Source organism: Ictidomys tridecemlineatus, chromosome 10 (genome assembly GCF_052094955.1).
Source record: "Ictidomys tridecemlineatus isolate mIctTri1 chromosome 10, mIctTri1.hap1, whole genome shotgun sequence".
Classification (NCBI taxonomy): domain Eukaryota; kingdom Metazoa; phylum Chordata; class Mammalia; order Rodentia; family Sciuridae; genus Ictidomys; species Ictidomys tridecemlineatus.
In genome coordinates this window covers 125,470,441-125,614,619 of record NC_135486.1, presented here as the reverse complement: position 1 = coordinate 125,614,619, position 144,179 = coordinate 125,470,441, and the positions used below count along the sequence as shown (strand labels likewise).

Sequence of the window (144,179 nt, the reverse complement as noted above, 5' to 3'; positions counted from 1 at the left end):
CAGTAGCCACCGTCCTTCCCTCACAGGGACCCCAGGAGCTCGCCTCCCGGGGACACGACTGGTGACCGTGGCTGGCTGCCATCTCCTCCATCCAAGCTGGTGGCCGGCAAGCGCCCCGGGGTGGGGGGGGTCTGATGGCCCACGTCCCATGCACATGATATTGGGAGTCACTTTGCTCCTGACGACACTGCACGGTGGCAGCCCGGTCACCAGCGGGGGTGGTGGCCGCGGCAGCTGGGTCCTTGAGTCCGAGGGGGCGAGGTCAGCTCCCGCCTGGGACAGTGTGGCGTCCCCACCCCGGGAACGCGCTGGCTGAGGTCTCCCAGCCCAGAAAGGACCGAGTCTCCTGGCCTCCTGGGCCACCCCAGGCCACCGGGCCACCGGGCCACCCTGCCCTGGAAACGTGGTTCACCATGTGGGACTCGCCCAGGTCAGCGAAGCAGGCTCCTCTGCTGAGCCGAGCACCCGAGGGCCGCCCTGTGTGGAATCAGCCCCGAGAGGCCCGTGGGCGGCTCAGGGAAGGAGCAGCAGCTTGAAAAGGTCCCCTCCCCCACGGCCACCCACCGCTCCAACCGCCGTGGAGGTCTGGGTGACGTCATCTCGCCAGTGGGCAGCAAAAGGCAGTAGGAGCCCCTGAGGCCACCTCCAGACCCAGCCTGTGCCCTACGGCGGGATCATCCGGGCAGACGCGGCTGTGTGACCCTGTGTCAGGAAACTGTCACCTCCCAAAGTCACCCATGTGCACCTGGCACTTCCCAGTCCCCAGAATGCCCCGGGTTTCTGGCTGAACTGCTGTGACCCCGTGGGAGTTTCCTGGTTCCTGATGGCGGGAAGCCCCTCCTCCCTGCCGCGTCGGGCGGCGATGACCCGGAGGCCTGCTCCTGGCAGTGTCCAGGTCCCTCACTGGGTGTCCCTGCCCTGGGGATCTTCTCAGGAATGTCCCCTGCACGGGCCGCTTCCCCTGGCCCTCTCTCTGTCCCCTCCTTCACGGGGACTTCCTGGAATCCCTTTCCCAAATAAAGTGCCCAGACATGAGTGGGCACACCCTCGTTTCAATGACTAATGGGGGAGCCACCGCGCAGTGGCCAAGTGGCCAGCTCTGGCTGGACGTCCTTCCGTGGGTCGCCCATCACCATCTCCCCTGATGGCGGCCCTGGGCTCATGGACCAGCAGGACCCTCGTCCCCTCAGAAGCCCTGGGCACCTCTCAAGACAGCCCCCAGGTGCCCCAGAGCCTCCCACTCTCCTTCCAGACGCTTCTTTCTGCGGCTCCCCCCACACTACGCCCCCCATACCCCCCCCATGCCTGGGGACGAGGGGCCGCACTTCAGGGGCAGAACTTGTCCCCGTAGCTCTCCGTTCCCAGAACCAGGAGCCCCCAGTGGACGAGCCAGACACAGCCTCAGTCTCCCCACGACGCTCCCCAGCCCCTCCCCAGGACATCCGCCCAGAACGGAACCCAAACGCTCTGAGGTGCCCTTCCTGTGGCCACCTCCCTCTGCTCCCCTCAGTGTTTCTATTGATGTAACCCAAGGTCACATTCTGGTTCGGGGAATCACTTTTCATTGTTGATTTAAGGTAACAGTTGGGACTGGGGCTGTGGCTCAGGTGGCAGCGCACTGGACTGGCATGTGTGGGGCCCTGGGTTCGACCCTCAGCACCATATAAATGTAAAATAAAGATTCTGTGTCCACCTAGGGCTAAAGAATAAATAGATAAATAGAGAAGTAAAAAGATCACAGTGACGGCAGCAGCAGTGATCACAACGATACATGTGACATATGGTTACATAATAAGGCGCCAGGCACTGCTCTCCCGGCCACTCACCGCTGGCCAAGCCCCGCTGCTTCTCGCAGACTGGACTCACCCGTCAGGTCCTGTTTGCTTGCTCTTCACACCCGAGTGCCACCTATTCCCCCGTCAGGTGAGGCCACCCCCAGCCCCTCCTCATCTCTGTGCACCCGAACCTCCCGGGACTGCCTTAAACCCACACGTGCGGTCCCAGGGTCCCCGTCGCAGGTCATGGACAGATGTCATCATGCCAGGGGGCGGTCAGGTAGCTTGCAGGGAGCCACCATAAAGCTGAGGTGACACAGCCCTTAGCAATGTCCCAGGCTGCCGCCTGCCATAGGAGGGTGCACTGGGGGTCGGTCCAGTTCCCTGGGACCTTATTAAATACACAAAACAAAGGAGCCAGGTGCGGTGGCCCCCATCTGTAATCCCAGGGACTCAGGAGGCTGAGGCGGGAGGACCCCAAATTGAGGCCAGCCTCAGAAACTTAGCAAGACCTTGTCTCAAAAAAAAAAAAAAAAGGCTGGGGGTGTGGCTCAGTGGTTAAGCGCCCAGGGTTCATTCCCTGCACTTAAGAGGCAAAGGCAAGACTGGACCCCAGATCCCACCAGGCTGGCCCTGTCCAGGGTCCCCCCGACTCTTGCCTCCACCTGCATCAGACAGAGCCGGGAGGAGGGGCGGGGGTGCGGTGTACACATGGGCACAAGAGTTGGAATCGGCTCCACGGGAAGGAGGGGAGAGTCTGTCTCCATGGTGACGCTGAACCTGAACAAAACATCCTTCCAGATCACCGTAGCCTTGAGCATCGCCACCGCGTCCTCCCACCGCAGCCCGAGAGCCGCCCGCCAGGCCGCCCCGGGAACCCTCCTTTTCCATCATTCCCGAGATCAAACGTGGCACTTTACAGCCGCCAAATAGCTCCTAATTGTTTACGGGTTCACCTTCACAGCGCCCCGAGACGGTTCCGCTGCACATTTCTCTCACGCTCTGCGGCCCCCAGAAACTCCAGCTGAGTCGCCCGGGTGACCCCGCTGACCTCCCACTTCAGGGCTCTGCGTGTCCCCACAGAGCAGCTCAGGTGGCCTCCACTGACACAGGGGACCGAGGCCCAGGCGGTGACAGACGCCCTCCAGGGTCTGACTGCAAACGCCACAGACATCGTCCGGGGTTCGTCTCTCCTTCTGTCCCCAGGGAAGGGAGAGTGCATGCCGATGGCCAGGCCCGTCATCACAGGTGACGGTCAGCTGTGTTGGGAACGAGGTCAGGTAGGAGCACTGACCCTGTGCTGAGAAGGGGAGGTGCCCGCCCCTGTGCCGTCCCTTCCTGCGATGGCAGCGAATGTCCCTGTGAGAGTTTCATGCTTGTTCTCAACCAGGAGCGACTCTGCCCTCCAGGAGACGCTTGGTGACGCCTGGAGACACTTTTGATGGTCACAGCAGGGGTGGGTGCCGCTGCCATCGGGCTGGGTACCGGAGCCTCTGAAATCCCGACAGCGCACAGGACAGCGCCCCCCAGCCAGGATGGATGCCATCCAGAACGCTAGCCCTGCCTGAGCTGGGACACCTGTCCTCGGTCCCCAGGGGCATTCCGATGTCTGAGAACAAAATTCCTGACTCTTCTCCCCAAGCCCTTCCCTCCCTGTTCTCCACCTCCATAAATGGCATCTCCCGCAGGTTTTGCAGAGCAAATGCCCAGGGGTCATCCCTGCCTGCTCTCCGTCTCCCATGGCCTCACTGAGCCCCTTGTTTTTCCTGCAAAACGATCCCCACGACCATCTCCGCAGCTCACACTGCTGTCCCTCCACCTGGACCACAGCAGAAGCCTCATGACTTGGCTCCCCGCCAGACACACCTCCCCCAGGCTCCCACTCCCACCTCAGGGCCTTTGCACTTGCCATTCCCTCTGGTGATTCCCTCTCCTGACATCTTCTGTCTCGACATCTGTGTCCCACAACAAGGTCACCCCCGGAGAGTCCTTCCTCCCTGGCCACCCAAACCAGAGCAGCTCCCCGGTCACCCTGCACCCTGCATTGGGACCCTCACTACTAAGACCCTCCGTGTTGGCTGGTTCACTTGCGGCCTCCAAAACTCCACGAACTAGAGACCCTGCCTCCTGCGCCCTGCGACCTTAGGAAGAAGCAAAAGCAAGAATCAGACCCAAAAAAGTCTTGAACAGGAGAAATGCAGGGCCCTTAGTTTGGGTCATGAGCCAAGGTCACCGGGAGCAAGGGAGGCGGCCTCCCCCAGGACCAAGGCCGCTGGTAATTGTCATTGATCTCCGTCAGGATAAAGCGCCTGGTTAATGTCACTGTGGACTCGAGGCTAATGAATGGTCACCACCAAGAAGCGAACGAGGCCGCGCAGGAATCTCTGAGCCGATGCCACGCTCCGGTCCTCAGAATCTACCCGCGACAGAGGACAGATGGGCGTCCAGCAGGGACGCGTGCCTGGCCGGTTCACCCAGCCTTCAAGCAAAGTGCCCAAGAGACACCAGGCAGGGAGGTGACCCAGGCGACCGGGCATCGGGCCTCCTGTCAATCATCAGTCCAAGAGGGAATCTCCGCTGATCGGCTGATCACTGGACACAGCCGAGGAGGACAGAAGGGCTCCACCTCTGGACACGCCCTGCCGTGACGTCACGGGTTGGTGGGGGCTGCTCCTCCCTCCGCTCCACCCACTCTTCACCTGCGAAGCCCACGCCTGGGAGCTAGGGGGTGGCGGCAGGTGCAGCAGCAGCCCCCGAACTGCCAAGTGAGAGGTGGCGGAGGGGACAGTGGCTGCTGGCGACTGCAGTCTTAATTCACCGTTTCTGTTAAGAAAGGAACCACAGGCGACTTCATGGAACCGGGAGGTGACTCCTGGTTTCCAGACGCAGACCCTAGGAGGTGAGCGAGGGGGCTTCACCGTGAGCCAGCGGGTCGCAAAACCTAAGTCAACCCTGAACCAGGAACGATGTCCCCACAGGGAAGTGCAGACTCACCCCCAAGGCGAGGGGCATCGGGCGCAGGCGACACGCAGGTCCCCGCGCTTCCTTCCCTGTGACAGCGGAGGTGTTTTGCATGAGTCAGGAGCTCAGCTGGAGGGGGGGGCAGAGGGTGGCCTCCTTCTTTCTGTGTCCCCTCTGAGCTAGATCTGGGAGGAGAGCCCCTGCCCTCTCTTGCTTTGGTGGAGGGACCCACTTGCCCATCCTGAGAAAACCAAGCCACGCTGGGCCACACGGTGCCCACGGCCACCCCAGCAGCTCGGGAGGCTGAGGCCGGAGGATCGCGAGTTCAAAGCCAGCCTCAGCGACTCAGCGAGGCCCTGTCTCTAGATAAAATGTTTTGAAAGGGCTGGGGACGGGGCTCCGTGGTAAAGCACTGGGTTCAACCCCTGGTACCAAAAACACAAGCCAGAGCGCCCCTGGAGAGGCACCGCGGAGGCCACCGGCCCCAGACAGAGGCTCCCAAGCTGAGAGGAGCCTTGGGGATCCCTGTCCCGCCAACGCTGCAGAAGGGACCTTCTAAACCCCCTTGGAACACAACAGGACGAGGCACAGGAACCCGGAAATCTTGCCCACACGATGACAGGCGCAGAAACCCACCCAGTGAGGGGTGTCCCCGGAGCACCCGGGGACGGTGCTGCTGTGACGGGAAGAGGAGCCGCGGAAAGAAACGAGAAGGTAAACCCAGGACCCCAACAGCACCCGGTGCTGGCAACGGTGCCAAACGAGAAGGCTGAGTCACTGCGGGTGGGAACCAACAGCGAAGAGCCACCGTGAAAGACAGTTTGGCAGTTTCCTAACAAAACCAAACACACTCTTATCACAAGGCCCAGAAATCACACTTCTTGGTGTTTACCCAAAGGAGCTGAAAATTTGTGTCCACACAAAAACCTGCGCGCAGATGTTGATAGTGGGTTTCGTTAGCAATTGCCGAAACTTGGAAGCAGCCAAGGTTGTCTTGGAGTGGGTGGGTGGGTAAATAAACCACAGCAGGCACAGGCAGTGGAATACTATGCAGCACAGAAAAATAAATGAGCTACGAAAACATGGAGGAAGCTTAAGTGCCCACGGCTCAGGGAAGAAAATCCAAATATGCTACACACATATTTGATTCCAAATCTCTGACGTTCTGGGAAAGAGAAACTATGGGTACAGTGAAAAGATCTCTGGTTGCTGGGGACGGAGGAGGGGCTGGGTGGGCAGGCAGAGTGCAGAGGACATTCAGGACAGTGGGACTGTTCTAGGGGATTCTAAAGGGTAGATCTGGGTCATTAACAAAAGCACCCCTCGGGTGGGGTTATAGAGGACAAGGGACAGATGGGACATCTCTGTACCTCCCACTTGATCTGTTATGAATCTAACAAATCGAGTAGACGCCAGGCTGATTTTAAAGTACTGTTTAGGCCTGGTGCGCGGCTCGGTGGTCGGGCACCTGCCTGGCGCGTGGGAGGCCCTGGGCTCCACCCGAGCTGGAATACATAAGTGACTAGGAGACACTTCTGCCCTCCGTGGTGGAGTCTCTGTTTTGAGGATGCACAGGGAGAATCTGCAAGACTTCGAACAGGAGAAACCACCAAGTTTCCTCCCGAGGAACAAGAGGCCGACTGGCCTCCAACAGTCCTTCTGACCCTGGAGGCCAGAAAGCAGGGGCCATGGCCACAGGGTTAAGCCTGTGTTCTCCACCGGCCACGCGGCCACCAGAGCCAAAGCCACGGGGTGCATCACCTGTGTTGGGCACAGAGCCCCTCCCCGGCCCACGCTGTCCCTCTCCCACGTCCCCTGGCTGCCCTCCCTCCCGCTGCTCCCCGGCCACACCAGCCCTTTAAGATCCGCCACCAGGTCGTCTCCCTGTGCAAAGACGTGCCTGCGCTGAACCCTCCGCCTGGCCACCGTTTCCTCTGGTGGCTCGCAGCTGCTTCAGGTCTCCACCCCACGTCACCTCCACAGGGAGGAGGGCTGCTTTCCCAGGTCCCCTCCACACGCACACAGGTGCCCGCACGCACACCCGACTGGAAGTCCGCGAGGGCTGGAGCCTGGCAGCCCCTTTGCCATCCGGCAGGGGAGCTGGCACACAGCCGGTGACCCACACCCGCAGCATCCGAGCCGCAGTCCAAGCCGCCAGCGGTCAGTCCCCAGGACCAAAAATAAAAGAAAGAAGTGAGACCAAATGTATTTGTTACAGAAATAGACGTTATTTGGCTGAGACCCTCAGGTTTTACTAAAAGAAAGGAAGCTGACTCGACTGTTCTCGGCAGATCTGCACCTGGCAAGAAGACCTAGAAAAGTTAAAATAAAGAGGCTCCTAGGATATCTATCAAGGGACACCGGCAGAAGAAGGCAGGAAGAGCAATATTAAAATATAAAAAAAAAATAGAATTCAAAATAAAAAGCATTCGCTGGGGGACACCGTCATTTCATCTTGACAGAAGCTAAAACCCACAGCTCCACAAGGAAAATATCACTCAAGAATCTTTTTGTGATATATACATATATATTATAGAACTGAAGTTTATCAGAACCAAAACTATGAGAAATGCAAGTTAAAATGGAAAGAAGGCCCCACTAACGAGCAAGTTTGTCACCCGCCTCATCTAGCCTGACGAAGATCAAGACAGCAAAGATAGATAAATAGCAAAGTCATTAAATAATCCTGTGTTATGAAGCTGCTTTAAGCTACACCCAGGGAACATATCTGATTTTTATATAAAATATTTACAAAAAAAATAACAAAGCAGAAATTTTTCTCATCACCTTTTTTATCATTCAACAAATTCAGTTTAAAATTAATGGCAAAAATCTAAGCAATAACACAAAGCTCTGGGGAAAAAAGTTTTTTTTTCTTTATAATTCTTATTACACATATCTACCACAATTTTTCATATCTCTGTATATAAAGTATGTTGACAACCAATTCGAGTCTTCGTACATGTACTTTGTTTAACGATGTCCCTCACGTTCCACCGTCCTTGTTAATCCCCTGCCCCCTCCCTTCCCTCCCACCCCTGGGAAATTTTTAAATGCTCTACTAAATCATCCTTGGACCCACGAAACGACGAAACCAAAATTCCACAACTTGCTGTTGCAGAATCTTTAGAAAGTCATGTCGGAGAAACCCAGAGGATGTGGCCAAAGCCGTACCCAGAGGCAAATTCATAGCACTGAACGGATTCCCTCGTTTTGTACTACAGGAACTGAGTCCTCGACCTCAAAACTTGAGGATGTTACCGATGACAAACCTCAGGAAAGTGGGCCCAAAGAAAACCAGGGTAAATCAGAAAATTTAAACAGCTAGTAAATACACAATTACCAATGCCTTAAAAAGGAGAGTGGAGGGGCAAGGGAGGCCCTAGAGGAGCCACGCTGTCCCCTGTGTGGACTAAAAAAAGGAGAGAACTGGGACGTCACCCATCAGAGCCTAGGATGGGAGGTCCCAGGACAGACCCTGGAGAGTCCAAGCCAGGCCGCCCTCTCTGCGGGGCTCCCGGGGCAGCCTGTCCAGCGGACTCACCAGTGGTCAGAAAGCCCTCTCCCTGCAGAGACCTGCTGAGATGGGACAGGGTGGGCAGAGGGGTCCCGTGTGCCCACCACCCTTCCCCGCTCTCTGCTGTCTGAGCGGGCGGTAGGGCCGCCATCCTCCAGCCCCAGGAGACGGCGGGACGTGGCCGGTGGTTTGCTCTGACCAGTGACATGTCCCCAGAAAGGCGCGTGCCACATGTGGACAAGAACCCAGCCCCTCTCCTGCCCCGACCACCCGGAAACCCCGGGATGGACCCTCTGTGCTGGGTCCCCAGGGAGGTCAGCAGGACGCAGAGCCCAGCTGACCTGCCAGGGGCCTGTGAGCAGGAAACCAGTGCTGGGAGGGACCGCAGGCTGACCCAGCTGTCACAGCTGTCACAGCCTGGACTGGCTGCAGACGCCAGGTGTGCGGAGCGTGGGCCCCACTGAGTGGACACCCAGTGGCCTGCGTCCAGGTCCCCTGCCCCGGCCAGCACGCTCTAGGGGGGGTCTGACCACCCAGAAGACCTCTGTGCTGGGGCCCAGGGGGACTGCCCCGTCCAGGCAGGAGGGACAGGAGCTGGGCTGATGGCGGCTCAGAGGACAGAGGAGGGACAGAGCCACCCGCCTCCTCCTCCCTCCCCCACAGAGCCGGGCGCAGAGACCTGGGGACGGGGAGTCGGGACGGGGGTCCCGGGCTTGTGGGCAGCCGTCCCTGGGGGATGATAACCAGTGCCCAGGGCCCTCTGTCCCCGGGTGTTTCAATGACTCTGTTCAAAGTCCATGTGACTCGAAGGCCCCTGGGCGGAGCGGGGTGGGCAGGGGCTGCACCAGGTGTCCACCACCCACAGGAGGAAGGGGAGGCCCGAGGCCCGGCCCGGCCTCCCCACCGGCTGCCTTGGGCCTCAACCAGCCGGACCTGGACACGGGGTCTCCCTGCAGGGGCCTCGGCCAGGCCTGGACCAGCCCCTCAGGACAGGGACAGGTGCCCCCACCGCCCCGGCCACTCCGGGCCCCTCCCTCCTCCCTCCCAGGGCACAGCACACCTGGGTGGCCCCTGGCTCTGTGGCTCTGTGTCACCCTCCCCCTGGTCTCTGTCACCCCTCACCATGTGGCACCTCCTCCTCCCTGTGGACGGGACGCACCCCAAGGCCCCTGCCCCACCTCCAGAGGCCGAGCTGCCGTCCTCGTCCCCACCACCAGGAAGACCACAGCCCCCGGGAGGGGACCTGGCTCCTGGGGCCACCCGCCACCCGCCAGAGCGTTTTTGGAGTCCAGGGGCTACTTTTGGACACAGATCGTGGCCCCCCAAGGGCAGCTGGAGCAACCAGGGAACCGCCAGGAACCGCCAAGGCCGCGTCCCCTCCTTCCGCCCTGGAGCCCCCAGCGCAGCTCCCCTCAGCCCCGGGGCGTGTGCCCTGCCCTCTCCGGCCCCACAGTCCCTCTCTGTCCCCAGCCAGGCCTCTCTTCCTCCAGGGAAGGGCAGAGACGCCCTGGGGCCAGAGTCTCAGCCACCTACTGAGGGCCACCGGGTCTGGGACTCTGCTCTGTCGTGAGGTAAACACCTGCACAAGTTCCCAACCAGGCCATGCTGTGGGAGGACACAGCGGACACAGCAGCCGAGATGGAAGACACGGGTTTTGCATGAATCAAGGAAGGGAATTCCAGGTGAGGGATGGGCAGGTGCAAAGGCCCTGAGGTAGAAGCATCTCGGCCTGTTCAAGGGCCAGTGCGGAGGCTGGTGTGGCTGGGGCAGGGGGACTGGTGGGGAGAGAAGACAGAGGGAAGGTCAGAGAGGCGGTGGGACAGGTCAGAGGGGCCTCGAAGGCCTTGAGGTATTCGGCTTTGACCCTGGGTATGCATCAGAGGTCCTGAGTAGGACCGGAGGTGGCCTGGCCGGGGTTTAACAGGACTCCTCGTGGCTGTGGGGTGGAGAACAGACCGAGGGCAGAAGCAGGGGCCCAGAGAGGCCCGGGAGAGGCAGGGATCAGACGTGGGCGGAGCTGGCAGGACACAGTCAGGGGGCTGGACTGGGGGAGGCGCAGGCGGGATCCCCAGCAGCCAGAAGTCAGATGACAGCGGGTCCTGCAGGACCCACTCCTGTCGGACCCGGCAAACAGCACTGTCCTCATGCCCCAACCAAGGAAACTGAGGCCCAGAGAGGGTGATCTCCTACCCAGGGCCACACAGCAGTTGACTGTGCACAGACGGGCCTGACTCCAAGCCTGTGGTCACAAGGACAGCGCTCTGCCGTCTTCAACTTCCATGAAAAAAGTTCAAAAATAAACAAATAAAGACTTGTTTTTACACCTGAGGAAAGAAAAGTCCAGGAAAAAGAGAGAGAGAAGTGGGACTTCTGAGAAGCCACTCGGCAAATGGGCAGCAGAATCTAGACTCGCACCCAGACCCGGGAGTCCCTGCACAGCGCCCTTCCAGCCGGACTGGCTGGAGGGGCCCAGGGAGGCTGAGGCGTCAGGCCAGGGTCAGTGCACCATCCGCACGGCAGCCTCTGGGCGCACACCCCAGGTTTGCCGTTTGCCTGCTGTGTGACCTGGGGTAAGTCGCTTTGCCTCTCTGGGCCTTGGTTTCCTCTGCAGGAAATGGGGGTAACCCTGGCACCTGCCACTATCTGAACGACAGGAGACAGCCCTTGTCCAGGGCTCACGGCTTCCAAAGTCCAAGTCCTTGCCCACGAGATGCTCCCGACACGAAGGCTGCCCAATGTCCCACCAACACCCAAGGACAACGGTGACGACAGCTGATACTCATCCCTAAAGATGATTGAGCACCTACTATGTGCAGTGTTCTAAGCAAACCATGCCCAGAAAGATCAATCCCCACCTTCATGGAGCCGGTGAACAACACAGAGGAGTGACACGGGTACAGGGTCAGGGACAGGAAGTGCCAGGAGAAAAATGAAGCAGGACATGTAGGGGGCGGGTTCATTTTGAATCAGGCAGAGAAAACTGAGCCCAGATCTTTTAAAGTTCCAGGAAATGGTCTCGGTGGATCTGGGGGAAGAGCAGTGGGTGCAAAGGCCCTGAGGCCAGAGGGGGCCTCGTGGGGGAGGGGGGGAGGCCAGAGACGCAGGAGCGCAGAGACCCTGGGGGCAGCGGGAGAGGAGTTCAGAGAGGCTCAGAGGGGGCCTTGGCTGGGGCTCTGGGTGGGAGGGAGGACCTGGGAGGGCGCTGGGCACAGGAAGGCTCTGGGGAGCCTCTGATGCCAGGCGACAACCCACCCGGAGCAGGGCCGGGGCCCAGGAGGAGGCGGGGAGGCCTCTGCGGGGTCCAGGGGAGAGCTGTGGGTGACTGGGACTAGGGCACGGGTGGCCGGAGAGCTGCCTGCACTAACCACGGGGAAGTCCCTCGGGGACAGCCACCCACCCATCCCCCCGGGGGAGGGGCTCCAGAGTCAGACCCCCAACCTGCCCTTTCCCTGGTCTCCGGGACCCTGGGCGGGGCCTCTCTGGGTGGGGCACGTGGGGTCCCAGACGAGGGTCCCTCCTAGGACTTCGTCTCTCCCACCCACGGCCCCCCTGTGACCTGTCCCCCTGGCCTCTCTCCAGGCCTCCCTCAGGCCCATTCACACCCAGCGCCCCCACGCGCCCCGTCTCCGCCCCTGGACTTCGTCTTTGGCCCCGGGGAGGCCGGGGTGGGGGGGCGACGCTGCAGAGGCCTGGCCACCCCCCGCCTGGGCGGGGACACGGAGGAGAAAGGGCTCCTTTGTGCCCGGCTGCGACAGTGGGTCTGTTCAGGACGCTGCCAAGGCTGCGGCTCGGGGTGTGGGAAGGGGGCATAGCAGGGGGGCTGCCCTGGGAGTGGGGGGGGAGTGACCTCGGTGGGGACAAATGAGACACAGAGAAGTGGCCGAGCTGGCCCTGGAGCGCTGCTTCCCACCCACCGAGAGGCTGGATCTGTGGCCGGGGCGGCTCTGCCTTGGGTGGAACCCAGACAGGGACCCAGCTCTGCCCGGGGCTTCCAGGAGGGAGGGAGGACGCGGTCCTCGCTGATGTGGGGGACCTGGGGGGACCTGGGGGGAGGGCAGGGGCCTTAGCAGGGGATGTTGGGTGGCTTTTCCTCTTGGAGGAAAAAATAAAATAAAATAAAATAAAACGGTCACAGAACCCAGAAGACAGGTTGTCATGGCAACAAAAGTTTGAGGCCAGGTACCTGCGACACCCTTGCAGGCCCAGAGGTGGAGGATTCGGGGAGCATCTGGGAGCTGTGGGGGTCAGCAGCGGAAACCACCCGCCGGGCCTCAGGCCGCCCCCCGATTTCTCACCAGCAAAGACAAGCCCCTGACTGTGTCCCAGGCCCCCGGGGAGGAAAATTGGGAATCTTCTGGGAGGGATGAGGACAACGTGGGAAATGAATTCACCAGCCACCGTGGGGCTCACAGAGGACTGACGGGCAGGGGTCCTGTCTCAGCTACCCCCCCATGCCACCTCGACCCACACTATCCACTCTCTTCCCACGTCACCTCCCTCCGGTTTCTTTCTGCCCCTGGAAAGAAGATACGATCCCTTGCCAGAAGCCCCCGAGTCCCAAGTCTGTCACCTGAGACCTGCCTGCCCCTGAGGTGGTGGTGGCCGGGATTTTAGTAAGAGCGCAGGGGAGATGTCCCCGCAGGGCCAGGGGTGCCCAGAGGGTTCCATGAGTCTCCCCAACATTGTTCTTCAATGTTTTCAACTGACACTTTTGTTTTTAAAAAGGCCGTACACGGGTTTGAACATCCCGAGTGGAGCCCGCGTGAGCTACAGAGAAATGACAGCAAGCGTCAGGACTGCGACCTTCAGGGAGTGGTCAGGAGAGACTGGCAATAATTCCCAGGCTCCAGATGGCCAGTGTGGGGCTGGGACATGCCACAGAGGCAGGGTCAGGACCCTGGGGACTGCCACAGACAAGACACAGTGTGTGTTTCCAAGTGTGTGCGCAGGGAGAAGGCTGGTCTCCACGCAGAGCAGACACCTGGCCAGAGGCACAGGACACCTGTCCCCAGGGAAGGTCTCCTGAAGCTCAGAAACATATTCTTGAACTTGGAGAAAGAATTACGGGGACCTGGGCTCCAAAGGGTGCAGAGGGACCTTGTATGAGGCCTCCGTGGGGCAGGTGAGGGCCGGGCTGGTAGAAGCAGGGACGTGAGCCAAGATGGCTTTGGGGCTGATTTCTCCTGTGAGTGTTGTGACACGCCACAGTGACGACTCATGTCCTGAATGCACCCCAGAAATGAATCGATGGGGTGAACTGGTCAAGGCAGGACCCTCCTCAAACACATCAGGTCTTTGACAAGGGGCCAGCACATACCAGGCGAAGTCCCAGGAAAGTTCAGTTGGCAGCCCCAGAAGCAAGACAGGGGACAGACAGCACAGCACCCCAAGAAACCGCTGGCCTGTCCTCCCAAGGCCCCGTCCCACGTCCCCATATTGCAAATTAACATGTTTATGGTGCAACTATTTACTGAAGGCCTACTGTGTGACAGACACTCCCCAGAAGTCGGGGAGGCAGCCAGACCTCCCAGGGAGACGTTCACAGAAGGACGTCCTGGGGAGGGGGACAATATGCTCGGGACCAAAGGCAGGTAGGCCCCAGGGAATTCCAGGCTGTGGCTGGAGTGGTGACATAGAAGCAAGGATGAGAATACCCTGAGACCTGGCCTCCAAAGTGGGTGGGACGTGGGTCTTCTCTCCAGAGGACCCTGCCTCTGCCAAGTAAGCGAACGGCTTGCTCTGCCTGTGGATGTCCACTGCCATCACCCTGGAGCCACACGTGCCAAGTGCCTTTGAAGAGATCCACCTGCCTGGAGGAGGTCTAACCTTGGGGAAGAGGTCCACTCACACCGGAGGGTCCCACACACCACCTGGAGCCACACCATGTCAGCGGCGCTGGGTCCTGTGGGGCCAGCACCACCACTATCTACCCAGCAAACCCCATCAGGCGGCTGTCCCTGAGCCCGACCATATGCCTGCCTCGGGGACACTCCCTCCAGCCCTGGCTGCCTCAGGAGGACAGAGGAAGGGGCACAGACCTGCCTCCTGAGAACCAAGCCCCCTTCCCATCCCCATGAGCCTCGAGCTGAGCCAAGTCCTCCTGGACTCCCAAAGCCGAGGGTGGCAGCTGTCCCATCTTCCCGCCTGCCTTGGTGTCCCTCTGGCCACATCCTATTCCAGGAGAGGGACAGGATACCAAGGGCTTTCCGGCTTCTGGGTGCGTGCAGCTTCCCTGGAACCCACGGGACTCCCCCCAGTCCCCACTCCCGTGCTTCCCAAGCCCGTCTGGGAGGCTGAGTGGCGCGGGAGGTGGGGGTAGGAGAATGACCCCCGAGTTCCTGGCCCCGCGGCTCTGCGATGGGAGGGCAGCCCTCTGCAAAGCCCCGGGCACTGCCACCACCCCCAGGGGCGCGACGGGGCGGTGGGGGGCGTCCGGAGCGGGTGGAGAGGGCGGGGGGGGGGAGCGCGGAGACGAGTTCAAGCGGGGAAAGGAACGCGCGCCCCTCCGACCCGAGCTGGGGTGGGTGTCGGGGAGACGCGCCTCCCGGGGCGGCAACGTCCCCAAAGCCGCCCGGCGTCGCAGGAGCCTGCCCCAGCCTTGACCGGCGGGGCGTCCCGTACCCGGCCCCCGGCCCCCCGCCGCGCAAAGGCGCGTCCCCGCCGAGCGCTCGGCCAGCCCTGCGGGGCGCAGGGTCCGTGCGGCCGGCCGCGGGGCGCCTCGCCAGCCTGGAGCGCGGAGCGCGGAGCGCCGCTGTGGCTCGGCCGCCGGGGCCGCACCGCCCGGAGCCGGAGCCGGGCGCCGCGCACTCACCGGGCCCACCGAGCTGCTCCTCGCACGAGTACCAGATGCCGGTGTGGAAATTCCTCAGGAGGAAGCGGTCGTCGCCCGTCTCCCAGCTGTAGAGCGCGCCGCCAGGGGGGCCGCTCCCGGCGGCGGCGGCGGGGGCGGCGGTGCCGTTGGCCGTGGCGTTGGCGCCCGAGTTGGGGCAGTTGGCGCTCCCGCCCTGGCCGCAGCCGGGCTTGGGCACCCGCTGCGTGCCCTGGCACCAGTGCGTGGTGAGGAAGGCGGTGGTGGCGAAGAGCAGCGCCAGCAGGTTCAGGGCCACGGCCAGGAGCGCTCGGCCGCGGCGGCTCGTCTTCATGCCGCCCGCGCCGCCGGGACCGCGCCGCCGGGGAGCTCCGCGCGCGAAGTTGGCAGCCGGCGCCCCGCGTCAGTGGCCGCTGCCCGCCGCGCCCCGGGGCTCGGGCGCCTGCGATCGGCGGCAGTGGACGCGGCGCGGGCCCATGGCCCCCCCGGGCTGGGGGCGCGGCTCGGGGGACGCGGAGCGCGCCGGGGGCGCGGGCGGCGGGTGGCAGCGGCGGAGCGGACCCGGCGCGCCCGGAGCCCGGAGCGCGAGTGCACCTCGGCGAGGAGCTGCTGGCGCCTGGCAGCGGCCACGGCGCAGGGACGCGCGCCCCTCCGTGGGGAGACACCTGCAGGCGGCCGGCGACACTGTTCTGGCGCCCGCCCGCACGGGAGAGGGGGCGCCCCGCGGCGGGCGCGGGCGGGGAAGTGGGAGAGAAGGGCCGCCCCCGAGGGAGACCCGCACCCGAGTGGAGAGTCTGAGCCACAAAAATTGTAGGCAAGACGCTCCCGAAGACAGGATCGACATGGGGACATGGGGCGACACAACAGGGCACCCGAGTAGGAGGGGGGGCATCTCACTCAGACCCAGAGAGGCCCTGCGCGTGATAAATAAGGGCAGAGCCTGTCGGTGCCCACCAGGGACAGCAGTCCCCCCGACCCCAGGAAAAGAACCTCACACCAGACGGAAAGGGCCTGAACACGGGCCTTCCCACAGCCAGGGACCTGTAGGACCCGGAGTCACAAAGCAGGACAGGAGCTGTGCCCTACCAGGAATGCTGGGTCCCAGAGTGTGGAAGGTTTGTGTAGCCCTAGGTCACCTTCAGGGTCTGGGAACAGCCTCCTCTAAGGAGGAAGCGGTCACCTGGGCTTCCTTCAAGGCAAAGAGGTGCGCACACAGGTGCCAAGTGTAGGGTAAGAAAATCAGGCCCCCATGGCTTGTCCCTGCTTGAGATCCTGCACAACATGACCTAAGGAGGTCCCCTGCCACACCTAGAAGGGGTGCCCCGCAGAGGCAAAGCGACTTGACTGCCAACTTGGAATCTCCAAGGTCAGGGTGGGTCCCAGCGGTCAAGTGTACTGACTGGGGTCAGGCAAATCTAGGGCCTGACCAGCTGTGTGACTTGGAACAAGTGGTTTGCTGTCTCTGAGCATCAATTTCCGTGTCTATGAAAAGGGGAGGAATATACCCCAGAGGCACATCATTGGGGTCTGCTGCTGAAATCATGTCCCCCCAAAGCACTTGGCCTATCACGCACTGAATTCTAGCCACTGTTATCAACACCTGGACCCAAGACAGTTGACAAACTTAGATAAGCCTCTTCAGATGGCTCATGCAAAGTGACAGTGCCCAACTGTGACACCTCCGTCCCCACCTTGGCCCTGAGTTGGGCATTTTTCCCTGAGCTCCCCAGGGCACCTCGCACAGTGACCAATGCCCAGGGTATGTGACAATGAACCACACGTTGACTGCAAAGGCTGATTTGGATTCTGCCCAAGCTGGACATTCCAAGTACCCCCGGCTGGCCAAGTGGCGGGACTTGCGGAACTCAAGGTGACCGGGATTATGAATTGCCTCACTCCTGTGGGGGGTCCCTGCTCACCGTCAGCTGCTGCCACTGTGCCTGGGGGTAGGTGAGAGTAAAGCATTGTGGGCAATGTCCCTGGCAGGAACAGGGATGACCAGAGATCTCTAGCCTTGTTTATCAGAGCCCTCTTCTGGCCCCAGGCAAGGGGTTCCCAACTATTTGGGCTGGAAGGACCTCTGTGTAACAATGACGGTGCAGGGGGTGCTGGTTGACAGAGAAGATGTATCATGGCCAAATAGCTGCGAGGAACACAGCAGCCCTCCTAAATGGGCATGCAATATTTATCAGCCCAGCGCCTGTCCACACTTGAAAGACAGTCCCCAGGATGTGTGCCCCAATCTGGCGCTTCTGTGGGTTTGAGCCTGTGGTTGGTGTTCTATGTGGCAGGACTCAATGCCCTTCCGATCAGGAACCCTATCCTGGGCGCACAAAGCCAAGAAAGCCCAGGGAATTTGACTCTAGGGATCACGCAGTCTCTGAAGAAATACCCGGGGGTCAGAGCATGGGGTGCGCACCCATAATCTCAGCGACTCTAGAGGCTGAGGCAGGAGGACTGTAAGTTCGAGGGCCAGCCTCAGCAACTTAGTGAGGCCCTGAGCTACTCCGTGAGATCCTGTCTCAAAATAAAAAATAAAGAGGGCTGGGGCTGGGGCTCCGTGATTAAGCACCCCTGGGTTTAAACCCAGTACCGCTCCCCGCAAAGAAAGAATCTTGACTGCCTTGAGGGCGGGCCACAGAGGAAAATACCCCACAGAATGATAGAGGGGGGTGACAGCTCTATCATTCTATCGGGAAGGCCTTGTGGAGAAGGTGACAATGGAGCAAAGACTTGAAGGAGGCATGGGAGGGAGCCCTGAGGATGTCTGCCAGGGAAAGAAAGTTGCAGGCAGGCGGACAGCACGTGCAAAGGCCCTGAGGGTAGAGCCCCACGGCCCCATGGGGTGAGTAGATCCTGGTGAGCAAGAGGCCGAGCAGAAGAAAGAGTCCGAGAGATGACAGGGCTGGGGACAGACCACAGAGGTCTGGGCGGCCATTGTAAGGACCGTGGCCTTTACTGAGGGAGGTAGAAGCCCACAGAGGGTCCTGGCAGAGAGGGGCCAACTCTAACGTGGGGCCCTGTATGGGAGCTGAGAGGCCAGCAGGGGGCTGGTGAGTGGTGCCGAGGGCTCAGCCCAGGGTGGTGGCCGTGACCTTGGGCGTTCTGGATTGTGTGTGCGTGCGTGGGGGGAGGTGGGTCTTGGGATTGAACGGACCCCCAACGTGCTAGGTGAGCCCTCTCCCGCGGAGCTTCACCCCAATATCCGAGTCGGACTGAAAGGTGGGTCCAGCAGGATTTTCTCAAAGATGGCCCCCGGTGTGACAGCCTCATTCCGCTCCACGTTTCCGGGGACGGATGAATCCAGGCCTGGTGGCAGGGGGCAGGGACAGGGAAAATTCACATTCTTTCCCTTTGCGTTGCCGGCCATGGCCTCGGGGCCTCGTGACAGTAGGGGAGCCTCTGCCATCCAGCCACAGCCCCTGCCAGAAAACCCCACTTCTGTCTGGTTCCACGCTGGGCCTTCCACCTGGAGCTGAGCGGAGCCTGCCCCTCGGGGCCACCTCTAGGCTCCCTTCCTGAAGGGTCCAGCCTCCTCAGCAAGCCCCTTGGACACAGGAGAATGTTCATCTCACATAAGGACACGGCGGTCATGACCTTGGGCCTGGACAGGGGATTGTGGGAGGTGGGATTTGTGCACTAGGCCAGAAATCGGGGCCCACGGCCCTCCTGGTCCACTGGCAGAGGTCAAGGCCCTTCAACAGCCTCCGGTGACCCGCCTGCCCCACGTGGCCTCCCCTGCCCCCGCACCTGCTGCCAGAGCGGCCAGCCCAGCGCGCCCAGCTCTCATGGCCTCCGATTGTCCTTCTGGACTCCTGGCTCTTCTCTCCCTGGGTGACGTCGGGTGTCCCTGAAGAGCCCTCTCCTGGGCACAGCCTTCCCTCACGTCCACCCAACTGTCCCTGCGGTGGGTCGCCCCTCCTCCAAGGGGGACCCCAGTGAACCCCGAGTTGTGCTCTTTCCCATCCCTGTGTCTCCCACGGCCTGGGGACCTCCAGTCGCCCTCTGGCTGTCTGAAGGTCAAGCCTGGCCCCAGAGGTGTGTTTTGTTTGGCCAGGATGCGGCCGGCCTCCACGCAGCCAACATTCTAGAACCGTGAGATCTCAGTTTTTAAAACGTCCTCTTGGGCACTGGAGCCACACACACTATTGGGGTTCGTTTGGCCGTCACCGTTCACGCGTGGGATATAACGGGCTTGCATAGAAAGCTGCACTTGAGCTTCTCCTGCAAGATGGAATCACCGACCTACCCGCCCAGAGCCTCTGTCTGACGGACAGTGGCACGTGTCCCCGCACGGGGGCACAAGGACCCACGGCACCCCCAGGCCCTTCTAGCATTAAAGATACTCGTGGGGTCACCAGGGCCACGTGAACTTGAGAGCTCAGAATCAAGGCCCAAAGCACGTTTGATAAAACCAACCTACGACGATGCTGCAAGTCAGGGCGATGGTCCCCCTCGGGGAGTGGCGTAGGGGCTGGGAGGGACCCCAGGGGACTTTGGGGGGGGGCGCTGGTCATAGGGTGTGTTCAGTTCACGTAAACTCAGAGCCATACAGTTGGGAATTGTCCGCTTTGTTATGTTCAACAAAAATTACCTGAAAGACCGTGGCCATTAATAATGAATCGGCGCTTTTCAGGAACTACGGATGCGCTTTGAAGGGACACGTCCCCAGTGCATTCCCAGCTTGCGACTTTCCCTCGGAGTCGGCGGCTACAAAGACACCAGCCGGCTTCTGGGCTTCCGAAACAGTCACTTCCTGTTTCTCAAACCTTCAACACACACACACACACACACACACACACACACACACACACACACACACACACACGAGCCTGGGAAAGCGGGGAGCAGGCTGGCCTGGGCCTCCTAATTAGAGCAAGGGATTAGCCATTTCCAAAGATCAGAGAGGTTGTCGCAGACCCCGACTCCCAAGGTCCCCTGGCCGGATGCCCCCTCCACTCCTCAACTCAGACGCAGGCCCAGAGGTGCATTTGCAGGGTGGCCTGCTGCTGGGGTGGTCCCCAGGGGACAGAGGGGTCAGCAATCAAAGGCATCTGGGGGGGAGGTAGAGTCTCAGAGGAGGAAGGCCAGCGCCCTGGGAGAGTGATTGGCTGGACGTCCCTGCCTGGTCCCCGGGTGGGGTGGAGTGCTGCGGCTGGAACCCAGGACTTTGCACCCGCGGGGCTGGCGGTAACCCCTGAGCCCCCCTCGGCCCCTCAGCCTGGTCTGCGCAGCCCTCACGGGCTTCAGGAAGTTTCTCTGAACCAGGATTTTCCTGAACGAGACCCACCAGGGCTGAGGTGCTCAGGAACCAGTGATTGGGCAGCCATCCAGCTCAACTTGACCTTGTCTTCAGGGGCAGGAGAGGAAGGTCGGGCGATGAACATGGATTTGGCACCAACTGCATGTCAAGCATGTTGGCCGAAGGGATGGGATTGATTGAGGCTTCGGGGGATCCTTGCGCTCCCAGATCTCCGCTGCGGAAACTGAGGCTCCTCAAGAGGGAGCAAGGCAAAGTCCAGAGTCCAGGGCCACCCGGGTCCCCTGGATCTTTCGTGGCCTGGCACATCTCTCCGTCACCCTCATGAGCCTTCAGTTACAGCCCCCAATCCTCCCTCCCCGCACTCGGCGGGATCTTTCTCAGTCCTCGGGTCTTGGGTTGGTTTATTCCACTCCATTCCTGGGGGGGGGGACGGGAAGGAAGGTCAGGACGTGGGAACAAGAGGATTTGGGGTGTCTGGGGCCGTCCCTTCTTGGGCTGAATTTCGGGTCGTGCTGGGAGCTGTCGTTTCCATCCCTCTGCTGCCCCCTAGGGGCCAAGAGCAGAGCGGCCACCCTGGGACCGAGCGGAGCCCAGTTCCACGCCCATCTGCACCTCAAGACCTGAACTGCCCAGAGGGGACCCAGCACTCAGGGAGGTGATATGGCGCCGAGGTCTCCACGGGGTAGAAATATCTGCAAACGATGCACAGATGCAAACGAGCCAGATATCAAGTGCATACGAAGCCGAGAGATTGATACAGGAGAACATAAAAATTAAACATTACTTTTAAATATTTTCATTTTCCTTTACAACAACCCTTTGACCTTCATTTAAACATTCTTCTTAATCATTATTTTTACTGATCTCAATGCAACCGGATATGCTTTTTTTGTTTTAATATTTTGTTTTCATCTTAGAATCCCATTCACCAAGTAGGGGATGTTGCTGGGTGGGATTTGGTTAATATGCATCCATTTTTTTTTCGGGTGCCCTGTCATTCAGTCCGCCAAACAGATCAGAGTGTTGGCATGTGTGTGTGTGTGTGTGTGTGTGTGTGTGTGTGTGTGTTTTGTAAACAAATAGATTCACTCCTTTGATATCTTCCTTGAATCTGAAATTGGTATCTTCCTGAAATTGATATCTTCCTTAAATCTGGAATTTTTCTTTTCCAGTTCTTAAACTGTGCAGATCGAAGAGGTTTTACAAGGAATCACGCTTTCGCAGCTTTGGGGCAGATAAAGGCTCATTGGAAACATTTCCAAACTTCTGCTTTCAAACCGTTCTTCCCACCAGGTGCCTTGGCATAGGCCCGTGATTCCAGCAACTCAGAAACTAAAGTAGAAGGATTGCAAGTTCAAGTCCAGCCTGGGCCACTTAGTGAGACCCAGTTTAAAAAAAATCAATCTGGGGATGCAGCTCCGTGGTAGACTCACCCCTGAATTGAATCCCCACCCCCTCAAAAAGAAATAAAAATAAAAGCTATTCCTAAAACATTGAGTTTCTCGCAAAATGCAGTTTCGTTCTTGCTATAGTTAAAATCTTAAATGTCTTCCCAAAGTCCCATGTGGTGGAAGCCTGGGCCCCTGTCCATGGTACCAGCAGAGTGGAGGCTGGACCCTTTAAGAAGTGAGCCCTAGTGGGAGGTCTTCATGTCACTGGGCGCATGCCTTTGAAGGATTGTGGAATCCCAGTCCTTTCCTCTATTTCTGTTTCTGAGAGGAGCAGTTTGGTTCCACCACATACCCCCACCATGATGGGCTACCCTGTCACAGGCTCAAAAGAAATAGGACCAATAGGATCATGAGCTGAAACTTCCAAAACTGAGCCAGAAAAAAAACCTTTTTTCTTTATAAGGTGATTATCTCTGGTAATTGTTATAGTCTCAGAAAGCTGACTAACACAACTCTTATCCCTTGTTTAGAAATCACTTTCCTTAGTGAGATCCTGTCTCAAAATAAAAAATAAAAAAGAGTGGGGCTGTGGCTCGGTGGTTAAGCACTCCTGGGTTCAATCCCCAATATAGGAGAAAAAAAAACACTCTTCTCTTGAAGAGGCAGATTAGGTGCTTTGTTTTGGGAGAAACAAATTGCTACAGCCACGGGTCACCCCAGAAGAGGTTAGCAAATGTGAGCACGGTGTCTTTTTCACAAAAGAAAAACTTGAAAACTCATCTTTGGACTTAGCAGCCATTTGGTGTCACCTGCATGGTCTCTCCTCCCCTTCTGGTAACAGAGTATCATCCGAGTCCTCTGGGGAAGATCTTATTTTTAGTAGTAATGGTGGAAATAACAGATACAGAGCTGGTTGAGTGTCCTCACAACATGGCCGCCCACTCCCGCAAGAATGACTGATCATAAAGAAAGCTACAATGTCTTTGTGACCCAGCCCTGATGGTTTTTTTTCTTTATAAGGTGATTATCTCTGGTAATTGTTATAGTCTCAGAAAGCTGACTAACACAACTAGAATCAAGCCCTGATGTCACACGCTGTCATTTCTGTGGTTCGTGCAGGTCAGTGCTATGCACCATGGGAGAGGACCACACAGAGAGGTGACTGACAGGAAGCGGGGTTCCTTCCTTTCCTTCCCTCCCTCCCCTTCTTCTTTTTTAAAGTTTTTCCTTCTGAAGTTAAAGGTCTGTGTTGCAGAAATCTTAGAGAATACAAAAAAAAAAAAGTACACGATTTTATTTAAACTGCCTGCAATTTCATGAGTATTTGATATGCATTCCAGTGGATAAGTCAAGGTTTTATCGCAAAATTGCATGTACATTTCATAAAATCTTAATCACACTGCATATCCACTTTTTAATCTGACTTTTTATTCTTGAAATTGTATCGAGATCATGGCCCAATGTCATTAGATGTTAATAATAATAGGTCATTAATTAAACATTTAGGAATGCTCTAGGCGCTGGGTCGATCTCTCTGCATATTTCATTTAAGTTTCATAAAAATCTCAGGGGTAGGCTCTGCTCATGTACCAATTTTTCAGACAAAAACGGAGTCCCAGAGAAGTTACCCAGCTAGCTTAGGGTCACACAGGAAATAAGTGACTCCGTGAGACATCAGATCTGACGCCTTCTATTGGCTCCTAATGACTGCTGTGTGTTTTACTGCATACAGAGATGTCCTGGTCTACTTTTAAAATATCTTGCTGATGGATAATTAGGTTATTTCTAGTTTTTCAACAGAAGCAAGGCTCTCATGGACATCCTTTAACATACTTCTTTGTTCCCACAGGCTTCAATTTCTTTTCTTTAAAAAACAAAAACTATAACTACATCTCTGCTCACAGTTGTGCCACAACTTGAAGCTATATCACTTAGGGATATCATTGGTTTGTACAACTGAAAAGCTCACAGGGTTATCTTGCTTTAGGTGTGACTTGACCTGGTGACTCAAAGATATCAAGGATTTGGGTTCTTCCAAACTCCTAGTTTTCGTTCTCAGATATTAACTTTCATTCTTTTACCCTCTGGCTTCACATGGAAATTCATGTGGAATAAAATGGCTGCCTCGATTCCAGACATCACATTCTCATCCCATACCATCTCTTTTTAAGGTACTAGGGAAGCTCTAGCAAATGGTTTCTGAAGTCTCACTGTGGATAGGGAGAAGGGGGTGTTCTGATTGGCTTACACCAGTCAAGACCTATCCCTGGAGCTGCAATGACTCCAAAAATATCATGGCTGAGGCTCAGAGGTGACTGCAACTGTTGTCTATTGCTACATCACACACTTTCAAAACTCGGTGGCTTAAAGCAACAATTATTCCCCACAATGGTGTGGGTTGGAACCTGGGTGGCCGGGACCTTTCCCTCCTGGGATCCTTCACGGACTGCAGGCTCAGCTGTAGGGTCAATGACAATCTGGCACTGGCGCTGGGTGGAGTGCCCCACTTCTCATTTCCATGTGCCCTCCCCCTCCAGAGAGCTAGACTGGGCCTCTCTTGCGCATTGGAGTCCTGGGTCCAAGGAGGCCCAGGCGGAAGCTGCGCAGCCTCTTGAGGCTCAGGACTCCCTGAGTTACTACTCGTGGACTCTCGGCCGCTGCTTTCCACTGGACAAAGGAAGAGCCCAGGCAAGGGATGGGAAATAGGCTCCGCCTCTTGGGGGAGGAGCCGGGAATTGGCTCCGCCTCTGGGGGAGGAGCCTATTGCTCCCGGTTGGCAGGGTGGAGGGACGTGGCTGGCTGACAGCCATCTCTCTCCCAGCGCCAGGGCAGATCTGGACCGCCCAAGTCACCCGTGGCCACCCTGAGAGGACAGGAGGAGGCCCGGGCAGAGAGGCCTTCCCAGAGGAGGCTCCTTGGGTGCAGGGACGCCGTCACCAATCTGGGTGGGTGACCTCCCAGAGACCAGCCTGGGTGGGACCCGTGCTCAGAGGCTGTCCCTGAGATCAGCCGGGGGCTGGGGTGACATCGCTCCCACACTAAATGAAGTCATGAAACTTTTATTAAGGGATAGAGTTTGTCAACGTCAAACAACAAGGCAATTCCGGGCAGACTCATTAAGAGGACATCCTCCTGCACTCGTGCCGTGGCGGGTTTTGATGGAACGTGGAGCTGGGGGCAGACAGAGGGGATTCGCAGAAGAGGCTGTCTCACAGCTGAGCTCATGCCCAGGCCTGCCCGGTCCCTGAGCAGCAGCCACATCCCGGCTGTGTGTGCCCAAGGAGGTCCCGCATGGCTTTGTCCCTCCAGGAGCCAGAGGATTCCTGCCCCTGTGAATGGAGGCCACAGGAGCCACCAGGAGTCCACCCTGCTGCAGAAGGTCTACCAGATGGCCCGGGTGGCCCAGCCACGGGGAGGGCAGAGTTTTGGGGTGCAGGTGGCACACCTTGGCAGTTAAAACTGAGATTTATTCTTGGGGTTTAGGAGGGAGCCTTCAGGTTTATAGTATTAGTGATCAAATCACAGCCATTTCATAATGATCCTAATACTGCCACTGTTCACAAAGAGGAGAGCACGGAGCCATGTGAATGTCTTCTTTCATGCCTGTGTCTTTAAATATGATCATTTAGATCTGGATTGTCCTCCAAAGGCCCATGTGCTAAAGGCCTGTGGTGCTATTTGGAGATAGTGGAACCTTTAAGAGGTGGGGCCTAGTGGAAGGAAGTTAGGTCATTGGAAGCATGACCTCAAAGGGAATGGTGGGATATTCATCTCTTTCTCTCTCTTACTTCCCAACTGCAGTGAGGTGTGCCCCTCCACACAAGCCCACCATGGTGTGCTGCCAGATCACAGACCTGAAAGCAACATGGACTAACCCTCCAGAACTATTAGCCAAAATAAACCTTTCCTCTTTTTAAGGCGATGACCTCTGGTATTTTGTTATAGTAGCAGAGAGCTGACTAACACAGATATGGTCACTGTATCCATTTTTCTGAAAATTGTTTTCCAACAGACCAGAGGATAGTAGTTCTAGAATCTTCTTAGATATGTGTGTGAGCTTAAACACTTCACAAGGAGCATTTGCCACTCCAGCCACTAACTGAATTCTTTGAAATAACGCTCTTTGGAAATGGATGAGCTAGGATTCGTTTCCAAATTCAGACTGGGGCTGAAATCTGACTGGAAAGAGACCCTCTGAGCCGCTCCCTCTACCCCCAGTTACAGGGCCACACAGAGGTGCAACTTGGAAGATAGATGTGAGATCACCGTGGCCATCTCTTGGTGGTGTGCTGTTGATCAAATGTCACAGCCCTTCAGAACTCTCCGTAGGACAGGTACAACAACCACCTGGCACGATCCATTGGTTTTTCTTCTTTCTTTCTTTCTCCCAGGGCCGTGAGCAAGTGCTGTACCCCTGAGCTAGGTTCCCAGCTCACTTTTGTTTTTGGTATTTGAGTCAATATTTTATTTATTTATTTGTCATTCACTGTGTGTGTGAGAGAGAGAGAGAGTGGGCAGAACCAAGGCCTAACAGGCTAAGCACGCCCTCTGTCCCCGAGCGACACCCCAGTCCCCCACAATTTCGGAATCAGATTTCACATGAACCCCTGAACTCTCTAGCTTCTCAGGAGCAGTCCAAGTCCTGCAGTGCTAGGCCTGCGTCCCCACCCCGCAGAACTGGCTGGAGCTGACAACGGCTTCCGATAGGAGGTGGGTCCCCACTTGGCCACAGTCCCCACCATGCCCTGCTGTCTTGCTTCAGACCTACTCTGCTCACTGCCTTCCTGGCCTGATCCCGGGATCCGCTGAGTCTGGCACCTCTGTCCAGCGTGGCGGCTCACCATCCTCCAGAGCTCCACCAGCTCCTGGTGCCAGGGTCCACCCTCCCACCTACAGAGTGACACCCCCAGCCCCATGCAGGAAGGGTCCAGGACCACTGAGCAGCACTACACCCCAGCCAGGCACCTGATTTCAGAGGTTCAGCCCAAGGTCGGCCGGCCCCACGGCTCTGGGCCCAAGGTGAGGCAGACCATGGCCGGGGAGGGCACGGCAGAGGGACGCAGCTCAGGATGTGGCTGCCAAGAAGCGGAGCCCACGTCTATTTTTATTCTTGGGGAGTGGAGTTTGCAAATGGCTCATCTCTGTCTCGGGGCTACCGGACTGGAACATCCAGCTGCCACCTCTGACACTTCCTCCACCTCAACAGATACTCACGCAGCGTCTGCCACCGAGGCCGCAGCCTGGGCCCTGGCCGGAGCCCCTCCACCACCTGGTTTTGTTGGACCCACAGCTCAGGACGGGCTTGACATTGTTAAGCGGTTGAAAAAGTCAAAATAAGAGTCATGTCTTGTGACACGTGGAAATGATATGAAATTCAAATTTTGGTGTCTGTAAATAAAGTCTTATCCGAACAAGGCCGCTGGTCACGTGCTACCTGGAGCGTCTGTGACAGGCACTCGCGGCCCACAGAGCCCTTCCGGGGAACACTGCCATTCTCAGCCCCACCACCCCAGGCCCTGTGTCGTGCTGCAGTGGCCACGGGGCTCCAGGCTCTGTCCCCATGTCCTCCACGTGTCTACCTGCTGTTTCTCTTACAAGGACACTTGTCTGCAGGGGATCCAGGATGGTCTCATCTCAAGTTTCCTTTCTGCAAATAGAGTGACCTTCGCAGGTTCTGGGAAGTGGATACAGGTCTGGGGAAGAGAGCCACCCTTCAACCCACTATAATCGGTTCCGTGCCTTCTAGAAGATTCCATTCTTTTGAAGGAAGACGCGATCATTCAGCAGGCCGCCTCTGCCATGTGCTCCCACCATGCTATACGGAGCTGCCACAGGGCCAAAGCAACAGGGCCAAGCAAACCTTTCTTCCTTTTAAGTTGATTACCTCAGGCATTTTGTCACAGTGACGGAAAGCTGACTGATGCACCCTCCAGGCCAAATGAATAACGGGCCAGGTGTGGATAAGAACCGTGAGCAAGAGGAAGGCAGAGCGAGGAGGACGGAGAAGGGGGAGGAGGCTCCCACTTGCATATCACTGAGCAGAGGCTGAGCCCTGGACACCTGGGGGAGGCTGCACCGGAAGGAGCGGGACAGAACAGTGGTTATGGCCCCAGGTGCCACTGGTCACCATGCAACAGGGACGGCTTCCTCCCTGGGTCCTTGCTGGGTCCATGCTTCACCTGGATGAGCTGTGCCTCGACCAGCCTCGTCTGGAGCTCTTGCGGTCAACCTCCTGGGGAAGACGGGGCCTGCTCTTTCAGGAGACATAGGCCCCGTATTTGGCCTCTGTCCCCAGTTCTTGGCTAAAACTCTTGAAGAAGGGGACATTTGAGGGTCTGGTGGTAGTGTGGGATCTTGGACTCGGGCTCCAACACCGTTCCTAGGTCCCTCGGAACTTCCCGGGTGAAAGGCGCATCTTCTGTTCTAAGGAGCAGGTTGCTAACGGCCCCCGACGGCCTGGGGAGGGGGCCGGGAAACCACTGTGTGACGAGAGTTGGAACTTCCAGTCCCCCCTGCCCTGAATCCCTGGCTGAGGGTTGGCTGGTCACCAACGTCCAGTGCCGTCTCACGAGGTCTCTGTCAGACCCGAAAGGACAGGGTCCACCGGCTGCTGGGCTGAACAGGCTGGGAGGTGCCCGAGGGTGGCCTGTCCCCTGCTTCTCTTCTCCGGGCTGCTTGTCCCTCTCCTCTATCAGAGCCTTTAGAATAAGGGGGAAACGTCAGTGGGCTGTCCCCCGAGTCCTGCAAGTTGCCCCAAAGGTGCCACTTGTGGGGCAGAAGCACAGGCCACACCCCGGGCTGGTGACAGGGACAGTCTTCCATGGCGGGGCCCTTCATTTGTGAGATCCGGGGCCAGCTCTGGGTGGACAGGGTCAGGATGGACTGGCTCAGGAGGCCGGCTGGGGTCCCTGGGGAGCTGGTCGGTGGCCAAGTCCCCAGTCCCGGTGTCACGCGTGGGAGGACAGAGGGACAGGCGGTCTCCTCCTCTCCTTTCCCTCCCGTTTTCTGTTCGTCTTTTCATAATCAAATGCTCGTCATCCTTTGGATAAGGAAACTGAGGTCGCTCCCGTGGGGTCACTTCCAGAAGAGGCCACGGAGCCGGGACCCCAGCCCAGGGTCCCCTGTCCCCACCGCTTCCTCACGGGGCTTCCGCGAGGGCTTCCAGGAAACAGGGAGAAGGCAGAGGAGGTCAGGGGAGGCCCAGGGACAAATGGGTTCTTCCCGCAGTGGAGGCCTTGGTGGCGCTGGGCAGGGCGGGGGACGGTCCTGTGTGACTTTGAAGGAGACGGAACATCCCTGCACTCAGCCTGCACCCTCCGGCCTGCTGCCTGGGGGCCATGGACAGGCCAGCACGCCCGCTCTGAGCCACCGCCCTGACCACTTCCCTCTGTGGGGCCAGAGGGGCTGGGGGCCGCTCGGATGCCTGGTTTTGGGGGCAGGAAGGGAAGGCCGACCCCCACCCACACACGGTGGCCAGACGGCAGCCCTGACCCGGACACTGCAGGGGGTGGGGCCCTGTGTTGCTCTCTGCTGGGGTTTCTCAATGATTGTTTGAAAATCCCGTCCAGATAACCCACGCCCACGTCTCCATAAAGGGATGGTATCCGCGTCCCCCGTGCCGTCCACCATACTGGCTGCTTCTGTTCTCAGACACGCCCAGCAGTCCCTGCCCCAGGACCTTTGCACGGTGTTCCTGTTGCCTGAAGAGCCCTCTATGGTCTCAATCCCGGGTCACCTCTGCAGAGGCCTCCCCGATGGCTCATCCACAGGCGTCCACTCCTCACGATGGTCCGTCTCCCATCCCAGCGTGGCCTCCTCTGTGTGGCCCAGTGCTGTGACTGGATATGGTTGGAGTGTGGCCTCCAAGGATTCGTGGGTCGGAAGCTTGGTCCCCAGAGTGGAGACACGAGAGGTGGTAGGACCTCAAGGGGGTGGGAACTAGTGGCAATGGGGTGATTGGGAAAAGAGGGAATGCTCGTTCTCACAAGAGGGTCACACGAGCAAGGCTGGCCCCTCCCCAGACTCTCAGGCTTTCTGTCCTGCTGAAGCGTCTCCGTCTCATGCTTCCACCGAGATCCCATCTACCATGATGGGAGTCAGATAAGAGGGGCCCTTGGTTTTTAGATTTGCAGCTTCAAAACTGTGAGCTAAATAAACCTTTTTTTTACGCATTACCCAGCCTCAGGCATTTTATCATAGTAATGGAAATGGAAAAATTGGGCTGTTTGCTCTGCCTCCACTGGCCTGCCAGCTGCACAGGGACAGGACCGGGCTGTCCGCCCCACTGCTGAGTCCTGTGCGCCTGGAGGAGAGCCTGGGAGGAGGTCAAGTCTTGTCGAATGTCCATCAGAGGAAGAAATGAAGGAGGAGGGAGGGGCAGGCAAAGAGCCTCCGCCAGGGTCCATCTCTCTTGTCACTGTTTCTGGCAAACATCAGGCGGTCCCCACGCGGCCTGGCTGGGCACTGCTCTTCTGGGAAGGTGGGGAAGGAGTCGGGGAGGAGCCCTGGATAGTTCCTTCCAGGACCCCCAGTTCATGTCAGCTCAGATGCCGTGACCCCCTGGCCTGGACGCAGTTCCTCAGGAGGTGGGGGCCACTGGGGGGCGGGGGTCACACACATGGCACTGCCCACCATATTTCCACCTCGGGCAGTGCCACATGGCCTTCTGGCCCGTGGTGGGGAGGGACGCTCTGAGCTGACTTGAAGACTGAGTTTTGCAGGCCCAAGCTTCACTACTGTAAAAATAAAAGGGGACCTGCCGGGCACAGTGGGCCACGCCTGTCATCCCAGCAGCTTGGGAGGCTGAGGCAGGAGGATCGTGAGTTCAAAGCCAGCCTCAGCAACAGCGAGGCCCTGAGCAACTCATTTTGCAACAAAATGCAAAACAGGGCTGGGGATGGGGCTCAGTGGTCGAGTGCCCCTGAGTTCCATCCCTGGTATCTACTCTCTAAAAAAAAAGCCACCTAAGAAAGAGGACGCAGCAACCCCGCACACATGGCCTCCGAGAGCCACCAGCTCTCAGCGCTTTCTGTGTAGCGAGCTTTGAGGCCACCCCACAAGAACAGCACATGCGTTTCTCTGTGACACGGCGGCTGGCTCCGGGACCCCCTCAGATACCCAAGTACACGGTGCAGAGTATTTGCATATATAACCTGCACACACCCTCCCGTCTATTTTTTTATATTTATTTTTTTTAGAGTTAGCTGGACACAATATCTTTATTTTATTTTTACGTGGTGCTGAGAATTGAACCCAGTGCCTCACGAGTGCTAGGTGAGCATGCTACCACTTGAGCCACGTCCCCAGCCCCCATCTACTTTAAATCCTCTCTAAATGACTGTGATACCCACTCTAATATAAACGCTGTAAAAAGTGTGGATGACAGACGCAGTGCTTTCCAGGCTGTCTCTGACCTGTGGCTGGTTGGACGCAGGACGTGCTCTCCGGGATACGGAGGGCTGCACTGTGTTGGCATTTGGTGTGCACGATGACCTTCATGTCAAAGACAAGGACACCCAGGCTGAGGGGTCCTGAGGTGCCCAAGTTCACACAGCAGGGGGTGAGGGACCAGGATCTGGCTCCGGGTCACTGGGATCTAGAGTCTGTCGGGGGCTGTCTCTTTACTTTGATTTTTTTTTTCTTTTTGGAGGGCTGGGGCTAGAACCGGGGCCTCCGGCCTGCTCAGCACCTGCTCTTCCACTGAGTGTCGCCCCAGCCCTGAGCCGTCCTGCTGAAGGAAGGACACCTTTTTCCTGTTTATACCCCAGGAGTGAGCCGAGCGTCTGCTCAGGAGTGTCAGCCGCTGGGCCTTGCCTCCCACTGATCGGGGACACCGCAGCCGCCCAGCTCCCAGCCCTGGGACTCCCTTGGCACTGCCCAAGTCTCAGGCCATCTCTGAGCGTCTCTGAGTCTCTGAAAGGGAAGTTAATCCACTCTCCCTGGTGCCAAGGCCTGGGGAATGCCCAAGGGACATGGTGGGGATGTGAGATGAGTCCTGGGGGCCACCTGTACCCTGTCCACCCTGGGGTCACACTCTTCATTCAGGCTGTCTCCATCCTTTCCGGGTCAGGGATCAGCCAAAGCCCCATCACCCAACTACTGCTGACCCGAGGCCACAGGACCACCGTTGCCATGGTTACAGACGGCAGTGCCCATAACCTGCTGCTGTTTATGGAGCAACTACTGCGACCCGGGCCCACAGCTGAATCCTGCTCTCCGCCAGCGTCTCCCGGGGTCCTTCACCAACTCCACTCTACAGATGAGGACTGAACCTAAGTGATGGGCCTGGGTCTACGAGGCTGGACACTCAACGTGAGCCTAGAGCCCGAGAGAGAGAGGCTGCCACACGAGGTGAGCCTTGCCCTGAAATCGTAACCCTCATTCTGTGGCTCAGTGCTGTTTACATTTTGAGTCACCTTGAGGTGGAGAGGGGACTGGCACTGCATAGTGGCCCTGTGGTTGTCCAGGGTCAGGGCTGAGGGTCGACCTGGACTTAGTAGGCGGTCTGTGTGGCTCTCGGGACCAGGCCTCCTCCGTGGGAACAGATGAATTCTGGAGTTTGGGGGGAGTTCCGTGGGTCCAGGGGAGAGAAGTCAACTCTCTGGGGCCGGCCATACCCTGGGGGCAGCGGGGGCTCTACCAGGTGCACCCACCTTCAGTGATCCCAATCCTGGAGGACGGGAGTGGCCTCTGGGAGTGGGAGGCAGAGCCCGGTGGGGACCATGGAGGCCTGAGATGAGGCCGGCAGTGCCTGACCCTCCCCGGGAACCTGCAGCCGCCTTCTCTCTTGGGTCCAGCCCTGAGCCAGGGAGTGGGCGACAGGACACTTCTGCTTATTTAAATGCTATTTCACGTGTGGATGGATTTGGGGCTGGAACTCTTGGCCACCAATGAATATGGTTCTTTTTGGTCTGAAAATAGTAATAAAAAGGCGATTTGTCAAAATACGACCAGGAACCAACTATAATTTGTTCAAGTGCCACTGCCATTGTCCCTCTAGGTGGCAAAGGACCTGGGAGTGCTCCCGGGGCCACAGAGCGGACACCCCACGGGCAGGGAATCGGGCTATTTTTTTAATTTGATTTTAAAATCCCTGGAATTTTTGGACGTGAAGTGAAGTCAGTGCCGTCTGTTGGTCGCGGACACTCGCGGGACGTGGCGTGGCCCTGGACTCCGCGGGTCGCCGCCCTGGGTCTTCAGTTCTCCCTTTTTTTGCTCACACATAAACACCCGGACAGACCGGGCTCCAGCTGGCGAAGGTTAGAAAACATCGTTCCCCGCCCTCAGCTTCCAGAGCAAGATGAAATGTCACCAAAGCGGGGACCTTCGGGGCTCCCCCAGCCGCCGCAGGGTCTGCTCGGACGGCCACACAGCGCGCATGCGCAGAGCCCCGAGGCACCTGTTCCCGGTCGCTGGTCCCTGTCCTTCCTAGTTCCTGACCTGGCACCTGTCACAGAGCAGAGCCTCAGGAGGTGATAAGAGAGAGACTGTGGTGCCTAAGTGTCCCCATCCTGGGGAGGGGGTGCCAGGTCAGATGCCATGCGACAGTCCCGGGCCTTCCGCTCAGCACCGGGGCCTCTCCCTGGGGCAGGGGCTCCTGGGCCACCTGCAGGTGGACTCTGCCAGCCCACTCCGAGCTGCCGGGGAAGCAGAACCAGCCAGGACCCAGCCATCCCTGGCGCAAGGCCCCAGCCATCCCTGGCGCAAGGCCCCACGGGGCCTGAGGGGATGTGGCAGTCAGGGCCAGTCCAGGGCCCAAAGGGACTCTGACCACACACTCCTGGCCTCCTTTCTTCCTGAAGCCAGGCCCAGCCCTGGACCCCTCGGGCAGAGCCACACAGAGCCTGGGAAGAGCCATCTCAGGCCTTCCCCGGGTGGTGACAGGAGGGAACCCTCCGCCACTCCTCTGTGAGAGCAGAGGGAAGGGCAGAATCTAGTGCCCTGCAGAATCTGGCCTGAATTCCTGTCCCCTAGGTCGTTCTAGCTGTGTGACCACAGGCAAGTCATGTAAGCTCGGAGCCTGTCCTTCTGGCTCAGTGGGAACAGTGACAGAGGACCTGTTTCCTGTGTGAGGTCATGGATAGCTGAGGCTTCCCAGGCCCCCAGTGGATGAGAAGGCAGACAAGCCTTTGTGGCCTTGGGCAAATCATTGCCCTCTCTGGGCTTCAGTGGCCTCACGAGGAGGTATTTGCTTCAAGGTTAAGGAATCCTAAAGGGTGGGGTGGGTGTCTGCAGAAGGCAAACCCTTGGGCTGGTCCCCTCTGTGGAAGGCAGGGGGACCATTTTGGGCAATGCCACAGAACAGACCAGTGACCTAGCACCAGCCCCAGACTCCCCTGCTCCCCGCCCTCCCGGGCAGCTGGGTGAGGGGAGATTAAGATGCCGGGCACATCCTTCTCCAGGAGCCGCATCACTTCCACTGAGTGCCCTTCAGAGGCTGGAAGCAAGGTCACTGCGACTCGGGAGCTCGGGAATCATCTACCCTGCGGGGCGCACTGGGACTGGGGTGGGGGAAGCTGCAGCCTTGGCAGATGGGGCTAGGCCATCCTCGGGGTTTCCAAGGTGACCGTGTGTCTCATGTGCCTGGCCTGGGCCCGTGAGGATCCGAACACAAGTGTGGGTCGGAGATGAGGCCCGGATCCAATTCCACACAGGCTGGGTCTGCCCCCCGGGCCAGTCTTTGGCTTAGAAGGAGACAGACTGACAGCCGGGGTCTCCAGGGGCCTCCCGAAGGGGTCTGTGCCAGGCCTGGGAGCAGGGGGACCTTGACCTGCATGTAACATGACCTTACTCCTGATGGATGCCTAGATGCACATAAATGCACAGAAAGGTCGGGAAGCCCACTCACCATTATTGAGTGCCTTCAGAGGCTTATTTATCCTCAAAGACCCGTATTATTTTCACACTAAAAGGGAGGAAGAAACACTTGGTATTTTGTGCACTGCTAGGGATGGGACCCAGGGCTTTGAGCAGGCCAGGCAAGTGTCCTGCCACAGCCGCATCCCGGGCCCTGACTTCTAAAAAGGAAATCTACCTGTTGTCCAAACACCTGCCACGTCAGGCCTGTGGATCTCGCGGGTGGTGTGTCTAGATAGTTAACTTTCCACCCTCCCCTACCCGTGACCCTGTGCAGGTTGCCACTGTCCTTCAGAGCCCCTGGGAGCGGGCAGCAGCTCTGACAAGGAGGCACGGATCTGCCCTGTGCTCTCGAGCTGCCACCTCGCCACTGCCCAAGGCCAGAGCCAATTAATTAACAGGCTTTGAAAAGATGTTTGCAAGTGATAGCGCTGAGAGCTGCACTCCCGCCTCCCGCGGAGCCCGGGAGAAGCCCAGGCCCCAGTCACCAAGGACGGGGCTTCCTTAGGCTGAAAGTTAGTCAAGGGCACCCAGTGTGACTACATCTGAAAAATCCTCACAGCTTGACATCCTGGGGGCATCTGCTGCGAGCCGAGCCCCAATGCCAGGTGCTGGGGAGCAGGGCCATCTCTGCCTTCGAGTTCTCCTATTGGTAGGGGGACACCTGGCACCAGTGACCAGAAGGGACAAAGGGGCCCTGGGGCAGGAGGAGGAGGAGCAGTAGCCACCCAGAGCTGCCTGGGAGGCCCCAGGTGGCCAGATCACGCCCACCAGAATGCTGCCTGCCACCCATCTGTCCCAGGGCTTCTTGTCTTCTCTGTGACAGTCAGGGATTCCTCTCCCATGACCAAGGAGACACAAGTCCTGGCATACACCTGCTGCCCCAGTTATCACCGAGAATGTCTCTGCTCACCATGTCCTGGTCTCAAGGGAAAAGATGACAGCTATGTTCCCCAGTGCCCCACCAAACCTTCCTGGTGACCCGCAATGTGTCAGCTCCAGCCAGATAGAAAATCCTGTCCCCTCTCTGGCTCTACACCCTGTCCTGGAGACCCCACCCGGCCCCACTATCTGCCCACTGCCAAGTTCCTGACAAATTCACATGCTCCACGGAGCTGCCTGATGACTGTCACCTGGGGAGAGCCCCACCTGTTCCCTCCAGCATCTTCTACCTGTCCCCACCCACCACATGCTGAGCACACCACTCTGCAGCAGATTATCTGCGGGTCTGTCTTGCCACCCGCTCCCCGCAGCCAGTACCTGGCTTGCAGAAGAGTTTGAGAAATGACGTATGTTAAATTGATGACTGGCCACCAATCAGGGTCCTGCCAAAGCCCGGGGAGCCAACTAGAAGCACCCACCTGTCCTGTCCCCGTCAGCTGCCCTGAGACATGTGGCAATGGAGAGGGCTCTGGGACAGCAAAGGCGCTCAGAGTGCACAGGGACCTGACTCGGGCCTGAGTCTCCAAGATGCACAGACAGGGTTGATGGAGTCCAGTGGTCTATGTGGAGCTTCTCTGCTCAGATTCCTGGCGACTCCAAAGCCTGCAACTCCCATCCTTTTTCAGAACAGAAATCGAGCTCCAACAGTCCCCACCATGAGGCCAAACCTAGGAGCAATTCCTCGTCGGAAGAAACCAGACAACCACAGGGACTCCTGCACACGGACGCTCAGGGCGGCCACAAGGGCAGACAGTCAGGACAGGGCACCTCCGAGTGTGGAGACGCCACCTGCCACAGGGAGCAGGTTTTGGTAGAATATTAATAAGATGAGGAGGTCGGGGCTGGGGATGTGGCTCAAGAGGTAGCACGCTCGCCTGGCATGCGTGCGGCCCGGGTTCCATCCTCAGCACCACATACAAACAAAGATGTTGTGTCCGCAGAGAACTAAAAAATAAACATTAAAATTCTCTTAAAAAAAAAAAAAAAAGAGGCACGAAAAACTTAAAAAAAAAAATGGGAGGTCACAATATAGTGTACAAAAAGGAGCCTACGACACAGGGAGAGCTCAAGTTTACCAATGGGAACAAAGAAAAGAAAAAGCGCATTTGTACACATACAGGGAAAGGAGAAAGGAGGACGCACCAAAATATCAGCGGCTGTTTCCTGTGGCAGAGGATTAGATGGTCATTTTTAAAGAATGTTCTGTATAGTTTACAGTCTGTCATGAACATTTTATAGCTGGGAGAAAAATACTTGCTGTTTTAAAACAAAAACCTTCACCTTTCATTGCACGAGGTCAGTGGCCAGCCGTGGAGGAGAACGATACAATTGGCGAGGACGGAGATCCCATCAGGCGGGCGCCATGGCACCCCGGAACCTGATTTCTGTTTTAGTCAGCTTTTCGCTGCTGTGACTAAAAGATCTGACCAGAACAATTGTAGAGGAGAAAATGTTTTATTTGGAGGCTTGGTCCCTGGGGCTCAAGGTGAGGCAGGACACCAGGGCAGGAGTGTGGGGAGGAAGCAGGCGGCATGGTGATCAGGAAGTGGAGACTCCCCAGACACAGGTATGTACCCCAAAGCCACGCCCCCAATGACCACCCCACCTGCCTCCAGTTACCAGTTCACCCCCATCAGGGGATCCCCTGTTTGGGTAGAGTCTCTCATAACCCATCATCTTCCCTCTGAACCTTCTTGCATTGTCTTACACATGAGCTTCTGGGGGACACCTCACATCAGACCGTAACACTGAGCGGCTCGGGAGGATGGGACAGGAGGATCCCAAGATCCAGTCCAGCTTGGGCAGTTTATCAAGGCCCTGTCACAAAAAATAAAAGTGGCTGGAGTATAGCCCGATGAGAGTGCCCAGGTTAAAAAAAGAAAACAGAAAAAGTTCATCAGATCTCAAAGCAGGTGGCTTTGTCTTTGGTAGATGTGACATAAACCAAAAGAGGCCAGGACGTGGGCCACAGCAGAACATGGGGCATCCTCCTCACACTCCAAGGTGACAAAAAGCAGTCCGGCTCAGCAGGGTCCATCTCCACCCTTCCCCGTCCAGGAATGCAAGGACGACCTCTGGATTTGTCAGAGTCCAGTAGTTCACCTGACTCACCCGGCTTCTGAAGGCCTGCGTGGTACAGGCCCTGTTTGGGGCACTGCCCCTGAGAACCATATCAGCCGGGTGTGGAGGCACAGCCGGTGAACCCAACACCCGAGCCTGCTCCCTCCCCTCAGCTGCTCCTTTACTGTCCCAGCTCCTGCCGGTGTTCCCTGTCCAAGAGTGGGGCCCACAGGGACAAGCCCCACCTCTCATCCCCCCACCTCAAAGAGTGGAAAGCCGCCCCAGCCTCCTTAGTGCACAGGTGAGGCCTATTTATAGCCTGGGGAGAACTGGAGGCCGATGCCCCTGCAGAAGAGCAGCCAGCTCCCAAGCACTCCCTTCCAGCTCTGCAGAGGGGCTGACCGCAGCTGCCAGGCGCAGGGCTGCAGAGGGGCCTCGAGGCATACCTGAAGTCCCATGCGAGTGTGCGCGTGCACACACACTCACACACCTCAGGCTGGCCCAGTCTAAGGCAAAGGCTTCCTTCCCATAAAGGCCTCAGAAACAGAAGCGTCCCCCAACTCCCTCCTGCATCCTGGCTCACCAAGAGGCCGAGGCGCAGCCACTGCCCGCCTCACTTCCAGGTGAGCAGATCCACCCAGCTCTGTCTGTCCGTCCAGTCACACTGCATCTTGGGGCAAGAGCCCCTGCTGATCTGTTCTGAAGCATGCAAGCACAGATGCCGTTTCCACCTGGCTCTCACTCAGAGGGGGCAGGGCCTCACCCATGCCCAGCTGTCTTCTGGCACCCACGGCGACCTCTACACCTCCCTGGCGTGCTCAGGTGAGACTTGGGTCCATTGTGGGGCCCTTTGTGGGGGGGATCCTCTTCTGGGAGGGGAAGGTCCAGGCTCGCCATGCCGTAGCTGCAGGGCCTGCGTCCTGCTCCATCACAGGCTGCCTGCTGGCCACACCCACTCCCGGCACTGAGTGCGTTTTTCCACATGGCTTAGAAGTTTAGAGTGTTTTCTAGAAGACCGTGGGACGCAGTCAGACCCCACCCCGTCAGCACCCCTCTGCTGTGATTGCCAAGGGCAAAGAGGGGCTCCCCCTTGCTGCCCACTGTGCCCCCAGCACGGCCCACTCACCTGGAGGAGCCTTGAGGAGGAATGGAATGAAGCTCTTGAAGCGGAATTTATAGAACAACATTGTAAGCTTTTATTTTCCCATTAAGCTTCTTAGTTCTTTAGTATCACAATGGAATGATGAGAAAACAAGGACAAAAAAAAAAAAAAAAAAAGACCCAGGAGTCTTTGCAAATCCCTGACAAAGAGCAGGGACTTCAAGGCAATCGGGCGGGCTCCACAGAGGCAGCGCCCACTCGCGGCTCTCTCCATGGCGGGCTGCGCCGGGAGGGTGGGGAGGTGGAATGGTGAGAAGGTGGCACTGTCGTAAGCTGTCCTTGGCGTTTCTGCTCGGCTGATATGCACATGATCTGCACGGCCCACCCCTGGGGGTTGCCAGGGGCTCCCTGGACTGGGACCTCCAGCCAATGCTCAGATGGGCCCTGAATCCAGGCAGCGTGGCTCAGGGCGTGAGATTCCGGGGGGTGGCCAGGCCTGTCCAGGAGACATCTGCGGCAGAAGGTGGAGGTGGTGCAGGGGGCAGCGGCCCGTGTCCCTCGGGCAGTGAGCAGGCCGCAGCGGCACGCGGGGCTCCTAGAGCTTCACGGTGCCGGGGGGCAGGCTGTCGTTGCAGAGTCTGTAGTAGCGCAGGTCATTGACCAGCCTGTGCACATTCTGGGTGAACGAGGGCAGGTCCTGGAAGGCAGGGGACAGCTGCAACTAGATGCAGGGGGCTGCGGCCCGCGCCCCCAACACCCAGGCCCCACGGCAAGAACCTACCAGCTGCTCCCACACCCGGGAGCCTCAGCAGGCTCTGGAGCTAGGCTGAAATGCATAGCCTCAAATCCTGCCTGCAGAGCACTATGGGGGAAGAAAACTCGCAGACACGGCCTGGGCCCACCACACCAGGCGCTCCTGCAGGCAAGGCTCAGCTATCAGACCACTAAACCCTCCAGGTGACACTGCGCCACAGGCTCCGTCAGCAGGACACATGAGGAACCTTGCTTGTTACACAGACAGGAAGGGACAGGGTCCAGGTGGAGTCAGTACACCTGCTGCCAAGTCCAGGTTCTCTGGCTCTGGCACGGCTGCCGCAGGCAGGCAGCAAGCACTCAGCAACATCCAGACCCTTCCCACACAGGGCTCCGGCACTGGCGCCAGTCAAGGGTGACGGGTGGAGAGGTGCACATGGCACCCCCTAGTGACCCAGCAGGGAGCAGCAACCGTGGGAAGGACCGGGGCTGTGAAGTGAGGGCCTCACAGTTGGAACCATGTCCCACTGACACCTGCTGTGCAGGCTGAAAGGAGCAGCACAGTAGGCAACACAAAGCTGACACCACCCTGGCAGGTGACAGGACCAGGCTGAAGGAGCCCTGCGGCTCTCCTCACCCACCCACCCACCAGGACTTCTGTTACCCCGGCTTCTCCTCCAGAGCCTGGCTCAAAGCCGGCCTCCTCCTCTGCCTGGACTCTCCTCTTTCCTGGCCGGTCAGCCTCCTGCTCACAGCCCTCTGAGCACCCCTGGCTCACCCTGGGGCTCTGGAGCCAGAATACCCAAGTCAGGACCCTGCTCCCTGGCTCTGCAACTTCCAAATGCCGCCGCTGCCAGCTGCCCTGAGCCGGGGCCTGAGCCATCCATGAGGGGAGGGAACAGCACCTGCTTCTCAGAGACCAAGGAAGCCCAGCCCACAAGGGCCTGAAGTGAGCTTTGCTCTGGGCCCAGAGGGTGCTGTGGTGACTGTCTTCTACAAAAGACGGGGTGAAGGCAGAGACTGGCGCTGGGCCTGGGAACACACGGGGAGTATACGAGCATAGAGCGTGACTCCACACCTCATCCCCAAGAAAATCAACCAAGGGATGCAGCACACAAACACCTCATCAGAATTTTCAGTGGAACACGGAATTTGTTTCTCCATTTTTAATCGGCACCCTGGGTGCTTCTGATGAATAACTAAATTTAGAAACCACTGTGTTAGTTAAGAAGCTACTGAGTGCTGTACTCAGAAACTGGTCATTGGGATTTGGGCTCTAGGAAAAAGAAGCGGGGAATCCAGCTTAGGTTCCTAAGTGGACCTCAAGCTTAGGATGGAACAGGAAAGATTCAAGGAAAGGAAGATTCCAAGACAAGGGCAAACAGGACCTCAGTCTACGAGACATTTTCCCCGTGCTTATCACAGGCAAGAGTGGCAGCAGGCAGCGTCTGCCCAGCAGGGGTGTCGCGAGCCCTGGAGAGGAACTGCACAGGCTGCTCAGCAGAGCCGAGTCAAAAGCACCAAGAGAAACAGGGGGCCTGGCGTGCTGGCACAGGCCCGTGATCCCCAGCACCAGGGTGATGGCATGAAGAGGCAGAGCCTGGTCAGACACGGTGGTGCACACCTGTAATCTTAGCCACCTGAGAGGCTGAGACAAGAGATCACAGGTTTGAGGTCAGCCTGGGCAACTTAGCGAGACCCTGTCTCAAAATAAAATAAAAAGAGCTTGGGATGCAGCTGAATACTTGCTTGGCATGAGGCCCTGGGCTCCAATCCCCAGTACTACCAGAGAGAGAGAGAGACAAGAGAGACCAGCTCCCACCCAAGGTACTGCTCAGGCAGGGACAGCCCACCGGATGTCCCTGAGGTAGAGAGCACTGGTGCTGTAAGGGGCCCTCCATGGCCATGAAGCAAGTCAGCCCACACTGAGCTGGAGCCAATCTGGAGAGAGTCCAGGCAACCTGAGTCCGTCTCTGACCCTGGGGGGCCACAGCTACAGCCCCAAAGCACCCGTCTTCTGTCATTGAGTTTTAGCAAGAGTGACAAGTGTGTCTTCTACCACACTCCACAGTGTTGGCCCTGCGGGGGCTCATCCCCCCCAGAACCCTCTAGTCAAGGTTGTGCTCGGGTGGGGTGGGTATGCACAGACAAGCTGAGACAAGTCCCTTCTCTGAGACAAAGCAGCAGGCCTCAATGGCTGAGACTAAGAACACTGCGACAGAAGACAAGGCCAGAGAAGTATGTCACCCAAGCACTGCTCAAGCTGCTACCAAGTTGCCAGCGGGCAGAGCCCTGCCCAGAGGACCTAATGTGCCTGAGGCAGTCTGCCCCTCGCTGGGCAGGTGCCACACCTGAGGCCCACACTTGCCCTCCTTTTGGCCTGGACCTTTCTTTCCTCACCCGATCCATCTTGAAATTCCGTCCCAGCACATTTTTCTGGTTGGTATCCACACCGTCACAGCTGGTCAGGAACTCTGGAAGGAAGGCTGCAAAGAAGCCATCGAAATCGACAGAGGCCATGTTGTAAATGGCAATGCCAATCTCCTCTTGCAGAAGGTCATGGGACTTGTGAACCAGGACCTGGAGCAGCACGTTCACGAACTGGAACAGCATGGTGGTCCGGAAGATCTTCTACGGGCAGAGGCAATGGTGATAGGTGGGACCGGTCCCACCTATCCCCCATGATGCTCCCCAGTGAGGAAGCTCAAGGACACCTGGATGAAGGGCTCTTTTGGGAGAGAGGGGCACTCACCTTGTGGTACAGCTTCTGCTTGGTGTTGAGCGTCTCCAAGTAGAAGAGATTCTGTTTGAAAAGGTGGATGTCGGGCTGGAGAAAGGATTGTCCAAAAGCCTGGAAGTGAGACCATCAGGTAAGGCCTCCCAGAGCCACCCTCTGTGACAGCCACCCCATGCCAAAAAACCTGTTCCCAGGTGCGTTTCCCCACACCGATGCCAGGACGAGGCCCAGCTGGACTTCTCAGGCTTGGCTAGGTCTCCACGGTGCTCCCTGGAGTCTCCAGGCTGAAGTCTTCCCCACTGGCCTTGACATCTACTTCAGCCTCATCTTTCACCTTTTATAAGAAATCTCTAGAATCCCTTCATGGGACCTGACTTTAAAGCAGGAAGCCCACAGCTATGGCCAAACCCCTCAGCAACTGTGTGTCTCCAGTAAGTGACCACCTCCCCCTTCCTCGGCATTCCAGGCCTCACAGGCCACGAATCCTGAGAGCTCCTCTTGTTCAGCTGCATCTGCCTCAGGGTTAAGTGACCACCAGTTCTGAACTGCCCTGGAAGCTCTGGATATAAAAAGTACTAGTTCAGGAACAAAATGAAGCATGCCCCCCCCCCCCAAAACACCAAGTGCTCTGATCTAATAGAAAGTGACCCTGGTAGGAAGGGAGGCTGGTGGCCCACAGAAAATCTCTCTGAGTAAGTGTCACCCCTTCATCATTCCACCCTGGGCTGCTGAGAGGGGGCTCCTGTCACCCCTGCTGCAGCCCTGGGACCTCCATAATGACAAGTTTCCACTGGCTTATTATTTAACGTCAGGGTTACTGAGGGTGACACAGAGGCACCTCCTGAGGCTGCCGTTACAGGAGTCAGTCACCGGCACAGTCAAGACACACAGGATTCCCACTGACCCAGAATGCTCCCTCATGCCCCGTGTAGCATCATCTCCCGCTGCCCCTGGGCCACGAGTGACACTCTGTTTCTCTGCTTCACCTTTCCCAGAATGTCCCATAATGGCTGGAACCATATAGTGCACAGCCTTTGGGGTCAGGCCTCTCCCACCTAGCACAATGTACCTGAAATCCACGCTTGCCGTTTGCACCAATAATATGTTCCTTTGTATTTCTGAGCAGTAACATACTTTACACCTGTCCCTGTGGGTTCACCCCCTCACCGGCAGATGGACATTTGGATTGCTTCTGGGTTTTGACAATTACGAAAAAAGTCACTTCAAATAAATATGCACAGGTTTCACTTATCTTTGGCAAAACCCTTAGAAATGGCATTGCTGGGTCACACGCTACCTATGTTTAACATGTAAGAAATTGCCAAAGTGTGAGACTGTTTTCCAGAATGGTTTTTACCAGCTCTGAGTGTGGGACCAGGCCTCAATCTTCCCAAGAAGTCTTATGAGCAAGGACAGAATTTAAGCTTGAGAGAGGCGAGAGGGGAGCAAAGTCCTGAGCACCCCAAACCCCAGCCTCAGCACAGCATGGTAGATGGAAGCCCCAGCAGGCTGAGGTTTTTCTGTGGGTTGGGAGGTGGGCGGGAGGGAGGGAGGGAAGGAGGAAACCCCCTGCCCAGCTTCCTGCGACAAAAAGCCTATACTTAAAAAAACCTCCACTTAGATGAGGGCTTAGAACAAAAATGTTATCAAGCCTGCTGCTATAACAGCTGCACTGACCTGAAGGTGAGGACTGATCCACAGGGGTGCATTTCCCCCAATGTGGTATGTGCCAGAACTATCTTTGAAAAACACAGACTGCTGGGCCCCTCCCAGAAAGACTCCCATTTTCTTCGTCCCTGCTTCTTGCACACTTGGGGCAATACTGCTCTACAGTAAAGCAAGCTGAGGTCACACGTCCAGGCTGGTCATGCATGTTGTCTCACTTACCTCAAAGCCAACCCATCACACAGGCAGTAAGAGCCCCACTCACAGGTGAAGAAACTAAGACCCCAAGATGCTAGTTAACAATACAGACAGGCAGGCGGGACTGAGCTTCAGACCCAACCTACAGGGGTTCAAAGTCAGTATGCCAATGTGGTCAGGCTGGGGAAGTGGGACTACGTGCCTGAAAGGCTACCCAAGGGCAGCAGTTCAGTGGGCCCAGGTGGCCCCCAGGACAATCATCTGCTCCAGGGTACATGCTCACTGGCTCGTCCCCCTTACCTGCATGATGGCACTGAACTGGGGCTCATTCTCCATCTGCTCCTCAGCAATTCCCCTCTGCACGCTGGCCAGGACAGTGGACTTGAAGAAGTACCGCCAGTTGTGATGGAGCGTCCGGAAAAGGAGTTCGAACAGCTCAGCCTTCACATCGGGGGAAGGGCGCTGTGGAGACACACACACACACAAGCTCAGCCCTTTCTTCATGCAGCTCAGGGAGTCACTCTCAGCTGGTGCCAGGCAACACAGAAGCCTAAGAGACACCAGGTGAAGCATGCAGTGTCAACAAGCCCCCTACACCATGTCACTTCCTGGGCAGAAAGCTTCAAGCCCCTGGAGGTGGCAGTTCACACCAGAATGCTTGAGCACTGGAGGGCACTTGATTCAGGATGCACAGGTCAGTGCCCACGGCCCTTTCTCTGGTAGAAGAACTCAGCTTTGTACACCAGGAGAAGAGGCTACAGAGCAGAGGAACAATTAGGAATATGGATTTTCTGTTGAGAAAACAGCCAATTTGATGTGTCTTCTCTTCCCGGTTGTGCTGTTCCCTTTCCCAGGATAAAAACACTATCCCAGCTAACCTGCTGGTCTTCCACAACCTCTGAGGCTAAAGACAGTAAGATCCTTAAAAGCAGGGCTGCTCTCCATAGAAAGAGTTTAAAGAGCACTCAGGAATCACAGAAAGCAGCACTACAGAGGACCCCTTGGTGGAGGCCGCAGACTGAGCTGATTGCTCTCTGGACTCGCCTCTTCTTTTGCTGGCAGCCTGGATTCTGAGAGGAGCAGGGGGCGGGCTCAGCAGGATTTTTTAACTTAACTAAAAAAAATCTCCAAAATTACTAGAGAACATGCAAGTCACATGACTCCAGATGTCTGCAAAACTCATAACTATAAGGCCCAGCCTTAATTAAAATTAAACTGACACCTCGGGTCACAAGCTTCCATGGTAGAAAACCATACAGGGCTCACATGTATCTCGTGGTGCGAGGCACTCACTTTGGTCTTAGTTCAGACAGTTAAAAAGGTTAGTTCTTAGTTATATAACTATTTCCAGAAAGCTTGAGTTACAGCTATACTGACCCTGGACCTTGTCATGCTAAGGGCTTGTTTTCCAAGGACCAAATGCTTTCTTCTAACAGTGACAGTTTTGTTTGGTCCCAAGAGTTGCCTTGCATCCTTGAGACCAAGAATGCTTTTAAATGGAAAGGTAAATCTGTCGTGTTGGTTGTAGAAAACCACACAGCCCCCGACTTTACAAACTGACCCTCCTTACCAACCAATCTTGTGATGACTGGCCTGCTAGGCTTATCCTAGACTTTCTAACTAACTTGACCAATTTAATAAGATCGTGTCAGCTGAAGGCATCCTTTCTTGGGGAAAAACAAAAACAATTTTACAAGAATATTAAAACAGGGCTGGGGTTGTGGCTCACTGGTACAGCACTCGACTAGCATGTGCGAGGCCCTGGGTTCGATACTCAGCACCATGTAAAAATAAACAAACAAATAAATAATAGATATTGTGTCCAGCTAAAAAATAAATATTAAAAAAAAAAAAAGAAGGGATGGGGTTGTGGCTCAGCGGTAGAGCACTGGCCTTACATGTGCGGGGCCCTGGGTTTGATCCTCAGCACCACATAAAAATAAATAAACGAAATAGAGGTAAAACACATAAATAAATAAATAATTTTTTAAAAAGAGTATTAAAACAACTAACAAATGCACTTTAGAATACAAGGTGTTTATTGAAACTTCATTCCCAAGGCCCTTCGTACCTCTGCAATGATGGGGTACACCTGCTCCATGCACAGGGCGATGATGCTGGGGAGGAAGGGCTTGAACACCTGGCCCGGCTCCTGCACCACCACCTGTAGGATCTTCAGGAACTTCTCCACCACCCGGCAGCCAGTGCTGCCTTCGTGGAGGATGCTCTCCGCCAGCTGTTCTCTGCAGACAAGACACAGCCACACGACAACTAAAGAACTCTATCCACAGAGCACATGAAAACCAATGTTTGTGGCCAATGAAGAAAGGGAACAGAGATCCATACTTTGTAGCCCGGTCCCCCTACTTCTCACTTGAACCTGAAAAGCCTGAAAGCCTGGGCGGCGGTGTGCGTGGTTACCTGGTAAACATGTTGAGGAAAGTCTGTATGATCTGTTCAGTGAAAGGCACACCCATCTGTACTCTAAGGCCTCGAAACAGAGTGAGGAAGAAGCTCAGCATCTCATCAGTCACATCTAAATAAAAGGACAGAACATGTGGTCAAAGCTCCACACACGGGGCAAACAGCCCTCACTTGATTTCTTTTGCAAACTGCACTGTCATCTCTCTCTAATGCTTCCTGCTGGAAAAAATTTCCCTAGTACCATCAGAGCCAATGATGGAAAGTGGAAAATGGTTAAGGACCTGCTGAGAAAACAACTCTGCTCCAGGGAACCTCTGCCTGATGGTTCACAACAGGAAATGGAGGTCAACTGAAAGCCTCACTCAGGGCCTAGCATCCAGCCACGGTCAAAATTTTCTTTGCAGATGAATCATTTGGGGCTCACACTGATGAAACTGTTCACAGCCACAGCCACTGGTCTCTCTGACCAAGAATCTCTGCAGCTGGGTCAGGGGTTGAGTGGCTGAAGTGGATAATGAGGGTGTACCAGGCTGCATGGCCCTGTTCCATCAAATGAATTAACTGCAGAAAACACTGGTCACAGTTGGTGTGGTTCCTCCTCCAGACCTCAGCAGCCGTCTGGCTCTTACTGCACATGCTCAGCTTGCAAGAAGCAAGTGAACACATGCTGACTGAGAAGAACCCACACTTCTCTCACAAGACTGGCAAGTCCACTCTAAATGCTCTCAGGAGAGCCAGACAAGTACACCCAGAGAGCTGAAAAGCCTGTCAGTGACAATGTGGCAAGGGAACAATCTCAGTCAAGCTCACCTTGCCACATACGCAGGCTGCATAAATGAAAGCTCTCTTGCTTCCCGTGTAAAGCCCCTTACCCTCTCACCCATCTGTCTTCCCCGCTGAGGGAACACAAGGACTAGGAAGGGGGCTGCAAGTGACTTGCTGCCACGTGACAAGTGCCACGGGCCACACTCTCCAAAGAAACAGCACCGCCCTCTGCCTTCCACATCCCAGTGTTCCTCCAGAGCGTGCCAAGGCCTGCACTGCGCCATCCTGGCACACTCAGGAGATCTAAGCAGACCTGGTTAGATGCGCACGGAAGGCCACTGGGCCCGCTCCTACCTGACTGGTGGATAAAAGCTGGGAAGAGGGCCAGGGAGACCTGAACAGACTCCTGCAGCGACTGGTAGCAGATCTGCCGGGACTTGGTGGACTCCCCGGAGATGTTCTCCACAATATCTTCTAAGACACTCAGTGTCTGGTGGATAATCACTTTGGCTGCAAATCAAGAGTAAGGTGCAGGCTATAAGTTATCTGAGAATAAAGCACAGACGAGGGAACACAGAGGGAGGGAAAGACACCTGCCACGGGGTCAGGAAGACGGCCACACTCAAGTTTTGCTGAACAGTTTCCCTCGATTCCTTTACATCTTCTCCTCTCTCACCGTACCCCACCTCTTTACTGCCAAGACTCCAGGCATCTGCTTGTACAGGCTGTGCCTCTACCTACCAGCAACAAGTTCACAGAGAAGAAAAAATGACTTGTACTTCCAAGTTAGGTGACATGGACTTAATCAAAACTATAAGGCGCTGAGAAGACTGGTGAGAAAATAAGTGTCAGAAGGTAATTACCCACACACCACAAAGGACACATGCAGATCAAACCTTCTCCTTCAACTACAGTTGCTCCCTGGTCTGCCAACCCACACTCATACCCTGCCGTGCAGTGCAGTGATGCTGGATTCAGAAATAGAATGCCCAATCAAGCCTTGGCCTAGTAGGCCTGTAGGCTGATAATATATAATTATTATTATATGTAATCAGCAATATACAACCCTACAGTACCCTGTTGTACAAGTTAACATCAATGTTTCACAAAGCACAAGGAAAAATGAAGATGGTAGACAGCCAACAGGCAGGCGGTCAGAGAGCCCTGGAGAGAAAACCCAGAGGTCAGAAAATAGCTCTGAGCCTTGGGCAGGATCCTCCTCAGCACACGAGGGAGAGCCCACAGACCCCCCCCCCCCGCCCGTTTGCAGTGCTACGAGGACGGGACCCTGGTTCTGAATAATTCTAGCAAGGTACCTGGAACCTAAGAAGGTCCAGGACAGGAAGGTCCTCACTCAGCATGCGTGGAGACCCCCAGGGCTCAGCACAGGCCTGGAAGACTCAACCTCCAGGCTGAACCAGAACTAGGCTGAGAGCCTTCCTGACCCACAGCTCCCCAGTCCAAGCTGAAGTCACTTCCAGGGCAGGGTATGGCAGAAAGAAGACGTGATCAGGGAATGCACAGAACTGGGTCTGACCCTGAACTGTGCGAGAAGTTGTCTTATTTTCCTCATTTGAAATCACAGGTAGCTCATATCACCTGACCTGCACGACTGAGGGTGGAGGAAGACGGGCTCATAACAGGCCCTGTCCACTAAGACCCGGGGTGGTGACTGGAAAGTAAAGGCAAGGCATGACCAGGCTGAAATGAGCCCCCACAATGGCGGCAAGCATGGGACACCCACCCAGCCAGGGCCCCACACACACGGCAGGTGTTTCCCCAAGAGGAACATGGCCCTGGGGAAGCAGTTTAGGGAGAAAAACCGACAATCAAGAGACGAAAATCTGACCTCTGACTTAAGAAAATTAAAACGAAGACCAAAGTTTATTTGGCAAAATTGTAAAAATCAGAAATTGAAAGCATAGTAAGTACATAATAATTAGAATGGTACTTCTACGGGGACAGGATATTATAAACCCTTCTGAACCAGGTTCCCAAGGAGGCCACAGAGCCACATGGCGGAGTCCAGCCTCTGAGCTGCTCAGCCAGGTGGGACCCCTGACCCACCACATTCCCTGGGGTTCTAAGCAACTTACACCTGCCAGGCCTTGGAGGGAGGTACCTTTCCAAGGACAGACTGGCAGCCACCGGAAAACTGACAAAAGTGATGCAACAGGAAGTGCACATCACAGTATCAAACTCACTGGGAACAATCAGATAAAAAGATTCAGAACATTCTACAAGAGAACAAGTATGGACTCTTCAAAATGCCAATGTCACGGAAGTCAAAAAAGGGGGACGCTTTTCTATATTGAAGGAGATGAAGGAGACAAGACAATCAAATATAATGCACAATCCTAGACTTTTACAAAGCAACAAAGACATTTTGATATCAACTGTGGGAGTTTTCAATGTGGTCTCAATGCTATGTGACACTGTGACAATGGTTACCATCCTGGCTGTGCTGATGGAGTGTGGGTTATGGAAAACTGGGTTACATAAAGGTTCTAATTAGGTTCCATATAGTTTCCATATAAAGATCAGGCATTCAAGCACCTATGTGGCAAAACATTAGTAGCTGGTGGATCTGGGTGAAAAGACATATTTGTTCATTTTCTTATTCTTTCAACTACTCTGTAGGTTTGAAATTTTTTCAAAATATAAAGTTGAAAGAAAACCTTCAAATCTTCATTTCATTGCTCTGGAATCAGGATGTAAGAGCCACCTCACAGGGTCACACAAGACTGAATGAGAAACTCTGTGCACCGAGTTTCCCGCTCGGCGCTGGCACACTCAGAACCATGCACAGTGTTTCCAACCATGTTCCCAGGGGGAAAGAGATGTTCCTCTGTCCCTAGCACCGGCTTTGAGGGTGTGGCAGGACTGCACACAGCTGGCTCAGACTGATGTGGTGTGAATGGAAGTGACATGTGTCGCTCTCAGGCAGGATCTCTGGGAATGCTCCACCCCTCACCACGTGCCCTTCCCAGTGTGAGCACAGACTGAAGGGGAGGCTCATGAGCCTGGAGCTTGAGTGGCCTCCTGGGCTTTGTGACCCAGGCCAGATGTGAGCAGAACTATTTTCCCCTCACAAGAAGCCACTAAGTCGCTGGGATTGTTTGTTACTACATAGCACAATCTAGCCTGTGCTATGACAGGACGACCACATAAAAAAGAGAGAGAAAAGAAGACAAGACGGTTAAACCTCATAAAACATGATTCCTCCACAGTGCCATGTGCCCTCCGAGGCAAGCTATTTAACCTTCCTGGACCTTGGTTTCCTCATGGATGAAATCAGGATAATAGCACCCAACTCACAGCTAATATGAACATGAAATGAATGTTTAAAAAAATACTTAGACCCCTAAATCAGAAATATCAAGTCTTAGAAGACTGATGCTGAAAATATCAGAAATTTGATGATGGGCATAAAATCATGGAGGCGAGAGCTTCGTACACGGTATGCCCTCGATGATCAGCTGCTCTCACCCAACCATGTCACTACAAATATACTTAAAAGTAGAAAAAGGAAGATAAACACAGCATGGTTAAATGGCTTCTTTCTAAAATATTAGAACTGGTAAGATTTAAAGAATTTCCTTCTTTATACTATCCTACTATCTTTGAGCAAACATATATTGACTTGTTTATAAAACACTATTTTTAAATAGAATGCCAAGTATTAATACTAGATGACATTTCATAAACCACTGTTGACATTTCATAAATGAGACCCTTATTATTTTCTTCTTGTAAAAACAGACTGCAATTTAGAATTATTTCTATAATATTTGTTATTTCAGGAAGATTTTTCAGGGAAACCTGTCACCTTTTATTTAAACTACAGCTCTCCTAATTCATTTTTTTTTTTTTTTTAAACAACCAAACTTCAAGTACCACTTGTGAAAAAACCTCTTCCAAAACCTCTGAAGTAGTTGTATTTGGGAAAGATTCAAACTAATCTCACAAGGCAGTTCTTAAGTTCATTTTCCCAGTAGAGGGGAACGGCTTTCTTTGCTTACAGTCTCTGAAATGGATCAATAATCTTGGTGGTATTTATTGACAGTATCGTCAAGGGTCTTCCGTGGATGTCTTCCTAGGGTCTCCAATGTTTTTCACATTTTAATTAAGAGAAGGGGCAGCCTGCACTCAGGAAATATGTCCAGCTGCTATGTTACCTGGGCTCTATGGATGAGCTGGACCCACCCCCACAGCTGACTCAGCAGTGACTGTGGATATGCTCATCTGCCACAAGGGAAAGCGATGCCTGCCTTGCTGTCTTCCTTATGCTCTCCCAGTCCAGGGGTCACTTACTGTCATCCAGTGGCATCTTTCTCTGGGGGGCGACGGCATTGGGTTTCAGGTTGCGATAGTCCCGAGACAGTGCAGAGATGAGACTGGCGTGGTTGACGGAGCGCACGGGCCACTGCTGCTCGCTCTCAGGAAGGTTGGGCCATGGGAGCAGTAAGATATTGGAGAGTGCTCGGCACACCAGCACCTGGGCCTGCAAGAGACCCAAAGGCACCGTGAGGTCAGAGACCAGAGTAGACGGCCATGCCTGACCGAGCTTTTAGAAGCCTACCTTAGAGCTTAGTTACCAGGCTCCTTTTTTCATAACTTAAGTGCAGTCTGCAGTCCACCTCCAAGGTAACCCAGGCAGGGAAAAGAAAGGCAGAAATTACCCCCCCACACACCCCGTGTCAGTCCAGCAGCCCCCAGGGCTGCCCTCAAGAATCCTTACTGGTGCTCACACTTCCCCTCCAACCCGGCACCTGGGCATTACAGAGGGAAAAGTCCCACTGAGGACACAGCATCTAGCCAGGACCTTGGCAGCTCCTTCTGACAGTCTTGGAGAAGCCACTTAGAACAGGGCTGCGAGGGGACTCGTCAGCAGGAGCGCACGTGCACACACTCTAAAGAACCTGCCCCACCCCCTACCCTACCCCATTCCACTTCTTTTTTCTAGAGAATCACTTGCCTGGAGCTTCTCAACCCACAAACAATGCAAACCAGAATGGTTTGAACTAAAAAGTACACAAAGAGGATTCTCACGACGTTGGCCAAATCATGAGATTTCAGAGCAGCAAGACCTCTCTGCATGTCAGGAAGACATTTCCACACCTGCACTGGCACTCAGTTGGCCTCAGAAAGGGAAGGAGATGAACCCCTGAAGTGTGCCAGTGTTGGCATGGCCTGTAAGCCAAGAGCACACACAAAGTCTGCCTCTTCTTCCTCTGCTTCCCTGGATCTGAGCCACATGTCGTGGGGATCCCAGGGTGTCCTGGGTCTCACCTTATCAACAAGTCGCTGGGCAGAGGCATCCGTGATCCTGTTGAACACCTTCTGCACTGCAGGAATGCTGATCAGAAAGACAGGCCGCACAGTGGTGGCTAGTGAGACCAGTAAGTGGCACGCAGAAAGCAGCAGCTTGTCTTGGACCTGGAAAAGGAGAGAACATGTGAGTGCACCACATGTCCTAGGTGACTGGTATTAGAGGCAGCCACAAACTGAACTCAGTTCTTGGCTGCCAAATCATACCAACAAGGCTCTATCTCCAGAATTCTTCCCAAGATAACTATCAGCAACAAGGTTCCTTCTTCTTTGCCACCTCCATAGCTCCTGCCCTCGAGCCATTTTTAATTCTTCCAGACTCTTCTTCACTGTAACTGGTATCTCTGAACTCAATCAATTCTTAAATTCTTAGCTCAAGAATCTACAGTGGATCCCTGAGAGCTGTCACATCACAAGGCACACTCCCTGGTATGGCATCTAAGTCTTCCCACTTCAAACAATGTGGGATTCCTCAGCTCACTCCTCTGGCTCCCACCAAGCCAAGACTTCCCTCAGCCCTTCCTGTCTGTGCTTCCTCAATCAACTCATCTCACCCGCTGCTTTGACCTCCACATGCCTATCAAAAACTGGGTGTAGGTATCACTGTCACTTTCAAATTAGCAAAAGAGAAAACCTGGGAGTGGGGGAGTTAGGGATTGAACCTGGGGCCTTATGCATGTTATGAACATGTCCTGCCACTGACCTATACGCCCAGCCCCAAGAAAACTTTTTATAGATAGGACCTAATGCTGGTAAGACTGTGATGGCCACAGCACACCAGAGTCAAGGCATGCAGAATTATTTAGGAAAGAAATATCACTATAATTTCCCAGAACCACAAAATATTCCAACTTTTAACACTATGATCTCTACTTATCTAAGGAAATGATCTAAAAGGATAAAGCTACATTCATGAATGCATGCATCTCAGAATTATCTAATTATCATTATTAAAACAATACATTGTTAAAAGTGGTACAAAATGCTATGCATGATTAAAATTATATTAAAAAATTAAGAAATGTAAGCATCTGTATAGTCTAGTAACAAACTGGAAGTCTTCTTGGAGGACAAACTTCCTCCAGACATAACGTCTAACTCAGTAATCCCACTTATGGGAAACCACACCCACTAATGTATACAGAAAAATGGACCATAAAGAGAGTCCTTTCATCAACAGAAAATCATAATAAATCCCACAAAAGAAAGCACTGGCCAATGTGAAAAACTGCAGTTGTTCTATGCCTATTTTTTTAAAAAAGCAGGGGCCATCTCCAATTACCTACAAACTTTTACTTATGAATGTAAAATAGAAAAAAGTCTAGAATAATATACAACCTGCAGCTGACTGTGCTGCCCCCGGGAAGTGTTTTAAGGAAGGGACTAAAGAAGGCAAAATTTCTTACTCTGTGAAACATGAACAATACTTTACTTTTTCACAATGAGAATGCGACATGTGGGACTAAAAGAATTAAAATTTACCTGCATTACCTGGGTGCACGTGGACTACTACTATGAAGGACACGAGCTAGCCATTAAATCAGAATTATCCATTGAACTTTGTTTAATATTTTGATTTTGTAGTAAACAAATCATAGACAGAAGGACAGAGAATTGGATAAAAGGCATGGTCTTCACTATTTCAAACCTTGGTGTTGATCAAGGGTGTGATGGCATCCATGGTGGTAGAGACGAGTGTCACAAACTGCTGCGTGTTCTGCCGATGGGCTTCACTGCAGTACTGTGCTAACCAGTGGGAGTAGGCCTGGAGGGCAGCCAGGGACTGAGCATGCCTGCGAAAAGGAAAGAAGACGCGATCCAGAGGGTCAGGTGAACACTCATAAAACTTGTTCCCACAGGAGATAAGAATTCAACCTGATAGCTGGGCATAATGGTGCCCACCGAAATCCCAGCTACCTAGGAGGTCAAGGCAGGAGGATCACAGGTTCACAGACAGCCTCAGAAACTTTAGACTCTGTCCCAAATAAAAAGGACTGGGGATGTAGCTCCATGGTGAAGTGCCCCTGGGCTCAAAAACATCAGTACCCAAAAAACAAAAACTACCCACTGTGCTGGCTGTCCCTGGACATGGCAACAACATGGAAACCATTTACCTGCTCACAGAGGACCTATTAGTGATAACGAACATCCATAGCTGTAGCCTAAGATTCAGGAAAATACTAGGTATTGTAGTTTTATAAATAAAGCTTTGACCTAAGATCCCAAAGCTTAAGTTTCCATCACACCACACATCTGGCTAGAGAATAACTGAGGCAGCAAAGACTCTGGTTTCGAAAGGATGAACTGCATCTGACATATGATAAAACATACATCACAAAAGCTCATAATTCTTCCAAGATAACACCAGACCATGCAATAAACCTAAGTGTAACCTCTCCTCTTCCTGTTAAGAACTATAGAGTACTCTGTGTAAGGTGATACTTTTGAGATGACCTAATTTTAAAAGATCAATCAACATGGAATAATTTACTATCACCCTTATTTCTTCTGGATGATCCAATGGCCTGGTCTCACGTCAGCCCCACACGTCCTTCTCATACGTTCTCAACACTTGCCCTGTGCTTCCCCACTCACTGATGAACAGGATTCTCCAGAATCGCCCTGCCCCAGACTTGGACCCTTTCTCCAAGGAGTTCTGGCTCTTATGCTGGAGACACTACTTTAAAAATGGAGATGGGGGTAGGCATGAGAGGTGCACTGCTGAGGGATGTCACAGTTTCTGGAACCTCTCAGTAGACACAGGACAAAGGTAAACATATGATTGGGGGAGCTATTCTAGATTATCTGGGGCAAATTTAATGTGTAGTTCACGATTAGTTAGATCTTCAATCCAAAAAATTATATATACATAAAGGACAAATGGAAAAATGTGAATCTGGACTATCAAGTTATATTACTGTATTCGTTAAATTTATTAATTTATTAAGTGCTGACAATGATATTATGATTATGTAGAAGAATGACCTTATTCCTAGGAAACCCACGCTAAAGGATTTGTGGGTGAAGTGACATGTTATCTACAATTTATTTTCAAATGGCTCAGAAAAAAAAAATGAGGGCATCTATTCTGTTTTTACCATATTCTATAGGTTTGAACTTTATCAAAATAGGAAGAAAAGGTATATATATATATATATACATACATATACATGCCAATCAAGAGTTTGAAATTCAGAGAGACCAGGCAGTTATTTTGTATTTTATATTCAGAATCCATTGATCATTTTACCTGAATTCTAAGCATCAAAACTAAATAGGAAGGACATCAAAATCAGTTTTTGAAACCCAAGAATCTCAGTCAGTCTACCACATTTGGAGCGTCTTATGGCTGAAAAAGGTGAGGTGGTGGGGGTGCTCTCAAACTTCCTGAAACTGTAAGCTGGGGAGTTCATGAGCAAATTATTGTCTCACCCAGAGGATGCATCACAGCTTCCTCTAATTCTCAAAGTGGAAAGTAATAACTAAGGGAAAAAGTTTAAGACCACAGTATATAGATTCTTCTTAAAATTCACTTGTTTAATGTGCAGCTCAAGAATGCTCTACAACAGGAATAGCAGCCTTCTCTCTCTCTCTGTAAATACAGTGCACGTGTCTTAGGCTTTGCAGGCCAGACTGTAGCGACAACTCTGCTGCGTGTGAAACAGCCACAGGTGATATGCAAATGACAGGGCAAGGGCCTGTTCCAATAAAACTCCCTGTTAAATTAAAAAAAAAAAATTCCAGGAGGCCATTGTTTTGGGCTAAGCTCCTGCACTAGTCCCAGGCTAAAAACCATAATGCAGTCACTCAAGCTCAAGTTCCACACCACCAGGCTGAAACTAAGCTATTTACTCTGCCAGTCCTAGAATTCAGGATTAGACAGAACAGCCAAATTCCCCAAACAAGTCAGTTTCAAATGGCATGAAAATGAAGTCCCTCTGACTTAATCTTTACACAAAAAGGCAATCTGAAGTGAACCAGTTATATTTCTATTGTTCTGTGTTCTTGTCCCAGCTTTACAGGGAAGGTAACTTTGAAATGACCAATCCCCTTTTTGTTTTTTGTTTCTGTTTTCTTTAATCCTTTCTATATCTACTAAACCAATGTTCTCTCTTTGTTCTCCCTTAAACAAAGATGCTCTTGTTGTTCTAATGGATAAACCCAAAGCACTATCCTAGAAAGGTACAGGAGAATACTTGGGGAACACATTCCCTCAGGGATTCTGATTTGGTAGGATGGTGTAGGCATTTGTTTGATATCTGCATATTAAACTTCAGATTATTTTGAAACAAGACATCCAGGAACAGTCACACAAGGAGGAGGGTCTCTTGCTTAACTCCCTGGAACGCTTATTCTATTTTATGGAATTAAGTATGGCCTGATTCCAGAATCCAAAAAAGGCAATTAAGATATTTAACTTGTTGTCATTCTGTCCTCGGAAACTATTTACAGAAACAAGCCGGGGGGCAGCTGTGGTACTCTACTCTAGTGTGAGCCACTTGATCAGGACAGACTCTGGGATAGGACCCACCTCAGCCCCGGCCCTCTATCCTGACCATGTCACTCTCTTAATGGCTTCCCATGTGTACAGTCCTCAAAGTGTGGTCCTAAGAATTTGAGGGTACAGAGAAATAAAGATGAACTGAATCTAAAGAGCCAGCCAGTGTCCTCAGCCCTCCTTGTCTGCAGAAAGTAGCACCAGGAAGCAAGGACAACAGCTAAAGCCAGGGAAATCAACAGAACCTGACCTCAGTCCAGCCCTAGCCACTGTGGCACTGTAAGTGTTAACACCCCAGACCCAGAGGTGGCTTCACACTCTGAAGAGCCTGTGCTCTCTTCCTTCAAAGTATAAACCTTGATTTCCTAAATAAATCTGTGTGGCTTGGTATCTATGTGTGCTCAGATTCTTTCCTTCATGTGGGTCAAGGAATCTGTCATTCTGAGTTGAGGTTCCCTTCTCCAGGACTTCCTTGGGCCCTCCTCCTCTTATGACAGTCCCTGGATGTCTTGTTTCAAAACAATCTGAAGTTCTTGTTTAATATGCAAATATCAAATAAATGCCTACACCATCCTACCCAAATCAGAATCTCTGAAGAAGTGTGTTCCCCTAGTATTCTCCTGTACCTTTCTAGGATATTACGATACATGTGTTTTGGTTAAAAGAGCATCTTTGTTTAAAAATATTTGGCCTTTCAGCCAGGCACAGTGGTGCACAAGTGTAATTCAAACAGCTCAGGAGGCTGAGGCAGGAGGAGCAAGTTCAAAGCCAGCCTCAGCAATAGTGAGGCACTAAGCAACTCAGTGAGACCCTGTCTCTAAATAAAATACAAAATAGGGCTGGGGATAGGGCTCAGTGGTTGAGTGCCCCTGAATTCAATCCCTGGCACCAAAACAAACAACAAAATATTTGGCCTTTTGTCCTGGGTTCCTCCAGTCCCTTCCAAGTAGTGAAATACAATCTCCTGTTATTGGTAACAAGCCCTCTCAACACCCCTGAGCAAATGTTAAAATAAGGGGATTTCTGGAAAATCCCTAGATGGGCACAGGATGGAACCTAGCTGTCAGGGGAACCTTTTGCTCAGAGGGTTGAAGCTCTGAGTCTCACCCCTAAGCTTTGGGAGGGAAGAAGGGAATGGAGGTCACTCTGATGATTCAGTCACACACTTACACCCCCTAATGAGGTTCCCATAAAAACCCAAAAGCACTGGGTAGAGGCTCTGCCAGCTTCTAGAGAACCAAACGCCTGAGGGCTGGAGGCTCCTGCAGGGCAGCTGTGCTCTTCCTCATCCACCCCACCCCCCTGTCATCCGGGGTTCCTGGGTCTATTTTGTAATACCCTGTACAAACAAGTAAACCAGCAGCCTAAGGGTTTCCCTGAGTTCTGACCAACTCTAGGCAAATTCTGCAAACCAGAAGAGGTTGGGGCAACCTCAACCTGTTGCCAACTGGGCAGAAGCACAGGGAAACAACCTGGAGCTTGTCTCTAGCATTGGAAAGAAGGACACGGAGGGGACAGAACTGGGAACTGAGTATGACCTGTGGGATCTGACACTATTTCCAGGTGGTGTCAGACTAAATTAAATTATGAGGACAGCCAGCTGGTTTCTGCTGCTTGTGAATGGGGAGATACATCCACCCCACCCCTCATCTGGCCTCAGAAGCATCTTGGGAATTAAAACTGCTGTTTTTTTCCACACATCTCGGTTTCGGTGAATAGGCTCTGGGCAGGCTGATATTCATGGCATTTAAGGAGCTCCCGTGTCAGTCCTGCGGACCCTCCCAGCCTCTCCTGCCACACAGTACTCACAGCCCCTTCACCACAGCTCTCAGCTCCCTGATGGGGAGTCCCCCTGCCCCAGCCACTCCTGCCCACCCCTCCTGTCCCCCAAACCCAACAATCCTTCCTCCAAAGTTCAAAGTCACTGCCCCCTTCTTGTAGCAGCTCCCACTCTTCCTATTTTCTATAAAATGATCTGGGGGTAAACGGTGCTTCCTGAGAAGGCAAAACCCCAAACTCCATACTTACACATCAATGAGGTCGGGCTTCAGCACCGAGGGCACAGCAGTTTCAATGTTGTACAGTTTTATCTGAGATCCGTACAGAGTGACCTTGACCAACCTGTTGGCAAAGAGGCAGGTTAAGAAAGAACATTCAGCTTAGGAACTAAAGTGACAAAATTAACAAGTATCAACAAGGAGAAGCCCCAGGACATACTTTTCTTCCCCATACCAAAAAGAAAAAGAAAAAGAAAGGAAGGAGAGAGGGAAGGAGGCAGGGAGGGAGGGAATACATTATCATCAGACCTTCATTTTTTTCCCCAAAGAAAATAATCTGTGATGTACATAAATATTTATATAACAAGCATTATCTACATTACTTAAAAGCAAAATAAATATCCAACACAAAGTATGTAATACAATATTCAATAAAACCATGCTAGAGGTATATTTAATGACAAATGTTCAAGGTATTCAAAACGTGAAAAGGCTCTTATGTACACACACAGAGAAAATGTCCTAACTTTTCAAATGTGTATCTGTTAAGGAAAAAAAGCCATCAGAATGTGCTCTTGGTATCACTTGCTCTTAGGGGTAGGACGGAATAGGTAGAGTATGGATGATTATTCCCCCTCTATTTTTCTTTATTTCTATAATGAATTAACAATGCTTTTATAAATGAGAATAAAAAAATTTTTTTAAAAAGCAGACTTGTTCTACTGAAAATTTATCTAAATAGGTTGACAAAGACCTTTTTATAAAATTTGTAATGTTAAAACCAACTTAAATTTGACTTAAAACTTTGACTATAATGCTGAGGATGGAACCCAGGGCCACTGCACACACTAGACAAGTGCTCTCCTGCTGAACCACACTCCCCGTTTTGTTTTTATATTTTAAAATGGTGGCTTTAATGGCAATATAATTATATCTCAACAAACATATATGCCTTTTTTGCTGTGATATACTCATTGGTACCTTGTTTTTCTCCTGTGAGCATCTGAAAACTCTGTCCACATGGGTACACAGAGATGTTCGTCACTCTTTCCTTTTGTTCCTACTTCAGTGTATTTTTATGACATTAAACTATTTTCGATATTTTTTGCTATAAGTAATGCCAGGGTGAATATCTGTGCATGTCTGAGTCACTGCAAACTCCCATTCTTGTAAAATTACTTTTAAAAGAAAATGTATCAGATGGAATTACATGTAACAAAGAAAATGCAGCAAAATGTCCACTGCAGAATCAGGAGGGTGGTAGCGATATAGGTATTCCCCATACAATTCTCTCAACTTTTCTGAAGGGTTGAAAATGTTTATAATAAAACACTGGAGGACAGAGAGAGGGGGGAGCAAATGTTTTTAGGGTAAATAGAGATCAAAAGAGCCCAGTATTGCTCAAGAGCTCACTGTATACAAATGAGCATTAAATACAGTAACCAACAGCCGGCTCCATTGGGAAAGTGCCTCTCTCCCCAAAGAGGAATCCCACAGCTGCTGAGGCCCTAGGCTACTCTGCATGGAAACCTGGGCACAGGGCCATCAACTGGGGAAGTGCTACTATGCCAGCTGCCTAGTCCCACCCTCAGGCAGATTCTGCAGATGTGAAGAGGGTCTGGAAATCAGCATCTCTACAAAGCGGCCAGGACTGATGCATGAAGGCCCACACCCTGGAAAATATTCCTGTCTGACGGGAGAAGATGCAGGACTTTATTCAAACAGAAAACCACAAACTTCAGGGCTGGAGAGCATTCAAAAAGGGCACTTCCAGGGAGTCCAGAAAGTGAGGGTGAAGAGCCACGTTCTTCATTTGAAGCCCAAGAAAGTGTTGGCAATAACCAAGAATCAAAACTTACCTCTCAGTAAGCACCTACAATGTGATAAGGCACTATGTGCACCTACTATTTCTCCTGTTCCACACTAAAAATGGACTTCTAAACGTGTCCCTCTTAACACATCTATATTTCACAGTTTTCACATTAGGTTTGTTCTATGTGACTTACAAGTGAAAACACTGCTAATCACACTAAGTAGTAAGATTATGTGGCCACAGGAGAGCCTTCCCTCATACTTTGTTCTATATAAAGACAAAACAGTAAGCATCTCTAAGCAGTGCAAAAAGATGTATAAACAAGAACTTACAAAATAATAGCTTGGGATCTCTGCCAATCATCTCACTACATAGTTGACCGACAGACATTTTGATATTGCTTACAGAGTAATTCAAACAACCTGTCTCATCCCTGCTAAACATCAGTGGGAATGGGCCTCGTACAGGATGCAGAAGACAGACAATTGTGGAAGAGGAAAGGCCGTCATCTGAACTCAGGAAGCTCATTAAAATTCCCTCTTATAAACCACGTGGACTAAGATATTTGCCAACTCTTGAGTCACAATTTACTCACCAATAAAATGGCCTGATCTCTCAAAGTGTAGAATGAAAAAAAAAAACCATTTTGAAAATGTCCTTCTATTGGATGCTGCTTTTATTATTATATTATCAATATTTATTATTTATTTAGTACTAGGGATGGACTAAACTTAGGGGTATTTTACTACTTGGCTACATCCCCAGTCCTTCTTTTTGAGACAGGATCAAGTTGCTGCAGGTCTCACTAAATTGCTGAGGCTGGCCTCAAACTTATGATCCTCCTGCATCAGCCTCCTCAGTTGCTGGGATTACAGGCACAAGCTATCACGACCAGCCTTTTATAAATTAATATCAATCTGCCTTTTAAGGGATTTAAAATTCTTAGTTATCTCTGCTTTTAAGCTAAGATTTAACAGTTAAAAATCTGGTGCACACGTAATCAAGCTCTTTGAGCTTGGTTTCCCTGTGTCTTACAGCAATAAGGATACTGTACCAAGGAAAGTAGCAGGTGCCTGGGCGTCAGGCTGGAGCCCCATCCACCAGGTGGATCTAATCAATTCACTAGCTAGTCTGGAATGATCCAATCCCCTCTTACGTATAGCTGGCTTTTTAGCGTCCAGTGTGAACAGAGGACTGGTAGAATAAAATGCAGCTGGGAACATTTCTTCAAGGGACCTCAGGGGAAGCAGTTATAAAGATGCCTATTGGTGAAAGGCTGAGACCAGCTCTCAGGCCAGGCCTCGGAGTCACCCAGCTTTAACTCCATAGGACCCTGATGGGACAAGACTGACCAGGAAGAGCCCCATAGCTTTCATATCTGGCTATTAGGATTGTGATGCTGTCCCCTTAATGTGGCTTGCTCCTATGAGAAAAGTCATGGGGACCGACCTGCTCTGGTTCCTTCTGAGTTCGACCCCGTCTCCATATCTACATCTAAGACAGCAGTGGAAACACGGGCCAGGCTGCGGACTGCTGGATTAGACGCGAGACACTGTGCTAAGTGTCTTACCACAACAGGCCTGTAAGAAACGACCCCCACTCCACTTTACAGATGAGCAACCCGAAGTTCAGAGAGGCGAATGTGGCAGAGCTGGCACCAGAGGGGATGTGTGCGGCAGGTGAAGCAGCTGTGCAGGAGGAGCGGCTCCTAGGGGCAGGCGGCCTACCTCTCCACCACCGTGAGGGCGTCGTTGAACCTTGCAGCAAACACATCCCCGATGAAGTACTCGGCCAGGCGGCCCACGGCCTGCAGCAGGGAGCTCAGGTCTCTCAGGGAGCAGTGCAGCCGCCGACAGTCATTCTCCGCTGTGATGTTCAACCTGTGTCCTGCAACAACACGCCACAGTTTGTCACAGTAAGAACACGCTTCAGTTAACACAGAACAGCTCGTCCAGAGCAGCTGTGTGGGGCAGACCCAAGACCCCAGGACCCAGTGGGGAACAGCCCAGCTTCACCAAAGCCTCACCACACGCACTTCGGAACAGACTGCCTGGGGTGATGCCACAGACAAGAGCCTGACCTGGTTCCTCAGGATCCTCCCAAGATGTGGATGCCATTAGTTTCACACAATGAGGACTAAAGGGCGTGCAAGGGGGGGGGGGTGTGACGCAGTAATTTGCCCAACATGGGTTCTATCTCTAGGGCAGAGCTGGTGTTCTTAGCGAGGTGTGTGGCTCCAAACCTGCTGCCCTGCCCAGGGCCCCTCTCAGAATAAAACCCCCATGGCAGATAGCAATCCCCCACTAGAAGAACAGGGTGCATCCCACATTACGCCCAAAAGGTTTTTAGGTGGCACAGACTAGAATAAAGAGCCAGGACTTGCATTCAGAGGACTCGATTCCCTGCCATTTTCCGGCTCCAACCTCACGAGCCCTTCCAAGTCTCAGTCTTCTCATACTTAAAATGGAAAAGGGGCTAAACCCCATTCACTATTTTAAGGCTAAGTCAGAATGCATAAAGAAAACCTACAGACCACAGAGCACTGTTCAATGTCATGACTATCATGAATGAAGAACGAGGGATTTTCTAAGACCTGAAGTTTCTTACTTTTCGACAGATGTCCAACCTAGGAAGGGTGCTACAATGAAGGACAAAAACATCCTTTATTCAGTCAGTCCCTTCTCCTCACTATGTCCACAAAGCACAGAACAGTAAGGACGCAGGCTAAGGAGAGGCCGAGGCAGTATCAGTGAGCTCCCAGCCCGCCCTTGAGCGCCCACAGCTCTCTTTTCAGATCTGCTCCCTCCTCAGCCATCCCAGGGTTTCACCTGTCACCAACCCTCTTCCCCAGGAAGACCCCCGTGGTGAAGGGCCACGCCCCCGCAACCAGCATAGCACCTTGTACTAGTGAGTGACCATAAGTGTACGAGTGTTTTGGTGGCCGTCTGTTATTTAAAGATGAACATGGACAGGAAGCACCTACTCAGAGGAAGCCAGCAAGAGAGAGAGAGACACACACACACACACACACACACACACACACACACACACACACACACACAAAAACCAGTGATTGCAGCGGCAGCGATGCCCGGGACTCTACACGAACTTCCAAGTGATGAGGCCAGCAGTGGTGCCTGTGACAGACATCAAAGGAAGACAAGCCTGAGAAGGGGACACTTTAGCTAGGGTGTTGTCACAGCAGGCCACAGCCCAAGGAACAGAATAAAAGAAGGAAAAAGTCAAGGAAGGGCATTACAAGGAGAAGCAGTGACAAAAATCAGCTCTGACCTGCCCCCAATTCCCCGCTTCCTCCTCCTCTGCTCCACAGGAATGGGGCAGTGCCCTGGTGCAGAAAACAGCGTCCCCAGCCTGTCGGCAGCTCCACAGGGATGCTGGGTTGGCAGCTCAGAGAGCAATGGCTCTGCCAGCCAGAGCAGGGGAGGGCCAGGCAGACAGCCCACGGTGCGGATTCTGGTCATGAGGGAACATTGCCTTCGTGAGCCAGGGTGAGACGGCCCTAACTGTCAAGTTAACAAAAGTGCCACAACTGCACACCTTCTGAATGCCAATTGTATAAGTGCAACCAACTCCCAGGAGAAGCAGTGACAAAAATCAGCTCTAACCTGCCCCCAATTCCCCGCTTCCTCCTCCTCTGCTCCACAGGAATGGGGCAGTGCCCTGGTGCAGAAAACAGCGTCCCCAGCCTTAGCACTTATCTTCTCCAACTGCATCCATTTACCTGCAAATGCCATGATTTTATTCTCTTTTATTACTAAGTAATATTCCATTGTGTATATATACCACTTTTTTTTTTTAATCTATTCATCCACTGAAGGACACCTAGGTTGGCTCCACAGTTTAGCCATTGTGAATTGTGCTGCTATAAACATTGATGAGGCTGTGTCCCTGTAGTATGCTGTTTTTAAGTCCTTTGGGTATAGACCGAAGAGTGGGATAGCTGGGTCAAATGGTGGTTCCATTTCCAGATTTCCAAGGAATCTCCATACTGCTTTCCATCCAAAATACATGTATGAAGACATGAATTGGTGTGAACATACTTTATATACAACCAGAAACATGAAAAATTATGTTCTATATGTGTAATAAGAATTGTAATGCATTCCACTGTCGTGTATTTAAAAAATAAAATCAACTAAAAAAAAAAAACAAACAAACAAAAAAAAAAGCCAGACCCTCATGGTGGCCTGCCACCATTTGCTCCTGAAGGTGTGCCCCTCCAGTGCTCACTAAAGCATCACTGCTCCATGATAAAAGAAAAAAGGACCCCTGGAATGGGGCAGGGGCAGGAAGAGGTGCGGCCAGGTGGTGTTCAAGGCGCAGCGCAGGAAGGCCGCAGACTTGGCGCCAGTAGCCCTCACCCTCCTGCTCGAGCTCGTCCTCCTCTTGGAGGCCACTGGCTGGTCTCCTCCTCCTCCCTGTACTGCACACTCCGACCCTTAGGAATACCTAAGATCCAGGTCTTTAAGTTATTAAACATATAAAGGAAACACACTGTTTCTTTTAAAAAACAAACCAACAGCCCACCCTAAATCCAGCCTGCCCCTGAATACAGCCCCGAGCACTTCAGGGTTTGCTGCCCAAGCCCGTCCACGCTGCCCCTTGCTCCAGCATTTCCCCTTCCTCTCTTGGCCCAGTCTCCCTTAGACACCTCACCTGAGCACTAGGGAGTTCAGTCTCCTGAGGGAGGCCTCCATCTTTGAACAATTTGGTTAAACACAGGGAAAATGACTCCCTATCACTCTTCCTTCTCATCTCTGGTCCCACCCACTCCGTAGGCCACTCATCTAGTCACAGCCTGCTAGCACACGATGGGAAGACAGGCTGTCCTTCCAAACCCCCTTTGGGTTGGAACGCATTCTTGGGTCCCTTCCTTTTCCGGTGCGGTGCTACTCTCCTCTGAGAACCCTGGCTGTCCTGACCAGAGAAGCACAGCGCCTGAAATGGAAGGGCCTGGCAGTGCTGTGTGTGTAAACTACTAGGTTAAACCTCACGAAATTGGGAGATTGGGCCATTTCTGACTGAACAAAACTGCATTCCAGGGCTGGGGATGTGGCTCAAGCGGTAGCGCACTCGCCTGACATGCGCGAGGCGCTGGGTTCTATCCTCAGCACCATATACAAATAAAGATGTTGTGTCCGCCGAAAACTAAAAAATAAATATTAAAAAATTCTCTTTCTCTTTAAAAAAAAAACACAACAAAACTGCATTCCACAGAATTCAATTAATACATATGTGCCCTCTATGGTTCCCGTTTTTGAGAACTGCAGGTTCTTTTTGGTTTCATCTCCAAGGCAAACACACAAGCAGGACGTACCCCAAATCAATTCCCCAGCCTAGAAACCTACTGTCTCCCCCCAACTAAAATCACACAAAGCACCAACTAAGCTGAGGGGGATGTGAAAGCTGCTCACATCTACCCACGTTTTCTGCTCTTTGGCTACGACTTAGACTGCCACCTCCAAAAGCACAGAACATGTGTGAAGTGGAACCTCCAGATGAGAATTCTGCTCTGCAGACTTACGCAGAGACATTTAAATATCCCATCTCCCATAAACAAAGTCATCTGTAAGTGTATAAAATGTGCTTCCAGAACACTCCTTGGCAGTCACTGCTGGGGAAGGGGGGGGGTCTTCAAGTTAAGCACAGCACAATGTTCTCATTTGGGGAAGGTGAGGGAGGGTAGAGGTATGAGAATCAGCACTGGAGGAATTCCACCCTGAGAAAACAAACAAATATTAAATGAACCCAAGCAGAACAAAGAAAATAAGTCGAAATCTTACATATCGCCGATGACGCAATCTCTTTGGCAAGAGCCTGCATGGCTGACCAAAAAAGTTGAAGGGTCGCTCAGCTGAAATACTGTCTCAGTGAGGAGGACCAGCAGAGGTCAAATGCACAATGGATACAAAGACCAGACCCAATGAGAAGGTTCTGTAACCCACACACTGTAGGAAAGACAGAACAGAGGACGACCTGCAAGAGCACAGGCACACAGCAAGCGATGGCCACATCCACACAACATGTTTTGCCCTGGTCTTTATGGTGGAAGCAAGAGGATCAGCAGTCGTTGGGCAACAGCAAGCGCTGCTGACCTTCTCAGTCAGATGCTCTAATGGGATCCAAGGGCGAGCTGGGTGACACCCCACAGCTTTCACTCTGGTAATAACACCACAAAGATCTCAGTACCAGAAGAGGGCAAAAACTGTGGCTGACTCCCACCCACACAAGTTCCAGGAACCCAAGAATAAGGGCTAGGTAGAGGGAAATGCAAATGGAAGGAGCGGGCCATCCCCTGACAGGGGAGAAGAGCACATGGTCTCTGCTGAGAGGCAAGGCAGTGTTCTGAGGGAGTAAGCGGCCTGGGAACCAGGAACACTCTGTACTCAACAGTTTCAATTTTTTAATAGCTTCTGCCCTGGAAACTTGGCTTTTGAACCACTAAGACATGGGAGAACGCTTCGTCATGGATAAGAAAGCCCATTTTAAAACAGGAAATAAGTGTTTCTCTAGCCTGAGAGGTTTTGCACTAGAGTATGCACCAAGGATCATGGTGAGAATGAGATTTATGAACGACCTGGAAGAACCAAGTGCTCTGTGAAATTGCCAGTAAATGGGCTGCAACAAGAGCAGGTAGATGATATTTGATTTAGGAGGAAAATAAATCAGATTATCTTTCTAGAATGGGAAACTCTTCAGTTATCAGATGTCTCAGAAAAAGGATTTAAGATTCACTGCAGATTTTCACTTCAAGACAGACTCTATAATATAAAAAAGTCAACAATAACATTGAATGGGAAACTCACGGGTCAATGGGGTGGGGGTACATGTTAATTTTTTCAACATATCAAGAATGTCTCTAGGGTCCAGAGTACATGCTAATTTGAATAATAGTCCTGAGGAAGAGAACACCTGGGTACATTAGTTCCAAGAATGGATTCTGGAAACATCTACAGCATTTATACAAAGTCAAATGATTTTCATAAGTTGAAAGTATGTTTTATAGGAATGCTTGTTTTGAAAAGTGCCCTTTCAGAGTTATGTGTACACTGCTGTTACTCTATCCACAAAGCTGAGCCTGGCCCTGGGGAATGCAGAGTCCCATGAACCTCCTGGGGCCCACTGGGTCATTGAAAAGCTAATATAATCATGGAAACAAGCCACCACAGGCCATCAGGAAGGGCAGCCTCAGAAAAAGCCTCCCCTGGAGGCTCTGCCACAAATAACATGCTCACCCAGGAGATGGCTGCTGTCCAGGGAGCTTGGTGCCACTGAACAACAGTGACACTACAGAGAGGCAGGCTGCAGGCCAGGCCAGGGCCAGGGGTAACTCCTGTAAGAAAATGCCATGTAGGAGGGAGAGGGGTATGAAATGGTGTCAAGACACGCATGACAGGGGTTGGGGATGGCACATGGGACTTAAAGTCACTGGTGTTTGTAGCTGGCAAAAAGGAACACCCAGCATGTCAATGTTTTAGGCTCCCCATTGTATCACCTTGGACTAGCATTAACCAGCCATGAGACTCTGGGTCAATGGTATCTGTGAACATCAGTGTCCTCTTCTGTAAAACACAGGCACCGAGTAACAGCACGGACACCTCCAGGACAGCTGAGAGACATCTGAGTAACAGTGTCTGGCCTCTAAGGAGGGCTCAACAAATGGAGGCTACTAATATAACAGCCAAGTGACAAGTGCTCAGTCTACAGCCCAAGCGGGTGAGGACTCTAAACAGGCCCAGAGTCTTCCTAGCAGGCTCACAGGAGCACCTCCAGGCCACAGCAGCAGGAGAGCTGCGGAGCTCGCCGTCACCTCCACCATGACCCTGCCTGCTCTGACCTGCTCCTGTCTCTTGATTCTACAAACCAGAGAAGGAGCACATCTTGGGGAAGTCCAAGGCCATTTTCTTTTCACCCTATTTGTTATTTTAAAGGACATAAGGAAATATTCTGGGGATTTTGGTAAGTCTTATCTCCGCTCCAGATTAGCTTCTTTTCCACATGCTTCTTTGAAATACAATGTCATGAACTTATCATTACCTCCCCACAGCTTCACTATCATGAGTTTTTATAAGTGTTCTCTGTTTAGAAGCAGGGGGAATTGGGGAGAGGAGGGGCCACAGTGGGGAAGTCACACATGACAGCAGGGGCAGTGGGAATTCAACACTGGTGCAATTTTTTAAATGTCTGATTACATTAGAAAATAAAAACCTGCTTACCTGACTCTGAAGTAACTACAAACTGCTGTAATCCCAAATACACTTCCAAATTGTCCTGAAGAACTGGGAACTGAAAACAAAGAAACAAAGTTTTAAAAAACAAAATAAAATGCACAGTTTAATAAAATTTTAACATTAAAACATTAAGTGCCTATAGCCAGAGGGACAGGATAAAAGACTTTTCTCCAGGACCAGTCACATGCAGCTGAGATGAGAAGGCGCTCCCACCTCAGACACCCGCCATGCCAACAATTCCTATGGCCAAAACCACCAAGTAATAGAGTAAGAAAGAAAACAATATCTCCGTTTGTTTTTTGTTTTTAAGCAAAGCAAAGGATACTGGGGCATGGCTATTATATTCCAAGCATAGACTATCAAGCCCCTAAATCATCTATCTATCCTTCTAGAGCTCTACTACAAGGTCATATCTCCCCTCTCAAGGACAGAGAGATCAGGCACACCTTGTTAAAGAGCATGGCAAAGTGAAAAGATGGGCCACATTATTTGGAAGTCAGTTTCCCTTTCTAGAATGGGACAAGGAGACAACCAGAGATGGGTCTTTCTTTGCAAAGCTGCTATGTTCATCATCAAGATAAAAACAAAGACTTTTATGTGCCCCTTGTATGTGCCTAAGAGGGGCAGACAGCATGGTAAAGTGGCTCTTTCCATAAAAAGACACAATACAGCCGGGCTGTATATGCAAAAGCTGAACCAAGAAGTTCTTGCCTTTGAAGAAGAGATGAATTTAATGACCTCTCTTCAAATAGCAAGCATGACTCGGTGCATGCAATGCGTCCTTATGACTAAAGACACCAGTATACAAACACAGGCAGAAAGTGCTAGCAATTAGCCCATAGTAAGCTCTACAGAGCCTAGCTTTTCAGTAACGTCACTTTAAAAAAATAACATCTCCTCTGTGTGGCCCAACTACCTTCAGACTTCAATGAAGGTATTAAGAGTAAAATTTGTGTTCTATCCAAGACTAAGACTTCTAAAAGTTACTTTAAAATAGTTTGCAAAATTGTTAACATTTGTAAAATTTGAGAGTTGGTTATGGGAGTTATTCTGTGTGTGTATTTTGTTTGTTTTAAAGAGGAGATTAAGGCAGACAGAAAAGAAAAGAAAAGAAAAGAAAAGAAAAGAAAAGAAAAGAAAAGAAAAGAAAAGAAAAGAAAAGAAAAGAAGAAAGAAAGCAAGCCAGGGTACAGGTGTAGGAAAGTAAGAGGATGCTTCGTCCCCTCCCTCGTGAGTTACCAGGGTTGAGAAGGCGTGTGTGGGAAGGAGCTCCATCACTTTGGCCACTACCTCCAAGCTCTGGCGTAAGTACCGCTGCCACTCTGTCTGCTGCTGTGGGGAAACAAAGGAAATCAATTCTCCCAGACAGGAAGAACCTCGCCATCTTCCTTGCCAATCTCCCTTTTGCCTCAAATTCACTCTCAAATAAAATTCTGAAGAAATAATCAATAATGGAACCAGGTATTTTAAAAGGCCAAGTTAGAATTATTTTTTAATCCAACAAAAATTGTTATGTTAATTTCATAACAAGCTGTTTTCTCAGAAGGTAAATGATCTACACAGAATAACCTACCTTTCCCTATGATCACAGGAGTGCAGACACCTAAGAGCCACTTGTGAAATGTCTGAGAGCCCTTTACATGGTTCCATCTGTAGGAATCAGTTGGTCACTTCACTTCACCTTCTGAGACAGTCCATTACCATGTATCTGAACATACTGACTACCTCAGTGTCACTCAAGGTGTGGCCCATCGACGGGCATCCCATCCAAGGGCCTGTCAGCAATGCAAACTCTCTGGCCCCTACCCAGACCTCCAAAATCACTCTATTTTAAAGAAGCTGGCCCAGTGATTCTCATCCAAGCTAAAGGTTAAGAAGCAGTAGCCTAAATCAGTTAATAAGAAAGGAAACCCAAGTTTACCATGCACCTTCTGTGTCTCCTGCACTCAACCAGCCCTGCCATATATGTTGCCATATGTAATTGTCAACACAAGTCAGTAAGGCAAGTCACTCCCCTTTGGGGTGATAAGCATAAATTATGGCTCAGAGAAACTTGATTCCCAGACCCTCCATCTGTTCCATGCCCAAAGCTGCAGGGATTCAAATTCAGGCCACCTGGTTCCAAGCACAGCGTTCTTGTTCTTCCTCCCAACCCAAATGTGGCTATCACCACAGCACCACCACTCTAATTTCAAGAATGATAGCAATTACTTGAAAATTTTAAAGTGCCTGGTGGTTAAGAGAGAGGAGGACTGGAGTTGTGTTCTTAGAGACATTTTCCTTATCAATGTTGAACACACCAGCATCAATACATTCAAGATTATATAAAAAAGATATAAACTTAAGCTGGGGAAGTAGCTCAGTGGTAGAGCACTTGCCTAGCATGCTCAAGGCCCTGGGTTCCATCCCCAGAACTGCAAAACAAAACAAAATGAAAACAAAATCAGCCATACAACATATACTCAAAACAGACTTCCTTTCATTCTAACCTCATCATTTAAATATCTCTTAAATTATTTCCATCAATATCCGCTCAAATATTCTCTGTCACTGGGGATAGAGAGCAGAGTGGGGGGAGCAAGGCAAGGGAAGTAAGGGTACAGAGTTCGCACTAAACCGCTTTTCACTACACACCTGTTTCTCTACTTGCATGTCTGGTCCAAACAGGTGGCCTGTACAGCAATTTTTATACTCAATGAGCCAAGAGACCAGTAGGAGATAAAAGAATTTCAAATGTATTTTGAAGTTTCAAATTCAATCGGTGATAGTACTCTGGTTTAAGAATTCTCCAGAGGAGAGGGTTAGAGGCTCCAAGTCTCCATACACATGACAATGATCAAGGGTCAATTAAGGCATGTCACTTACATCATCATCCAGAGTCTCATCATCCAACTCCTCTAACTGGGCCTGGTTGTATCTGAACTGGATTCGATTCAACACCTCTGTGAGCAAGAGGACCAGGGCATCTTCGTACCTATGTGGGAGGGGGAAACTCAACATCAGGTGAAAAGGGAGCTTTATTCCAGGAATTCAAAAAGGCCTCCTGCACTATGAAGGGAATGGTATCCACTGGGCTACCACACACAAGAAGCATCTAAATAAATTGAATCCCCAATGCTTGGTTTATGGGTTAGCAAAGGCATGGAGAGTGGAACAGGAGCAGAGGTATTGCTTACTTAACTATGTAAATAGGCACCAAATATCTTCCTGATGTATCAACTCTTTTAATTATTACATAATGTCCTTCTTTGGGTGCTTAACATTTATCATGTCTGATACTTGTACAACTAGCCCAGCTCTTTTGTTTATTGTTGCATGGAATATATTTTTCATTTTTTCACTTTCAACCTGTGTGCAATCTCTGCCTTTTAACTGGAGAATTTAATCCATTACATTTAATGTAATTGCTGATAAGACTTAAGTAGCAAAATGGAAGAAATGCATCTTCCCTTAAGTTCCTCAGTTCTTTCATTGTTTCCTTTTTTCCCATTAAATAGATATTTTCTAGTATATCATTTTAAATACTTTGTCATTTCTTTTACTTACATATTCCTGAGGGATTTCTTTTTTTAGCAATTATCCTGGAGATTATAGACATTATATATAAAAATCAATTAAATAATAATTCAATGCTTTAACAGCTGGGAAAGGTGTCTGTATCAGCCATACTTTTTTGATGAGGAAACCAAAGTTAACAAAAGTAATATAAATTGCCTGAGGTCACAAAGCTAGCTAGCCACTTTGGACTCAAAATCCCATGTTTTTCCTCTACACATAAACCACCAGTGGACTTGGAACCTGTTCCACACAACTCCAAAACCTAACCTTGAGTCAATTTTAAGAAGACTCAGAAACTAAAAGCAGCAATGGGAAAGGCCTGGGGAAATTCTGACGGTCTGGTCTGTGTCTTTGGATCCCTAGGTTTGGATACTTTCCATTTGATAAGAACCTAACGCAGAGAACAACATTGCTACCACATGAGTCAACAAACAACTCATTTTCAAAAACAAATCATTGCCTAAACGCTTGCCTGTCCTGAAATGCTTCAAGACTAGTTAAAGGACTGCTCTCACTCATAAAGCAAACAGCAATACTAATCTACTCGCCATACTTTGTGACTCAAGGACTTAGGCTGTGCAAAGCACATATCTCCTCGGCCTGTTAGGCTCTACCAAAAGGAACACTTTTGAGGAGGACAGGAAAGCAGAAGAAGGGATGGAGATGCCATTCTTCCCGTGGGCTTGCTGTCATGGCAATACTGCTCCAGCAATGGTCACCTGGCAGCAGCAGTCAGTTCCCATTTCCACCTTCATTCCACACTTCCAGAACCAACCTGCTGGCCCTCAGAGCTACCAGAAGTGGACTGCACCTGCTCCTCAAAGGAATGAGCCTACCTCCTTGGGGTTGGGGGGCCCTCCTCTGAAGGCAGCTAGATTCAGAGTCCTGGCTCCCGGGGGGCCCATCCCTCTGACTGTGATAAACCCCCATCTCCTTTCTTCGAGCCCCTAGCTGTAGGGGTGGAGCTGCTTCCTGTAGTTTCTAACTGCGCAGCTCAATGTTCTCTTTGTGCTTCTCTGGTCTTCTAAAACCTACTAAACCAGTCTCCTACACTCAAGTCTCTGTTAAAATAATTCTGTATGTTTTCTGTTTTCCTCAGAGTGCCCTCATATGTGACCCAATCTAATCCAGATTAAGTCCAGGAACAAGAAGACAACCAAAATTCAAACCAAATACAATCCACCTAGTCTAAAAGTTGCATCCCAGGAGATGAGATTCTGCAGAGCCCATCTCCAGCCCTTACAGATCCTCCTGGAATGTCACACTTCAGAGTCTGATGTGCACAGCGCTCATGACTTAACACAGAGCCTCAGCCCATCCACCCCAACTGTGTGCAAATGACTTCACAACCTAACAAGCATTGGCCCTAGACCAGCAAGTGAAGATGGCCAGGAAAAATGCCAGCAAGAAAAACCATTAATAAAACTGGCAACACCTGGGGGCAACCACCCCAGAGTCCAAATCCCACTTCAGAAGACTTTACAGAAAGGTAAGATCAAACACTTAGACTTAGAGCTTTTAGTTCCATTTTATAAATTTATAAATTTTATAAATTCCTAAAGTTAATAGAAATTTCATGCTATAAATTGCTGTGTCAGACCAAAACATTTTCACAGAAAGAAATCTTTAGACAAGAGGGCAGACAAGAGAACAGATAAATTCTGTTTACATCATCCATAAACAGTCTTTCTGAACTAAAAGGGAATTCAGAGACTCTGTATGGAAAAGAGAACTGTAAATTAGACCTCAAATCCTTACTAGCAGTTGGCAACTCTAGCTCCAAAAAGGAAAAAGAAAACAAAACCTCATCATTTAAAAAATCACTTAGAAAACTACCAGCAATTGTGCTGCAGGTACCACTTTTGACGTCACACTTCTGTGAAGTCTACTCATTTATCTCCCAAGGTATCTGACAAAGTTGGATCAGGCACAGGGACAGGGCGGGGATGAGAAGAAGGGTGCCCTCTTCCCATTCTCCCCGTCTTCTTAGTAAGAGAACAATGGGCACGGAGGCCACCTGAAAGATACATTTCCCAGGTTCCCTTGCAGAATATAAAGATTGTCAATGACATCACTGAGACTTCTAGGAAAGCCTTTGCCACCCATCATTCCCAAGTCAGGGTTGTGGTGCAGCACCATCCAGCATTCATCACTGACCACAGGGCAACTGTGGATAGGAAGGCTGTTTCTACACGTAAAACTGGTAAAAAAAAAAAAAAAAAAAAAACACAGGCAAAAGGACCCAGCAAATCACTTGGTAAACAAAGAAAAGCAGACACTGACCATTTCCCAAATGAAAGACAACCAACCAAAGATGCCCATATCAAGATGTCACAAATGCTGGGACTATCAATGACTTTAATGCACTATTATAACATGAGGTTCTTTGAATGGAAGGTGTTGTGCAGAACTGTGTTCCTCCACTCCCCCAATTCACAAGTTGAAGCACTAAAAGTACCCCCCAGTGTGACTATATTTGGAGTCAGGGCTTACAAAGAGGCAATAACGGTTAAGTGGAGTGAGAGGGTAGTGACTGATGCCCTCATAAGACACACAAGAGAGGTCTCTTTTCCCACACATGCACAGAAAAGAAAGGCCACATGAACACATAACAAGAAAGCAGTCGTCTGCAAGCCATCAAGACAGTTTTAACCACAAATCAACCACTGGCACCTTTACCTTTGAGCTTCCAGCCCCCAGAACTGTGAGAAAATAAACTTCCACTGTTTAAGCCACACAACCTGTTATGCCTTTTGTTATGGCAGCCCAAGCAGAGTAGTATGGGGGTGGGGGGGACTGGGGTTGTGGCTCAGCGGTAGAGCGCTCGCCTAACACGTGCGAGGCCCTGGGTTCGATCCTCAGCACCACATAAAAATAAAGTAAAGGTATTATGTCCAACAACAACTAAAAGATAAATCTAAAAAGGAAAAAAAACAAAGAAAGAAAAACTTGGAACGAAAAGCAAGAGTGGCCAAATGTCTGGGTAAATCTGAGAAGACTATTTCTCTGCTGGTAAGATCTTTAAAAGATGGGTGATGAATAAAAGCAAAACTTGTAACATTCTCTGATTGGGTTTTCAAAGCTCATAGTCATAAAACACATGACAACCACAAAGTAAAGAAGGGAGGGTAAAAAGAATCTCTATGGTGGTAAGATTTCTCTTTTACATGGATATAAAATGTTAATTTTTCACATTAAGAGAATATATAAAGACCCAGAGCAACCACTAAAATATTCCCATATATAGAGAGTTATAATCAAACACTAATAGAGGGCTGGGGTTGTGGCTCAGTGGTAGAGCGCTCGTCTAGCACGTGCGAGGCCCTGGATTCGATCCTCAGCACCACATAAAAATAAACAAACAAAATAAAGGTATTGTGTCCAACTACAACTAAAAAAGTATATATATTTTTTTTTATAAAGCACTAATAGATATGTTGAGGAAAACTAATGTGCATACAACTAACATCAGTGCCTCAAAAAAAAATAGAAGCAAAAACTAATAGAACTAATAGGAAACGTAAGCAAATCCACAATTACACTGGCAGAATCCACTTCTAAGTGATAGAATGAGTAGGATAAAGAAGATGTGTTCGATTCTATCAACCAACCTGACCTGATATTTATAGAACATTCAAGAATAGCAGAAATACACATCTTTTTTTTCAGGTGCATGAAGACTGGGTCATAAAACAATCTTTAACAAATTTAAAAGAACTATGTTTACAGACCATACTAAGACTGAACTAGAAGAGAGTAACAAAAAGATACAAGGAAAATTCCCAAATATTTGGAAAAAAGACATATCAAGAGAAATTAGAAAATACTGTAAATCAAATAACAATGATACGCAACATTAAAATCTGATGGATAAAGCCAATAAAAGCATTGACTGCTTATATACACTATGGATAAAAACCCTATATACCTCACAAAGTTCTGGAAGTTAAACAAAATGTATCGTTATTATGGTAAAGTAGTTGCCTAATAAATGTATAATGAATAAACACACAAACAAAGAAATGAATAAGCAATAGGCAATAAACAAAACTCCAAGTCAGAAATGGTGAAAGATAGAAGCATGACCCTGGATAGCTTTTTCAACTCAATAAAATAACAAAGATCCCATCATTTGCTATCTAGAGCAATCTGGGGCATTAATTTCTCCTAACAGAAAATAAAATAACAAAATAATTTCTCCTAGCAGGAGCTAGAAGGCCACAGGTCTAACGCTCCTCTGCACTATGTTATTAAGTACATCAATGTTACGTGTAGAAAAGAGAGCAGCAGTCTTTCTCATCCACATTTGTTTACAGGGAAATCTCATGTTACCCAGAATCCCTGTGCTGGTTGTGGCCAGCTCTTGCCATTATTCTTAGGACAGAGAGGTTCACAGGACATGACTCAAATACTTTAGGTTGCTTCACACACGCAGGTTTCCTCATCTTCTTGTAAAAATAAGTTTCTACACAGGTGCCTCCCTTCACATCAGTGAACGTAAATAAAGGGGGGAGAGAACAGGGAAGAGAAGCAACACCATTTAGTGAGCACCAACCGCCCACACACTTCACATGCATTGGCTCGGCCTGTTTTCTCAGGAGCCTGTGAAGGTGCGACCATCCCCCAAGTACAAATGAGGAAAGGGAGCCTGAAACCCACACCTTTCTACATAGGACAGCTCACAATGGCAATCAGGACCATCACTCCAAAAGCAACTTTGCTCAGCGGAACGTTCATCCCATTAACACTGGAACCCAGTTCTCTCAAGTCCCCACAGCTCTGATCAAGACACTCTTGCGCATTCTGAGTAAGAAACACGCAAAGCTCCAATCTCCAAGCTCCTAGAACCAAAAATAAACCTATGTACATTTGTGCTTCTAAATTTGTAGCTTACAATGCCTACCACTTTGTTGTGATGAATGATGCAAAACCTTAAACCACAAGGGACAGGAACCAAGTGCTGTCTCTGTGACTTAACCACACCTACGTTTCCCATTTAAGACACACACACAAAAACTTCCTGCAAGATTAGTTGCTTCTGAAATTCTGGCTTAAGCCACAAATGTGATTCCAAAAGCATCCCCACATTATTTTATCAGTTAAAAAACATTTGACCATGTTTGCAAGCTCTCAGTTAAAATAAATGTGATCACCAGTAGCCAATGTTCTTTATCAGCTGCTCCAACAAAAACAGCACACCTCTGATAATCAAACTGGGACTCTCATAACATGGAGCAGTGATCACCAACTTTCAAGCTTTCAATTAAAAGCTATGGAGCATATACTTGTATAAACATACAATGTAAGAGTGACATAAGCAAAGTTCAAATGTTTTGTGCACCACAGTGGACTGCCCAATATGCTCTTCTTCACAGTCTACCACCTTAACCCACGAGGGGGTGTATGACAGAAGAGGCAGTTCCCAGATGGTGGTTACTATTGAACAACATAAATCCAGACCAGCTTTGAGGGATTTTCCCTTATTCTGTTTCATTTTCAAAAGGCATTTAAAAAAAAAAAAAGGTGTTATAAAAATATTGTGTGTGTTTCTGGGGAAGGGAAAAAAGAAAACAAAAAACCTCTTTTAGTATAATCAAACAATCAATGAAAAAATTCCTAGTGTCTGAAGTGGCTAGCCAGCAACTCGATCACCTGTGATATCATCAGGTAACAGGTACCTACACAGCCAGGTCAACATCTGCACGGGATAAAGGCCTCAGCCTCTCCAGGGATTACTGTTGACTGGCAGTAACATTTCCATTACATGCTGCTATCATCATCGATGAGACCACTTATTCAGTGCCTAATATATCAAGACACAGTGCCAAGTGTTTTATGTATGTGATTTATCTGAATACTAACCATTCTTCAAGAGTTATGTGAGTGGCCTAGATATGCACCTCAGTAGTAGAGTGGTAGGATGCTTGCCTGGCATGTGTGAGACTCCCCAGCACTACATTAAAAACAAAATGTAAAAATATGAGACATTAGTATGTCCATCTTGGAAATGAGATGAGCACATAAAATTTGACCAACAGAACACGGCAATCACAGAGCAGAAAAAGAATTTAAACTGTCTCACTGCTCCATCTCTAGGTACAACAACCTGCACAAAGTAATACTCACTTACCTATAATACTCATCTATATGTTTTTTTAAATATTTTTTTGTAGTAGATGGACACAATACCTTTATTTTTATATGGTGCTGAGGATCAAACCCAGTGCCTCACACATGTGAGGCGATTGCTCTACCAACTGAGCTAAAACCCCAGCCCTCATCTACATGTTTAATGTTAGTAATCTGCTAGCATATGCTTTCTCAACAGAACCATATTCGTCACACCTCCAAATTGTATTATTTTTAAAAAAGCATTTTCATATTAATCCCTCCTTCTGCTTATCTCTCAACAAGCCTGAGGGATATGAAGAAATACCTATCACTGAACAGAAAAATCTGGAATAATCCCAGAACCAAAAGATATGTCTGATCAGTGTGTGAGAAAGATATTTTGGTAGAAGGAGATTCTCTTTGAAGAATTTCATTCAAAAAGACAATTATTTCAATAAAAACAGAATCTACTATTGTGTAATTTCTGCCCTGACATTACAGCAATTTAGACACTATTCTGTAATAACAAAAATGATGTTTGGAAACAAAAGAACACATGTTAATTTTAAAATGTTTTACTTAGAATGATCCAATCCAGCCTCTCTACCCAGGTGGAGTTTCTCCCATCAGCCTCCCTCCACGGGGCACATGACTGAGGAGGGTGTCCACTAATGCTACCACCACCCACAGGTCCCATGTACTCAGCACTTACAACACTCTTGTAAACAACATTAAATGTCTGAAAAACAACCATCACTGTCCCCATTTTTACAAGGAGGGAAGGGGACAGAGAAGAAATAGAAGAACTTTAGACAGGGCAAAGGGGAGGGAGAGGAGGGGAGAGGGCATGGGGGTAGGAAAGAGGGTGGAATGAGACAGACATCATCATCCTAAGAATTTGTGTATGAAAACATGAATGGTGGGACTCTACTTTGTGTACAACCAGAGACATGAGAAATTGTGCTCTATTTGGATAATATGAATTTAATTGCATTTTATTATCATATAAAACAAATCAGAATGAAATAAAATTTCTTTAAAAAGAAAGAAAGACACTACAAAGCCAGAATTCCCAAGCATGACATCACAGTGCAGAACCTCCCTCAGCCGCTGGTAAGTTTCACACACATTGACTACCTGCTCTGAAACTTCTCTTATTAATACTGTGCAAAGACACAAGAGCTAGGACTAACCTGGACAGAACCCGAGATGTTCTAGTGTGAGAAAGTCCCTGGGATGAGATCACTAACAGTCCCTCCCAGCATCCTTACATGCATGCACTAGAAACCTAAGAACCAGACTGATAATTAAAACAGAATTCTCTGCCTCCCTCCAGCCTGCCTGTTGAGGATGTGACTGGAATACAGCCACTCCACCGGAGCAGCCCAAATGTCATGTGTCTATTTCTGCTAAGTAGCCATTCTACTACATGTGGACCTACATGTGGACCTTGCCATTTTCCAGCATGCTGAACTCCCAACTTCCCCTCCTCTTCTCCCCACTCTGTGGCATTACACCATATAAGAAACACGCTGCTTGCAAGCAAGAAATAGGGCAGGGGCAACCTTTCCCTATTTTCTGTGTTTTAAAAAAAATGCAATAAAAATTACACAATTACTGTGGAGTGAAGGATTATGGATAAATATCTCCCTTATGTTTTTCATCTTCTCCTGTTTTTTAAAAAAATACATTAAAAACAAATAAATATGCGTAGGACCCAAGTGCAATGGCTCATGCCTGTAATCCCAGAGACTCAGGAGGCTGAGGCAATAGAATTACAAGTTCAAGGCCAGTTTAGCAATTTACTGAGGCCAAGCAACTTAGTGAAACCCTGTCTCAAAATAAAAAATGAAAAGGACTGAGGATGTGACTTAGTGGTAAAGTGCCCCTGGGTTCAATCCCCACTAAAAACAAAACAACAATGGGCAAAAAAAAGAAAAAAAGGGGGGGAAAAAGAACATTTTTTTCTATGACATTATTTTTTTGTAGAGATGGATACAATACCTTTTATTTTATTTATTTATTTATTTTTATGTGGTGCTGAGGATCAAACCCAGTGCCTCACACGTGCTAGGCAAGTGCTCTACCAATGAGCTACAACCCTAGCCCTCCATAACATATTTATTAATTTATTTAGGACATTTTGTTCTTTTTCTTTTTTGTGGAACTGGGAATTGAATCCAGGAACATTATGCCTGTAAGCATTCTGCCTCCTTATAGCAGGGACTCACAAAGTTGTCGAGGCTGGCTTCAAACTTACTATCCTCCTGCCTTAGCCTCCCAAGTCACTAGAATTACAGACATGCGCCACACAACCAGTATGTTTAGGAAATTTGTTAACACATAAAAAGGAGTTAAGAATATAATGAACCCCGAGTTTCTATCAACTAACTTCAACTTCAGTTATCAACACATAACCAATCCTGTTTTTTTTTAATGTAACAAAGTATTTCCCTTCTACCCTCAGTGGGTTATTTAAAGCAAATTTCAGAGGTCATATCATTTCATTCAATATATTTTTGTCTATATCTCTAAAACAAAAGCCTTTAAAGAGAACATACAATTGTCATATCTAAAAAATTAATAACACAATTACTTTTTTAATTAGAAAAAAAGTTTTTAAAAAATAAGATCTTTAAAAGAAAAAAAAAATGAAGAAAACACTCAATGGCATTACTTCTGAACAGCTCACATGGGTCAAATTTCACTAAAGAGGTCCAGAGAAATGGCTGCCCCTATAGTCCACGAGAATAACTGGCAAAAATGACTGTTTCTATTGATCAGTGTTTCTGGGGTTTACCTGTTGAGAACTGCTTCCTTGTCTCCCAGACGACTTTTAATTTTACTTGTCAGATAGTCCAAAAAGAGTGTCCAGATATCCAAACAAGAGAAGTAACCTTCATGAGTAGGCTATGGTACAAAAGAAATCCAGACAATGAAATTACTTAATGCAACTATTGCTTAGAAACACACTCACCAGGGTTTACCTCCACCAAAAGGGCACAACATAGGCACAGACAGACTCCCTCTATTTCCTTGTAACCATCACTGGGGGCTTTTGGTGTCTTCACCATTGACCCCTATGGAACTTAACAAGACAAGGGTGCGGTGGAACACATCATTAGGGAGATGCTATGCAGGACAAATCGAGTGCCCAGTGCCCAGTGCTAGAGTCAATGCTTTTTCTGCTACAAACCATTACAAAACCAAAAGTAAAAGTGGCTTCAAAGGTGACAGGTTTACACATTTGAATATAAGGAAAGTACTACTCGAAAGTCTTCTTATATAACAGACTGAAAAGCAGCTGTTAAGTGTCACCCCCCAAGGCACATGCCATTTGCAAAAGCAAGGGTGTCAACAGGCTGGCAGCAACCTCAACTAGGTTTTGATAAGGACAAAAAGGAACAAGAATACAGCAACTGCAGGGTCCTAGTGCCTGGACTGCTACACTGTTAACTTTACTAAGAGCCCTGAGATTCTCTTTCATGAAAAATCCAGGGACCATTCTCTCCAATAGCTAATCTTTACCACACACATTCAGGTTCAACCTGTGACCCCCAAATGCTGGTCCACAACAGTCCTTTATTTGGTTTTCCTAATGTCTTGCCTCATGAACCACATATTTGGGGACAGGATCAGATATGGAAAGAAAGAACACATTTACCTTCTTGGATCAGTTTCCTTCTGTTTCTGAGCCACGAGGAAATTCAAAAGTTTACAAGGGCACAGAAGGAATGTTCCAAGAATAACTAACATTGGCGGTAGGTAGCCACGGCATCCTACATATGGTCCGAAATCACAACTGACCATAGTTGCCAACCTCACAACCTGAAAAGCATCCCTGGGACTATGCTGCTAAGATCAGTCAGGAGCTGACAGGACCAACCTCAATGACCCATGTCCTGCCTCTACTTCTTACTTGGTAAAAGCCAGGATGTCTATCACATGAAGTGAACCAGGAGAATAATCGAGAAAAACAATAAGACAGACGTGGAAATAACGTGGGGAGTCAGCAGACAGGCCCTAAGACTTGCACATCCACAAGATACGTCTTGTCCTGCTATCACTTGCTGAACTTCCCTTAAATCAGTCAGTCACCCAATCATCCTTCCTTTGTTTGAAAATATCCACCCTCTAAAGAAAATGACTGATCAGATGCATGCAGAAGTGCTTTTAGGGTTCACGTGTGAAGAAGGACAAGTAAGATGCGCACACTTGAAAAGTCTTTGTTTTTTAATGGGGGCGGGGGGGGGGGGGGGGGGACAATCCCTAGGACCTTGCCCAGGCTGGGCCAGCGCTCCTCACTGAGGCCCAGCCCAGCCCTGGGGCAGTCTCCAGCTTTCCTCTGCATCTGGCAGGGGAGGGAATTTCAAGACATTTTCATCCCTCTGTGCCAAAGCAGCCCTTCCTTTATGATCTCAGCCCTGGTCCTTATCTTTTATTTTCTGCCTCACTCATACAGGATCTATCTGACACTCACTCAAACTTCTCTCAAATCCATTTTTCCTTGTCCCTTTTAAGATTTCTCTGCATCTTTCTCAAACAGCTTCTCCATCTCCATTGCTCCTCCCACGGCCCCCACCCATCATCTTGTGGTCACCTCTTCTGCTGCCCTCCCACCAGGCCTGTGAGCAGGTGGCCTCCTCCCTGCTCTGCACAATGACCCCTCCCTTCCACACATCCTCAAGCTTGGGTCCTCCTCTGCCCTGCCACCTGTGCCCTAGCCCTTGCCCTGCTCCCAGGAAAGGGTCACCCTTACCACTGGGGAATCTTATTTTTACATACCAAGTCCCTCTTTGAGAAAGGCTGGCTTGTAACCCTTGCTCCAAGTCCCCAATCACATATGCATTGCCCACACCAACCAGGCTCCACCCTTGCCTCTTCTAGCCTTATTAAGGCATAGTGTCAGTGCTTGTTTTTTTCTTTAAAGTCTTTAAAATCAGACGCCCTCTCTGACCCAGTAGTCTCATCCCTGGTATACACAAACAGAAAGAGCTACCCATGTGCATCAAAAAGCAAATTCAAGAGTGCTCACTGCAGCAGGATTCATAATTATCCAGAACCAGAAGTAGCCAAATCAGCAGTGGAATGGATTTTCAGACAATGGCTTATCACAACACAATGAGCAAGAACAAACCTCTGCTACAAGCAACATGGAGGAAGCTCACATGCAAAATTTCGAACGGGGACAAAAAAAGAAAAGCCAGAGAAAGCCAAGCACAGTGGCACGTGCCTAAATTCTAGCAACTTGGGAGGCAGAGGCCAGGAAGATGGCAAGGTCGAGGCCAGTCTCAGCATTAGCAAAATCCTGTCTCAAAATAAAAAATAGCTGGGTTCAGTGGTGCATGTCTATAATCCCAGCAGCTTGGGAGGCTGAGACAGGAGGAGAATCATGAGTTTAAAGCCAAGCTCAGCAAAAATAAGGCACTAACTAAGCAACTCAGTGAGACCCTGTCTCTAAATAAAATACAAAATAGGGCTGGGGATGGGGCTCAGCAGTCAAATGTCCCTGAATTAAAACCCTGCTACCAAAAAAATAAAAAATTAAAAAAAAGGGCTGGGGGGCTGGGATTTGGCTTAGAGGTAGAGCCTTTGATCCTCAGCACCACATAAAAATAAAGATATTGTGTCCATCTATAACTAAAAAGTAAATATTTAAAAAAAAAAAAAAAGATGGGGACATGGCTTAGTGGTAGAGCACCCTTGGGTTCAATCACCAGTACCACCACCACCACCACCACTACCACCCCAAAAAAACAGATGCCAGGGGCTGGGGATGTGGCTCAGCAGTAGAGTGCTCGTCTCCCATGCGTGGGACCCTGGGTTCAATCCTCAGCACCACGTTAAAAAAAAAAAAAAAAAAAACAGATGCCGGACAAAAAAAATACCAAACATACATTATATGCTTTTCAGAGAAATTCTAAACCAGACACAACTGACCTGTGATATCCAGGCCAGAACCATGCTACTTCTAAGTAGAAGGGAGGGAGAGTGATTCAGGGAAAGGTCGTGAGGGAATTTCTGGGGTGCTGGTGAAATTCTATTCCTGACTTGGGTGGTAATTCCAAGGACACATTCATGTGGAGAAAATTCATCAAGCTGTACACGATTTATGTATTTTTCTGTATTGTGTCATGCTCTATTTGAAAGCTTATTTGTTTTAAACATACCCACAAATAAGCAAAGGGACAAGATGTGACAGAAACGTTAAATCTAGACTGTGGTAACAGTTACGTGACTATCAATTCAATGAAGTGTCAAATCATAATGAGTGAATTCCAGGGTATGTAAAATTATACTTCAATAAAATTTTTAAAACTGTGTGTGTGTGTGTGTGTGTGTGTGTGTGTGTGTGTGTGTAAAACCTGGGTCACTTGGCTACCAACTGATTGAAAGCAAAGGCGGCTAGTGAAGTTTATATGCCTAGCTCCTAAAATATAATGGGAGCTCAAATATATTTATTGAACAGGAAAAAAAAACTCAATAGCACACAAACTTAACTCAAGAGCTTCACCATATATAATCTGTGGAATTTTAGTGACAGTTACAGAATGGAATTAAAGTCCCTAATTTGAGACTTTTTCTGTACTCTGCTTCCCTAACATAACAGTGGTAAGGAGCACAGACTGTGTGTCCAAACCCTGGTTCTACTACTCGCTGCCTGCATGACCTGAGCACACTTACTCCTGTGCCTCGGTCTCTGTGTGTATAAAGTGGAGCTGTAACAGTAGTGCCATCCTCACAGGGTGCTGTAAAGACTAAGGTGTTAGTTTATTGGTACTGAGCACACAGAGTAAACACCGTGAAGGAACAAGGAAAGGCCACGTTGGTGCTTTACCTGATGAAACGTGTACTTGAACAAAAGCGTCAAAAACTCTACCACCGGGAACTGGGAGTAGGACTCGATTCTTCTCAGGTGAACACTTACAAAGAGCCGCAGAAAGTCAGTAAACTTCTCAATGTAGCTAGATAAGACAAGAAGACAAAAAGTGACCAAATGAACCTAGCCATCTTCCTCAGAAGAGAACTTAAATTCAACCCAAATTTCATTCAGTATAGAACTATACAGATTTATATATTTTTTCAGTTAAAAATATAAAGACCTGCAACAATTACCTACAGGACAGGCAACCCTTCATTCCATTACCACCTGAAACATAGCAGAAAAGCAACTTTAATCCTTAGACACCATCCACCAAGGCTTGCTGTGAGCTAGTGCTCTATTATTTCCTCACTCATTAGTATTAAGACTCAATTAGAATGAAAGGAAATGGTGCTCAGAAGTTGATGGCAGATTACTGTGTTATTTCAATCTTGCAAATCTAGAGGTCTGGTCTTCTGTACCAAGAGGCCAAAATATTAAAACAGGTTGTGCTACAGACATAACAACAAGGCTTCATGAGGGCGTGGCATCTAGGCAAAAGACATTCAGACCTACACCCTAACACTCAGGTCTCCCCCTCTGGCTCCTGGAGCCAGTGAAGCTTAGCACATCCCACTCCACCCTAAAAGTGATTTTCAGCTCTAAGAAGGAAGGCTGTTTAGAGCTGGCCAAGGCTTAAGGACAATTTAGTCTGACACTTCCATTTGACAGATGAAGCCCAGAGACAGGCCAAAGTCATTCCCAATCCAGGGCTCTTTCTTTTCACATCACAGTGAATCCCCAACTCATTTGTATTCACAAAATCATTTCACAGAGGAGTGTGGGTCACAGCTGCAAGGATAAGAGATTTTTGTTATTAAATACACAGCATATAATCACTCTCACATTTCAGAAACTGTCATTTTAAGCCCCTCGATACCAAAAGGTGATTAGAAAATGAGATGGACATACCTCCATAAATCACATTTCAGAGACCAACAAAAAAGTAAGAACATAATAGGCCTTAGCTAAAATTAATGTCTAAAAGCAATTCTGAAACTCATTTCTGCAAAAGCTGTTTTTTAAAACAGGTGTGAAATAATAAAGTTGAAAAGACAATTACTCCTCAGAGAGCAAAACTGGTCCAGAAATAAAATGTCCCATGCCATTCGCAGGACCTATCTCCACAAGGGTGGCCAACTGCCTATACGACTTCTACTCAGCCAGCTCATAGATACATGAGCTTATGCTCAGCTTTTTTGAAAATATGTGATTTTGATCGGATAAAGAGAATGGCTATTTCTGTATACCAAGGAGTCAAACACTTGGAAACATGCACTAACTGGCTGAAAGACAGCAAAGTACAGGGAGACTGCTCTCTGATGTCTCCAATCACTAACACTCACAGGTGCAGACCCCTCATTCCTCACTCAACACGTTTATTACATTATATTTTTACATGATCTTCAAAGTCACCCAGTTTACTGCTCTTTAGTAAAATGCACTCAATTTCCTATCACCCATAAAAGACCAAAGAGAAGCATGGGTAAGATATCCAGCAATCTCAATTTTATTTTACTGTCCAACCCAATTTTTAAAAATTACAAACAAGGCTGCTCAATATTTAAACTATAGGTTTGATTTCACCTCATTTTCTTTCCCTTGCCCACCTTCTGGTACAGGTGCTAATGAACAGTAGGAAGTTAGGAGGGGGAGGCAATAGAGGATGAGAGAAGCCAAGGACCCGGTTAAGCAGCTCCTAAACAACTGAGGACAGACAGAGCTGTTTAGAATTAGTACAAGGGACCCCAGAACCAGAAACAAGCACACAGCATTATTTATGTCACCTTTCTGCCTCCAGGTACCTCTCAGCTTTCACAGGGCAAGAGGAAGCATAGGATTAAAATATGAAACCAAGAGCACAGAAGTTACATGGAACAAAATCAGTACACAGATAATCCATGAAGACATTTCTATATCATCTGGACTAAGGCATAACAGTGCATGGGACTGTGTTATGCCTCAAGGAAAAGTCAAAACAACTGATACTGATGGTTGGTACAAGCAGCTACATTTTATTAACATATGAAGACAAGACAGACTTTCTTAACCAAAACTAGAAAGGAGATGAAATTGTGTGAATACTAAAACCTTTGTGTTCTTATAGAAAGTTACCATTAAGTCATGAAAAAATATACCATACCATGAGTTTCTGTATTTATACAAAGCAAATGCCACACAAATCTTGTTTACAATGAACCAAACCAAAATAATCATACGTTATCAATTTTTTAAATAGAAACATTAAAAAAGTGTCTGATTTCAAAAGCATACAACTTTCTTCACTTTAGGCAATTACCTTTATATTCTGCTACTTTAAGAAAAAGGAAATAGCTTAATTCTGTTATAGCTTAATAACAACACACAGTCCAAGGAAAACTCATTAAGATATTAACAACTTTTACTGTCAGGCAAGTTATATTTTCTAATTCAATACGTTTTATCAGCTTGGATGTTTCTGAACAGTCAACAGGATTGTTCATAATATGTTTCCAATTTCCCTTGTGTTTATGCAGCAATGGCATCGGGTTAATGCAAGTTGTAAGATACATAAATGACATCATCTGTAAAGGAAATAAATAATGATCACTGCCTCTGACTACTGTGATGAAGTCATCTTTTAAAATATTTTCAGAAAAATGGGCCTGGGCAATCTTGGGCTCCATTCCAGGGAATCGTAACAAAGCAAAATAGATGTGCTCCATATTAACTTGGACTCACATTACAATCTCTCCTATCATTTGATGAGCACTGTCATTTGGGTAAAACTCACAATAATAGTAATCCTATACATTGCAAGATGTTCACTTGGAAAAAGTCAAAGAGTAAAAACTGACAAGCAACACCCCGTGGGAAAGGGTGACTGTGACTCCTGTACCTCCCGGACCTCTTCTCCTGTTCTTGCCTACGCAGGAGCAGCAGAGTCAGTTCCTGTACCACCTCAGACCTGCAGGCAAATAGTGAGGGAGAGGGGGAAGAGCGGTGGAGGGAAGACAGGAAATGGATGGGAAAGAAAAACAACAACCTACACCATCCACCATCACTTTTCATGTGGTCTCATTGCCCTGGACCACCCTAGCCCTTCCAGCTCATCTGGGACTTATTGTACACACCTACCTTTCTGGTCTTCACCAGGAGCCCACATTCTGAAATCAAAGGGGATTACAGACACTGCGGCACAGCGTGCTAAACAGCTAAGGCCCTTTCTCAGGACACAACCCACTCACACCTGTTTCCATTACCTCTCATCGAGCTCTTCTAGCCTGCTCTTCACTGTGTGGGCATTGCTATCCTTGGTGATTTTCTGCAGGAGGTAGAAAGTCTGCTGGAACATACGCAGTAAGTACTCCTCGAACTCCATAGGCACACAGTTCTTGGACATGAGTTCATTGATGCAGGACATGGCCAGGACCCCTAGCCGGCCGCGCTCCTGACCCAAAACACAGTTCTGGCTGCTACCATTCACTGATGCCATCTTTCTGGCCCGGATGTCACAGCCAAAGCGCGCAAAGTGGAAGATGGTGGTGAGGAGGGACGGGGTGATGCTGGCAGACAGAGGAATCCAACTGAAGAGGTGGGCCAGGCACTCCAAGGCCAGGGAACAGATATACTCACTCTCCGCATCGAGGATGGGAATTGGCTGATTCAACAGTTTGGCTGAACTAGGACTTTGCAACAGGTTACTCAGTAAGTCACCTAAAAATTTAAAAAAGGTTTTTACAACATCCAGTATCAAATCTCTTAATAATCAATGAAAAACATGAAAGAAATGTGACCAGGCAGATAAAGACTACAAGAAAATGGTCATAATGTCTAATACCAAGGACGACTAAAATCTATTTCTACTTTAAACCTAAATCTATTTTAATGTACAAGAAAAATGCTGCACTGGGCACAGTGCACAGGCCTGTAATCCCAGCAGCTCATGAGACTGAGACAGGAGGATCACGAGTTCAAAGTCAGCCTCAGCAATGGTGAGACGCTAAGCAACTCAGTGAGACCCTGTCTCTAAATAACATGCAAAACAGGGCTGAGTACCCCTGAGTTCAATCCCCAGGGAAGGAAGGAAGGAAGGAGGGAGGAAGGAAGTGGGGGAAGGAAGGAGGGAAGGGAAAATGCTGCACATTAGTAAGTACCACCCTAATACAAAGACAGTCAATGCATGTTAAGAGACAATTTTCAGGAGAAGAAATACAAAAGGAAAACCAGCATACAGATAACAAATTAAAAATCAGAAAACACAAATTAAAAGGAAAGTGAGAAAAATAAGAATGTTGGAGAATGCTGAATTCAGAGGATGAGGAAGGGATAGAAGAATGTTCACTGGCAGGAGCATGGGCACTGTGTCAAGGGATCCCGCGCTTTGGAACCCTGGTGCATTCACGCCCATCACTTGGCCATTCCCCGTCTGGTGTGTTCCCAAAGCAACCCTCACCCAGCTCTGAGGGACAAGTAGAATCCTGGGGTGGGTGTAGTTACAGGCAATCTGGGCTCCTCCTTGGAGGGAGAACATAACATGCTGGGGATACAAAAAGGCAGCAGCCACAGCCAGGACCTTCAAAAGGGATTACTGAATAAAAAGCCAAACAGAATCGCAATATCACCACACCATCTATACAGTCAAATACAGAGATGCCATTAAAGTTTTACAAGAACATGTTACGAGAGAGAGAGAGAGAGAGAGAGAGAGAGAGAGAGAGAGAGAGAGAGAGAGAGAGAGAGAAAGAGATTAAAAGGGCTGTTCACTGTGGGAGAGGGGGACAGCAGAAGCATGGTGAAACAGAAAACATACGCCGCAACAAGTTGTTCATCACCCCCCGGTTATTTTGCTGCAGCCGGACTGGGGCATACATAAAAAAATAATGAGTGAGGTCTTACATCAATCAATGACACTCAAGTGCCATGAACTATGCAGTATGATTAAATTCACAATCTGCCCTTGTGACTTAGAATTTTAAATACAAGCATTACTACAAAGCCTCAGTTCTAAAGGGCTGGGTTTTTTGTTTCTGGTTTTTATGAGACAGGCTCCTGCTATATTGTCCAGGCTGGTCTCCAACTCCTGGGATTACAAAACCCTCCTAACTCCACCTCCCAAGTAGCTGGGACTACACGTGTTCTCCACAGCACCCAGCTCAAAGTTTGCTGTAGGGACCTGGGTGAACTCCAAGACCTTTCAGGGCCCACAAATAAACTTTTTTTTTTTTTGGGGGGGGGGGTACAGGGGCTTGCAATAGATCAGCCCCAGGGCCTTTCAAAAGCCTAACGCCTGCACTAGCAATGGGTGGTCTTTCACAACTTTCACAAGGAAGATGTCCCAAAATACATGGTCTTAAACTAATATCTGTAGTAAGAAGTGGGTTTTCATAATCTTTTCTTCTTAGAGATTTTCTTTCTTAAAGAAATGTATCCATGGAAAAAACACCTCAAGGTCGGCAATTCCTTCAGTTTAATGACTTCTGTTGAATCCAAGCAAAATTAAAATTTGTTTTTATTAAAAATAAAAATACGATATTATGCCACTGATATAATTTTTTATCTAATCTAATCTGTCTGTCCTGTGTCAGGTATAGAGAAAAGTCTATAAAGATCACCAAATATAATTTAATGTTGGTATTATTTCTATATAGAATACCAGGTAAATTCTCACATTTTATACTTAATAGCAGGAGGTCTCAAATGTCTGGGTCTCAGAACACCTTCACAATCTTTTAAAAATTACTGAAGATCCCAAAGAACTTTTATTTATGAGAGCTATTTCTCTCCATTGTTATTGGGGTTTTTGTTTTTTGGTTTTTTGTGGTGCTGGAGATTGAACCTAGTGCCCTGTGCATTCAAGGCAAACACTCTACCAACTGAGCTATATCCCCAATCTTATGAGGGCTATTTCTATTGATATTAGCTAACTGGAAATTAAAGTTGAGAACTTTTTAAATATTTAATTCACTTAAATAATAAACACATTAGCACAAATAACATTTTTAAATAAAAAATGAGTAAAAAATATTTTACCCCCCAAATTAGTAAGAGTAGTAGTATAATTTTTTACAGTTTTAGAAATTCCTTTAAAAAGATAGCTAGAATCTCACATCTGCTTCTGCATTTATCTGTTGCAATATATTGTTTTCATTGAAATATATGAAGATTCAGCTTCATATAGATGTACAATTTAAAAAGATGACTTTTCAGAAGACTGTGGTTATTCTTTAATATATCAAAAGTAACTTCTTTTTTAATATTTATTTTTTTTAGTTCTACTTCAACAGAATACCTTTATTTTATTTATTTATATGTGGTCTGAGGATCGAACTCAGAGCCTCACATGTGCTAGGCGAGCGCTCTACCACTGAGCCACAACCCCAACCCCCAAAGTAACTTCTTAATAGGCTCACATCCATGTAGAATCTGAACATTTTATTATTTCGTAGTAAGAGAATGGGACTAAATGACAATGTCTTAGGATTTCTGTGAATATACAACTGACCCGTGGGACCTTCCAAAAAAGGGGGAAGGGGGACCTCCAAAGGTGCCCAAACCTGTCAAGAACTTCTACTTTAGTTATTAATATAAACAAGTAAGTTAACCTTTCTCAGTCTGACCCTAATCTCCTCAGTCATTACATGAGGGCTGTTATTTTTTAATAATAGGGCTTAATTTCCTAGTTAAAAGTAGATTTAAAAATTGTCCCTATTCTGTGGGCTCAGAAAAATTTTCTCAGGAAGGGATTTCTAATAGCTCCCATTTGTGTTATTATTTGCTTGGCCCGGCAGCCCCATGCTGACAACTTTACATGTGTGTTCTCATTCTCCTTTAATGCCAATTCTCATTTAAATAGCTGTAAGGTAAAAATTATTAATAGCTATGATTAGGAACTATTAGGATAGCCTAGGCTTAGATGGATCAAGTGTTCCATCTAGTCCCTCAGCCAATAAGACAGAAAAATGAAACTGAAATCAGGTCTGGCTCCAAAGCCAATGTCCTTTCCAAAATACTTGTCAACTAGAAAGATTATTTACCTAGGAAAAAAAGAATAGCGAGAAAGGTAATAATACAGAAAAATATGCAGGATTTAAAATCATACATAAAATAAACTGTATATGCCATAACTGCAACTATATGCACAAGAACAAAGATACAATGGAATCATGCAAGGTAAAAAGGTAAAAATTGTTTAGATAGAGATGATCTGTGGTTTGTTTGCTTTCTTTTAATCCCCTCAAAAAAAAAAAAAAAAAAAAAAAGAACATTTTAACATGTTTCTCATCTAGGCCTCTTCAGCAGCATCCCGGCCTCCGTGGCCTAGATGCCAACAGCATTTCTCCAGTTGTGTTAACCAAAAACTTCTCCAGATGCCGTCAAATGTTCCCTGTGGGGCGAAACATCCCAGCTAAGAACCACTACTGTAACTGTAGCCTCAACTCAATAAAGTAAGGGAAGATTCTATTCAAGGAGCCCCTAGGAGAAGAACATGGCATCACAAGGAGTTGTGGGTGACCCTCCTGAGTCTCATCTTTCTACAGGTAGTGTATATGGGATAAGTGAAAAGATTTGCAAATGCGACTGGGAAGAGTCATCTGTCCAAACAGGAAGAGACACAGCCAACAGGAGACTAAGAGGCACTGGCCGCAAAAGTGCAGTAGGAAGGAACGGCCGTCCTGGGTGGGAAACACTATCCACATCTTCCTCCCCTATTCATCCTCAGAGGTAGTTAATCTCTTTTTACAGCTGAGGACATCAATGGTCAGAGAAGGTAAAAGGATCAAATTAAGGTCACACAGTAAGTAGCAAGGCTAGGACTCAAACCAGGGGAAGGAGGATGCCACCAGAAGCGGTGATAGTGACTAAGAAGGCCAAAGTTAGGACACAGACTGTGTGCCCAGACTTTGGGACAATGTTCTAGCATTCACTCACTCAGTTCCACCACTCACGAGACTTGTCATCTCCAGCAAGTTTCCTCCAGAAGCCCCAGTTCCCTTGGTTGTAAATGAGAGATGAACCACCAGCTGCTCCACAGCAGTCTGGGCAAGCACTGGAGGAGGCTCGGAAGGGGAGGCAATGATCTGGGGAACAACTGAGAAATGAACCATATGTGGCCTTCAAATCTTTTTCTACATCCAGGCCTAGAGTAGCTTTTGCAGGTCTTTCATCTTTGACAGTGACAAACAGAAAATTATACCAAAAGAAAGGGCACAGGAGATGACTGATAAGTGTACGGTACAGCACTGGGTACAATCCCCAGCACCCAGGGGTGGGGCAGGAGGACCAAAAGCCTGAGGAGGCTCCTAAATCTGACTGTGAGTGACAGACTTCAGGCAGAACAGTGTACATCCAGCAGGCACTGCCGATGGGGTGCGCTAAGGAATTAGTTTGTTTTATTTGCTGGCATTGGAGTTTCTCAGAATGAATTTCCTCTACAAAATTGAGTTTATGGGGTTAAGAATGCTAAAGAAAGAGTTTTCAGGAAGTTTTACTTGGTGTCTTAAGTGCACAAAGATAGTTGAGTAAAAGCAGCAAAATATATGTTGATTAAATCATCAGCACTGTGCAAATAATGGAGCAAGCTCTGATGACCTCATGTACAATTACAAAGAGAAAAAACTTAACAAATGAACATGTAGTTCTTCAAAAACAAAAAAAGAGGAAGTAAACCAGCTTACTTAACTCCCTTTGATCCCCACTCCACACCAAAAAAAGTCTCAATTTATTTAGCTTTTTCTCAAATACCAAAATTCAGGACTTCAAAAAATTGAACAGCATCTAAATGGCAATTCCCAAGAAGCAGGCACCAATGTGTTTAGGTTTTATAATACAAAGTGTCAGGTTACTTCACCTAAACTCATAAGCATAACCTACGCAACCCATAAAACAGATAAGCATATATTTCTGAATTGTAAGATCTGATATTCCCCAACTGGACCCCAAGGAAAATCAAGTCTATCAGAATATAAATGTAGTTAGCTCCGAACATACTTGAACAAAGCCAAGTAAAACACAGCTCTTGGTAATGAAAATGAGTTCAGAAAAACAATTAAATTTTACTGCAGTAAACAGCTGAGGCTAACTTAAACTAGATGCTAGACTAGTACTGCATTAACTAAAGACAAATCTAATTCCAAATAACTAATCTTTGCAATTAAATGACAAACTTAAAACTAGGCAAGCCAGGCACATGCCTGTAATCCCATTGGCTTGGGTGGCTGAGGTAGGAGGATCATGAGTTCAAAGCCAGCCTCAGCAACTCAGTGAGACCCTGTCTCTAAACAAAATACAAAATAGGGCTGGGGATGTGGCTTAGTGGTTCAATTTCCCATAACTCCCCCATATCCCCCCAAAATAGTAGGCAAATAATAGGATGCTACAAAGTATCTGTCCAACCACAAAATCAAATCTATACATCATTTACAAATTATTCTTTAATCCTTCAAACACTTCAAAATACAAATATGCTGAGCCACTTCAAACACCCAACTTTTATTGGGTTTGCCAGCAAGTACAAATAAAGCTGAAATTCCCATGGGCTTTTAATACTCTAGGACTCTCTGTAATAGTTTTTAATCAAGTAGTCTAATAAATATCTAACAGTTTTTAATCCAAGTACGATAAATGCAATTTGAGATACATTTATCAGCAGCCTCAAAATTCATGGAATGTTTTCAATTCTCCAATAACTGAAAGAACTTCAATTTCTACATTATCAGCAACAGGCTATACAAAACAGCCTGAGCTTAGAGACGTCTGCATTCAACAGTCCATTTCCCTGGGGTAAGAGAGAAAGATGTGGAAATACTTCTCATCAGCCACATCAACTTTTACAGTAGAGGAAGAAATATGTGCCAATTCACAGGATGTACTTTACTTGAAAAGCATCTGTGATATTTAGTGTAAACAGAAGCATTTACAAACTAAAAGTTCCTGCTCATACACAATTTCCTCTTTCTATCCATCTTTGAAAGTACTCAATGGCTTCTGAAGCAGATATTTAGATGACTTTTGAAACAGATATAACTGTGGACAATTACTACCTACCCATGAAGTATTTAATAATCAATGAATGCTAATACACCCAGGCTTGATTGAATTATTCTTAACCGATGTAAATTCAGCACTGACTACTGCACACTGCTCCCCAATCTATCCTGGCCAACATGACTTCTGCCCTGGTCCAAGGGGGAAGACAGTGCTCCATATTCCTATATCGTCCCCTTCGGGCTGCCTCCACCCTACAGAAGGGGGAGCAGATCTGTAAACCCTCAGGCTCATGTCAACCTCAGCACAAGCAACACAGCAATACAATTTGAGAAAAAGAGAAAAAACAAAGAGGGCCACCAACTAGGAGGGGCAGCAGTTAAACCTGACAGAAACAGAGGTGAATGACAGAAGATCAGAGACGCCATGTGCATGATGGACAAGGAAGAAGTGCTTTTCAAAAATATTATATTAAACAGCACATGCACCTACGAAAACAGTAGAAAGCTAGCCACTCAGATAGCGGGGGAAGAAAAACCAAAATAGCTTAGGAAAGAACAAACATCTGTACGTGGCCCTGCGAGACGCCTGACCATGTTTAAAGACAGAAATGCTGTAGCTGAACACAGCCCATACCACTTTCTCCTGAGGTCGGGGATGGTGGTGGAGTGGCAGCAGTAACACTGTGTTTGTCCCAGACAGTCTCCAAGATACCTATAAAAAAAGAGAAGCTGAGTTTGAGATATAAAATCCAGCACATAAAAATCAAAATTTAAAAAGTGATTTATTGAAGCCAGGCACAGTGACACATGACTGTTATCCCAGTGACTTGGGAGGCTGCAGCAGAAGGATCATAAGCTCGAGGCCAGCCTCAGCAACTTAGACCCTGCCTCAAAATAAAAAATAAAAAAGGGCTAGGGATGTAGCACAGTGGTAAAGCACCCCTGGGTTAAATCCTCAGGACTAACATTTTTTTTTTAAAAGTTATTTATTGTGATTTATTGATACCTTTATAATCAACCATCAGTGTTTAAACAGCCAGCTCTCAGCCACATGGCCCCTCTAGCTAATGGCTGCACCTCTCTGCTTCACCTCCAGCTGCCTTCTGGAGAGCGAGGTCCTCTTCAGGATCTCTGCTGCTTCACGGACCTGGCCATGGGGCCCTCCCCACCGTCTCCCCCAGCTCTGCTCGTGCCCAGGCCAGCTGGCTGCTGTGTCCTCTCGGGGCTGCTTTAAACCTCATCCTCCTTCACCACTCCATGGTGTTCTGGGCGCTGCCCAAACTCTTCTCTGAGCCCCACGATGCCATCCTTTTCTGGATTTTCTTGGTTTCTTTAAATAAGACTCCACCTCTTTCACCATCTCTATGATGCTCTGCCATTCATCACGTAACTACTTGTCTTTCTCAGCTTCTCTCTTTTGGCCCTCTTTCCTCTCCTTTCACCCTCTCAGCTGGAGTAGCTCACCCACAGCCACGGCTTCAACAAAACCCTGTGGGGGAGTTTCTCAGGCCAAAACTCATCCCAAACTATATTCACCGACTCCCAGTCCTGACAGGGATTTAGAAAAAGGCCAGCCATTCACTCACAGTCCTGCAGGTCCATCTGCTTCCTGGATGTCCCAGATTCAATTTTTCTTCCCTCCCAAACCTGTCACTAATCCTCATACGTTCCTCACCTACAAACAGGCCTCTGCTCACCCCTCTGGCCCAGCCCTCAGACCGCGCCTGCAGCCCAGCCCACACGCACACATGCACTGCCCAGACCACCTGCTGTTCCTTAAACAGGTGTCTTCTTTCTTTCTCAACTTCTGTCCTGCACTCCTCTTCCAAATCCCAAGTTGGCTTTTCCTCTAGGCGAACTGCCACCTGGCTGGCCCTCAGAATTCCACTCAGCTGTCACCTTCTCCAGGAAGACTTCCTGCCTGCTCAGTGGTGCCTGCACATGGAACACACCTCTTCACCCCAAGACACTGTTTTACCTGTCTGTTTCCTTGCCTCTCCCCAATGAGGGCAAGAACTTCTTATTCTCTGTGTACCTACAGAACCTGGCACAGGAGATTTTCATAGAGGCTTATGAAAATATTTTGTCCCCACAATATCAATCCATGTTACAACATGGATAAATCTTGAAAAGATGTTAAATGAGAGAGACCTGACACAAAAAGACACAAAAAATTGTATATTATGATTCTATTTTAAGAAAAGTCTAAGATAGGCAAATCCACACACAGATAGGAGATTCTTGGTTTCCAGGGAATGGGAAGAGGGACGAAGGAGTGGCTACTGATGGGTACAGGGTGTCTTTCTGGGATGAGGAAACTGTTCTGCAGTTAGTGGTGATAGGCTGCACAACCTATGAGTATATGAAAACCACTTGACTGCTGCATTTTAAAGTGATGAAAGTTATGAAATGTGAATTATATCTCAAGTCTTAAAATATTTAAAATGCTGGTAGGCACAGGACACAGAGCTATTAATATGAGGTCCCTAACTATCAACTGAGCACCTAGTGTGCTGAGTGGATGGTCTACACTTGAGCTTCCACCTGGGATCTAGGGAAATGTTGAGGGGAAAATGATAAGTTCACTCTCAATCATAGTATCAATAATTTAATTGCCCACACATGCCAAGCACTTAAGAGGACATAGGAAAGAAAGAAATCCTAAACATACAGAAAACCTAGAGCAGAGGAGTTGGAGACTAGATCTCTTCTGACTACAGCACTCCTTCAAGTAGTGAGCCTGGCCAAGGACACTCGGGACCTGGGCTGGCACGGCACACCCCCCGCCCACTGAGCAGGCACCTGGCCGTTGATACTCCTGTGCTCCACTCTCCCTGCACCCGCCTGCCTCGCTGGGTGGCTTGCTTCCTGTTTACTCTCATCCTTCACATGTCATGAGGCTCTAACTGAACAGACAAGGTGAGAAGCTACATACACCTCAGAGCACAGGGACTGGTTCCACGTCTCATCTTACCTCCCAACAAAGAATGGGAAATTTTCATATCAACTTATTCCTGCAAATTCTCCTGATCTTAAATTCAAATCATTTTAAATAAAGTGCTTGCCACCCACCTTACACTACAGTATCAGTATTTCAATCAATTCCATGACTTGGACTCTACCTTGCTAGTCACAGGAATGGTGAGGATCAGTCAAGACTATAAGAAAATTAAGTTACAAATCTATTTGTAGTCCTAACCCGTGAGAGCAGCACTATATTCTGTACACTTTTATACTTTCATGCTCAGTTCAGGAACAGTTCAAAAGGCCTGAGTGCCGCCAGAGTATAAATAACTCTGTTGTCCTACAATAAACGGCTCCTATTCCTGCTGCATCAACGTACACAAGTTATTCGTCACGTCACCCCCCCCCCCCCCCCCCCGGTTATTCTGCTGCAGCCGGACTGCGGCACCTGAGTTCTGCCTATCTTGGCAGACCCCTGTCCATGGGTGCCAAACTGCTCACCTGTCAGGAGCCCGAGCACCGTCTGCACCTGGTCTAGCAGCAGCTTCCGCAACTCCTCCTTCCGAGCCACGCTAAGATCCTCGCGGGGACAAGCTAGCTCTTCCGAAGTTGTCTTCAACATGATCAGCCCAAGGGGGGTTGTCACAGGTGACTGGATCAACTAGTAAGAAAAAACAAATTCTGAGCAGCGTCTGGCACAAAGAGGACTTCATAGCACCAAACCTGGGTAGTATCTTTGTACATGTTTGATCTTACATGAATAGGCTACATAAATCAACACTACAAAAACAATTTAAGAACAATTTATATAGCCTTACTAACCATTCAAAATATATTCTTACCAACCTGGGCGTGTAGCTCAGTAGTAGACCTCTTACCTAGCACATGCAAAGCCCTGGGTTCAACACCCAGTACCGCAAAAACACACACAAAAAAATTGTCTTACTTTTTTCCCCCATAGCTTTATTGAAGTAAAATTGAAGTACAATAAAATGAAAAAAAAAATTCCCTTACAAAAATCTAATACCATGAACTTAAAAACTAGACAACCAGACAGTGTGCTCTCACATATATAACATGACAATTTTTATACAAGTTCCGACTCCCAACAGAGCCTTGTTACTCTTTGCCTAATGATCTAATTACACACACACACACACACACACACACACACACGGAGCACACAGAGTACTGACATCTCCTTCAAGGACAGACCACATACTCTACAGTGGTCTTATAGGATTACAACAGAGCTGAAAAATTCCTATCATCCTGCATTTTTACTGCATATTTTCAATGTTAAATACACTAAAAATACACAAACATCCACCACTGTGTTAACAGTGCCTACAGTATTTGGGAGTCTAGTATCAGGCTGCATAGGTTTGCAACAAGCAGCAACAAGTCACACCACACAGCCAAATGTGTAGTAGGCTATACCACCCAGTGGTGTGTAAGACACACTAACAATGCATTTTTCATAATGTGCCTGTTGTTAAGTGGCACATCACTGTATATATTAGTGGTAACTATATTTTGCATATTAGTGATTAAAATATGTGTAAATTAATTTGTGCTTTCTTTTCAACATTCAGGTTGTTAAGTAAACTTTACATTCTTAAGCTTTGCATGCTTCAGGAAAATTCAAGATTAAACATGGCAAAGCAGCAACACACATACGTGTCATTAAACTATGATTATGTTATAGTTTTGCAAATAATTATGTAGAGAATTAAGTTGCTTTTTTTATATTCTACCATAAGTCTAATTAAATAAAAGATAGAAAAAAAGGTCACATATCTTCCTAATAATTTCAACAAAATTCAGAACATTATTATTGTGTTTATTTCCTAGTTTCCAGAAATGATCAAAGTAAGCTCAAGTTGCCATTCACGTTCTCTGCTAAGTTATATCTACAATCTATTAAAAGGAAACAATTTAAGGAGAACTTCACTTTTCCTTTAGTCATCATGAACTTTACATGTGGTTCATTCCCTGGCACACTTAAGTTCTTTACTCAAGCTACGAAACATAGGCTCAGGAAGTGCACCCACAAACCAGATGTTCTTCATTCAAAAACTGCAGGGGCACCTTCCTTTCCCTTGAAAACTCTTCCCATCACATCTAAGGAAAATCTCATCTCCAAAAAGTATGAACAGCACTCTCCAGAGGAACCATAAGAAAACTCCACCTGCTCACAAAGACGGCACCCTGTGAGGCCAGCAACCACCAGCCATGTGCTACAGCTCTGTGACAGGCAGCTCTGTGGAGTGCTACCACCTCTGCAATTTTTCTCTTCATTTTCCTACAAAGCTGAACTATTTCTAACACTAACTTAAAATCAAATCACACACTAGAAGAACAGGAAACCTGCCCCTACGCATTCTTCACCGTGGAGTAGAACTGGCCCTCTTCAGGAGACCTCTGGGTTACCAATCTCTGCTCCAGATAAAACCTGCCATTCCTTTCCCCTTTATTTCCTGTCTCTTCTTCCTCTTTGGCCCTACTTTCCCCCAAGCCCTCAGCCCTACTTTCTGAGCTGGGAAGGACTTGTGTTGCCAACTGCTTCCTTTGGCACGTCCTTTGTCCTATAGATAGTTAATGCTTCTGTGCTCCTGGGGGGGAGAGAAAAGAAAATCCTACAAAATGAGAAATGTACCATAAAGCTCTCCCTTCTCTCATCATTTAGGGGAAGGAAGAGGCAAGGCAAGAAGCCTGATGAAAAAACAGTCATTCTTCCTGGTTGCTTCCTGGTTTTGGTTGCTATTGTTTCGGTTTTTGTGGGTTTAGGGTTTTTTGTTTTTATTGAGGGGGGGGCAGTACTGGAAATCAAACCTGGGGCCTCAAATATGCTAGAAAAAGTCATTCTTTACTTAAAAAAAAAAAGAACTTGAGTACCGTGTAAACTTTCTTCTCATTAACTTTTTATCCAAAAAACTTTATTAAAATGCTTCCCTTTGTCATCTTCACATATATAATTTAAGCTCACAATACTGTAATCTCTGCCACTGATTTTTTTTTTAAGAGAGAGAGAGAGAGAATTTTTTAATATTTATTTTTTAGTTTTCGGCGGACACAACATCTTTGTTGGTATGTGGTGCTGAGGAAGAAACCCGGCCGCACGCATGCCAGGCGAGCGCGCTACCGCTTGAGCCACATCCCCAACCCTCTGCAACTGATTTTTAACAAGTAAGTATGTTTAGGGAAGATCAAGATCAGATTTCTAGTGAACTTCTAAAAGGTTTAACAGTTTTGAAACACAACCAGAAACAAACAGAAGAGCGAGCTAGCCTTTCCTGTGCTGCTTGTCCCTTAATTATCTGTACCCAGGCACAATGTGACCAGAGGTTTGGTTGGCCTCTGCAGATTTCTGGAATCTTGAGAACAGATTCTAGAAAGGTGTCCTGTGTGTGCTGGTGCAGGGGGTGGGATGGGGAGGAGAACTGAGGTCAGTTCAATTACTTCCTTCTCCAGTGGCCTAGAAACAATATAACCAACCCACAGAAGTTTTGATGCTGTGAGCCTGAATCAACTCTCTGCCTGGTATTAAGTTTGCCACAATTATAACAAACTGCACAGATTCCCAGTCTAGTGTCAAGAGTTTCTTAAAAAGACAAATCTAGGCACCTAGGCTGCAAACTGAACACAGCAGAAAAGAGCCAAAAAACCTCTTATATGTTTTACTCTCAGGATCCTGTCAGAGTTAGCTCTGTTCTAGAACCAGTTTGCTCTTGTTTACCAGTAACTGGAGAAAAGGTTTAATTTATTATCATTATCAGAACTGTCAGCAACTGAGCATGCATCACTCCTGACCTGGCTTCCATACACTGACTTGACTGCATGGATAAATTAGAAGTAGGAAATAATATAATTACAAAGGATTTTAAACACTGCTTAGTCCAGCCCTTTCACTTTACAAAGAAGAAAACGGAGGCTCGGGGTTGCTGCAGTCGGAGATGACTTACACAGCAAAGGACAAGGAACTCACCCCTCGGCCTCCCGGTCCAGTGTTCCCTCCACAATCTGTGGTTTCAAAGTCATGAAGGCTTCAGGCGAAAGGAGCTGTTTTTGAACAAGTACGAAGTGGGTAATTGTGGAGCACAAAACACAACCAATCTTTCTAAACCTCTATGAGTGTTTCAACTAAAAATGTTCTTTTAGATTCTCATATGTTAGAAATAATTAGGCTTCAAGAGCAGACAGGACCAGCAACTTGTGATCCTTGTGCCTCAGACTCCCAAGTTCAAAGTCAGCAACCCAGCAACTCAGCAAGGCCCTAGATAACTTAATGAGAGTCCCTGTCTCAAAATTTCAAAATTAATAAAAGGGCTGTAGATGTGGCTCAGTGGTTGAGCACCCCTAGGTTTAATCCCTGGTTATGAAAAAAGAGAGAGAAAGAAAAGACAGGACATTATGCTCCAGGCTTCATCCACAGAACCAATCCCATCAGGGCAGAAACAGCTCCTCCTAGCCGACCACCACTAGGATTCAGGTCTCCACCTGACATTCCTCGCTGCTTCTCCAAGACATAGACAAACCAGGAGTCAACTCACTTAAGACGCCCAGCAGGCTTCCCTGGCTCCCCCCTAGGAGCCATGAAGTTACCAATACTGTCCTCAACTGGGCAGGAAGGCAAGTGTAGCAGCCAGGACCTTGTGACCTACCTCCAGCTCTCTGGGCTCTCCAGCATCCCGCTATTCCGCAGGGTCCTGGCACTTGCAATTCCTTCTGCTCCTAACACTATTCCCCTAGGTACCCACATGGCCCACTCCAACACTTCTGCTCAGGTTTCTACTCAACTGTGTGTCCAAGAGCATCCCATCTAAATAACACCCCGAGAGTCTCTTCACCCACCCTGGATTCAGTTTTTTTCACGATACTTATTTAACTACCTCACGGTATTCACTTGCTATGGTTTGCTGCAGTCCCCACCTTAAAAATCTAAACTCCCTAATGGCAAGTACTTCAAATGAAGTACCCCCTTTGTCACAATTTCAGTTCCTGAGGTTGAAGTTACCCATAGTCAACCATGGTCTAAAAAAATTAAACAGAAATTCCAGAAACAAATAGCTAAGTTTTATACAATAAGCCCTTTTGAGTCATGTGATAAATCTCGGAATCCTGCTCCAATCCACATTAGATATGAGTCCTCCCTTGTCCAGTGTGTCCCATTAGGCAGAGTTGCCACCTCAGTCAGCAGATCAACAGTCTTGGCACTTCAGTGATGTTCAAAGAACCCTTATTTCAACCCTTATTTCACTTAAGGTGCAAGGACAGTACACTTCTCTTAGCCATATCTGCCAAAGAGAAAGAAGCTTCCTGGAATACAACCCGAGAGCCTGCGTCTAACAGAAGAAAAAGCAGGCCCTAATCTTCATCCTGTGAGATGAGGACCCAACTTCCTTAATAAGACTCCTGTGACACAAGAATTAAAATCAAGAATCAATAAATGGGATGGACTCAACTAAAAAGTTTCTTCTTAGCAAAAGAAACAATCTGTGAGGTGAATAGAGAGCCTACATCCTGGGAGCAAATTTTTACCCCTCACACATCAGATAGAGCACTAATCTCAAAGAACTCAAAAAGCTAAGCACCAAAAAAACCAATAACCCAATCAACAAATGGGCCAAGGACCTGAACAGACACTTCTCAGAAGAGGATATTCAATCAATCAACAAATATATGAAAAATATCCATCATCTCTAGCAATTAGAGAAATGCAAATCAAAACTACTCTAAGATACCATCTCATTCCAGTCAGAATGGCAGCTATTATGAAGACAAACAACATTAAGTGTTGGTGAGGATGTGGGGAAAAAGGCACATTCATACATTGCTGGTGGGACTGCAAATTGGTGCAGCCAATATGGAAAGCAGTTTGGAGTTTCCTTGGAAATCTGGGAATGGAACCACCATTTGACCCAGCTATCCCTCTTCTTGGACTATCGCCGCAGTCTGGCTGGGCACAAATCACGAGCCACTGAAGCAGGAACAAACTTTATTTCTGAACTCCACCAGCACACCCCACATACGCTCCCCCCAGGAACTCTCTCCCGAACGCCACTCGCTCCTCCAGGAACCAGCAACCGGAAATATCCCTCCTCCGGCACTTCCCCAACCAATGGGAACTCTCCGGAAATCCCCGCGAGAGCTCAAGCGGAACTCAACGGGAACTCCGCCAGAACTCAAAAGTCATCATCTTAATGGCTCGTTAGCGTCACCTCTCAACCACTACTTCTGGCAAAAATGCCATGTGTCACATCTCGACTCAGATGTGACCCTCAACAGACTATACCCAAAGGACTTAAAAACAGCATACTACAGGGACACAGCCACATCAATGTTTATAGCAGCACAATTCACAATAGCTGAACTGTGTGGGGCCAACCTAGATGCCCTTCAGTAGATGAATGGATAGAAAAAAATGTGGCATATATAATCAATGGAATTTTACTCAGCAATAAAAGAGAATATTGCAGGTAAATGGATGGCATTGGAGAAGATAATGCTAAGTGAAGTTAGTCAATTCCAAAAAAACAAATGCCCAATGTTTTCTTTGATATAAGGAAACTGATTCATAGTGGAATAGGGAGAGAGCGCATGGGAGGAATAGACGAACTCTAGACAGGGCAGAGGGGTAAGAGGGGAAGGGAGGGGGCATGGGGAAATTAATGATGGTTGAATGTGATGATCATTATTATCCAAAGTACATGTATGAAGACACGAATTGGTGTGAGTATACTATGTATACAACCAGAGATATGAAAAATTGAGCTCTATAAGAATTCTAATGCATTCTACTGCTATAAATACATAAATAAATAAATAGATTTTTAAAAAAGAAAACGTAGAAGTATAGGAAGATTCTGATGGGGAAGAGACCACATAATTTTTTTACAATACATTGTTATAACTGCTCTATATTATTATTAGTTATTATTACTCATCTCTTGCTGTACCTGATTTATAAATTAAACCTTCTCATAAGCATGTGTGTAGAGGAATACACACAGTAACATCTAGGGCCTAATACTACCAGTGATTCAACCTTTCCTTAGGAACCTTGGGTCATATCCCAAGAATAAAGGGGAAGACTACATCTATTCATTACTATACTCCTACTTCATACTTGGTTAGCACATGGCAGGTCTCAATAAGCAGTTTTCTGAATAAGTGCATCACTCTTCTGTGCATTATAATCCAACAAGTCTCGAGGTAAATGAATCATATAGAACAAAACAAAACTAAATAAAGAATTCTCAGGTCACTCTTGAGGCAATCTAAGAGAAGCCATAAATGGATACCAAATGTTTTTAAAATTGATGCATCATTCAAATGTTTTGTAGGGAAAGCAGGAAAACATCAGAAAAAGATAGTGTTCTGGGCCAGGCAAAGTGGCGCATGCCTATTACCCTAGTGGTTCAGGAGGCAGAGGCAGGAGGATCACGAGTTCAAAGTCAGAATCAGCAAAAGCAAGGTTCTAAGCAACTCCGTAAGACCCTGTCTCTAAATAAAATACAAAATAGGGCTGGGAGGGCTGGGAATATAGGTCACTTGATAGAGTACTTGCATGTGAACATGCACAAGACCCTGGGTTTAATCCCTAGCACCAAAGACACACACACACACACACACACACACACAAAAAAAAAAAAAAAAAAAATATAGGGCTGGAGATGTTCAGTGGTTGAGTGCCTCTGAATTCAATCCTGGGTAACCTCTTCCCCCACACACCCCACCACCACCACCCCGCCCAAAAAAAGACAGCATTCTGAAAAATCCCAACCTACACGTACTCAGATCACAGCCAATTTTCAAGGGATTTTATTTCTATAAAAGCACCTAGTGTCCATTTCCTGTATACCCAATACTGTCTTAATAACATGAAAATGTTTCCATCTTGATCACATGATTCAAATAAACAATAGCATCTCCCTTAGCTTTTAGGGCCCACCTATTCCCTAACAGCTTCCAATCCTGCCTATAACCACACCTCTCTCCTAAACCCCAGATCTTCATTTCCTAGATATCACACAGAACAACAACAACAAAAAAAAAAAACGCACCTTTTTTGTTGTTTTATTTAAAATACACAAATCATACATGTACTTTCTGTCAAACAGAAGTTACCATCTTCTACCCAAAACTATTCCCTTTCCTTCATTCTTGGCCTGGAAAACCTTGCCAGACTCCAACAGCTGCCTTACAGGTCCCCTTCCCTCTTGCCTCCCCTCTATGGGAGCATCATCATTCCAATGTGAAAATGTGTCTGTTTTTTCCCCCTCTCATCAACTCCCAAGAAAGAACTATGAATTAAACATTGAAACCCCACCATTGCCTCCCCAGCTCACCCCTAAGCCCAGCAACACTGAGCCTATGTGCCCTGACAGCTCTGCACTCTGCGTGTGCTTCTACTATAGTAAGTACACCATTGTCAATGGTTAACTGTTCACACAGCTATTTTCCCACTAATTTCAGAAACTACAGAAGCCCTCATCTTCACACCCCAATACCTACAATAACTCACAGACTGAACCCAATTTCACCAGAGGTTAACAAAGTGGTGGGGTTTCTTCCCCATTCCTCCATTACAGAAAGTGACGACATGTCTCAGGAATATAAAGTTAAGTGAATGCAATAATCCTGCAATAACCTCAGGACCGAAGTCCCATGTCACTGATCTTAAAACAGTGTTCCTCAAGTGAAAGAAACAATAACTTCTGCAAACAAATAATTGACAGCATAAATTTTCCTCAGGAATATCCTTACCTGTAAAATATTAGTAAAAAAGTCATGGTAGAACATGGGCCAATCCTGACGTCCTATATCAACAATAACTTTGCAGAGTTTGTTCCGGATAAAGTAAGGTAAGGTTTTATGGTGAGCCAAAAGGAGTTTGGGCAGGCAGCTGCGGATTTCCATCTTATCCTGAGATGGGACCCCAAGCCACATTTTATTGATCAGATTCTGAAAAACAAACATACATCTTTTAAATTAATGATCTACATGCAAAAATAACTAGTTCACTTCCAAAAAAATCCTAATGGTTTGAAGCATTTGGCAAAAAGAGCAACAAAAATATTAAAATCCTGTGATATAACAACCACGTTCCTAGGAAAACCTGCTAAATAATCTAATAAAAACAAAAGGCTGGGCTGGGGATGTGGCTCAAGCGGTAGCGCGCTTGCCTGGCATGCACGTGGCCCGGGTTCCATCCTCAGCACCACATACAAAGATGTTGTGTCCTCGGAGAACTAAAAAATAAATATTAAAAAAATTCTCTCTCTCTCTCTCTCCCACTCTCTTTAAAAAAAAAAAACAAAAAGGCTGTAATATGTACAAAAAATTTTCTATTATACCATTGACTCTAATGGCCACCCCAAAATAATGACAATTAAACCACTGTTCAAAACTAGTGATGAATAATGGTACAACCACCTCTGAGAATATAACATGGTGGCGGTGGCCGGCAGATAGCTTAACTAACATGATTATTACATTTTTTAAGTGCACTGGAAGAAAGTTAATATAAAATGAAACCTTTGTGGCGGGGGATAATGATATTGGGGGCCTCATTTCTCCTCTAATAACGTTCTTCTCTAGTTATTTTTCTCTTTTAAATAATAATAGGGAGGGGATAGGTACATGTCATTAAACACAACTTAGCTCAACAATACAGTCAACCACCCATCTGATCTGTCTGGTATCAAGGACAGAAAGGTGCCTCAGAACACCAGGCATCTAGACAGAAGCAGTGTGTGGGACAAAGTCCCTGGGCTGAGTTCCCACTGTTCCTAGTCACATTAAAACTAAAGTCTAGTCCCAATAACATGGCAAAGTGACTACAGCAAATATTTCAGAAAAGTGTGAAATTATCTGACAACTTACCTCAAAAACCGTTAAACTGTACATCATTACATAGTCATTCCTCGTGCTGGAGAGAAAATAGAGGCAGAATCTCCAGGCTCCTATTTGCTGGGCAAAGTTATTAAGAAGCTCCTCTGGAAAAGTTAAAAAGCAACAAAAGAAAGTTTATAAAAACACATGCAATTAACAGAAGGCTAGGCTTTTTTATTTTTTTAAATGTGCTTCTTCATTTAAATGGCATCAAAAACAACCACAAAACCCAGCTAATTCTCAAGATAGAACAGATGATGCAATATTTTTCTGACTCTGTGGTAACCATCAATGCAGTGTTCTCAGCCATCAAAAAGCCAGTAACTTTACTGTGAATTCTTTTTGAGGTAGAGAAATTCTCATTGTTAAAGTTCTTACTTAAGCTCAGCTGTAGATGGCAAGTCATAAGACTGTCATTTTACCTTCTTAAAAATTATGGCTTGTTTCCTCACATTTGAGCTATTATGGATTTCCCAACCGCTCCTCTATAAATCTTCAGTAAAGTCTACATTGTTCACATGCTCATACAAAATGAGGAGAAAAAAAAGATTAAGACCTTACAAAGACGACAGAAAAAAAATTTAAGTGAATTCAAGTTGGCTAACTCTCTTTATTTGGGTCAGTTTTATTTTTTAAAAAATCACACACACACACCAAAAAAAAAAAAAAAAAAATCTGAGAGTTAACAATCATGAGAGCTGCCAGGAGCAGCATGTCCACACACTGAATCAGTTGGCAATGGTTCTCCTGCTTAGGTTGTTGCAAGCATCAGCCAAAATCCAGGAGACAGCAAGCACTGGGAGACTTTCACCATGTTTCTAGACATGCTGCCCCTCAGTCACCTTGACCTGCTGCACAGGCAGTGAAATATAACCCAAAAAGGCCACAATGCTGAGATTCTAGGAAGCCTGTGGAAAGGCAGAACGCTTTCCAATCCTAAACGCACTGCTCTGCTAGTCCCCGACCATCTAGGCTAAACGCAATAAGGCAGTCTCATTAAAACTCCGTAAAAGGAAACGGATGCCTGTCCTACTAACTGAGCAGAAGTCTCTATGAATCCCAGAGGTGAAGTCAAATCAGACAGAATGAGCTGTAGCTGAACCCGAGGCACAGATCCTGCCACAAATTTACTGAATCTGACCCCAAGCGAGTCAGTGCTCCTTGATGCTTCCATTTCCTACACTGTTAAAAGGACCAGATGCCCTCTCAAGGTCCCCTCTAACAGCTCTGTCACCCTCTAGGCACTAGTAACTCGCCTTTGCTGGAGGAAGGGGAAGCCCTTTTAAGAAAAGACTTCCTTCCTTTCTCCCACCTTGCTAGGAATAGAGCCTTTAGATCCTAAGACAACAGAAAAGAAGCAAATGGCTATAGCCCACACACTCAAAGCTACAAAGACTGGGTACAAAGAGAACTGAGAGAAGACATGCCCACTGTGTAGAGCCAAACCTCCGGATTCCCCTCAGACTCCATTTAATTAGACATTGGAGCATCTGGTTGTTTAGAGCTATTTTAAAATCAAATTCAAACATGAACATGTTATAGAAGGTTACACTTTTAATTCATGAGTACACAAGGTGGGTAATTTGCAAACAAAAATTTTGAAAAAAGAGCATTTCAATCATAAGCTTTAAAAAAAAAAAAAAAAACCTTCAAAGAAATGAGAATCTAGAACACAGTAAACTAATGTGAGGGAAAGTTCCTCCTCCTCCTTTGGTAAAAATCCCAGCTCGTATTTTCACTGAAAGTGTAAGGCATTTGGTAGCATAAAACTAGCCAGTGGTCCACTTAGCAGCAAGAAGAGGGTCTGCCCACCTATATAAGAGCAATCAGAGAAGCAAGAGGGGCAGAGCGGGTGGGGATCAGTATGTCAGTGATTCCTTCATAAATGCTCTGATGATGCACAGCGTACTCCCTCAGGAAGAAAAACATGCAGGGGGCAGGCCCAAAAGACACCTTCAAGTTTAAAACTGAAAGAGAAGCAGCATCTCCTCAGGAGCCAATGTGATGTTTAAAACAAGTGCAGGGGAAATGGGCGGCAGCCAGAGGTCTTCTGGCCACCTGGAAAAATCTGAACCACAAATGAGCTCTGTGCCAAAGATGGACTCAACCATGAGATTTAATTGGCCAAAATGATTAGGGAAACCAATGAAGACAGGGCCTAGGAGTCACAGAAAGAGACCTCCAAGGAGATGGAAGCAATGAATAAAAGATTAGTACAAAGCAGACACCCAAGAGAAAAGCCTGCAGGTTTGGACAGAGAAAAGCATTTTCTATTCAATTTAGTGAAAATTTGGGGGGGGAAAGACTATTCCAGCACCACAATACAGCAGGCCCCTAATGCAGAATCTAACACTTGAATGCAGTTTCTATTTCATAGTATGCTTTAATTAATATTGTTTGTGTAAATGAATATAAAAATCAAAAGTGGGTTCCAGAACATGCTGAGGCCCCAGAAGACTTGAAGTGATTACACCTACATCTCTTTGTTGTTTGAAGCCCTTAGTTCCTAAAAATTTGCAGAATGAAAAAGATAATAGCAGAGATAAGAAAAAGCTGAAGCCCCCAAAGCAATACCAGGTAAGGGATTCAGACCAGACCTGTGCCTACAAAACATGTTTCACACTTCAGTGAATTCTCACACTTATTTTAATCAACAGTTGCAGGCTTCTTTTAAAAGTTCAACAACATTGTTGAAATTAGGAATAAAGTGGGAGAGAAGTTTTACACTTGACCAATGGAAAGAAAATCCATTGATGCCTGGCTTGGTGGTGCACACCTATAATCCCAACAACTCCGGAGGCCTAAGTATCACAAGTTCAAGGCCAGCATCAGCAACTTAGTGAGACCCTATCTCAAAAAATAAAAAGGGTTGGGGATGTTTCTCAACCATAGAGAACCCGCAAAAAAGAAAATCCTTCACTATGCCCTTGTAGCTACATTTGCAGACCTCACCAGCCACAAAAGAGAATCAGAGAAAAAGAGAAATGATTCAAGGGAAAAGAAGCAGGCTTGAGCAGCCAAGGCACCAACTCCTTCCTCCCAACTTATTGTAAACAATTCCTCACAGCACAATACTTCACTTACCTATCTCACGTTTTCTTTCATTGGTTGTACAATCATGGAAAAATTCTGTCATCAAACTTTCCAATGCCCTGAGGGAGGCTTCTTCAGATGCCTGACAAAAAAGAATTTGAAAAAACATCAATAAACTATATCTTCAGTTCTACTGTTCTCATTTCCTTCCAGGTCACACTCAATAGCAAGAGCAATTTACTTCCTCAAAACATTCGGGTTCAACATTCTTCAAATATGTGGTATAAGCCAGAAAAATTAAAGGGAATTTCCCAGCTGGCCTGAAACACAAGTTTTTGTATCCTCTAGAAAATCATGCTACTGTGTAATTTTTAATTATTTATGTTAAAGAAAAGGGAACAAATAAGTCAATTCCGGAATGATATTGAAGAAAATCAACAGTCCCTGACTCTGCCTGAATAGGCAGATTGAAGAGATTCAGGGAGACTTGGAGACTCTCCTTCCACAATATACTTGCTCCATGTCTGAATCATCACCTATTTTGATTCACAGGAATTGTTTTGCACTGCCTCATGGATCCCTGGGGTTACTAAAGATGCTTCAGGAGTCATGCATACAGACAGCTCTCAATCTTGCATGAGCAGCCAACGGAGAGCAGGTGCATGCAGCTCAGAGCCAAGCTGAGCAGAGACCACACCTCCAAACCACAGACCCACAGAGAACCGAACTCCCAGAACTCCCTAGGCTGAGAAAGGAGAAGGTACCGAGGCCCCCAGTGCTCATCCTCTCCCTCTTCCATATGGAGTCCCCAAAACCCACTTCCTTTTCACTGATAAGTAGGAGAACAAACAGCTGTTGCAGCAATGAACTTGAGTCAAAACTTCACATACCTGTTTGCAAAACAGTGAGCACTCTCAGACTAGGATCCTTGTTGGCCTTAACCTACCCCTGAGGGGATCAAGAGCCTAAGGCATTACTGATTTTTGAATTATATCTTAATTCCTTTCCTCATATCCCTTCCTCCCCCAGAGCCCCTCTATTAACCCCAGAGTGAGAGCTGACTATAAAAAGTGCATTTTAAAACAACAGGCCCACATTCAAATGTGTTCCATGTCAAACTGTATTAGAAAGGCCTCCAACTAGTAGCTTACTTTAGTGGAGACTGAGGACTCGACAATCACCAGCACTTCCCAGGATGAGTACCAATTAAGAAACTAACCCAGGCTTGCACAAGCACATCCACATCAACCAGTACATACAAGTTCACGACCTAGAGCATGGGCCATGTTTAAGCAGTGCCAGGCACAGCTGTCCCCCTCAGACTATCCACAGTGTGATGGCCACACAATGACAACTGAACTCCAACCTGCTGAGTACTGAATTATCGCAGAGTTCCAGCACTTGTGAGTTTGAGGAACTTTATAGTTATGATAAAAATTAATTCCCTACTTCTCTTTCAAACCTCTATATCAATTTAAATAAAAAATATGCTTTGCTTACGTGTCCAAACTACAAGTCCAGGTACCAGGCGGTGAGCCTGCTGTAATCCCAGTCACCCTGGATGAGAGTCCCGAAGAACCAACTCTGTCTCCATCCCTAGTCCTACCTACTCCACATTCCCTGTCCCAATCCAAACAGCTAAGGAAAATGAAAAGACAAAAGCATACATAAGGGGGCTGGGGTGGAGGGGTAGAGTGTCTGCCGAGAATGCCTGAGGCCCAGGGTTCCATCCCAGTACTGCCAAAAAAAAGTACACGTAAGGATTACAGATGGTTACAGAGAAAAGGAAACTCCAGAACCTAATCCAGCAGCATCACCAGGTATTTCCCAGCAGGAGCCGTGGGCTAATACCTGCCTCACAGGGTGTTATGAAGATCAAATGAGGTGATCCACATAAAACTGCTACATAAACTGTAAGGAATTGTCTTAACTAGTAGTTATAGCTGCTCTCGTTTTCACTTGGTCCTGGATTCAAAATGAAACAGACCAAGGCAAGACCAATGCAGAGCAGAGGAGGTCGGGCCTAGCAGAGACTCATGGGGCTTCATCCCAAACCTATTTATTGGGATTTTTCAATCAGATTTCAAAATGAAACTATTTAAATTTAGAGAGGGTTAAAAAAAAAAAAAGAGGCTGAGACCTTGCCAAAGTTATACAATCAGAGCCAAGGACAAAAATAAAGAAAAAAGGATGTGTTCAAGACCTGCGAACAGCTGAAGGATCCTGCAGAATGCCCTCCCGCCCTTGGCAAGAAGGCCACTGGAACCTCTGCCAGCTGTTTCAATCAAGTGGTGAAGCCAGAATCCAGACTATGTGAGTTAAGGAATTAATGGCAAGTGAGGAACTGGTAACACTCCATAAATCACTATACTTTCAAGTTGTGAAAGGGACAAAGAATCTAAAACACAATCAAGTGACACTGTGTGGTAGAAGAGAAGACTTCAATTCTCAAAGCCTATTCACTTTATCTTCTACACTACACTAATTCGTTTATGAAGAACATTCATGATCCAATTTTATCTGACTGCTTCCCATCGTGGGCTAGGGATTTATGCCTCTTGTCTTGACAAAATAAAGATAGATTAGTTTAAAACTCAGTGAGGGGGCTAGGGATGTAGCTCAGGGGTACAGTGCTTGTCTAGCAGGCATGAAGACCCAAGTTTAATTCCCACCATGCAAAAAAATAAAACTAAGTGAGATACATTCACATGCAAAAAAAAAAGTCAAATTATAGATACAAAATGTGAAAAGTAAAGCAATAAGTTTTTATAGTATCTCCATGATTCAGGGGCAGGAAATATTTTTTCTTTTCCCAAGGATAGAGCATGAAACAAAGGAACAGATTGATAAATTGGAATAATCATCAGATGGCACAGTATAGAGTTCAGAGAGAGCCACAAAATGGAAAAGGATATTTGCAATATAGTAAGTGACAGAGAACCTATATCAGTTTGTAAAGTAACTCATACAAATCAATATGAAAAACACAAAGGTTTTTTTGGATAGACAAATAGGTACTTAAGAAAGAAGATAATCAAAAGACCTATGAGGGGGCTGGGGTTGTGGCTCAGCGGTGAAGCGCTCGCCTAGCACATGTGAGGGGCTGGGTTCGATCTTCAGCACCACATAAAAATAAACAAATAAAATAAAGGTATTGGGCTGGGGATGTGGCTCAGGCGGTAGCGCGCTCGCCTGGCATGCGTGCGGCCCGGGTTCGATCCTCAGCACCACATACCAACAAAGATGTTGTGTCCGCGGAGAACTAGAAAATAAATGTTGGAAAAATTCTCTCTCTCTCTCTTTCAAAAAAAATAAATAAATAAATAAATAAAGGTATTGTGTTCAACTACACCTAAAAAAAATTTTTTTTAAAAAAAAAGACCTATGAGTAACTGTTCAACCTCATTAATTATCAGGGAACTACAAGTAAAAACTAGCTAGTGCCACACATCTAGTATACTGGTTAAAATTAAAAAGACTGATAATAACAAGTGCTGGTGAGATTGCCAGGCACCTGGCACACGCATGCACACCACTGATGGAAGCATAAACTGTACAATCGCTGTGGGAAACTGATAGTTAATCATATGTATATTTTATAGCCCTGCAATTCTACTCCTTGATAATAACGAACAAAAATCTGTGCATGGATAAGAAAAAGAAGGTACACACATGTTCAGCACCATTACACCAATACCCAAAAGAACCCAACTGTATATCACTAGTGAAATGGATAAACTTTTTTATTTATGCAGAAGAATATACATAAATGAATGACTAATTGCAACAACATGCAAAAATCTCACATATACAACTTAAAGAGTAACCAAAACACACCCTTCCATTATTGATTTTATATTAAAAAGAAGCAAAAAAAACTATGTTATTATCAGAACAGTGGTGACTTTTGGAGAAGGACTTCAGAATTCTAGTAATATTCTATTTCTTGATCTAAGTGTTAATTATATTAATTATACAAGGCTCATCGTTTTGCCTTATAATTTCTGCACTTCTCTGTATGTACTATACTTCAATATTTAAAACAATGTTATACGCATTTTTAAAATTTAGATTGGCATTTTTAGACTGAGTTTAAAACTGTCTTCCTTCCACTAGCACAAGTATTCAAAGCAATTTGGGGACTACATGCAGATAAGACTTCTGGTACCATCACCTGTTTATGTTCTGCGCCACCAGAGAAGCAATAGAAGATATTAGCACCCCCTCTGCCTATGCATCCCAGAGGACTACATGGCTCACTCACTTCAATAGCAAATGGCATACATACTTACATCCCTGGCCCTGATGATGAGGTAAGTTTGGCTCAAAATATACTCTTGGACAGCTAAGACAAACTCAAAGTTTTCTGTTCCAGAAACAGTTAAAACCTGCAAAGCTAATAAGCTTTCAGCAGCCTGCCTTGATTTTTATCTGCTCCTTTTATTGCTGTTCATGGGTCAGCAGTTCAGAGACCTGTGTGACTGGCTCATTTATTAAGAGACTACTAAGTCAACCAAGACTCAAAATCAACTCATAAAAGAAAACTTGAGACAAGGGAAAAGGTCACATAATTTGGAATATTCTTGGATTCTTCTCCATATTCTCTATGCCCACAACAAATGTCATCAGGCCTGATGACTCTTCACACTGTTTCTTAAATCTGTATCTTCTCTCTCGTCCCTACTTATCTCCTGCCTAGATTACTGTACCTTCTTTTACCTGGTCACACTGATACCAGCTTTTCCAATTCCAATCCAATCTGTACTTCACTACCAGATGAATTTTCCCATATATGATGTCCTACCCCAACTATTCTAAACTAGCTTGGTCCCTGACTTTAAAGAACTGGAGCTTGCCTGAGAGGGGAAAGCAGAGCCTATAAGAGAAAAACAGAATGTGATGGTTAGCATCCTATAGTAGAGGCACACAGATCACAGCCTCAGAGCCCAGAGTGCACACTAACTGAGGGAAAGCTCCACAGGGGTGGTAGCTACCTTAAGTCTTGAAGAATGCAGAGTTTACTAAGAGGAGAGTGTGCCTGGTTCCACATCACTCCCCATAGAAAACCATCACTCCATCTGAACTCACTGGTTTCAGAAGTAAATGTCTACTCCTATCCTGTACCTGCTCATAGGTCTGCAATTCATAGTTCGACCTTCATGAAATTTATGACAAAGATTACAGCATGGACCCATTCATTCTTTGTCTTGTAATCAATATCCCACTTTTAAAAAAATATTTTTTAGATGTTGATGAACCTGTGTTTATTCGTTTATTTATATGTGGAGCTGAAAAATCAAATCCAGTGCCTCACACATGCTAGGCAAGCGCTCTACCACTGAGTCACAACCCCAGCCCCAAGTACCATAGACTTTTGCCCATGCTACTGTTCTTTGGTCATTTCTGATGACAAAACATTAAAGAAAGCAGCCTTAGAGGGCAAGTTCCTAGAGCTCCAACCCAAATGCACCTCAATGTTGGCCTATTTTTTTAACCTGTCACTTTTTCCTTTTGTGCACATTTGGGAATAACAAAAGCACTGGGTTCTTTTGAGGATTAAATAATCTCCATATAGTGGCTAGCACTGTTACTGCCTCATAGATGCTACATTTCTCTATCTAATCACAACATAGCTGTCTGCAAAGAGAATGCATAATATCCTTGTATTTTCTACAACATCCAGCGAAGACTGGTCTCAAATGGATCAAATTCAGGAGAGTAAAAGGAACAAGACGACTGCTAGTATGGCTTTCAGCATCTAAGGAATATCTGTAATTCCTCCATATTTAAGATGCATGTGATTATCTATTTAATTAACCCCTAACCAGGCACAGTGGTACCTGTACTCTCAGCTGCTCAGGAGGCTGAGACAGGAAGATTACCAGTTCCAGGCCAGCCTCAGCAACTTAGCATAGCTCTAAGTAACTTATTGAGACCCTGTCTTAAAATAAATAAAATAAAATAAAAAGGCTGAAGATGTAATGCAATGGTAAAGTGCCCCTGAATTCAATCCTTAGAAATTTAAAAAAAAAAAAAATTCTGGGTTGGGGTTGGGCTTGTAGCTCAGTGGTAGAGCACTTGCCTGGCATCTGTGAGGCACTGGGTTTGATCCTCAGCACCACATAAAAATAATAAAGATATTGTGTCTATATAAAAAAAAAAAATTCCCCATTAAGGGCTCTGATCATAATGACCTTTGCTCACAGTCAATCTGTTTTGAAAAGAAATTGCTAAAATTTTTCTTAAAAGACACTAAGCTGAAGGTGGATAATAATGATATTTTTGTCTGTTAAGATAAAGATAAGACACCTAGAAGACAGTTTTCTCAAACCCTGAATAAACCTCTACAGCACAACTATATTAAAAAAAAATTACCTTTCTTGGAAGGAGGAGGCAGTACTGGTGAAGAACCCAGGCCCCACACACAGGTTAGGCCCCCTCCCTGCCTTTCCTTTCTTTGAGCCAGAGTCTTGCCATGTTGCCCAGGCTGGTCTCAAACTTTAAAGATCTTCCTGCCAAAGACTCCCAAGTTGCTGGGATTACAGGCATGCACTTTTAAAAGTTTTTCTCACTTTCTGCTACATCTTGTATATCCTACTACAAAGTGCATTATACAGGTGTCCTGTATTCAGGTTCATGGCCTCCTTGATACCAAACCTCAACAAAATGGGCTAGCATCCCAGAGTCCCATTCAAACAAGATCCTCAAACATATGCCCATCCTGTGGTATGCCTAGAACAAGTTTATTTCTCTATTTGCTTGTATATAAAGAATGCTTCTGAGAAAATGGATTCTATGCTAGCTGCTAGCCAAGGTATAAAAGCATGCAAAACCTACCTGGTGTGTTACAACAGATGCCATTAGCAAAGAAATTTGATCTCTTGTAAACTCTCCCTGAAAGCTAACAGGATTATCATAGATGCTTAAACTCTCTAATGAGCACTCTCATTCTTCCCTAAGCCTTTCACCACTGCAAAGAACACAGGGGAAAATCTCTTTGGCCTATTGTAGGCCTGCAGATAAATATGAGATGAGATACTAAACTCAAAGTAACCCATGTGGTAATCAATGTGAGTGTTGTCTACCTAACCCCCTCCTGAAGTCATGCTGCTCAAAAAGCTAGAAAATAGCAAAGGACAGGAAGGAAAGCCCCGCTGGGAGAGCACCCCAGCACCGTTCAGAACAAGGTTTCTTCCTCCCATCTCTCCGCTTCCCCATCACTGCTCTTTTGTGTCTCAGCCTGCAGGTACTTTCCTTTAAAAACACAAACTAAACACAGGCCCAGAAGCAGGAATCTCACTATACTTCTTCATAAGCAAATGGGTGAGGCCAGCTGACCCTTCTGAAGTCCAGCAGTCAGAAGTGGCAGTGCTGAAACTTGAGGTCCTGAATGACTCCCTCAAAGACACAGGTTGTGAGGAGAGCACTCCCACACAAGCCCACCCACGCGGTGTGGCAGTCCTTTGCCCCAGCCTGTCTGTGACAGAGGAGTGAGGGCTGGTGAAACAGAGGATACTGAGGTACCAATATGCACTGATGGTATTAACTCTAAAAATTTAGGCATCAGGGTTTGCAGGGAAAATATCTTCTGATACCATAGATATTGCACAGTATGTTTGTAGAGAGTTAATATTTATTACACTTGGGCTGCATCCAAACATAATTCTAGTCATTAAAGGGCACTTTTCTGCTTGAGACTAAAACTCCCATAAAGCTGATCAATGCTAGAACATTCCTCCAGTATTTCTTGGGTTTGTACAAACTGCCAAGTCAGATTCTGTCTCCTTCAAGAACAAAAGGGATTTGATTATTTCTGAGGACCATGAGTGAGATGCTGGGTGACTGCCAGGCATCTGAGCTAGCAAGTTCAACTGGTCCCACTGTGGGAGTGATAAGGTGGAGACATCTATTCTGTCCCCATGGGGACCAATCAAAAGAAACATCCTTGCAGACAGAGGACAGTACATTTTATGCTGGGAAAACTTATCTACGTACTACTGAATGCATAAGAACAAGGGTCACCAAGCAGCTACCAAGTATAGGTACACCAGTTTCAAAATTTTAAAACAAATCTAAAAACCAAAGCGTCTTGACAAATAAATGCAACATCTGATCCTTGACTGGCCCCTGTACTGAAAAGGGGAAAGAATTCTATGAAGGACATAATTACGCCAAAAACTGACAAAAGTGGACTACAGATGGTAGATAAAAGTACTGAAGCAATAAGTTGATTTGTAAGTATAAATGACGATATAAAAAAGTATCCTAATTATAAAACAAAGGAAACAGGGCAAAATGTTAACAGTGAATGAGGGGTGTTTCTGTTTGTTTGATTTAGTTTGGGGTTTTTTGTAGTGCTAGGGATGGAACCCAGGGTCTTGGACCACTGAACCATTCCCCAACTCTAAAAGGTTTTTTAAAATTTCATCCATTGAGCCAGGCGCAGTGGCACACATCTGTAATCCCACTGGCTTGGGGGCTGAAAGCAGGAAGATCACAAGTTCAAAGCCAGCCTCAGCAACTTAGAGTGCAATAAAATATTTTTTTAAAAGGGCGCGGTGGTATCCCTCCCAGTGGCTCAGGAGGTTGAGAGAGGAGGACTACGAGTTCAAATCCAGCGTCGGCAAAATCAAGGCACTAAGCAAATCAGGGAGACCCTGTCTCTAAATAAAATACAAAATAGGACTGGGGATATATCTCAGTGGTTGAGTGCCCTGAGTTCAATTCCTGGTACCAAAAGAAAAGGAGTGGAGGTTGGGGATGGGGCTCAGTGGTTAAGTTAAGTGCCCCTAGTACCCCCCAACAACAACAAAAAAAAATCTATTGGACTGCCATCTTCCACCTTGCTCCTTCCTCACTACTACTCCAAGCTGGCTTTGCAAACAGTAAAGAGGGTAAGAAAATGATAAAAGCAGAGAGTATTCTTCTTGTCTCTCAGATTCCAAGCGTATTTTCATCCACTATTTTTGAAAAGAAGGCTATATATACTAGACATTAAAAAATTTTGCATCTAGTAGTTGGGCAACAACCATATTCACAGGGAGCTAGAATACATATATTTTATATACTTATTTTACATTCCAGACAGCTTTAATTAGACAGCCCAAAAAAGTAAATGATAAAAATATTTATTCTACAGGAACGTAATGAGTAATACAGCAGAGAACAGGCTCTCTCTTCACCATCCCATCTGCTTCTCTTTCCCAGGTACATATCCCAGGAGGATAAGTGTTTATATGCCTAGTCAATTAAATTCCAAAGACCTATACTGAGTACATTAACACAGGCATGCTACCAAGAAATTCTAAAACAGGACCAGAGAATCTTGTGACAAAAATAAACCTCAAAGAATAGCAAGTCGGACCTGCGTTACCAGTAAGGAAAATAAGTCTCAGGCCAGAGTATCTTGCCCAAAAAGTCTCCTGTTATTGATCAAGTCAAGACATGGAGGCCAGCAAAGCTCCTTCCAGTGATGGTTCCCCATCCCTTGAACAAAGAGAGGGGTTCTGCTCCCATGGGTTTTAAAGATAACAAGTGAGCTGGCATCGGATGAAATCAGGTGAGTATGATGCTGCTAGACCACTATAAAATCATGCTGCAAATCTAAAATCATGATCAACACTACTGCTCATGTGTAAATAATTTCATTGCAGTTGCTGTTACCACCTGTCCTAAGTCTCTTTTGTCAAACGAATATCACCTCATCCTAAATTACTATCAAACAGATCTAGCATTTTAAATACCAATTAAAATATATTTACTGTCGGACGGAACCTCCAGACTGTTTAACAGACTGTTGGGAACTGGGGGAGCAGAATCACTTTCTTTCTCCCCTCCAGGATCTATCGAGAAACCAAGTGCAGATCAAAGTTGAATGTCCCTATTACTGACAAAGCCACAATGCCTCCTCCTTACCATTCTGAACTGGTTTTACCACCTCACCCCATACCCCTTGGCCAGGCAAAAATACAGCTGGTTCTGGCCACAACAGGGAGGACAGGCTTCTCTTAAGGGATACGCAGGTGAGACATTTCAAGCCCGAAACTACGCAGTGTTCTGATGCAGTGACTTTACACCTGACAGATGTAAGCCAATGTGTCACACTGTCCCCAGTGCACCAATCATTCCTGTAGAAAGGAAGAAACAATGAGGATGGAGACAGGGCAGAGGAGAACTGCTCCAATCCTGCTCCCACCTGGGGTACAAACAACCCGCCCCTGAATGTAAACCAAAGCAAGAATGAGAGAACCTAGAAAGGGTGCCCACCACATGAGCAAGGAGAAAACTTACAGAACAGTGTACCTCCAAGAGAGGAACACAGCCCGGCATGGCAGGCAGGGAAAGGACCAGGCTAGAGCCAGTCCTGCCTGGCTCCACTGAGGACAGCCTGTATAAAACTTTACAGACAAACCCTGAAAGCTCCTGGAGCACCCTGGGCATTAAATGTGATCAGGTGTGTACACTGTGTGTGGTTTTAAAGCACTGTAAGAGCCATCCCTCATAACACATTTCCTTGCACAAATTCCACGTATGCACTTGCTTTTAAAAAATCAAAGTCCATTAGACAGTCACCAACTTTTCCCTGTGAATATGCCTAACATGTCCCTAATATTTCAATTTTTAATTGCTGTTCAGCCACATTTTTGAAGGTTCTCAAAGGCTCATAACCAATGGCCAAGCAGTATCTCATGCAAGAGATAGGAGCCCATAGGAGCAGCTGCTGAAGGCATTACATTCTACCGGAAGTGTGAGGGTGCTGCACAAGCAGAGATCTGTCTAATAGGAAGTGACTCTTCCTGGCCAGGGGATGATACTCCTCCCATCACCACAGATGATCACTAGCCACAAAGTGAGAAGTCTGCTTAGCAACTCTCTAACCAGGAACTCATGTGCTCTGGGTTCCACACAGTACTACTAATCAATGCAATTTTTCTCATTAAAACTATGATTTTAAAAATAGCTATAATGTATACAATATAGAAAACTATTACAAATAAAAATAAAAAATGGGCCGGGAACATAGCTCAGTGAGAGAGTGCTTCCCTAGCATACACAGGGCCTGGGTTCAATCCCCAGCACCACCACCAAAAAAATATATATATCTCACCAAAAGAAAAAAAATTGTAATAATAATTAAAAAAAACCCTATATTGCAATGCTGGGCTATACACTATTCCTTCCCCATCCCACTTGTGATTCCCAAACAGCTATGGCAGCTGAAAAGCAGATGGTGACTTTTTTAGGGGTGGTGGAGGTACACAGGAGAAAGAAAACAAGTACTTACTTCACTTGTGTCCTGTCACCCTGCCAAAAACCTTGGCCCTGCTAGCATTCTAGATAAAGATAGCCCTACACGCAGTTTTCTGTCAACCTCCAATTCCCAGCAGGACAAGCATAATTAGCTTGGGAGAGAGGCATGGATCATCTTTTCCACAGTTCTCAAACAACCCTGCTGGAATATGGGGGCAAGGAGAAGTAAAAAGAAAGTTGTTGTTGTTGTTGTTTTTAAGTAAAAATTGTTATTTTAAAATAAGGATTTAACCCTAACACCCTATACAGTAATGACATGATGAGCAAACTACTTAACCACTTTGAGCCTTAAGTTTCTTATTTGCAAAATGAACTTACAACAGCACATCCCTTCACCAGGTAGTTATGAGAACTAAATGACACCCTAACCATAAACAAAACTACATCACTACCTTCACTACACATATCATGGGTGACTCAATGAGCTTTTAAAAAAGAAACCAAATAAACAAAAATCCCACATAATAAACCAACCAAATGCTCAGAAAGTTCCAATAATACCAAATGCCTTCACTTTCATTTTTATATGGATCATATAAAAATGTGCTGCAAACAAAGTATGAGACAATGACACCATATGCCCTGCGGGCCTCCATTTGTGCTTGAGACAGTAAGGGTTTGGGAACAGATCCATAATTCCAGCAGCAAAAGCTGCATTTTTGTTTGTTTTTTAAAGAAATGTATTGCCCAGAGTTCCACCATTTAAAACAGACTCAGAGACTCTGCTTAATTACTATGACCCCAAAATGCCTGTACTCCCAAGCCCAGCACCTGTGACATCTCCAAAAAACTCTATGGGCCTACAGAGCACAGAAACCCTTGCTCTTGGGTTCAATCCCCAGCAAAAAAAAAAAAAGAAAAGAAAAGAAAAGAAAAAATAATCCCTTAGCTAATACCACCTGTGAGCCAAAGCCCTTGCAGATTCATGATTCAGGTTCTATCAAGTCCAGCTAATAAACAGTCGCTGAAATACTGGTTTGTTAATTCTCAAGCACCTTTCAATTGCACACCACCACACCATCAACACCGAGTGTCTTTGCCACCTGATCACCAGGGGTGATGGAGTCACTCCAACTCTGGCCCTAATGTATGACAGACAATTTACTGTCCCCACGCTCCCTACCCAGACCCCCCATCCATCCTCTGCTCCAGCCAGACCCAAAGCCTCACTTTTCCCTCCACATTATAGGTCCATGCCATTTTCTCTTTAGAATGCCTTTCACTCCTTGGCAAAGTCACCACCAAGGTCCAGAATAAGCATAACCATGACTACTGCAATTCCCATACAGAGCAGCCACCCCCCGGCTTATCACATTACAATGAATTCAATAAGCTAAAATGAACTCAGGTGTGCAAATCTCAGTGCCACCTCAATTCTTGGAATACAGCATCAGATCCCACCCACAGGTGGGGGGGCTCTGCCTCACATCACTTCTGGTGCCAGTCACCAAGACCTAGCACAGCTGTTCTAACTGTGCTTCTAAAAAGTCATAAATCCACATTTCCACAACCCCTTCCTTGAGTTCAATTCCTTTCCTAAAGTGGCTCATAGAATTCAGGGAAATGCTTACATTTACCAGCTTATTAAAACTGATCCTACAGAGAACACAGATGAAGAGATGCATAGGTGGATGCGGAGAGGGCAGAAGGCAGTCCCTCCCCTGGTGCAACACCCTCCAGGAACTTCCATGTGACATTATCCAGAACCTCCCAAACCTAGTCCTTTGGGACTTTTATGACAGCTTCCTCACGTAAGCATTACTATTACTGATTCATCACTAGCCATCTTCAGCCCTCTCCTTTCCATGAGGTCGAGGGGTGGGGCTCAAAGTCCCAATTCTCTAATCCTGCTTTTGTTTTTCCTATGACCATTCCCCATCCTGAAGGTCCCTAAAGGCTAGCAGCCATCAGTCAATTCAATGACATACAAAATGACATCACTCTGGAGATTCTAAGGATCTTAGGAAGTGAAGACCAAATATTTCATAACATCATGCAGGCTCTGACCCTTGGCCTTGTGGATTCACATCTTCCGGCCCCCACCACCATCCCTAAGGGCTCAGGCCCTGGGAAATGATTAACACACTGATCAAAACAAAAACTGACTTATCAGCCAGAACATGAATGTAATACCTAAGTGATAACTGTTAACATAAAATCCTCGTCTACATCAAGCACTCCCATTCCAATAGCTGTCAGATCAAAATCGGAAGGGCTCAGTCCCAGTTTTGGAAAAAATCCTACATGAAGGACGAAAACCACTCACCTAAATAAAAACAAAGGACTTCTCTCCCCAGGGGTCCTAGTGAAAATATCCAGTACTGAGAAACTGATGCTCTGGAGCCTTGTCTGTTCTCCTTGACATCCAATAGAACTCTTGTTTTTAGGCAAAAATTCATACATTTCCTAAGGTCCTCTGTATTAGATGCTGTCATAAACTTACTCATTTCGAGGCTGGCTATTTTTTATGACAGAGGGAAACACCTTACCTGCAAGTTCTCCAAATCACATTCCAAATCAAGAGTAATGTCTAAAAGTTTCCTGCATATTCCCATCCAGGAAATGTGCTGTCATTTCATTGGCTTTCACTTTCTAGGCACAATAAATTTTCCCCCTTTTCCTTATTTTAGGTTCCATCCTTCCCTAGAGCCCTTTGTCCACTGACAATAGCTGTAAACTATTTCTTCCTAATGGCTGGAGCATGGGGCATCCTGACCAATTTAAACTTTTTTTTTTTTTTTGGCGATGTGTTGCCCAGACCAGGATCCCAGCAAGTGGCTGGGATTATAGACACATGTCACCACACCCAGCTCATTCATCTTCACCTTTTTCTATGCTTTAAAATATACTGATGTAGTTACCCAGCTACTCAGGGGGCTGGAGCAGGAGGATCACTAGAGCCCAGGAGTTTGAGGCAAGCCTGGCCAATATAGAGAGACTACCATCTCAAAAAAGAAAAGATACTGAGGGGCCATGTACTACATGATTTCATTTATATGAAAAGTCCAGAATAAGGATAACCATAGACACAGAAAGTAGACTTGTGATTGCCGGGGGCTGGGGAGAGAAATGGGAAGTGATTTCCTTTGGAATAATGAAAGAACACAACATGATAAATGTACTTAATAGAGCCGATTTTTATATGCTACACATAGTACTAGGAATGGAACCCAAGGCCCTGCACATGCTAGGCAAGTGATCTACCTCTGAGCTACACCCCCAGACCTGTTGCTGAATTTTGTACTGTATAGAATAGCAAGTTTGGGGGCTAGAGTTGTAGCTCAGTAGTGGAGTGCTTGCCTAGCATGTGTGAGGCAATGTGTTCGATCCTCAGAACCACATAAAAATAAGTAAAGGTGTTGTTTCCATCTACAGTTAAAAAAAAAAAAAAAAAACTAGCAACAATTTTCTTAAGATTACCAATGCTAATGAGCATAATTATGTACAACTGGTGGGAAGAATAAACTGGTGCAACCTTTCTATTGTACCATGTGATGAAGTGCCTTAAAAATGTTCATACTAGAGCTGGGATATAGCTCAGTTGGTAGAGTGCCTGCCTCACATGCACAAGGCCCTGGGTTCAATCTCTGGCACTACATTAAAAAAAAAAAAAAAAAGAATTCATACCAAATGTAAAAATTATTTGAAAACAAAAACTTTATGACAAAAAAAAAAATCTCTTTGATACCCTTGGGCTTTTCTGGGACCCTATTCTGAGACAATTTTCTATAATACAGAAAAAGCTTTTTGCAAAGACTTTAATCACATTTTACCGTGGCCAAAAAAAAAAAAAAAAATTGAACAAACTAACTGCTTAAGAATCCATGCAATGTAATATTATATAATCATCACAAATATTTATAAAGCATTTAATGATTTAAAAAAAAAAAAAAAAACAACTTTTAGCCAGGTGCAATGGTGCACGCCTGTAATCCCAGCAGTTTGGGAGGCTTAAGCAGGAGGATTGCTAGTTCAAAGCCAGCCTCACCAAAAGCGAAGGGGTCAGTGAGACCCTGTCTCTAAGAAAAATACAAAGTAGGGCTGGGGATATGGCTCAGTGAGTGTCCCCAATTTCAATCCCTGGTAACAAAACAAAAAACACTTCTGCTATAATGTTAAGTAAAAAAAGAAGAAAGTGCATTGACAGTATGACCTCAACCATATATAAAGAGAAAAAAGCTAGAAGGGAGCAAACCAAACCAAAATTTTATTAAGAGTTGAATCAGATGGTGGTAATTTCTTTTTTTTTTTAAGCTATCAAATATTTTTAAGAAGGCTGCAGTCATAGCTCAGTGGTACAGTGCTTGCCTAGCATGTGTGAGGCACTGGGTTCAATTCTCAGCACCACATAAAAATAAATAAAATAAAAGTATTGTGTTTTTCTACAACTAAAAAAATTATTTTTTCAAATATTTGTAAGAGTTCAAAATAGTTAACTAAGCAAAATCAAGAGGCGGCAGATTTTATGATTCTGTAGGAGCATCAGTTTCTCCTTTAATTCCTTCATTCTACCAGAATGAAGAAGGTAAAAATTGAACTACCGGAGTGGTCACAAATGTTTCAAAGGGTGGCTACTGCGATTTTTGTTGATGTTTGCTTTTAATAAATCCCTACAAAAGAAGAGTACAGAGAAATTCCCTGTAAGATCTTACCAGCTTTTCTATAAGTCTAAAAGTATCCCAATAATAGGCTTAAAATAAACCAATCCTGATATCACTTAATTTGCCTTTCTCTAAAAACAGAATACAGAATGTACATGAACAGTTTCCTGGGCGATAATAAGTCCACGGTTCTTTTCCTCATGAATCAAAAGAAAAACCATTCTGCCAAAAGACTTCCCACAGCTGCTCTGAAACTTAAGTTAGACATCACCTCCTCTGGGAAGCCTTCCCTGATACAAACTCCCATCCCCAATTTAGCAAGGCTTATTTTTGTTTTTTAAGTGCAGCTATCCCTCTTACAAGTTCTATTTCTGCACTTATCCCCAGCAATGAAATCATATGCTGGCCTGTGCATCTCCCTCATCCAAGATTAGACTCACCCAGGAATTACAAACTTTCAAAACTTCTACTCACCCCTTTCCATTCTTACATCTATATCTGTGGACTAGACGAATGCCCAACTATTTGCAACTTTTTTCAAGTGATTCCCCAAATGAACCAGTGCTTATCCCAGCTCCTAACTTTCCATTTTAGAAAAAAATTACAAATTTCATGCATTTCAGTGCAGATTCTCTCTACAACTTGTCTTTTCAACTTTCTCTAAAAAAATAATCGGCAATTTTTGCCACGGCTCACCACTCATCCAAGTTTTAGGAAGTGCCTTCAGCTGGGTCCACTCACTGTGACCTGCTCCAGACCACTGGAGGTAATGCAAATCCTAACAAATTCTTCCTTAAAAGCTCTGAAGGTTCCTGGCAGTCAGAAACACAAATGTTAAATTATCAACTGGTCTGTTAAGTATCCTAATAAGAGTATCAACTCAAAACTCTTTCAATCTGACACTATTGAAATGGGAGTTCTTCATTATTTCTCAAAATGTTTTCTTATAGTGCTTTGAGGCCTTTTCAAACACCTTCAATTCTTCATAAGAGGCTTCACTTACAAATAGATCAAGATACGATTTTGCAGCATGTCTCAATAAAGTATGTCTGTGCAGAGTGAGATGAGGATGTGAGGATGAGCCACTCAACCCACAGACAAATGAGATGAATCCACATTGTGTTCCTCAAATGTGTGCCTGGTACTTTTATTTCCTTGAGAAGATTCAAACAGTTATGACTAGTTAATAGATAAGCAAAAAGATTCTATGCTGTTCCCTCCTCCCTATACTAGTGATGGAACCCAGGGTCTCACATGCTAGACATGCCCTCTACCTCTGAGTTACATTCCCAGACCTACTGATGTACTTTAAAACAGGGTCTTCAGGGCTGGGGATGTGGCTCAAGCGGTAGCGCGCTCGCCTGGTATGCGTGAGACCCGGGTTCGATCCTCAGCACCACATACCAACCAAGATGTTGTGTCCGCCGAGAACTAAAAAATAAATATTAAAAATTCTCTCTCTCTCTCTCTCTCTCTCTCTCTCTCTCTCTCTCTCTCTCTCTCTCTCTCTCTTAAAAAAAAAAAAAAAAAAAAAAAAAAAAACAGGGTCTTCAGAGCTGAGGATGTGGCTCAAGCGGTAGCGCGCTCGCCTGGCATGCGTGCAGCCCAGGTTCGATCCTCAGCACCACATACAAACAAAGATGTTGTGTCCGCCGAAAACTAAAAAATAAATATTAAAAAAAAAAAAAAACAGGGTCTTTGCTAAGTTGCTCAGGCTGGCCTCCAATTCAGTGATCCTCTTGCCTCTACCTTCCACATAAATGGGACTGCAGGTGTGCACGACTACACTTAGCTACACTGGTTATTAAACAATAAATGTTTAAGGTACAAGCCAAGATTTTCAAGTTTACAGGAAGCCTGCTATGACTTGTAGTCCACGGACATGTGCTTTCCTTTACAGAAACTCTAAGCATGACTAGCCAATCCTTCTATGAAACGACCTCTTAACACTGTAAATTCACACTTTGGTTCATAAGCCCAACTAACAGAATCAACAACAAAAAATTACTGGAAAATCACTTCAAAGAAACTCCACAACTTTCTGGTAAAGGAATCTCCATCCTACAATGAGACCTGTATTTCTAATAAACTTTTAGCCAAGCAGGAGGGAATGAACACTTTAATTACACGATAAGACAAAAGGTACATGTGCAGTGATTTAGAAAACCATCAGATTCCACAGCCCCTTTCATAGTCTCATTTTATTCAATTCCAAATAATTAGTGCACATGAAATGCTAGTTAGCACTCTCCTTTCAACAAAAGTAGCTGCGTTCAATTTACCCTATAACTGCTCAACCAAATGTGCAAGCTACTCCAAAATTATCCAACCAAATTATATTTAAAATTAAACAAATGTTGGTTGACCCAATAGAAAATGTACAAAGATCAGGAGATCAAGAATGGTAAGCTGATATGGGAATTAAATATATACTGTAATAAACATCAAAAAAAGTTCCACTCCACTCAAGAGTGCCTTAGGTGATAAGTGATGAGTGAAGTGGAACATCTTTTGGTATTTTATTTCAAAAAGTAATTCCTGAAGTTCAATTTCACCCTTCACATTAATTAGTTTTAATAATGTTAACCAAAAGTGGGGAACAGGGCCTACCCAACTCTTGAGTATTGCAAGAATGTTATCTAGAAGGGCACAGTGGCCCATGCCTGTAATCCCAGAGGCTCAGGAAGCTGAAACAGAAGGGTCCAAGTTCAAATGCAGCCTCAGCTAAGGTGAGGTGCTAAGCACTCAGTGAGACCCTATCTCTAAATAAAATACAAAACAGGGCTGAAGGTGTGGTTCAGTGGTTGAGTGCCCCTGAGTTCAATCCCCAACACCAAAAAAAAAAAAAAAAAAGTTATCTATCCTACAAACTTAAAAAGTAAGTTAACAGAAACACAGTAACATTCAGTATTAATTCATTAACACAGGCACACCACTGGTGTTCCAGGGCAAATTGATTAAAAAAAAAAAAAATCATCTACTCTGAGAGATGCTGAAGTTACTGAACTTGCAGATTTCTTCCAGCAGCCAGGCAGAAGTCAAGCTGGTTCTCACTGAGGTAGAAATTACTATATTCCACATGTCATCCTTCAGAAAACAATGAAGAAAGGTCTCCAAAATACTTGGGAAAAGAATGCACTACCTATAAGTATTATGCCCAGCAAGGTTACCATTTATGGATAAGGATAATACATAGGCATTTTAAAATATGAAATAATTCCAGAAAAATAACAATTATAAACTTTTTTGAAAAAGGATTATCAGCTAATAATTGACAGAAAAGATCAAGAGAACACTCCATCTCAGATGGTAGAACAATGTCTACAAAATCAGAGGGAAAGAGTAAATCCCAAGAATGTTATACCTAGCCAAAATGTTCTTCAAAATACAAACACACATGACCAAATAGGGCACTCTGTACAAAAATTGACAATAAAATCCAGCAGTAGGGAAATGAACTACAGAATATGAGGAAAAAAAACATAAAAAGAACCAGTGGGAAATACTGAATCCTTGAAAACATGTAACACTAAAGTGAGGAAATTATGATAATAATAGTATAAAAATGCTCTAAAACATAACAAAGTAAATTAACAATCAAAAGGGAGGAAGAGGGGAAGTAGAAAGAGTACAAATTTTCTTATTTTTGCTGTTACAAAGTTCACCAATACTGATTACAACTGGGACACAGTATATTGATAAAAAATGATGCCATCTTCCAAATGTTTTTTATAGTCTTCTTCCTTAACCAACAAGGATTTATGCAACACTAATAATTGAGACAAAGACTTACTTGAAATGTGTTACTTCCTTTCAGTTTCACTTTTTTCTTTTTCTGCTATAAATTCAAGTGAAATGGACAGCAGCCAAGAGCATTATGGTCAGTGAACAAAGTCAATCTCAAAAGGTTACATACTGGGGCTGAGGTTGTGGCTCAGCAGTGGAGCGCTCGCCTAGCACGTGTGAGGCGCTGGGCTCAATCCCTAGCACCACATAAAAATAAAAGGTATTGTGTCCAATTACAACTAAAAAAAAAAAATTAAAAAGGTTACATACTGCTGATTACATTTATATAACATTCTCAAAATAACATTGACAAAACCCTAGAAATGAGTAGTTGCTGGGGCGGGGGTGGGGGGGTGGGGGGGGATACGAAGACAAAGAGGCGGTACTCAGGAGGAGTTCTGTGATGAGAGAATTCTGTACCTTACCTGGGGTGGTGATTACACGAATCAACACATGGAATAAACTGCACAGAAACATATACATACAAATAAATGCACGTCTAAAACTGGTAAAAACTCAATCAGGCCTGTAGTCTAGTCAATAATTGACACATACCAATGCCTATTTCCTGGTTTTGATATTGCACAAAGGTACATAAAATGCCAACATCGGGGGATCTAGGTGAAGGGTACACAGAACTCCATAGTTTTACAACTTCCTGTGATCATATAATTATTTCAAAATAAGTGACAGTAATTTAGTTTTTATTTTTTAAATATCCTGATCAAAAAGCATCAGTACATTCACTTTCTTAACAAAAATACTTATGCTAAGTATCCACCCCTCATCATCTACAGATATATAGCTAAATTTTCAGAAAATTATGGGATATTTATATAATATAAAAAAATCAGTGATTTCCTTTTTTCCCTTTTGTCATGGCTTTGTACTTTGGTATTTTAGAGTTTTGGGTTGTTTTTTATTTTTTTGGTTTGTCATTTTATTGGTTTTTTGTTTTTGTTTTGTGAAACTATGAACTAAATCCAGGGGGCTTTATACTAAGCTGGGTTTTACCCCAGCCCTTTTTATTTTTTATATTGAGTCAGGATCTCACTAAGCTATCAAAGCTGGAAACTTGCCATCCTCCTGCCTCAGCCTCCAGAGTAACTGGGATTACAAGGTGCGTGTCACTGAAGCCACGTGTCACTTTTTAAAAAATTTTCCAGGGCTGGGGATGTGGCTCAAGCGGTAACGTGCTCTCCTGGCATGCATGGGGCACTGGGTTCGATCCTCAGCACCACATACAAATAAAATAAAGATATTGTGTCCACCAAAAACTAAAAAACATAAATATTAAAAAATTCTCTTTCTCTCTTTAAAAAAATAATAAAAATAAAGATGTTGTTTCCACCAAAAACTAAAAAATAAATATTAAAAAAAATTCTCTCAAAAAAAAAGAAAAAATTTTAGCCAGGCACACAGTGGTACAGGCTTGCTAAACTAAACAAAATCAAAGATAATATGTCTTAAAGTAGGAGCTAAAAATCTCAGCTACTTGGGAGTCTGAGGCAGGAATTTAAGGTCAACTTGCACAACTTAGTAAGACCCTGTCTCAAAATAAAATACTAGAGATGTGGGGCTGGGATTGTGGCTCAGTGGTAGAGTGCTCGCCTAGCACGGGCAGATCACGGGTTCGATCCTCAGCACCACATAAAAATAAAGGCATTGTGTTGTGTCCATCTACACCTAAAAAATAAATATTTTTTAAAAATAATAATTAAAAAAAATAAAAATAAAAGACAGAGATGTATGTAGCTCGGAGGTAGAGTGCTTGCCTGCAGAAGTGAGGCCCTGGGCTCAATCCCCAGTATTGGAAAAATGGTCAGACAAACGGATACACACACAAAAAAATTTTTTTTATGTAGTTATTCCTCTAAAAAAAAAAAAAAAAAAAAAGGAAACACTTCCCAGGTCTAATTACTGGCTGAGAAAACAATGATGGCCTTTCTTTTCCACCTAACCTTTTGGGAGAGTCCTAGACCAGAGACAGTTTTTATTACGACCTTAATATAATATAACGACAGAAAGCTGCTGTGATATAAGTGAGCCTACTGCATAGACTAAGCTTAATGGGCTTATCTGAACTGAAACTCAAGGAAAGCAACTTTCCTCTGTCAATTCCATTATTCCAACTACCACTGTGCCCTCAACAGTCCACTCTCTCTGTTCTATCACATTATAGGACATGCAGAGATAGCTATTTATAAGCCAATGCTGACCATCTGAACCCTTCTACTATGAGGCAAATTTTTTCAGGTATTAAGTTTAACCAGCTAGATGCACTGTTTTTCATGGGACAATATAAGTAGATAAGCTATATTTCAAGTAAATATGTCTATGTATATATGCATAGGGTTAAAAAGAAATCCAATGATCTACGAAAAAAACACGTGTTTGGGGGGTTGGAACCTTGGGTCTGAAACCTAGCTATGTAACTCACTATGTAAATTTTTTTAAGCTTCTTTTTTTTTTATTCTTTATTTTGTTTATTTATTTATTTTTTTATGTGGTGCTGAGGATCAAACCCAGGATCTCACAAGAGAGGCAAGTGCTCTACCGCCGAGCCACAACCCCAGCCCTCACTATGTAAATTTTTGACAAGCAACTTAACTTTACCCTCCCCTGAGCCTCAGTGTCCATATCTTCCTCAAGTGTAAAATGGGAACATAATAACCATCTTGCAGGGTGGCTATGGGAGAGGCAACAGGTGGAGTATGAGTTTGCAGCAGGGCCCCCAAGCAATGGCTAGCACAGAATGTAATTATGAACTACCCATTTTTTTGTTCCTCTAAATTCCTTCCCGTTGGCCTCTTCCACCTCCCTCGATTCTCTGCTTTCTGGCTTTCCTAGGTATCTACAACCAACTGCCTCACCTCACCTGACCCCACCCCCAGCTGTTGAGGCTTCTGAGCACACCATCTACACAGCAAGTGCCTAACCACTGCCCTTGCTCACTGGCTGGATTCTGGTTAAACAGGGTGGTAACTACATTCATACTGTTTCAATTTTACCAGTCTCTCCAAGTACTGCTACTTTCATCATTTCTAATCTCAAGGGCCACCCTGACCTCCTTGGATTTATTTTCACTCCTGACTCAACCAAATAAATGCCTGTTGAATCCTTACTAGGCACTGGAGAGGCAGAGAGGAGGAAGACTCACCTGATATGGGCTCTTTTATTAAAGAGAACCAGACTTGGGTTGGGATGGAGAAGAGGGAGCATAAAGGAGGCACAGGTTTCATATTATGCTCTTCAAACTTCTGAACATCACTACAAGAATGTAGTCCTGTAATTCTTATGTAATAAAAATAAATAAAAATGATAAAAACCAAAAAAATAAAAGATAATGTATGTTAAACTAGGAGCTAGAAAGCTTCAAAGACATGCTTATGATAACCATGAATATGATGGATGAGTCTCCCTCAAGAAAAGGACAAGCAGAGAAACAGCAGCAAGAGTAAAGGCAGAGAAGCACGGGAGTGTGCTGGATGTTCTGGAATGACAAGAAGTTTGTTGTGGCTGGAGAACAAGGTACAACTTGGGAAATCTTTAAAGATATTCCAAGGGCTGGGGATATAGCTCAGTTGGTAGAGTGCTTGCCTCACATGCACAAGGCCCTGGGTTCAATCCCCAGCACCACCAAAAAAAAATAAACAAACAAACAAAAAAAAAAAGATATTCCAAATAAATCACTTTAAGTATTTAATAAGTAATCCTCTTCCCTACTGCAGCCTGAAAGTCAATCTTTCTGTGAAAACCCAGAGCCTGTGTGCTTCCACTATTCTGCCCTAATGGAAACCTGCTCTCTGAGAGCAATGGGGACCCTCTGCTGTGAACGACAGGGGTCAAGTGGCAGGCTCCCATCTGAGCTCTATTAAGTAGCTCTGACAGAGGCACAGAGATGGGCTGATGAAGGGAAAACCTGGAAAGCACAGCCCAGCCAAGACAGCAACAATCAAAGCAAAAGACAACGAAGTCCCACCCAAGTGGAGGAAATGAAGGAAAAACCAGTCAGGGCATAGTATGTTACAGTAACATCGTCAAGAAGTCTGGGAGTGGGGGCTAAAGGAGAGGAGGAAGTTAAAGATGACTCAAGGTCTGTGACTAGTCTGGTAGATAAGGTCATTAACAGAACTAGGGCATGGGAGGAGGACTAACCGGAAGAGAAATGATGGGTTTCAAATAATTCAATGCACACTTAAGTGGATATCCAAGCCTGGAGAGGAAGGTTTCACTCTTACAGAATAGGAAGCCATGGGAAGAAAAGATCAGGGAGACTAACTCAAGAAAATAACACGTGAAAGACAAGGGAGCCAAGAACAAGTGTCTCAACAAAAGGAGACAGTAGCTCCCAAAGGCCACAAGAATTCAAATGGCTTATGGATGAAAACTGGACTCAGCACACTAAGATTATAGGCAATCTTGAAAAAAAAGACAAAAGTAAAGACAAAAAGTCCATCTGCCAGTAAGCAATTATTATATATTTCAAAATAGATAGGGGACAGGATTTTAAATGCTCTCACCAAAAGAAATAATTGTTTGAGGTGATGGATATATAATTGACCATTATGCATGGTATATGTGTATCAAAATATCACACTGTGCTGGTCCTCTTGCCTATAATCCCAGTGGTTTAGGTGGCTGAGGCAGGAGTTCAAAGCCAGCCTCAGCAAAAGCGAGGCGCTAAGCAACTCAGTGAGACATTGTCTCTAAATAAAATATAAAATAAGGCTGGTGTTGTGGCCCAGTGGTTGAATGCCTCTGAGTTCAATCCCTGGTTCCCCGCCCCCCCACCAAAAAAAATCACACTTTACGCCACAAATATGTGACAATTAAAAAAATAAAATAGGGCTGGGGATGTGGCTCAAGGGGTAGCGCGCTCGCTTGGCATGCATGCGGCCCGGGTTCAATCCTCAGCACCACATACCAACAAAGATGTTGTGTCCGCCGAGAACTAAAAAATAAATATTAAAAATTCTCTCTCTCTCTTTCTCCTCTCTCACTCTCTCTTTAAAAAAAAAATTAAAATAAAATAAATAAATAAAAAAAATAAAGAATCTTAGGGGAAATACAGTAAGATTTTTTTTTTAAAAGTCAGTCCACAATGGTTTGTAGAATATGGGGGGAAATGAGTAGGGGAAGGTTGAAAAATGAAGAGGTGAGGCAGCTCTATGGGAAAGCACATGCCTAGCAGGCACAGAGCCCTGGGTTCAATCCCTAGCATTGGGGGGGGGGGGGGGAAGGAAGAAAGAAGGAAAGGAAGGAGGAGAAACAGAGGCAGAGAGATGCAGCTATGCTGTCCAGAATTTCTCCCTCTTCACCCAAGTGCATGCCATCACGCCTTCCTTTATGCAGCTGTGTACACTGACAATTCAACTCCCTAAATCTCCAACATCCTCCTCCAGCCAGGTACCAATTACCTCCCTCTCCACACAGCAGCCCACACAGCCAAACCCTTACTTATCAGCACATGGCTGTCTCCTGTCATCTCTTCCTGTCAGCTTTGTTTCTGACTGTGTGAGGCCCTGGGTTCCATCCCCAGCACTGCCAAACAACAAACCAACACTTTATCATGTGTAATGGTCAATGTCATCGTTTCCATTCCTCCAAATCCAAATCACCAACTATTTCACACTTCTCACTATTCCCATCTCCAGGCTAAAGTGTAGGCTCTTCCCTTCATCCTTACACTCTGAAATCAGTTGAGAGATTTAAGGGACAATTCTCTTATTTTGAGTAAAAGTCTTCCTCTGCATTCCTAATTCCACATCTGAGAAAAGGCCTTTGTCACGTCTACACAGGTATGGTGTCACGTCTAGCTTCCCACACCAATCTAACCTATATACAACAGATGGACTGAAAAATCAGCCAAAAATCAAAGCCAAATTCCCAAGGGTAGCCGAGAGGACCCTCCACAACCTCGCCATAAACTAACGTTATAGCCCTCCTCCACCTCCTTTCATAAACCAGCACTACAGCCAAACCAGTCCTCCAGTGTTTTCTTAACATTGCATATCTTATTGTTACTCTCTTCTCTTCTCAAATATCCTCTCTGCAACTTTTAATCACCAAGGAAACCTCTGAAACCCCCTCTGAACACCTAAGGCCTCCACTCATTCCTACCACCATGTAACTGTGTGCTACGCTGGGAATCTGTTCTACACTAGAGATACATCAGTGAACAAAACAGAAATCCTTAGCTTTACAAAGCTAATATGTTAGCAGGAAACAACAAAAAATGGACTATACAACTAAGCCTTAAGTATATAAAATATTTAAAACCTATAAATGCTACAAAAAGAAGTAAAGCAGGATGTCAGAGGAACTGGGCATTCTGAAATGGGATTACCTTTTTTGATTTGTTTGATGGTGTTGAGGAGGAACCCAGGGCCTCACACATGAAAGCAAGCACTCTACCACTAAAGCTATACAGCCCCAGCCCACAAATTACATTTTTTTTTTCTGGGTACCAGGGATTGAACTCAGGGGCACTCGACCACGAAGTCAAATCCTCAGCCCTATTTTGTATTTTATTTAGGGACAGGGTCTAATTGAGTTGCTTAATGCATCATTTTTTGCTGAGGCTGGCTTTGAACTCACAATCCTCCTGCCTCAGCCTGAGATAATAGGTGTGTACCACCACGCCCATCGAGATTACCATTTTACATAGGTTGGTAAGGGCAGACCTCAAAGAAGGTAACTCTGAGGAAGCTTGAAGAAGTTTAGTCACATCAACAGGCCTGTAGAGCCAACAGCAAGACCAAAGCTGGAGCAGGAACACATTCGGAAGGTTAGAAGGACAGGGGGCCAGGGAAGCTGGAACAGAGTGAGCATGGGGTAGAGTAACAGTAACAGCACCAGCAGGAAAGAAAGTGTGACAAGTCTGTCAAGCAGGCAATTGCATATATGAGCACTGGAGCTGGGGAAAAAGGCCTGGATTAGGAGTGCTTGGCTTATGGTAGCCTGCAAGAGTTCACAAAGTCTAAGGCCTGGAGTGCTCCAACTGTTTAAAGATCAGAGAGAAGACCAGGGTGGTGTTGTCCACCCAGGGACCAGAGAGGGTGAGGAAGGAGGAACACAAGTTCAAGGACAGCTTGGGCATCTTCACGAGATCCTGTCTCAAAATTTTAAAATGCTAGAACATCATTCCTCCTCAGTTCCATCCCCAGATCAGTGAGATGGGGAAGAAACATTCAGGAGATGGGAGGAGGAAATCAAGTGCACATCTTAGTGTCCTGGAGGCCAAGTAAAGAAATATTTAAGTGAAGAGGGAGTGTCTGATTTGTCTGATGCCACTGATCAAATAAGATGAAGGCTAAGAGACAACCACTGGAGTCAGTAACAGAGGCAGGAGGAATTTTGACAAGTAAGCTTAAGACAGAACACAAAATAAAGAACTAGAGACCAGGTATAGAACACACTCTCCTGAAGTTTCCTTGGAAAGAGAACAAAGAAATGGAGCAATACCCGTCAAAGAAAAGTATGAATGAAGAATTCTGAAGATGAGAAAAACGCAGCATGTTTGTGTTGTAAGATATGTGTGCAGATAAAGCCCCAGAAAGTCCTAAACACTCAACATTTACTCCTTCCTTCACTCTCACCTGACACCCATTATTTTATTATCTTTATTGATACATATCTGATCTTTATGTAAATGACATTTGCTTTGAAAGCCCTTTTTTTCCTTATTCAACTATCAAACTCTTCCTTATCCTTCAAGACTCAAATATGCCCTCCTGGAAAGCCTTCCTTGACCCTCACCCAGGCTCTCAATGCATTCTTTGTCCCCAGGTACCTTCATGGCAACATGCCTTAGTACCAAAGCACTCCTCTCCCACAGCTCTCACCACAGGCCCTGTATTCATCAGAATATCCATCTCCTCTTCCCCACTAACCTGACTCCTCAGGGGCAAGGACAATTACCCAGAGAGTGTAACAGTTATAAGCAACAACATTTCTGCACCGCAGGGGAGGGAGCCCACGGCTCAATAAACAAACACTTCCTACACCCTGAGCACTGACTCCAGAGCCAGACTACCTGGGTTTGAACCCCAATTCTACCACTTGGTTGCAGTGTAATTCTGGGAAGCTGCCTGACTTCTTAGTGTCTTGAATGTCATCTAAAAAACAAAAAAACAAACAAAACAAAATGGGATATAAAGATAGCCTCTACCTCCTAGCATTGTTTAGAAGAAAAAGTGAATTCATATATGTAAAATAGCTGGCATAAACTAATCTATACTTAACATTAACTAACACACTGTTATACTGTAGTCACAGCACCTGAGATTTTAAGTTTGAAACAGAAATCAAAAAAATATTTCATGAATGTATGAGATACTAAAAAGCTTTGGGCTTAATGCTGAGAATTGCTTTTACATACATTAACAGGAGTTTTTGTTTACCAGGCAATTTCGTCATTTGAACCATGTCATGCACCAATTTTTCCAAAAGTCACTTCTTGATATTTAAATGTCACCCAGACTATCTCTAATGATGTGACAGAACTACAGAACCCCTAGATTCTGCTGAACCTTTCCCTGCATCTGCTCACACTACCATGGTGGCTTCCTTGTGCCTCACACAGCACTGTGTACCACACAACACTGTGGACACAATCTGGCACCATGACACACCATGTGAGTGGCCAAATTTAAAGTCTGATTTTGTCTCCACTACAGGGACCATTCACGGAGTGGGACGTTAAAAAAAAAAAGAAATAATAAGCCTTTGTAACCAATGGAATTTCTAAGCAACTAAAAAAGAAATACTAACGTAAGCAAAGATTCAATTTTGCACAAAATTTCCGTTTTAAGCAGCAGCTCATTCAATATTAAGTAATAACTTTTCAGAGAAGTAGTAGGAACCTCTAACATGTTACACCACTTAAAATCTCATGGGAATTCCACAAAAAATGATGATTTAATCAAATGGAGTTAGAGTACAGCTAACTAATTCTGTACTGGAACTACCATTCTCATTTAACTGGCTGTAAAAATGCAGGTCAAATTCTCTTCTGCTGGAGGGACAATTTAAAGAAATTCCCCCATTCTCCCTACGCTCGACCACTATCTATCTCAGAACTAAACAAGCACACAGTTCAGTGACATTCCTGATAATCTTTCCCATGACATGGCCCAATGTGAAGAACACAGGATTTGGAATACAGTACCATGGGTCCAGATAGATGCCAGCTCCATCCAAGAGCAGGTTTATTAATCTCTTCCTCTGGTAGTAACAGCAACAATGTGACCTAACAGGGTTGGTGAGGTGAACTGATACTGAATGCCTAAATGAAAAACTGCATATTTGACATGCGCACTGCGTAGTTAATAAATGATAGTTTTCTTCAAGTCTTCCTAGACTTGATGTTTTAAAAAGAAATTTAAAAGGTTCAAACTTAGACCAACCAATACTCTTAAAAGTCAAACTGTAAATCGGTAAGAAATGAAGAGAGAAAGAATTCTTTGAATTAAGAGCTGTGATCCCAGGGAAAAGACCCTTCTCTTGACAGACACAAACCAGGCAATGATTTCCTGGCTTTTAGGGGACAAAGCCTGCCCCACCCAAACCCCTGGAGCAACCACAGGTGACCCACTGGCATCAGAGACACAAAGAGGATGTGATCATTCACCTCACATCCACAGTGACCATTCGCTGTGTGCTTAAATAACTAAGGTTGATCACAACTTACCTCAGGAAAAAAAAATCTACTAGAGGTCAAGAAGTCAACAACTTTACAATTAATTACTCAAAGGTGGTCATTCCAGGGCTCTACTGACTGCCAATTAAGTGAAACCGGTGGTCTAAGTTCCCTGGGAGGTACCTGGGGTCTGGCTCCTTCGGTGCCTTCTCCAGGATGTGGCATATAGTCGCCGTGTAAAATCCACGGAAATAGCTGTACACTCATATTCACAGCAGCATTAAGCACAATAGCCAGGTATCCACTGACGGATGAATGGATAAACAAAATGTGCCTCTTACACAATGGAATTCAGCCTTAGAAAGGAAGGAAACTGACACACCCTACGACATGGATGAACTTGAAGGTATTAAGCTGAGTGAAATAAGCCAGTCACCAAAGGGCAAATACTGTATGATTCCACTTCCATGAGGGCCCTAACGTAGTCACATTTACAAAATGTGATTTCCAAGCAAAATGATGGTTTCCAAGGCCCCAGAGGAGAAGGACTGCTGACAGAGGGGACTAGGAGTTCATGCCCAGGGTACAGAGTTTCAGTTTGGGGAGATGAGAAACTTCTGGAGTAGATGGCCAAGAGAGTTGCACAGCAACGTAAATGTATGTGATGCCACTCAACTAACTGTACAGGTAAAATGTTTTGTTTTATGTAAATCCTACCAGAGCTAAAAAAACAAAAATTAAAAACTGAAAGAATAATTTGGAAATGTTTTAATTATTGGAATTATAAATGAAGGAAAGGAGTACTACTTTCCTCGGTTGCTAAATGTTACATGTATCTCATACCTTTGGATTATTTAGAGAATTCCTATCTCCACACTGTATAGATAAGAAAATTGGAACTCAAAGTGCTTAATTCGTCTGCCACCAGAGTATGTGTGCACACATATAACGCATAATTTACACATACAGAGACAGAGTGTGTGTGTACGACTTATGCCATGCTGCTGGACATTAATGGCTGTATTTTATCCAGCTGGATAAAAGCCCTATGAGGAAAAGGGTCAATGACTTAGATCCTCTTTCTATACTCTAGGACCTACCAAACCACAAGCAGGCCCCTTGAAAGTTTTCAAACCTCCACTGGCTGTGTCACAGAAGCGGCATCCCTTTCCCTACTACTCCACTAACTTGGCAGCGGTAAAACAGTGGCCTTGAGGAGCACAGAGCCAGCCCTGAATGTGCCCAAACACAGGCTGGGCAAATAACTACTCACCATGGGCTTACTACCATGCCAAGAACTAGGGCAGATAAAGATTCAGACAACTTCACCTTTGAGACAGTTGAGTCTACTGCAATGGACAGATAAGGCTCAATTAAAAAATTTTTTTTAAGACAAATGCTCAGCCTGGGGATGTAGCTCAGCGATACAGCCTTGCCTAGTATGCACAAGGTCTCGGGTCCCATCCCTGGCGCCACAAAAATAAGTAAAAAGACAAATGCTCTATAGATAGATGGCAGTACACAAATCTAAAGGAGCACTGAGAATGCTTATGGCTCAGGAAAATGAGGAAGATATCCTCTAGAGGCTTCTTAGCAGAATCAGAAAGGATGGAGCTTTCCAACACTACCAGGGAGAAGGCCAGAGAGCTCGCAGCATTGAGAACAGTATCCAGGGGATACTCCTGCCGACTCTGCTATCATCCAAGTGACCTCTGCAAATCTTGCTGTTTTCCCATATATATAAACCTACACCTGGACACGATGTTCTCCCTGAACCCGGAGGAGTTCTCAAGTCGGGATGCCTAGGTTCAAATACTGCCACTGCCACTGCCACTTGAAAAGCGCTTGACCTTGAGCCGGGTAATTAATGGTTCTATGCCTCAGTCTCCCCACTTCCGATTAAAGGAGTTGGTGTGATAATTAGGTAATACCCGTCAATCACTTAGCACAGGCCCTGGGCACACAGAAAACCCGCCATAAGTAAATGATAGTTATTATCATTATGAAGGAAGCAAACAAGGAGATGCAAGGGTTGTGCCTGCTGCGCTTCCAGGGCCCTCCCAGTCCTGAGACATCCCTGGGGGGGATGGGAGCGCACAGCCGGGGCTGCACACCCTGCACGCATGTGTCACCAGCCAGGCTCGGCACGCGCCTCTCCCCGCCCGGGGGAGAGAAACGATGGCTCAGCAGCCCCGGGACCCACTCCCACCCCTGCGGCAGGGCCCCCAGTGGGGCGGAGGGTCCCACTCCACTTACCATGCTGGCCGGGGAGGGGGCGGCTCAGGTGAGCTGGCTCTAGGGCTTCGGACACGTCCCGCCCGCACAGTTCAGGTCATGGTCCCGGCAAGCTCGGGAAGTCCCCCGACCATGCAAAGACAACCCCTTCCCCACCCGGGTCCCGCAGGGACCCTCTAAAAGGAGCACGGCCTTCCGGTCCGCCTCATCGAGGACCCCCGGGGCAATTCATCCAGACCCACCCGTTCCTCCCCAAGAAAACTGAAAAAGCAGGAAATGGGGCTCCGAGGCCGGCAAGGAGGGCAGCGGCTCGGGGCCCCCCGCCCGGGCCCGACCCCCGAGGGGGAGGCTACGGGCCCAGGCAGGGGCTCCCCGGCTTCCGCGGACAGAGGCGGCGGCGGGCCCGGCCCCGAGGCTGAAGGGGCGGAGGCTGAAGGGGCCGCGGCGGAGCGGCTCGGCCCGGGTGGCCGGCTCAGGAGAGAGGCCCGCGGGCCCGCGCTGTCCCCACCGCCTCAGCCCACACGGCCGCCGCCGCCCCCCAGAGCATCCCTGCGCGCGCCCGCCCCGGAGCTGCCCGCTCACGCCGCGCGGCAGCCCCGGACCAACAGCCCCAACGCGCCGGAAGTGGCGAACGCCGGGCGGCTCCGAAGCGCTGCCGCCAGGCTGCGGCGCTGGAACCGGACCAATCCGGAATCAAGAAGGAGGGCGGAGGGCGAGGGGCGGGGCCGCACCTGACGGCTCCCGCTGACTCCGCCTCTCCGCGGCCCCGCCCCCTGTGCCCACCGTCTCGTGCGCCTGCGCGCAGACATCTTGGTAAAGGAAACGGGGTCTGCCATTTTAGTAAAGGGGAGGTTTTTCTTTCGCTTCCTTCTTTCATGCTGCAAATCTTTGCGGAGCGCATTTCAAATGCCACGCTCCGGGCTAGTAATTTGGCGGCGCACAGGCCCTGCTCTCGCGGAGCTTATCTACCTTCGTTACACACACAATTTAGCCCTAGGAGTCGAAAGTGTCAAAGGACAATTGTGCCCAACGATCTCCATTGAC

The 144,179-nt window shown here is 47.2% G+C and overlaps 2 protein-coding genes and 1 non-coding gene across 9 annotated transcripts in view; 1 reads left to right on the top strand and 2 right to left on the bottom strand.

Annotated features, from left to right (window-relative positions):
* Nucleotides 1–15,677, bottom strand: part of Gsg1l (GSG1 like) — a 167,688-nt gene extending 152,011 nt beyond the window's left edge. The window contains exon 1 of one of the 4 annotated variants that reach the window (XM_078024168.1): nucleotides 15,065–15,677. In XM_078024168.1, coding sequence (XP_077880294.1) covers nucleotides 15,065–15,395 — 331 coding nt within the window. In that variant the 5' untranslated portion in view covers nucleotides 15,396–15,677. The remainder of the gene's footprint in view (nucleotides 1–15,064) is intronic. The other 3 variants (XM_078024166.1, XM_078024167.1, XM_078024165.1) reach the window with 3 other exon arrangements.
* Nucleotides 15,678–38,745: 23,068 nt separating this feature from the next.
* Xpo6 (exportin 6) lies at nucleotides 38,746–143,824 on the bottom strand. 4 transcript variants are annotated; one of them, XM_040278422.2, is made up of 26 exons: nucleotides 143,157–143,824; nucleotides 111,612–111,702; nucleotides 108,519–108,631; nucleotides 107,400–107,597; nucleotides 99,132–99,291; nucleotides 96,301–96,378; nucleotides 88,941–89,394; nucleotides 88,816–88,844; nucleotides 85,893–85,926; nucleotides 85,615–85,741; nucleotides 81,577–81,686; nucleotides 71,973–72,081; nucleotides 70,347–70,436; nucleotides 69,093–69,162; nucleotides 62,583–62,742; nucleotides 59,074–59,166; nucleotides 54,196–54,340; nucleotides 52,509–52,655; nucleotides 51,531–51,720; nucleotides 47,571–47,726; nucleotides 46,449–46,563; nucleotides 46,099–46,270; nucleotides 44,328–44,489; nucleotides 42,180–42,278; nucleotides 41,828–42,058; nucleotides 38,746–39,371 (listed from the first exon to the last, which is right to left on the bottom strand). In XM_040278422.2, the coding sequence occupies exons 1-26, from the start codon at nucleotides 143,157–143,159 to the stop codon at nucleotides 39,270–39,272; spliced, it is 3,438 nt and encodes a 1,145-aa protein (XP_040134356.2). In that variant the 5' UTR covers nucleotides 143,160–143,824; the 3' UTR covers nucleotides 38,746–39,269. The 4 variants fall into 4 exon arrangements, with proteins under 4 accessions (XP_040134356.2, XP_040134355.2, XP_005323835.2 ...); XM_040278421.2 differs by having other exon boundaries at nucleotides 70,347–70,439; nucleotides 143,157–143,823; XM_005323778.5 differs by lacking the exons at nucleotides 85,893–85,926; nucleotides 88,816–88,844 and having other exon boundaries at nucleotides 70,347–70,439; nucleotides 143,157–143,823.
* Trnav-cac (transfer RNA valine (anticodon CAC)) lies at nucleotides 134,827–134,899 on the top strand. Its single transcript has one exon. It is a non-coding gene; the product is annotated as a tRNA-Val (tRNA).
* Nucleotides 143,825–144,179: the final 355 nt, after the last annotated feature.

Coding starts and splice junctions, on each gene's coding strand:
- Xpo6 (XM_040278421.2), bottom strand. Junction 69,163..70,346: donor CACACGCCTTCTCAACCCTG/GTAACTCACGAG, acceptor CTTTGTTTTCAG/TTCCCAGTTCTTCAGGACAA. Junction 51,721..52,508: donor CCCAGCGACTTGTTGATAAG/GTGAGACCCAGG, acceptor GGTCTCTTGCAG/GCCCAGGTGCTGGTGTGCCG.